General features: G+C 46.6%; 2 protein-coding genes across 2 annotated transcripts; one reads left to right on the forward strand and one right to left on the reverse strand.

Moving 5' to 3' along the window:
• Positions 1-19,539: 19,539 nt before the first annotated feature.
• On the reverse strand, positions 19,540-114,829 carry LOC119437090 (nose resistant to fluoxetine protein 6-like). Its single transcript, XM_037704167.2, has 13 exons — positions 114,773-114,829; positions 114,022-114,564; positions 68,909-69,120; positions 55,699-55,810; positions 51,803-51,887; positions 51,590-51,684; positions 49,360-49,539; positions 46,046-46,139; positions 36,303-36,389; positions 30,788-30,959; positions 25,095-25,177; positions 23,078-23,201; positions 19,540-19,657 (listed from the first exon to the last, which is right to left on the reverse strand). The coding sequence occupies exons 2-12, from the start codon at positions 114,326-114,328 to the stop codon at positions 23,120-23,122; spliced, it is 1,509 nt and encodes a 502-aa protein (XP_037560095.1). The 5' UTR covers positions 114,329-114,564; positions 114,773-114,829; the 3' UTR covers positions 19,540-19,657; positions 23,078-23,119.
• A 22,710-nt stretch (positions 114,830-137,539) lies between these two features.
• LOC119439830 (uncharacterized) lies at positions 137,540-142,490 on the forward strand. The gene is made up of 3 exons (XM_037704862.2): positions 137,540-138,255; positions 139,264-139,498; positions 142,465-142,490. The coding sequence occupies exons 1-3, from the start codon at positions 137,614-137,616 to the stop codon at positions 142,488-142,490; spliced, it is 903 nt and encodes a 300-aa protein (XP_037560790.1). The 5' UTR covers positions 137,540-137,613.
• Positions 142,491-144,179: the final 1,689 nt, after the last annotated feature.

Below are 144,179 nucleotides of genomic sequence, written 5' to 3' on the forward strand. Positions count from 1 at the left end.
TTGGCCGATCGATAGTTCCGATAGCTTCCTGCTGTGCGCTTGCCACTAGGAATACAAAATTATAGCGCTGTTTTTTGTTATTAAACAAACGAATGTACTCCCAACAACATATTTAGCGTTTGCCGTGCGGCTACGCCGCTGCGCTACGTACTGCAGCATATTGACTTAAGCTTCTTGATACAGATTCACAGTACAATAACAGCGCGAGACAGAGGAGCAGAATGTAGACGATGCCCATGTCTATTCTAATGCTATGATGTTACATACGGAAGTGACTGCAGCTCCTTAAAAATGTGTGGTGTCGGCTTTTACGCCTTTCCAAATATTCAGAGAGGACGTCTATACATAATTACAGCATGAGCGCCGCGACGGACGACTCAGGCTGGCACTAAGATTAAAGTTCACAACCCAAATTCTATTGCACGTTCAGTAATTACACACAGATCATTTGCGGCTTCTTTCAGAGACAGACGTGAGCTTTTGGGTTGGTGCTTGCTGCTACGTGTGGTGCAAGAATACGCCTAGGAACAGGCATTGCTTATGCGCAATTACGATCAATAAACAGGCATCGTTTCTTCAGAAGCTGACGCTAAGCACGGGTAGCGCGAGGGTCTCTCTGCGCTGACATGGCGACTTCGCTGCAGCCGAATTCCGAATACTGTATATGCGATGAGGATAACTACATGGGCTTGTCGATAGCGCCTCTTGCAATTTGTTGAAGCGCAGGCAGAACGAAACGGACATAGAAGGCACAGGAGACAACAAACAGCGCAGAACGACAAGCTGCGAACTGCTGTTTACATCCGCCATGTTTCTTCGCACTGAACTTCAGGAACCGATGTTGCGCACTCGAAAACAAATTTAAACTTCAATGTGTTTTTAAATTACAAAACGCGCGTGTTATTTGCTCCTATTAAATACAGTTCAATAATATCACATTTATCAGGTTTTTTCATTACATTTGAAAAATTATGCGGCATATGCCACAAAATCTGTCAGAAGGACACCTAGGCGTCGCTAGTTGCAGCATGTAAAACAACCTTGATGCGCAGGTAGCAGGGTCGGCTACCACCGACAGCTTTGCCCACGTATACTATCCCTTGTTTATTAAGGATATTACCGCAGGTACATCGTTTTTCATTTCACCGGTGACCGTTTCCCACCGTATAATCGTCGTTATGAAGCTACCCCTCGGCGCCAGATGCGCCTGCTTTAGCACGAACGGGCTGATATGGCCCATATGCTTTGGGAATGCCAACGCCATGAGGAAGAAGGATCAAAAGAAAGGGGGAAGACAACAGGAGGACCCTCTGAAGCTGGGCGCCTCCCTGAGAGATGGCAAGCCGCCCTCCTCAGCGAGGTACCCGAGCACCAGGAGTGGGCCGTCCCGCGGGCCAGGGCCATTGCTGAGGATCTCAGAAGATTTTGCTCCGGCGATGGACCCCTGGCAGCCTAGCCCCGGGCACCAACAGCCATAACCGTTGGACAAATAAAGTTTATTCCTATCCTATCCTATCCGAAATTTCGGGAACGTCGTCTCCAGTTCAATAGTAAAACAGACACCCGCCGCGGTTGCGTAGCGGCTTTGGCGTTGCGCTGTGAAATACGAGGTCACGGAACCAAAACCAGGCCGCGACGGCTTCATTTCGCTGGGGGCAAGATGCGAAAACGCCCCAGGTGGTCAAAACTAATCCCGAGTTCCACAATACGGCGTGCATCATAATCATATTGTGGTTTTGACAAGTAAAACCCACGAATTTAGTAAAAAAGTTGCAGTGGCTTAGCTCGGCTATGCCAGGATATACGTAACGTTAGCAAAGGTTCAGCTGATTATTCTTAGCTTATTCTTAAGATTATTCTTAAGATAAGATTATTCTTATGAGTCAAGCTTCTCCGTTCTTCTGCGCTGTTGAGCAGCATTTGCGCTCTCCTTCTCCATGGCTATACCACACTGGCAAACGCCAGTCAGAAGCGCAGCGGCTCCAGCGCAGTGTCAGACGGCGACTGCACAGCGAGCGAGCGCCGGCGCCAGTGCGTCTACCACGGCTACGACGTCACTCCTCTGGAATGCGCAGACCGCAGCGGTGAGTCGCGCGCGGCGGCGGCGGAGTGCGCGAGAGGTGCCGGCTCCGGTGGCTCCGGTGCGCAAGCCGTGTGACATCACTGATCCTTGCGCATGCGCAGCACGGCTCTTGATGTGCCGCGCGAAACGGGCTTGGCTAGGCCAGTGTGGCTAACGCTACAAAACAGACATGTCCAATCATATTCAGCGCTCGTCGCGAACAGCGTTGTACCATCGCACGTTCTCGAATTCAAGCGAGCAGCGGTTATTACTCTGGAATGTCTCTACTCTGATACCTGATATATAATTAGCGGACGCACTTGACCCGGAGATGAGAGTAGAGTGCTCCCCGCTATTGTTTTGGCCATGGAGTGTTGCTTGTCCTTGTGGGCACAAGTTCGCCCGACAAAGAGTTTGATTCCCAGCGCGCCGTTGTGCCAGTGCTTGGTTACTCACCCTCACTATACAACGTGACAATATGAAGCTTATTCCAACATTCGACCCTCATCTTTAATGAAGTATACATTACATAAAAAGAAGTATTTCCTTTATGTTTTCTATGGCTTCATTGTATGTTGACATTTTATTGTTGGGACATTTACAGCATGAGTGATAGGAACAGCGATTTAGTATGGTTCAGTTAATTAAAATAGTCTTTTTAGAATATACACGGTGTCCCAGCTAAAAGTAGCCAATGTTTTAAAAACGACGGAGTGTGTTAGGAGGCTCAAACCAGCTCAATGAGGTTGAGGATCGCGTGTCCTAGTCAGCGGTATTTTTTTTCGTTTAGGAAAGTCAATTTTTAGCATAAACTAATTGCCTAACTTTTTATATATTGGCTTCACCAAGAAAGTGCCAATACGAAAGTTGTAGATCGCATTTAAAAATGGCTGACTGAAATGTTTGCAACTAAGTACCATTGGTGGAGCGTCTTGTAATTGCCTTGAAAGAAAGCCCTCGAAAAACAAAAACAACCGCGTGATAGCACCTAAAGCCTCTATATATAAAAAGTAGCGCCATTCTCAGATCTTGCCGCCACCGCGCTCACCCCGGCGTTTCCTCCTCGCCGCCTCCTGTTCGCTCCAGCCTCCTCCACTCCCCCATTGGCCAATCCATGTCACGTGGAAGCACACATTACGCTTTTGTTAATTTTTTTTTTCTCCAGCGCGCTCCGACCGCCATTCTCGGGCCTGTGCGACGAAACTGCTGTACGCACAAATGGATCACACGTGTGAGGAACAAGAACTTTGTTGTGATGGCATGCTGGTGCGCCTTCAGTAGCCGCAACCGACAAGGCGAGGGAAAAAGGCTTTTTTTGTTTACCATCCGGCGAGCGCAAACGCTTGCTGCACACTTGGTATTTGCGCCGTCTCGCATCGTCGCGTTGCTACTTCCAAAACGGCGTTATTAAGGCCAGTTACTGACGGACGAAGCAAAATCACACCTCAAAAACTTATCCGCAGGGCGCGATCGAAGTTTTTCGCGGATTTCCTCTGGTAGTGCGTTAGCTGTCGTCTGCCGCGGCAAGCCCGACGTAGGCGGCCCCACTGTCTAGATCGCGCCTCGATCGCGCTGGGCCGCGATTTTGTAGCGATGCCTTATGACTTATTCTATTGTAGTCTTATCATCACCGCTCACGGCCGGCTGATCCCGTTGATAACCCGAGCGGACCGTCACTGTGACCACTGACAAAGCGCGATAAGCGCGAAAACGCATTATTACCGGAAAGGCCATCGCTACAAAATACCAGCCCTGGCAGCGCCGAGCGCGACAGTGAAACGGATGAGGAGGGAAGTGGTTGGCGCTACTTTTTATATATAGGGGTTTTTATAGCACCTAAAACCCCTATATATAAAAAGTAGCGACACTATCCTCCTCCGCCTTCCCTCCTCCTCGTTTCTCCTCTCTTTCACGCTCCTTTTTCGACCGTGCACTTGTTTATCTTTCACCGCTGATCAGATTCGACGATCGCCTTCTGTGTTCGTCGTTACCGTCGTGCTCCTCGCCAGTCGGTAGACACTTCTCGGGCGAAAATGGCGATGGAGCGTGATCGTAAACAAACGCAGCCAGCGCCCGGGGGCTCGACGGTCCACGTGATGCCATTAGGCCAATACCGACGCGGCGTCGGCCTCGGACAGGGTGTGCGAGGAGGCGGCGGCATTCTTCAAAGCGTGACGCTACTTTTTATATATATAGGGGTTTTAATAGCACCACTATTTCAGCGCCCCCAAACGACCGATCAGTAAAGGACATTGTTTGCATGCCTTTTTTCGAGACTCACCCGCGTGCCCGGTCGCGATCGGGCGCCCAGAGCGAGCGGCGGTGATGAAGGTGTGTCGCGCTCCGCATGGCATGGCCGATGGCTTTAAATAGTGATGGCCTTAAATAAACCTTCTTCCACCTCCTCGTGCTTCGACGTGACGTGCCATAAACATATCATTTGCTCCACTTATGGAATGAAGCCCGAACACGCAAGGCAAGAAAAAAAAAAAAAAGAAGCTTGAGCTGGAGTAAATGTTGACCGCGGAACTGTTTAATCGGGAAGGAAAATGATGTCACGTTCTTCTATTCGTTCGCTCATATCTTACTAGCGACAGTTGCTGGCGCGTACATTGCGGTCACCGGAAACGTCAAGCTCGTCCCGGAACCGCTGTACAGATACGTGGATTTCGTTTCTTGGTCGGTCGTTTGGGGGCGCTGAAATAGTGGTGCTATTAAAACCCCTATATATAAAAAGTAGCGCCATTCTTAGATCTTGCCGCCACCGCGCTCACCCCGGCGTTTCCTCCTAGCCGCCTCCTGTCGCCCCAGCCTCCTCCGCTCCCCCATTGGCCAATCCGTGTCACGTGGAAGCACGCGTTGCGCTTTTGTATATTTTTTTTTCTTTCCAGCGCGCTCCGACTGCCATTCTCGGGCCTGTGCGACGAAAGTGCTGTACGCACAAACGGATCAAACGTGTTAGGGACAAGAACTTCGTTGTTATGGCATGCTGCTGCGCCTTAAGTTGCCGCAACCGACAAGGCGAGGACAAAAGGCTTTTTTTGTTTACCATCCGGCGTGCGCAACTGCTTGCTGCACACATGATATTTGCGCCGTCTCGCATCGTCGCGTTGCTACTTCCAAAACGGCATTAATAAGGCCAGTTACTGACTGACGAAGCAAAATCGCGCCTCAAAAACTTATCCGCAGGGCGCGATCGAAGTTTTCCTCGGATTTCCTCTGGTAGCGCGTTCGCTGACGTCTGCCATGGCAGGCCCGACGCAGGCGGCGCCACTGTCGATATCGCGCCTCGATCGCGCTGGTCGCGCCGAGTGCGACAGTGGAACGGAGGAGGAGGCAAGTGGATGGCGCTACTTTTTATATATAGGGGTTTTAGGTGCTATTGTTTTTAGATTTGCTTCTTCGTGTGTGTATCGGGTGTATTTCGTTTTCTTAGGACAGTCAGAACGTCGTTCCCTGACACGTGTTTCAACACGTGCGTCCGCGTGGTACGTTAAGTCCTTAAGTCTCGAAATAGTAGGTTGGAAGTGTCAGGGATATTAGCCATTAGTGTTTTTAGCGTGTGTGTATTTGTATCGTGAATATTGCTTTTGCAGGACAATCAGAGTGTAGCCGCATTTCCGAACACGTGCGCACGTGTCCTGAATTAAGTTTGCTCGACATTTTGTGCTGATACTTTGTGATAAATTGCGAATAAGTAAATTCTGGCATTTTAAGGTTTTAAGTTCTGTGCGTATCGACCTTTTGGAGGTACGTGCTTCGGAAGGTTCGGTGATAGCGCTTGAGGATGCCAAGTGCAACAAATGGCAAAAAAAGGCGAGAAAGCGTGCAGCGGGCGGGGGGTCCCTCAAGGTAGACGAGGGGACCGATGAGAATAGCGTGGAAATTGAGCCAATCGACAGACACTGTGATTTCGATGCTAGGCTAATGAAAATGGAGGATTTCCAGATTGAGCTTGTGAATCGGATCGCAGAGCTGCGAAATGAACTCAATATGGATCGTGATGCACGGAACGCAGCGGAAGAAAAACTCCAAGCAGCCGAGGAAAAATTAAAGACGGCCGCCATTACGAACGAAAATGGTAGGGATGATGAAACACCGGCTCCCAGCGAGACAGGACCGGAAGTGCCTACAAAGCGCATAGAATGCATGGCACATGCATAGGAGGCAACTGGAGGGAGGGTCACCTACCTTGAAGCTGCCGCGAAGGGAAAGCAGGAACGCAGGGGTCAATGCCCTGTGTCGAATTCGAATCACCCGGACAAGGAGGACAAAGGAAAGCAGGGTGAGACCTCGTCAGGAGGGGAGAGTGAAAAGGTCATAATCACCGGTGACTCAAATCTGTCTAGGAGCTCAGAGGCAATTGTGAAGTGGGTGAAAGGCGACAAAAGAGTGGCGGTAGGACGTTTCTAGGGAGGACATTGGACATTGGCTGTGCTTTTTTGGGGGGCCCACGGGCGCTCAAGAGGCCAGGGTAAGTAGAAATGAAGAAGGTCCCTTAGGGGAACCTTTGACTAATAGAACCGGTAGCAACAGAAAAACGACAAAGGAAAGAGGTCGCTGTGCAATAGGTTACATAAACATGCAGGGTGGTAGAAGAAAGGAAAAGTGGTTAGAGATTGAGGAGCAGTTACATAGAGAGCAAATATGTGTGTACGCGGTTACAGAAACGCACCTTAGAGACTTAGAAGAGCCACCAATGATTCAGAATTACGTTTGGGAAGGGTGCAACCGAAACAAATTGGAAAGAAAGCACGGGGGGGAGTCGGAATGCTCATGCATCAGGGGGCCAAATGGGAAAGGGAAATTCAAAGTGTCCAGAGCATGTTTGGCTATCAGGCACAGTCAGTGGAAAGAAAACTTGGCTGGGAGTGACGTATTTATGGGCAGGGAAAATTGCAAAAAAAAGAATCAAGAGTTAGTGAAATGCTTAAGTGAGGATATTAGGAGTTTATGGAATGAGGGCGAAATTATCCTGTTGGGTGACATAAATGCCCACATACAGGATCTAGACGGTTATACTGACAACAACGGGAGGTTAATGCTATATCTCTGTGAGCAACGTGCCCTCGTTATCGTGAATACGGGGCCCAAATGTTATGGCCAGATTACATGGCAAGGCGGAAATAGAGAATCGGCCATCGATTATTGTCTGATGACAGAAGGAATTTATGATAGGCTGAACGAAAGGCTCATTGACGAGGAAGGGCAAAACAGCATAGGGAGTGACCATAAACGCATCATTTTGAAAAGGGATATGTAGTCGGGAAAGAGAGCAACGAACAAAGAATGACGAGTCCAAATTTGAACGATGAACAAATAGCAAATATAGCCACAAGAGTCGAGAAAGAACTTGATAAATGGCCAAGCAAGGAGTAGGAATATAGTGAGCTTGTAAGTGTAATGACGAGAGAAATGAGGAAAGAGAAGCAACACGCTTGTTGGATAGGAAAAAAGGAAGTCGAAAAGCTGGTGGAACAGGCAGATACGGGAGGCGATCGACGAACGAAAGAAAGCATCACGAGAACACAGCCAGGCAAAAAATGCACATTTGCCACAGGATGAAATATACAGAAAATGGAAAATATACCGCGGGAAAAAAAGCATTGTTCAAATATCAGTTCAAGCAAGGATTAAAGGTAAAAGTGAACATTGGTTGTCAGAAATACGTGAGAAAAAGAAGGCCGCACCTAGAATATTTTGGAACCACATTAAAGTATTAGGCAGGAAGTTGGCAACAGTACAACAACATATCCATGACGAAGGTGGAAACAAACTGGAAGGGGACGCGGCATTAAATTACGTTAGAAAAATAACAGCCGAATCATTTCAGGGCAATGGCGAGGTGGTTTCTGAGGGAAAAAAATGAGAATGAATGAGATTCAGACGGAAAAGGAGTTGGTGCTGAGCAATTTCAACTGGAAGAAAGCGGAAGAGAAAATTACTAAACGCACAGCCACAGGTTTAGACGAGGTTCCCGTTAGATTTATTCACGAGCTAGGACCAAAAAGTAAGGAAGCTCTGTTGAAATCAGTAGAAAAATGCTTACAACATAGGTGAATACTAGACAGTTGGCGACAAAGTAGAATTAATTAATTTATAAAGGTAAGGGGGGAAAAAGAATTCACTCGTGTTGACCGTTGACCATTACGTCGGTAATATACAGGTTAGCAATGCAGGCGATTAAATTGCAGCTGCAAGCATGGGCAGAGAATAATGGCATATTGGGAGAACTTCAGAATGGTTTCAGAATCGGTAGGCGTCTGGATGATAACTTATTTGTCTTTACTCAGTGTATTGGAATATCGAGAGAAGAAAAGAGACCGCTAAATGTGACTCTTCTAGACATTACCGGAGCGTATGACAACGTAGATCACCTAACTTTGTGGAATATTCTGGAAGGGGAAGTTTAGGCAACGACTGTATACAGCTATTGAGGGAGATTTACCGAGAAAATACCGTTTGCGTTGAATGGGAAGGGATGAGGAGCGAGGATAAAGTTGATATCACCAAGGGACTGAGACAGCTAGTATTGTGCTTTATCCCCGCTGCTGTTTATGATGTACGTGGTAAGGATGGAAAGGGCACTAGAAGGAATCGATATCGGGTTTAACCTCTCATACAAATAAGCCGGCACAATATATATAGTTGAGCAGCAGCTTCCAGCAGCATCTGCATGGCTTCATAGAAATTGTTTGAGTCTAAATATCAATAAAACAAAGTACGTAATTTTTAAGCCAATTAATAAATCTGACTGCTACCCGGTTAACATTAGTTTTGAAGGACGTTTGCTGGAACAGGTTACTGAACAATAGTTTTTAGGTGTCTGGTTTAGCCACAACCTCTCATGGAATACTCACGTTAATCAACTAAAATCAAGCCTGTCTAGCACCATTGGGTGCATTTACAAAGTACAACATCTAATACCCAAACGTTTAAAACGAGTACTATACTACTCACTGGTTTACTCTAGAATGAGCTAAGGAATCTTGACTAGGAGCACAACAGTTACTAACTACCACAAACTTAATGTATTACAAAAGCAAATATTGCGCATACTGGAAGATTTTAAAGGCATCAGTCAGTTATTGAGAACACAGCCGTTATTTAAGAAATCTAACATGTTAAAGGCCGAACAGGTGTGCTACCTTAAGCTATTGTAATGGATCCATAAATACAAGTTACATATTTCCACAGTGCCCAGCTCAATTTCATACAATACGTGAAACCCAAAACGAAAAATGCCGCAAGTTAGAACCAACTATGGAAGGCAAGCATTATCTTTTCAAATAACCAATGCTCTAAACAGAAAAGACATGCACGTAGACTTTACGAAAGGTGTACATACATTTAAGAAATACTGTAGGAAGTTTCTTGTGAACAGCGACATTATGTTTTCATTACTGTAAATTACCTCAAAAAGTGCGCTTTGTTCTCCCTTGCCATGCTCCTCTCAGCTTCTGCAATTTGATACACAGCTGTGAAATTGTGCTTTGTTCTTGTGTCTTGGTTTTTGTGATGAGTGCCATGGCTATGAATGATGGTGTTGAATGTGCTGAATTGCTGTGCTCTGTATTTATGTTGCAGACATTGTGGTGCGTATGTAAATAGCTTGTACTAATTATTTGCTGTGATAACTTCATATCCCAGCAGTGACTAGTCCCCTTTTAATATTGCCCACTGTCTGAACCTATGATGTCTGTCTGACTGAACTTTGTTATTGTATCTTGTCTGTGTATATTGTGCAAGGGGCCGGGGCCCTAGTCAGGTGCTCTGTCGCCTTTAGCCTCGGCCCCCTCTTAGACTGTGTCTGAGGAAACAATAAAGAAAGAAGGAAAAGAAAAAGGTTTATTTTATGCAGACGGCATTGTGTTACTTGCTAACAAGCAAAGTGATATGCAACGTCTGGCTGATATCTGTGGAGAAGAATGTGAGAATTTAGGATTAAAGTTTAGCGTTAAAAATCAGGTTTTATGGTATTCAATGAAAACAGTGAGCAGACAGTGTTGATACAGGGCCAGGAAATACCTCGGGTAAAATAATACTAATACCTTGGTATATGGACAAACGAAGGCGATAGGTATCTGGAGACAGAGGAAAAAACAATAACGCAAAGGGGAAGAGAAATGCGACCATAATGAAACACAGAGAGCCACGGGCTACGAGGTGCTCCGGGGTATGTGGAAAGGTGTAATGGTTGCAGGGCTTACATTTGGAAATGCGGTTGTTTGCTTGAAGTCAGGGGTACAATCAAGACTCGATGGAAACCAAAGGTCAGTGGGACGCCTCGCGTTGGGCGCCCACGGAAAGACTACGAATGAAGGTGTGCAGGGTGACATGGGCTGGACAAATTTTGAAGTAAGGGAGGCTCAGAGTAACATTTATTTTGAAGAACAACTGAGGAAAATGGAAGAGAGTAGATGGGGTGCAAGAGGTGTTAAGGTATTTGTAGAGGCAAAAGATTGACTCGCAGTGGAAGAAAAGAACTAGGAAGCTTACGAGCAAATATGCGACCGGTATGGCCAGCAACACGGCAACAAAGAACGTCAAACGCAAAGTGAGAGAGGCTGAGACAAGGTTATGGGTGGCGGCAATGGAAAATAAACCTGCTATGGACTAACTACCTCAAAGGAAAAAACGAATTCAGGAAAGAAACAATTTATGATAACTCAAAGGGAAGCTCCTTACTTTTCGAAGCGAGATCAAGATGCCTTAGAAGGCGTAGTTATAAAGCTAGGTACACCAAGGACGAAGACGCATGTGCTTGCTGTGGTAAGGCTAGAGAAACGGTGGAACATGTTTTATTAGAATGTGAAGAAATCTATCCAGCTGCAAGCCTTGGCTCCTGTGACCTCCTCGAAGCCCCTGAATCCAGGGATAGCAGGAGCAAGAAGTAGTTGAATGATTGGAAAATGTAGAGAGGTCGGTCGGAAAATGGAGCATCTGGCCTGCTACTCTACGTAAGGGAAGGGGAAGAGGGGAAGAAAGGGGGTCGCAATGGGGGATGATAATGGGAGGAACGAGGCGAAAGAACACATTGCGTAAATGTTATATCACAAGCGTGAGTCCAGGCCCGTGTCGCCTAAGAAACGAGAAAAAGCACGTATTGTCTCTATCGTCTGCCAACTCTGTGGCCCTGCGCCTAGCAAGAGGTCCTCCGACAGTGGCCTATTGTATAAATGCCTCAAGGTAGCTGCCAGTGTCAGTCTTTCGCGCGCACACTCAGGGCGCACCACGAGCACATGGTCTATAGTCTCTACAACACCTCACACTGAACAGTCCGGGGAGTCTGTGCGTCCAATGATGTGCAAGTATTTGCGCGTGAAAGCGACGCCTAATCGCCGTCTGTGTATCAGGCATTTATGAGGGCGTGGAATTCCACGCAGAACAGGAAATGGCATATCGGGATCCAGCCTTTTAAGGCGAACGTGACGAGCGTCTGGCTGGGCCCAGTATGTTCTCGTCGCACTCCTCATTAATTTTGACAGGAGGTATGTGATGTCCGGTCTAGAGAACGGCACTACAGTTCGCAGGCCATTGCTGATGGCGCACCTTGCTTCAGCATCGGCCATCTCATTACCACTGAGCCCACAGTGTCCCGGGATCCATTGGAACACTGTGCGGTGGTGTTTTTCTTGCGCGCATGAAAGTAGCTCGGTGATCTGCAATGCCAGAACTTGATATGCGGTGTGGCGCAGGAAGCAATTCAAAATTTGCAGCGCGGGTTTTGAGTCCGTGAAAATACACCACTCTTGAGGTCTTTCCCCGCAGATGTGGCGAATCGCTTCCCGAATAGCCACCAGCTCTGCAGCGGTTGATGTTGAATTATGATCTAGAATGAAACCTCGAGTCCTCTGCTGGGCTGGTATCACCACCGCTGCTGTCGATGCCTTTGGTGACGCGGATCCGTCTGTGTAAACATGAACATAATTCTGGTATTCTAACCAGATGTATGCCAGAGCAAGTTGTTGTAGTCCGCTAACGGGAACCAATGATTTCTTGAGTATGCCGGGGACATGCACGCATACAGAAGGTTGAATCATCACCCACGGTGGTTTGACGGGGTGATATGGAAGGGCATAGCCTGATGTTATGTGGTGTAGATGGCAGCGGAGTGAGCAGAGGCAAAGTAAACATCTCTGATATAGAGATTAGTAAGAGGGGGTTGGAGCTTTGATGGCAGAAAAGTAGGGAGACCAAAAACAACGGAGATTGTACAGAAGCAGAGTTCCCAATAATGGTTTAAAGAGGTTGATGCTTGGAATTCTTTGTATTTGTGTGTTTCTCAAAAATAAAGGTAGGACATTAGGCAAAAAATAACAAGAGCTTGGTGGCGCAACCCACCACCTCGTTTCAAAGGGGACGTTCATAGCATCCATCAATCCATCCATCCATCCACCCGTCCATCCATCCATTCATCCATCCATCCATCCATCCATATCACGCGGTTGTTTTTGTACTTCGCGGGCTTTCCTTAAAGGCAATTAGAAAACGCTCCATCAACGGTACTTAATTGCAAACACTTCAGTCAGTCATTTTTAAATGTGATCTACAACTTTTGTATTGGCACTTTCTTGGTGAAGCCAATATTGAAAAAGTTAGGCAATAAGTTTATGCTAATTAATTGACTTTGCAAAACGAAAAAAAATACCGCAGACTAGGAAATGCGATCCTAAACCCCACTGAGTTGATTTGAGCCTCCTAGCACACTCCATCGTTTTTAAAACATTGTCTACTTTTAGCTGGGACACCCTGTATATATCGTCGTACCATTCCTGGCGCCTGCTGCAGAGCGTGATGTATAGCCGAAAGAATAAACTCTTTATCTCTGACGCGCAGTTTTCGAGAATTTATTAAGTCCTCACTGAACATTTGGGTCCTACATAAGTTGCTGGAATGCACCTCGCGAGCAACCCGCTGCTGTGGATACACGTCCTGCCAATTTCGAAAAAAAAACAAGAAAAAGAATAGTAAAAGAAAACGGACATCTATCACGACGTCGATGACAAATATGGGCCACTTTTTATTCTATTTTAAATCTTATGTCCTAATTACACTTTGTTTTGTTGCCCATATTTTGTTTATTCACAGAAAAAGACTGCTTGAAAATCTACTTCGCGAACTATGTTCGTAACAAACTGGTTCGATTTGCCTATCCTTTGTGGCCTCGGCACTAAAGTTTGAGCCACAGGGATGTGTTTAATGCTGTATACAATTTCCTGCAAGCTACAAAGCGTTCACAATGTTAATGAGTTTTTCTTTACTCTCATTATTATTTTCCAAAATCTTTATAGCATGGCTCGTTAAGTGAAGCTAATTTACTTTCTTTTATATGTATTTTAATTATCCATTCATCTGGACCGATTGCTCAATTACGCACTAATCTTTCTTTTGAAGCTTTTTGCGACTTTTCTACTCTTTCGTTTCAGTTCGGTACTTACTAAATATTTTGTTTAGTTTTGTTTTATTGCACTTCGTCCAACCGCGCGATTCTTGGCCCATTGCCATTTGCGGGTACGTGCCGTGTGTGAGGTTGAACAACAACAACCCTGACACGTGTGCGCCGTTATGGCTTTCGCGTTCTGCTGCTGAACACAAGGTCATGAGTTCGATGATCGAATGCGGCGACCTCCTCCCTGTGCAGGCGGAGTGTAAAATCCTTCTGTACGTACATCTAAAAGTAAACGTTAAGGACCCCCGCTTGGGGGCGGGGGGGGGGGATTACATTAACAGCCTAGGTGACCCAAAATACTTCCTGTTTTCCTTTCGTGGACAGCCGGCTAAGTTTGTCGAGTAACGAAGAGAGTACAAGTTGCAATAGCCTGCAAGTATATAGGACCCCCAGCTGGCATCAGTTTTGCTGCGCGGTTAAAACCTCGTTTGCTAAATGAATTTTACTCAAGCACACGAAAAAGGATGGTACAAACATGCACTCGACGAATGCAGCGTGTTTCCTATTTTTGAACACATTAAGAACATGCAGTTCTAATCAACGAGAGGACTCGGCCAAGAAACGAGCGTTTCCTGGTGTCACGAACGCACTACTGTGACATCACGGATAAAAGGGGTGTCTCCGATTCCAGTGGAACTTTCTCGCAGCCATTGTGTACTCGATTCCCGTATAGGGGCTTTAGATTCACGTGCTGCTTCAAGCTACGACGGCTGCGCCGGTGATGGCAGCGTTGATCTGTGTTACTGTAATGGAAACGTTTTCGCAGCGCTTGTGTACCCGACTCACGTGTTACTTGAAGCTACAACAGCTGCGCCGGTGACGCCAGCGTTGATATGTGTCCGTGTAAGGAATATTATTCACCCCAATCTTATTTAAAAGTCTTTTCTTAATACATCCAATCTTTGGATCATACTTTCAACGATTGGTGCTATGAGCGCACAGGATCTCCCGTATATCTGTGCAAAAGTTTCAAGGAGAAATATATAGTGCCTTTTTGCTCACAATCACTATTCTAACATCAGTATAATTGACAGCAATCTGGAAGTTCGTTACAGCACTGCTAATATACACATACAGATTTCAAAACTGCGAAACACGCTGCTAGTAGTATACGTTTTAGTTTTACGAAGTTTCATACCGATACGCCTGGTAGCTCTCGAACGGCTGAAGTTTTAGTCCTCCGGGGACCATCAGAAATAACTTCAATTAGTACCGATTCGATAATTTGCCAAGGCGTCCACTAAGTACGACAACTTCGAAAATTCTCCAGCGCGTTTCTCCTAATTAAGACGCCCTTTAGTCTTATAAAGTACGTTCCTTGATAGGCTGAATAGTTCTGAAACGGCACGTTGTTTCATACTGCATAAAGCTCCGAAGTTGATTTAACAGTACTTTGGTAATTTATTGATTCTGAACATTTTATTGCGATAGCAATTATATAGACACTCCAAGCGCATTTTTGCCGTCGCAGTCACCGTCGTCGTCGCCGTGATGTTCCGTATAACGTCCAACGGCGATAAAATCGTCGCCGCACGCCGTGCGTTGTGTGTGCGAGTTAAAGCGTGCGAGGGTGAGCCGGCAACTGTAGCTTAATCTCGCGCACGCGAGAGAGGAAGGCGGCCTGAAGCGCACGGTCTTCGTTGACGCGCGAGGCACGGGGAGGAAGCGACGGAGACAGGAGGGGAGGGGGGGGGAGGGTGCTTTCTGCTTCCGCGGCTGCTGCTCACGGAGCTATCTTGAAAGCGATCTGCGATGTGGCCGAAGTGCGCGCCCGCGGGAGCCTCATCTTCAAGTTCATCTGCGATGGGCCAAAGTGCATTCGCCGAGTGCATTAGCTTCGTATGCGGATGCTCTTTCGACGTTTAGTTCGCATTTAAGCGAGAGCCAGCGCGAAGGTCAATTTGCTCGCTGCCGCGCGCTTTCTCACTCCAGCGTTTTGACGAGCTCCCGCGGTCATCGAGCGAGATGTGTTCATGTTTACCTGTGCGCGCATGACACCGTGCTTGTTTATTTAGTTAGTAAGCAAATATTTACAAGTTTATACGGCCGATAAAGCTACCACCCTTACTTTGTATAGCTGTCTACTAATTTGCTATCGCAATCAATGCTTCGCCTTTCGGGCGAAACTGTGACTTTTTTTTTTGAAAGGTCACCCGTTTAAACTACATTTCCAATCTTTTCACCACATAATCGTTGACATATATAGGTGTACATTTACTCTAGATATATAGGGGCATAATTTTCTTTGTGGTTCTTTCATTACCCCTTTTCTGAAGAATGTAATAGCCCACTGTGCTGTTTGCTGTGCAGTTTGATTATTAGGGCGGGTTAGGAAAGGCATTTAGTTGGCTTTCTGAGTGAATGAATAAAACATAGTGCAGTGTAAGAAACACACTAAATCCCCTAAAATATACACTGTGCTATCTCGATTGGTTATGTCCATAAATTTTGGTCGTCTTTTGGAGCGAACTTTCAAGCGCATATTCTTCACAGCATCTATAGGCGCAGTACTAACGTCACTTAAAAAAGAAGAAAAAAGCTGAGTGTTTTGGGCAATAGACGAGCTCTCGCAAATACCTCCTCTTCCAGTGGCACAAGCAAGAGTGATCCAGATGAGGAAAATGGACCACAGGATGCGGTCGAAAAAGGCGGTGCATAGTTTGCCGAACTCGGTAGTGGGGTCGTTGGTGCGGTACCATGCTGTCTTGATGAAGATGCAGCAGAGCGCGCTTGCGACGGCAAGAAGCCACGCTGCTATCTGGAACATCTGAAAAAGCAGGTCATTGGGTGAAAAAAAAAAGACACATTGCAGTTCTCCTTATTCAAAAGCATGAAAAATGCTGTCTATGTGCGCACTCGGAGTCGGGTTGTACTTCCTGTTTACAAACTTCGATTTGTTAGTCCATGTGCGTGCCTGGAGGCCTTTCTCTCTGTTTTTTGCGCAGACGCGACGTGGTAGCTAGACATATATGGTGCTCTGCAGTGGAGTGCAAGGACATGAGTTTGATTCCCGCATGCGTCGGTTGAAGCGCAAACGCGTGATTTGTATTACTTTTTTCTGCAGCACCCGCCGTGGTTGCTCAGTGGCTATGGTGTTGGGCTGCTGAGCACGAGATCGCGGGATCGAATCCCGGCCGCGGCGGCCGCATTTCGACGGGGGCGAAATGCGAAAACACCCGTGTACTTAGATTTAGGTGCACGTTAAAGAACCCCAGGTGCTCCAAATTTCCGGAGTCCCCCACTACGGCGTGCCTCATAATCAGAACTGGTTTTGGCACGTACAACCCCATAATTAAATTAATTTAATTAATTTTGTTCTGCAGCGGCATCCATATGAAGGCGCAATTCAATGTATCCTATGTACTAGTGCGTGGATGTTCGGGACATTTAGTTCAGTCCTCCACTCTACCACCACGCAGTGCGCCGCAATTTTCACCATCGCATTACTATAATTTCTAGTATAGTGATTGCGATACTAGAATTTTCACCATCTTAGGATATTAGGATCAGTGTTTTAGGTTTACCCCACTACGTCAGCAAATCGTCCTTGTCTGCAGAATATTTGTCCTTATGCATAAACTTCCAGGGTTCAAAGTTTGAGGACTTCTTTTTCTCACGCACACACCGGTACCGATACAGGGGGGATGTGTGGCTAGTACGTACGTGCTCTTAATGCGCCTTAGGGGTATTGATGGCATAATATCGTTTATTTTTATTTTACAATTACGTTGTAATTATATAAGTTACGAGATGAGCGCTTTTAATAATGTATATTGTATGCCGTTTATTCTTCATTTTTATATTTATATATGGTAAAGGATGAGTGTATTTATGTTCTATGCCGATGGAAGATGTACTGCTGCCGTGTGAGGGCCTTCAGGCACTTTTAAACTGTATGTCGCAGCTTTTCGCCTCGAGGACCCCCAACAAACTTGTGGAAAAAACAAAAAAAAAAAACATTCTGTATCCTGCACTGTAGGATTCGTTTCCCCGACTACATTCCAGTTTTATGCCTCTGTGACTAGATATTTGCGGAAGGTGCAGTTCCATCGCTACTTTCCAGCTGGTGGCCGCTGAATCCGTTGGTGGTCCATGTCTAGAATTTCTGCCCAAGTTTGTTAAGTAGACATCAAATCACCATAGATTGTCAGCGGTAATCGAGAGCCTTTAAGTAACAAATAACCCCAATATTACCACGAATGTTGCTTTACAGTGCAACATTTTAGTTTACAAAATGATAAAACTGCTGAAAGGGTTTTAATTCAAGCGAAGTGTAAAATAATAACATATGAAACAAACTCGTAACGTCGGACTTTTCCTGCATATAAAAATAATTAAAGTCTGTTAATTAGAAACATTTGTTGTGTAAATTACTGTTGTTTGACATAAGGGTTATTCCATTGGGAATTCAGATAGCTTGCATTAAGGCCACAATGTATCAATCTGAATAAAAAATTGTCCAACATCAAAGACATATTTACCTGTATATCACAGGGTACGATTTTAAGCACACTGCGTCTTCTCCTGTACATCAGTTACTTATTCAAGACCTTACTTGCTCCCTCATTTTTATTGCCCGCAAAGTACGCAAGGGTATTCTTTACTGGACCTTAGGTAGGTTCCATGATAAAAGATACAGACGTCTGGTCGAATGAGCTGTCCAAGTGGTTAAAAACGAATAGCCTTGAACACAAATGTGTACAAAACCAACTCGTCCAGGTTGCTACTATTATTGACACTGAACCGATTTTCACCTTCCGAAATACTCCTCTTAAGCAAGTAGATTCAATATGCTTTCTAGGTATTGCTTTTAATAAGCAAACGGCATGAACTTATTTTGCTAACATGTGCTCCAAGCTCTCTGTTCAATTACAATACTAAATAAATTGAGGCCTCCGTTACCACCATGGCATAACACATGAATCTACTTGTTAAAAAGCTATCATAGCTTCATTAATGTTTTTTTTTTGTCTGGGGCGTCACAGCACATTCAAATCTTCTTTCTTCTTTAGTGACGCAGCAAAAACGTTCTCTCAGAGCAATTCGTAATATCTCGCAGCAAAGCAGAATACGAGGTGGGGACGCTTCTCGACCGTAGGTTGGCGCTGTGAGACGTTTTTGGGGCAACATCGGCAGCGGGCGTGTTATTTTCTCATAAAAGTAGCGGCGTCCCGGTGCGTGGAGCCTTCACTTATAATCTGCTTACGGACACTCCGCACCTTCCCGCCGATTCCCGGGCAATGTTTACGTGTGGTGCCGGCAGTTTGGGCATCTGATAACAGTTGCTTGGTCAAATTTTGTGGTGTGGTGGGGCTGAACGCAGCGGTAACATACCCCCCCTTGAAGAAAAATGCCTCTAACGTGACCCAACTGAAGGCACTTGTGACACTGCAGGAGTGTCGTGATTGATTTACGCACTTAACGCAGTAAACGTAATCCCAAACGTTCGTATAACGTCTAACTAATAAAAATGTTTGTGAGACTAACACGCCACACATTTGAATCACAAAGTGCAAGGGAAGATGCTGCAGTGCGTGCTTACCTCAAATATTCAATTCTAAATTGTAGCAAGATTCACTCATTATTCACGATTCCCATGATAACTAAACGATTAATCGAAGCGCCAAAGTTTCCTCTAGTAACCTTCGTGTGAAACACTGTAAGGCATGCAACTTTGAGGATAGGTTAGGCGGCTATAGCCCCTCAACGCACTTGCACTTTTCTGAACTCCCGTGGCGCTGACAGGTAAGGTTTAGCTATATTTGTCCCATGGTGAATACACCAGTGGCGTTACATTTTGCTGCCTTTTCCTTGGACTCTCACTTCATTCACAACGGCTTTCGCTGGATTATGGATTCCCCCTCTGAATTCGCGCTCACAATGGTGCGCAGAGGTCATTTTATGCGTAACTAAATTCTAAGAGTCATTTGTACGTTATCACAATTAGTGTTTTTACGCCATTCATTGCCCATTCCAAAAAGAAGGTCTCGCTTTTTTGCACTCGACCTCCTATCAAACTCACCTTAGGTATCTTTCTCTCCCTGAACCAAGCAACCAAGAAAAATGTTATTGACCCCGAAAAATAGCAGACGGCATGGTAGAAGGGGTAGAAGTAGTAGCGGTAACCAGTCCTCAGAAATGTTCTGCAAGAAGAGAGATAGAAAGAAAGGAAATAGCAGAAATTAATTATTTTCAACATTGAATGACGCATTAAACTAAATGGGCTTTACATACAAGGTGTTTCAACGAAGGAATAAGAAATTTGTTGATTCTTTCATTAATTTTGATTAATTATCACCACTTTCTCTAGCTCCCGAGTACTCCACAGAGAGGAAAGAAAAGAATCACTCTATGGATATGCGGAATTTGTAGAAAAAACTCGCAGACAGGAGTGATAGAGGGCAGGGAGGTGGTTGCATTCACCGGTGGTTCTTAATGTGAACGACTCTGAGTAAATGACGACCAGCCATGAAGACATAAGGACATTTGGCTGATGATCACTACGGCGGTGACACGTACGATGTATCACCAAGTCATCCTTAAGGTTCAGGGCCCGTATTATAAAACATCTCCTACGTCAGGACCATCCTTGATCGGCAGTCACCGCAACGGTCGTCTAGTTCTCATGCCGATGGCTATCATGCGTGGTGGGTCCCTGAATTCTGGTCAATATAGGAACGCTATTACGTGGCAGAAGTTTTTTGCCCATGAGCCTTTGACAGAAAAATTCGCAGGGTCTCTTGTGTTATCCCTGCGACGACTTGAAGGCAAAAGCCCAAGTGCCGATGAATTAAAGGCTGACCGCCTTACTTCGCTTAGTCTAATTCGCCTAGTCACCCTCTTTACTCATCCTCTTAATTCGCTTATTCCTCCTTTTAATTCGCTTATTCATAGAAGTGACCCGCACACCATCAAAATTGTTGCGTGAGCGTTTTCGTATAGGTAAGACATGATGCCGGGTTGGTGTATTAAGTCACTACACCAAACCGGCATCATGTCCTTACTCTTCACGCCGTCGGCAATTTTTGTACTTTTCGTGTAGTCGCCGCGTTTTTGCTCAAGTACTTAGGGTCGACTGAACGGTGAGACTTATAAGGCTTTCGCCTTAATAAAATATTCTGCGAAATAGACGGGAGGGTAAATCGGGATTAAGCCAGACATCCGAATAGCGCTAAATGTGCATTGGTTATTTTTTCAATTACACATTATTCGTCCCGGCGCACACCAGGAACTTAGATAATATTTGATCATCTCTTTACAGAAATTCAGTACATAAGTTTGAATTAATTGCCTTAAGAAATAAGTGGCATAGCGGAAATGTAACCTGTCAGCGCTTAAGAGTTAAGGAGTGTCCACTGTTATTTTTACACCAACATCACTCTCGACATGTCTGTTCTCTGATTTACGGCGAAATGGGGCATTTTACTCATGTTCCCAGACGTGATCGTTTAAGCATTCGGTACAGTGTTTTCGCCTAACTATACATCAAGCGCAAGGCCAGGGAAGGAACGGCTCTAGGATCGTTCTGCATGACCCACACCTCGAATTAAGTTGTGTATGCAGAGACGGGTTGTATAGAAATCACAGTTGTTTATATCTAGTTGTAGTTAAAGGTTATTTTAAAGCGATTTGCATTCTTTGTGTACTTCACAAACTTTTCGGGGGCGGACTGTCTATTTATCTATCGAACCGTTTTCCCGCAAACCCTGGTGACGGGTAGTCCGTTGTTGAACGGGCAGCGCATCGGCCTGTTGTGCTGAGGCAACAGGATTCGAAACCAACCGCCGAACCAACTTGGATTACTGAGTATGTGGCCACCTGTACCTATATGCCGTTCTTCAACGAGCCTCTTTGACGCCGACTTGGATCACTGTGGATGCGGCACTGAATGTGTGGCACTGTGTATCTACCACTCTTCTTCAATAAACCATCTTCAAGACAGCTACTTGGAGGACTGGGTATATGCCACTCGGTCTGTGCTGCTCTTCAATGAACTTCTTTGACGCCTGATTGGGTAAAGGCATGTGCCATGTGGCATCCGTCACTCTATAGTGACCAAAAATGATCCTTTCCATTTTGCTAATGCTCGGAGACATTGAACCCGTGCCGTACCCGGTCGTTACGGTGACGCTGCTAGATGGCGCAACGTTAATTTGCAGTAGGAAGCGTGAGAGAGGAGCCCAGCTGAATGCGCGGGCCGGCGTTGGCAGTACTGCGTGTCGCTACATTGTTTCAATGCTAATCGCATTCTCGTCCGCATTCATCGTAAGAAGGGCTCTGCCGTACTTTTTCTTGCGGGGGATTGACGGCAAGACAGAATGCTTCAATCTTATTCCTTCACGAACAAAAGCACATCTTTATGCTATCCCACTCCACGTAATAAGGCATCAATTTCAATACAGTGTGAGAAAATGGTTAAACATCACGAATTAAAAAAAAGGATGTTAGTAGGGTATTTTAGCAAAATTTTCGAAACGGCATTTCAAGGCACTTCTAAATATATTAGGAATAATATATGCTGATTCGTTGGTTCTTTCACCTTATTTTATAAATATAAGCGCCCTATGCTCTATTGTATACAGAATGGAACACAATTATAGCAGAATTTCCAAATGCTTTTCTATCCGTATGCTTGCAGAGGTCTTCAGCATTATGTGGCACCGTGCAAAGTGTGTAAAAATAAAAGCTGTCCATATATATTTACTAAGTCTTCGTGAACAGCCTGTCATACTGTCCTGAATATAGCTGGCTGCACCGAACTCTTACTCCCACTGAGATAATCAAGAGTAATTAAAGCATGTCGCTGCAAGAGGCGAATGTTCCGACTGCTGTTATGACGATGACTAGTCATCGCCAGGACAGCAGTGGGCTCCATTCTGAGATCGAATCTTCGGCTCCAGTCTGAGACGTTGCTCGCTGGAACATGGTTGATCACTTCACTCCTCTGTCTTCCTGTGTATTACCTGAACTTGCTACCGCATCACGTAACTCAAACATAAACAAGTGATGCTTCTAATAACAAAGCGGCGTGCCCCTTTGTTACCTCCATCAGGAGACTAAAATTTGCGTTCCCGATGAATACCTGATAAGAATCACTTTAGTTGGCTTAGTCTGCGCTTGGCATGGGACACTTTCCCTGATGCAGGCTGTATATTCAACTGCGATTATAGTAGATGCAATCTCCAAGCGGGGTGTGGGCTTACGCCTTCGATCCCTTTTTGTAAATACTAATAAGTGCAAAACGTTCAAGTGTGACGAACAGCTGTGAGTGAGGGATCGGCAGCTGGTTAAATGAATTGAATTGAATTCTGGGGTTTTACGTGCCAAAACCACGATTTGATTATGAGACACACGGCAGCAGGTGTTTAAGGAATTCAAGAACGCTGCTGTACCACGCTTAAGGTGCACGTTAAAGATGCCCAGGTGGTCAAAATATAATCCGCGGCCTTCCACTATAAGGCGTATCTCACAACCTACTGTGCAGTGTCTGGACGTTTAAGCCCACAAATTAACTTAGACTTTAGGCTAAAGCGAAATGGAAATAGAAAATGAGTTATACTCACGATACCGACTCGGTCACCACGACGACGAAAGGTGTCATGTCGTTACCGGCCACTTGCCACGTTGCAATGGAACACCCTACCAACTGATAGCAGTCCAAATATAGCGACAGCAATCTTAGGACGACTGTAAGAAAAAAAAAGAAAGCAAACGTGAAGTGCTCAACTGCTGCCTCACCGATTACGTAAACAGGAAAGCCAAAAGTAACGCCTGAAAAATTATCGAACATGTTGCCTTTTGCAGCAAACGTACCTTATATATGTATACGGGTTAGTTGGCTATGAAATTAGAAATCGCGTGTCCGACAAGGGGCAGTAATAAACATTAAAGTTGCTCTTACAGTCGCTGCCTATTCACCCATGTTCAGTTAAACCCTTCCGGAGGCGATTTACGAGACGCTCACATTACCAATCAAAGTTATTTCGCCATCGCCTGCTCACAGACAGAGTGCATTACGTAGCACGAAATGCGAGGGCTTGCTATGCAACCTGTCGTTTCTATGGCTGCTGGCACTTTCCTGTTTCCCCAATAGCGAGTAAGAAATTCTGATGCAGAGAGGATGCACATTATTTTGTGTGACGCCTTGTGCATTGCGGTTATCTGAGGCACACCCGCCGGGGTGGCTCAGTCAGCTAAGGCGTTGCGCTGCTGAGCACGAGATCGCGGGATCGAATCCCGGCCGCGGCGGCCGCATTTCGATGGAGGCGAAATGCAAAAATGCCCGTGTGCTTGCGTTGTAGTGCACGTTAAAGAACTCCAGGTGGTCAAAATTAATCCGGAGCCCTCCACTACGGCGTGCCTCATAATCAGAACTGGTTTTGGCACGTAAAACCCCAGAATGCAGTATCTGAGGCACACAAATTGCGTATGACTGATCCTTCAATAAGTATCTCATTGCGTAAGTGCTTGCACCACAGCTGCGTCAGATTATGGGCATGTATAAATTTGATTCTACCGGGAGAAAGAGACCAATGATAAAGTGATTGGGGAAGCTTCCGGTTGGTATTGCGCACAATCTGAGCTGTAGAAATGGTAAACTCTCGAAATAGGTTCTTATGGTCCTTTCCAGCCCCAGTTAAAGGTCATCATCTTTGTGCGAAAAAGTGCAACGATTCAAAACCATAACTAGTTTAATACATCTTAGCTATCTAACATTTCATTAACAGGATTCGGGTCTTTATCAGCTTCTTTTTTCGTATATGTCGTATGGCGCTTATTTATTTTTATTTTTATTGCCACCTATTATTCTATAAGTAAGTTCTGATTTTGCATTTTTGGTTACCATTCCCCTCTGCAAGGCTGTAATAAGTAAATAAATAGATAAATAAATAAATAAATAAATAAATAAATTGCAACAAAATTTCACTTTGCCTAAATTGGTTATAGAGTGCATACTATTGAAGAAATCGTGGCAAAGCTGTAGGGCTATTAGGTGTCGATATTTCTTAGTAACAATCTGTAACTATAGCATCCATGGCCGACAAAGCGTGAATCTGATGGTTAGCGGACGTGACACCAATTCCCGCTTATCGTCTCCCAGATTTCCTGCAAGCCGCGGGCGTGCCTAATCTCGAAGGTCATGCCTAGAAGCCTCGCGGCTTACTAACGTTCCGAGTGGTGCGTCATTTCTGGCAAGCAGTAATGGCGGCGGTTTTTGCAATTTCGGCATCATAAACGTGTATTTTTGCGGGCTTTTCACTACACATTCACTCGTATTTCAAACGCAAGGTTTTGCACTTAGACCTGCTGTATATTTACACTATCTGAAAGTATAAGATTCTTACACGGTCTAAAATTTTGTTCAAGTTGGCCTGTAATCCCTCAAAACAAAATTTTTGTATGTATTTTCGTGCCACAACACACTGAAAAAAAAAGCTCGAACTTGCACGCTGGACGCACTTTTATTCACCACCAATGCTTCTAGGGTACAACTTGTACGCAAATGAGCATACAATAGCTCTATCGCGAAACAACGATGGCCGAACAAGAATTCATGCACTGCGCAACGAAATCACTTACTTCTTCAGCAGCAGAAGTATCGGCAGGCTCAGGAGGAAGAATTGGAAGTCTAAGGATAGGTACCACAGGTGGGGAAACATTCGCTGCGATAGAAAAACATGTCACTGGCAACATTTTCTTGCCGCTGTCGCGTGTCTAAGCTTCAACACATTCAGTAGGCAGTGTTTTTGGAGTATTGAGTGCAATACAAGGCTTGTAAAAGCCCTGTGAGTTCACAGTGTAACCATGTAGGCGTTACTGCATGCCATGCTATATATGCGACGAAACCATCGGGCACATGCTATGTACCCGTCTTCGGTAAGAGGTGCGGTACCTCTCTGCAGACTACATAAAACTGGCTGGATTTCAGCCAATTTTGTGAGTCTAAAATACTCGGACCGCGACCATATCCGTCTCTGGCGCAAATAGCTACTTGCGCACTAGTCAGGTTTTAAGTGCACCGGCCTATAGTCACTGTTTAATGTCCTCCCGTGTATTCTCCTGTGTAAGAAGGAGGTGCGCGGTATTATTCGCTGGGGTTATTGCACACATTGGCTGTTTATGGCACATACTGAACGTCTCCACGGCCATTCCGTCCTATAGAACGCTGCTAATGATGCCATGCGTCTAGCATGTCATAATAACTGCTTGCAGATAGTTCGTACGTTTCGAAAGGCTGAAGCCCACTTGTGTGCATGAAATTGATTTCGTGAGCGCGCAGCGCTGAAAATAAATGTTACTTAAGTCAGCGGTGCTGAAGAGGCTGCTACGAACTACCTCCGTTAAGGCGCGCGACTAACCCTTTTCTGTAAAGGCTAATTCACACTAGACCTATAGGACAGCGATTTTGGTCTGCCGACTGATGGCGACAGCAGCTTACAGGACGGAAAACGCTGTGACCAGCGATTTCAAGGAAGGAAACCGCAGTCGCCAACAGTCGGCAGACCAAAATCGGTGTCGTGTCGGCCTAGTGCGAATGAGCCTTACAGAAGCAGGTCGAGTGATGGACATGTATATATATATATATATATATATATATATATATATATATTTGTATAGTCGCAATTGCGCTAGGAGCATATTAACACGTGCACTTGTTTATCTTTCTCGACTGACCGCGTTTCTCCATCTAACAAATGTTATCGCTCAGCGCAGGACGCACTGCATGTATCTGAAGTTTATCGAATGTTATGGATGATTCTATCCGCTGTCTGTTGTAACCGAACCTTGTGTAATCTTATTGCATGTAAGCGCGACGCGAATTGTGTAGTACTTTCTGGAAGACAGGCGGGCATCAGCGATTACTCTGGAACCTTCGATCGCTCATGTATAAAAGCCGACGCGCTTGACCCACTCATCCGGGGCGCGATCGGAGATCTTTGTTTGTTTTGCGTTCTGTTCTGTTCCTGTAACGTTACAAAGTAGCCGTATGCAAAATTTGTGACAATGGGAGGGAGATAGCAGGCCATCGGCAAGCGGTGAACTCCCTGGACGACAAACAGCCGGAGAGTTCGTCGTTTTTGATGACGTCAAAATGACCACGCGCTCCTGTCAATCATTTTGATTACGAGCACGTTGTCTGCTAGGAGCAGGGCCACGATTTTGTAGCGATGCCTTATGACTTATTCTATACTAGTCTTATCATCCACCGCTCACGGCCGGCTGATCCCGTTGATAACGCGAGCGGACCGTCGCTCTAACCCCTGACAAAGCGCGATAAGCGTGAAAAGACATCATTACTGGAAAGGCATGGCTAAAAAATACCGGCCTAGCTTGTTTTTCTGGGTACAGATTCGCCAAATAAATAGTTAGTTTCGTCATTCACAGTTTTGCTACTGTGCTCTGGACCGCCACTACCACGTGACAATATTTTGCAAAATAATATCGTTTTTAAAATGACAGGCTTCAAGTCTAAATTATCTTCATGCGTCATAAACTCAGTGATAAATGTATTAGGTAATGTAACATAAATTTACAACTTGATTTGTTAAGCACATTGTTTATTTTTTTTTATTATTCCGAGAATTTAAGAGACGTTATATGTAGTAACAATAAAAGGGACACAAATGCAAAAAAAAACAATAACCCTGTAAGATATGAATGTACAGCAACAATGGGTTTGCGCATTTGCACATTGTTTTTGCTTTCCGCATACGTATACCTTCACCGAAGGTCAGAACATCAAGACTACCAAATTCGAGCCCCTTGCTATTCAATGAACGACGGCCTTAAATTTGGCAGCCTTATTGCCGTGACCTAGGATATATGAGAGTTTCTTGGCCAATTGATCCTAACCTTGCAGGTGTAATGCACTGCGTGACACCTGTGGTTAAAAGACGTTGAACATGCACCGATTTGGCCGTGAGTGGTGGTGGTTAACACTCCTATCGCTAATCTTGTACAGTCACCGACTTTTTGAAGGTGATCATGCGATCCACGGACCAAAAGTTCATGCAGCACGTCCCCCGACATATCTTCCGGTGAGGCAACACTGAGATTAAGCGACCTTCTCCTCCTCTGCGGCTGCTCTCTTACGCCGTCATAACTCTCGGAGCATATCATATCATCTTATGAGTTTGTTTCTTTCTATTGAATCTTGCACGTGCAACTCACGAGCGTTCTCTTGCGGTGAACTAATGTTTATTATATGCAAAAGAAAGAGAGACAGAAAGAGGGAGCATGAGAGGTTAATCATCTTGCACTTCTCTGGGGAGTGATGACGGAAATAGAACAGCAGGAGAGAACGAGAAAGTCGATTATTCTTGTCCGTGCATCTCCGGAAGGCTTCCGCCGGAGAGCGTCTAAAGAATTTCGATCGGCGCTCCCCCGATCATCTTCAGAAAGTCGGCCACTGTACGCATCCATCAATATCCAAGAAAGTGGACGGGAATATGGCCGCCGCAGTAGCTGAAATCGTGAAGTCTCGCATGCGTATAATGCAGAAGATGCGTGTTCGAGTCCCACCTGAGGCAAGTTGTCTTTTCATCCGCTTTCAGTTTCCTTTTCATTAATATTTTTACGTTTCAAAGAAATGTGAAAATAATTTCCTCTTTGCTTTTTCTGGCTTCATTATTTACTTTAAGGCAGATATTTCAATCTACGAATTGCAGCAATAGTGAGTATGCAAGACATATCGATTTGAAACGAATTCGTTCCTGGAACTACACCAGCTTAAAGATATTAAATTTCAAAGCGGACGACGAAATGCATTGGCCTTCTAGTTATTTTTATGCTTCAATGTATAAAACAGCGCTTTCATTAAAAAGTAGGTGGAACAACAGTGCATTTTTACCGCAAGTTTGACCGCGCATATCTTGAAACCATGGCGATCCTCATATTCGTTCCAACCTTACAAACTCACTAGCAACCATTCCTAGATAATTTGTTTAATTATGTTCATTATTCAATTGAGCATCTAGATTTCTCGTAGAAGTAATGGCCACTTTATCGAGTAACTCAAGGGTTAGAATTGTGATATCTGCCACAGGCAATTTTGCGTATATTTTGAGTCATGCCAGGAACAAAAATTTAATTGGCAGTCTGATTTTATTTTTGCATTTGACAATCAAGTGATATCTACAACTGAAAGCCATGTTTCTGGGACAACCTTCGGGATTGTGTAGTGGCTCTGGCGTTGTGCTGCTAATCCCAAGGGCACGAAATTGAATCGCGGCCGCGGCTGCCGCATTTAAATGGGGGTAGAATGCAAATACTCTCGAGTAACGTTTGTTGATCTTCCTTCAACTTGATCAAGTCTCTTCAAGGTGATAACAGGCAATGATGAAGCAGGAGGCAGGTTGGAGGTAACAAACTTGGACATATATCGCAGCGAAAATATTTGCACAGTCAAATGTAGAGTTCGCAGTAGAACACTGATGATAAACACAAAAGTAAACAGCGCCTTACTCTTATATTTTTTCTAAAGTTAGAGCCTAGCACAACTATCGCTGCATGCGACCAACTGAGTCTCACTGTTCGCCCACCATGTGGTTATGACCCAGACTAGCGTTGCATCGTATGGAGTCTTACTGATCTATCAGTTTAGTGATTAGAGCCAAGACTGAAAGGAATGGGCTCCATACAGCATTTAAATCATCATCATCATCATCATCAGCCTATATTTATGTCTACTACAGGACGAAGGCCTCTCCCTGCGATCTCCAATTACCCCTGTCTTACGCTAACTGATTTTAACTTGCGCCTGCAAATTTCTTAACTTCATCACCCCACCTACTTTTCTACTGTCCTCGACTGCGCTTCCCTTCTCTTGGTATCCATTCTGTAACTCTCATGGTGCACCGGTTATCCATCCTACGCATTACATGGCCGGCCCAGCTCCATTTTTTCGTCTTAATGTCAACTAGAATATCGGCTATCCCCGTTTGCTTTCTGATCCACATCCCACATCCCCATGATCCCTTTAAATGCATTCCAGTAAACAAATAAAAAGGGGAGGTAGCAATTGCTGGCCCGCCTCGAGATTATCCTAGCCACTGAGGTTACAACTGAATTTAATCCACCAACTACCGGCTTGTGCCCGATATCGTTAGCAGAGTTGTTAGACTTTAGGCAAGCGTTTGGCACCTTTTCCCATCATGGCTCTCTCGCTCACATTTCCACGCTCTTAGCGATTCCTCGCTGCATGCGTGGCTCTAATTTCTGTCGTCACGTTTCTGCGAAATTTGTCCGCAGGCCCGCTGTCATAGAATACCAGAAGTATCACGCGCACCGGAAATATACAAGCGCTCCGTCAAAGAAACGTTTTTGTCGAATTTTACGCAGTCACTACGCTGACCTTTATAAGCTTTCGACGACTGGCCTGTTCTCCCTTCGGGGTATTCTTCGCACCGTATCCACGCCGGTCATAGACCGTGTGAAAGGTCTTGCCTTTGTGGGTCCTTTGCTTAGGCATTTATACCTGACAAAAGGGCGTGCGAAGTCATCGCTCCCCACCTTTTGTGACGGTGCCATCGCTGCCAAATTCATGAGTTGGGATCAGTAGGTAATTACCCCTAAATTCGAGCACTTCAAGCACAGTCAGTTACCGTGCCGAGAGAGAGCCGAGAAAGTGCTTGTATACTTCAGTGCGCCACGCTGCCTATTCTGCACGTTTGAGAGATGAGTGGTTCTACACTTCCCGCATACTGTGAATTGGGTGCACGGTAGAGAACCCTAGGTGGCAAGTGGTCAAAATTAATCCGGTGTATTCCGACTACAGCATGCCTCATAATCATAGCGTAATTCTGGTACGTAAAACCCCAGAAGTTATATAATTTTTGTGCTTCCGGGACGGACATTTTTACCCTTTTTTCATATTAAAGCTTTTGAGCCCTCTAGTGGCGAAGAAAAAATATAAATTCTAATGTTTCAGGTGCCAAAACCACGGCACGATTACTCAGCGAATTAATCAGTGCGCCGCAGCGGGGGACTCAGGAAAAATTTTGACCACCTGGTTGTTTTAAGTTCCACCCAATGTATGGTACGCGTGCATTTTTCATTTCTCCCCCATCGAAATGCGGCTGACACGGCCAGAGTTGAGACCCGCTACCTCAGGCTTAGCAGCGCAACGCCATAGCATCCATGTCAGCGCGGCGGGTGCAGGAAAACAAATCTTTCACTTAAAGACGCATTTTAAGGCATGACTGCGAAAAAAAGGCGACGTTCGAGTTCTGCAAAGGTATCAACTTAACATGCGCCACAAAGAAGATCCTTACGATGTCAGGGTTGATGTCGAAGCAGTAGTTTTGCACTTGTAGCAGCAGAAACAGCCACTGGCTCCGGAAGTCTTCGTGAACACTTTGAAAGTAAGTTTGGGCGTTCGGTCCGGACGTAATGAGTGGTAGTAGGTATAGGCACATGAGGAAAAAGAATACCGGAGCCATGGTTCTGGAAGAGTGTGCTTTGTTATTGACAGTGCGTCTAGCAATGGTAAAAACTAAGAAAGAACAAAAAACATTATGCAGACCCAATGCACTGTTGGCATCTAGGTGACGCTAAGATTTGTGTGTAAGCAGCGTTTCAAACTGTTCATGCGATTCTTTTCTGTTGCGTTGCTGATAAGGGGCATATACCCAGTTGCAGATACCCAATAGCCCCTGAATGGCGTAGGCCAAATATAAAAATTGTTTAAGTCAATCCAAGAAACCGTTGCATATCATGCACTATTCCATTAAGAGTTCTAGCTGTGCACTAAAATTAAGGGATGTCAATGATCCGAGATTATAAGTTTTTTTTGTCGTGATTTGTTGTTTATGAGGCAGAACAGAACTGCACTAACTGGCACTACTTTGCTGGTCAAAATTCCGTCCTATATACGCGTATAACATGGCAAGAAACTACAGATTCTTGGGGATGAATGATTCTCTTTAAAAACACCACGGCGACACACGCGAGGGAGGCAGGCTTTCATGAGCCTCTCACTAAGATTGCGCATTTCAAGCGCAGATCATATGGGGACGGTTTTCATAGATTGATCACAACGCACACCTTTTGCGGAGGAGGCAAGACAGATGACGTCACACGCATGGAGGCGCCTAAGAAATAGCCTGCTGCAGCGCAACCAACTCCCCTGACACGAATGCGTGCAGTGCCGCCTGTGCAAATGCTGCGCGCATCAAGAGGAGAAGAAGCAAAGAACACTGAAGGAGAAATCAGGGAGGTCAACCAGACGCACCTCTGGTTTGCTGCCCTACGCAAGTGAAAGGAGTTTAGGGGATGAGAAGAAAGAAGGGATAGAAAACGCTAGGTGTCGCTTCGTCGGGAGGGGCACATCTCAACTGCAGCTGCTCACTGAGATCTGTCTACTTCGGGATCTGTATTAGCGCACGCGTCGCTTTCTGAGCTTGTGAGCTATGCGGCCACGCCCCAAGTACTTTTGTCACCGTTAGCGGTCTTGAACGCAGGGGATCTAACGTGTGGGGAGTAGAAGGCGTGGCTCATCATAGCGTGGACAGACACAGAGGAGATGTTCCATAGACTTGTCCCAGCCGCAACTGTCGCAAGAAGGTGCGTCACTCATCCGAACGAGAAATGAATCGGTCATCTTAGAAGAGAAGGGAGAAAAAAAATAGGAGGCGGGATGGTGACGTAAACGTCACGTGGGCACTCTGTCGGACATGTGAGGAAGACAGCACATGAATGTCGCTTGGGGGAGCTGCTCCTGAATCTCTATTGCGGCGAGGGTGTACATGTGCATCTCGCATATTCGCGCCAAGGCTTCCCTAGCTCAGAACTGTGTCGGCTACTCCAAAACTCTTTGTAAATAATCTTGCTGTTGAACGCTCCCTGGACAGCGCAATTTACAACTTCAGGTGCATAACCAAAATTTCCGATGGGTCCGTTTAACGAGCCGCTGAAGTGCCATAGTATGAAAGCGTTTCCGAGATTTTGAACTTGTTTGTCCGAGTAATGCAGTGCAGGATTCTCCGACGGAAAGTGATTAACTTAATAGCGAAGCTGTTCATTAACAGGCGTTACTTCAGTTTTTTGAAGTGCTGGACCGATACAGGAAGTCCAAGAGTTGCGCAACATTGAGTACTGCAATGCGCACGAGAGAAAATAATGGTATCGGGATGAAAGCGTATCGGTGAATGTATAGATTTTTGAAGCTTTCACGGTTATTAACCGTCTCAAAATGAACTTGCAGTGTTTCCGAGAAGCGCAGCGCATTTCTTGTTTTTGGGCCCAAGGCGTTGTTGTTTCACTCAGTTCTTGTGTCGAGTAAATATTCCGCGCGCGTCTGTATGGACTTCGTAAAAAAAAAAAAAAGACAACCGCAGCGCAACACCAACCTAGTACTCCGCGTCGCGACGAAGTCCGTGTACCGACTTCTTTCTGGAGCTACATAACCATGAGTTATTAATTAACGAAACGTACTCTTCGTCGTGACCAGTTTCACTGCTCCTTAGTAAAAATCTGACCCTGGATGTTATAAGCGTGTTGGGAATCGGTAATATTCTGGAGGGACAATATTAATGACGGTAACATGACGATGTCACCATTATGCAGGGAAGGCAACTATGTATAAGCAGGTATTTAGGACGTAAAAAATGTACAAACATTTGTCTAGTGCTTGACTACACCAAACTTATGTATGTGCAATATAACCGACGAAGCACAGAACTACGCTCGAGTATGTGTTAATTTTCACAAGGTTGTGACTGGTTGGTAGTTTCTCATTTTGTTTATCTTTCAGTGCTTATCAACAGGCGTTATAATTAATTTTTTCATTATGGTTAGAATTTCGGCGGTTGTGAGGATCCCATTCACAATAAAAGTTGACAGTCACTTTAGCATACGCCAATGAAGATGAAGGCGAAAGCCTGGGCGCTCACGAGACACTCATTAAATTACTTGACATTCAGATTCGAAGTGCGTTGTTACTTCCTATTACTTGTTTTCTGCCACCAAAGTTCGTGGGTTCGAATCCCACCAAAGGTCGTGGTTTCCAGTGCCCTAATTAACATTATCCTAATTCAGGTAGAGTTAATTAAGGCACTCGAATTCACTACCTTTGTTGGTGGCACCATGGTGGCACCCACCAACACACATGGTGGCTCTATGAGTCATTCGAATGCATTGTTACTTCCTATCGCTTTCTCCCACCATGTCGAGGGTTCGACTCACACCAAAAAGACCATGGGTTCTACATCCTTAATTAACTCTATCTTGATTAACTGTGCCCTAATTAGCATTGCCTTAAGTAACACCAAAGGTCGCGCGGTTGAGTGCCTTAATGAACTCTTTCTTAATTAACTGTGCCTTAATTAACTTTGCTTAATCAATAGTGGCACCATAAATTTTGGAGCCATTAAATTTCCCGGACGGTCAAATTTTCGACCCATGAGCCATCTAAGGCTTTCGCCTTATTACGTATGGCGTTAGCTAATTTGCGCATATTACGAAAAATGTCTCGATGTCTAATATTATCATGACCAGCTGGTTTACTCGTATTACGTGCAATGTGGTGCACGCGGACTACATGGAGGTGTCGTAGTAACCACCTCGTAGCGCGCACTAACTTTCTATAACCCGCGGTAACTCTAATGGTCCACCGGTTATCCATCCTATTATATCTACAATGTGCTCTATTTTTCATTATAGCGGTATTCCGCTGCATCTTCACCCTGAGACAATCTTTTGTGGATATTTGAGCTGCTCATGAACAGTGTCCTCTCCTCCCATCACTGGCTGCCAATGTCGGCCGTGAGGGCGGACAGCCGCAATAAAGAAATAGAGCATGTAACGAGGTAAGCTCAGGCACACCTTTAACGTTGTTATATCGATGTTTTACTCTATATATGACGGAATTGCTTTGTGAAAACAGGTTTTTTAAACGATGGACAAATTTAAGTCAGGATGCTTTTCTCAGTACTCATTCCTTTAAGCACGGTAGGCATACATGGGTGAGCGGCTACCGCAACCCGCAAGCTAATTAAATATGACTGATTGTTTAATAAAAACTTTCTTCAATGTATTGACGCCCTGCTGTGATGGCAGTGTTGCAGAAAGAAAATGTGATAACTGAGAACATATATACAGGGTGTCCCGACAATAATGCACCAAGATTGAAAAATATGCAAATGCCACATAGCTGGACTGATCCAGGGTAATGTTGTTCGCCGTCGCTTGGAGATACTCAGATTATTTTGCGCATGCCGCCGAATTACATTATTAGTCCTAATTAATTCATCAACTCTTGAAATATTATATTTAGATGAAAAGTGTCAATGAGAAAATTGTAGAACAACATGAAAAACTCCCGATACAGCTTTCTGTTGCTCAATATGTGCTACATAAAAGTGTTTTTGAGAGCGTAAAGAAGCCCGAGAATACACGCAAAGTGCCTCGAGAGGTCAGTCGCGCGGCAATTTTGGGTGTATTCGCGGGCTTCTTTCATGCGAATATATATATATATATATATATATATATATATATAGAAAAAACTTGGCTGCATTCCTGGTTGGCTTTATATGGTCTTGATTATATATATACTCTTAGAGTAATATAAGTTGCAACCAAAGCAACCAAAACTTGGTATAGGCTTGCAACCAAAACGCTTAGCAGCGGCCGATGTCAGAATTCGCGCTATAATTAATGAAACGGATTATACCAATTCAATGTATTTATTATTTAACGGCTTATGAAGCCGGTCAGTGGTAAAGGGTTGTTCACTTAGTTGGAATTCCACCTTTTTCCACCACCTTTTTTAAAACATCCTACGAAATGTATATGTTGTTTCAGCTAGTATGTTTGCGCAATGGCGTAAAAATGCACGAAACACATTAACCGAACAGGAATCCATTTCATGGCGCATTTTGAGTCCTTATATCTGAAAGCTGGTGCTACGAACACGGTTTCTAGCAAAACGTTATGCTTTGAGTATTGGCCACTTTAGCTTTGCGATTATAACATGCTCCCTGAAGTGACTAATTATAAAGATTCAGTTAAAATGAAAATGTTTAATTAGAAATCGCATTGATTATCGCGCAAATTTTGATGCCACAGCTGCCATAAATTGTCAGAAAAGGGAACTGTCGATGTTTGCTAATAAAGTAATAGTTTTTAACGAGTACAATAAGCCTGCACTGCTAACTGGCTAGTGCCCAGTTAGCAGGAATTAACTTTGAATTGAAGAATATTCAAATATACGTGCCACAGAAAAAAAAAGAACTGAAGGACGCTTAAGCTTCACCTTTATTAGTGGAACGCGATAGCATTCAAATATCCCTGACTGCTTATCAGGCTTCCCGGCACCTGCCGCTTTCTTTTTTCTCCACCTTCGCCTCCGCGCGCCGCTGCCGAGGAGGAGAGCGCCGTCTGGATGGTGTTTTTGCAAGGAAATGACTGGGGCGCGCCGCTGTATCAATGGTAGAAATGCTGGAAAAGGGGTTCGTATTTGAGTTCCACGTAACAGAATTATGTTTTCTCGTATATTCAAATTACAATCCGACGCTGTCATGCGTTTAGGTTGTGGTTAAGTCGTACTTTACGATTTTTCTGACGCATTTTACTTGGAGAAATTCAATTAGTTCACTAACGCCTCTGCGCCACGCGGAGGGCCTGGGAGGTCGGGGTGGTTCGGGATGAATTTCTCGGCCGCGTACTCCAATGCCGACACCGACGCCCGATTTTCTGCGTTATCACATTAAAATGAACAGGGCTACCGTGCTACCGTACAGCTCTGTACTTCTGTTTATCCGCGCACACTTCCTTCTATGCCAAACTTACCTGATCAATCTTCGAATTACAGCAAACAGGAATATGACGATTCCAGTCCGTTTCTGCTTGCATACTATTGCAGCTAGAAGAAATCCACTGCAGGAAGGGACGGGGTTGGGTGGGTGAGGGGCATAAGGAGAATAAAAACCAGCACAGTTCTCAGTTAGATCAAGTCAGGCAAATTTTTAGTGGCACGAGCACCGAGTGACACTCTTGTTTATTGCGCAGGAACTTCTGGTTAGGGACAGACTTCCGGTTTGTCACAGAGGTGGGACGAAATTAAAAATAAATTATCAAAAAAATAAAAAACAGGTAGATATCGATAGCTCTACTCATGATTGATGATTGATATGACATCAGATCACAGATTTAGTACAGGAAAGAGCTAATTGAGAGTCAAGAATAATGAGAAACAATTAGGGAAAGTTTAATTGTCGTACACCAAAGCACACAATCGTACACTTTAGACACCCACCGCATCAGTAAAGGTTCCCGTGAAACTCCAAGACGAGAAGTGATGTTATCAGTGACGTCACACTTAAACCAGGGGTACCCGCTTATTACTAATTAAAATAAAAATAGGGGCAGCTTCACAATAGTGGTGCGAAGACTGGGCAACCAGGGAAGCTGGCGACTCCACCTAGCTTTAGGTTGGTTCCGCCAAGTTTTTGCGAGGTTATGCTTCGAGACTTGGCCATGTTTTTCGCAAGAACATCCCGGAATCATCAACAGCCCAAGGAGCAACGAACACTCGGTCATTAAAGTATCTGGACGCTTCTGGACACTCAAACGCTTTTGCTTGGTTTCGCGGGCTCGTAATGAGGAAGCGCGGCGGCTTTCGCGCCGCACTTCCTCTTCTTCGGGAGTGACGCTCTTATTCGGCCGCCCCATCTTCTCGGCGATGTGCTCGGTGCGGAGACGGTGGGACTTTTGTGACGCCACGGTGGCGACACGGCGCTACATATCCCGTGGGCCGGCGCAGTGACGTCATGGCTTAGCTCCGCGTCTGGGCAGCCACGGTAACCAATGCGAACGACGCGGTGGCGTCATGGCTCGGCAAAGCTAAGGCGAAGCGATGCGGCGCGCGCGATGACGTCACGGATGACGCAGCTGTGGCGAGGCTGGGCGCGGTCGGCGCAACTGGGGCGAAGTGTTGCTAGGCGACGCATGGTGACGTCATCGTCAGGCGGAGGTTTTGCCAGCCCCAGGAAAGTAAAGATAGTTTCGGTTTCAATGAACATGCGCGCTCCTAGTGGTTGCCGGACATCCTAAGTTATTTTTCTGATTTTTCTTCTGGTGAATTTTAAATCGGGCGAAGCGCGGGAAGTGGTCGCCCGATTGTGCGTCCGTCGAGCTTGCCTCCGCTCACCCTTGCCACTCGCTCTGCGATAGCACAAGTCAGATCGCGCTTGGTCGTCTACTTTGGTTTTCGTCCCAAGTGTGAAGATGGGAAAGATAAGACAGAGAAGCTTGATCAGGCGTGCAATGAACGGAAGACGCAGGAAACCAGGTCAACCTAAAGTCACTATATAGAAAATGTACTGCCATCTACTCTTTCCTCCGCCGTCTCCTCTCCAAAAGCGCTTGGTTTTTTCTTTACTTTTTGCTTGCGAAAGCAAGTCGACGGTGGCGCCCCTAGAAAGTCCACGTTGAAGCTTTCACGCCGGGCGCGTGCCGACGCCGCCGCCGGCGACTGCGGCTGCGCAGAGTGACTTTCAACATGGCTATGAGGCGGGAAAAAAAAACAAAATATGAAGAAGTGAAAACGCGCGCTATCATCGTCCAATCGGTGATAAAGGAGAGAGAGAAGTGGCATTGATCAAAGGATGGCGGTACTTTTCTTATACGGGGACTTAAGGTCAACCAAGCATTAGACGAAGATGGCTAAATCTGGACATCACATGTGTTGCGCGGCTCTGTGGTGTTCGAACACCGGGAATTCCAGTTCTGCGAAGTTTTTCAGGTTTCCTAATGACCACGGGTAAACACAAGTATTTCACTCTATTTTCCGAGCAGGTATTCATTTTGCATGAGTAAACCAGTTCTGTGCAAGCCTGAGTGGACTGACATAAAAGCAGTGTCGCTCGACTCATTCGTCATGACGGCAGCCCATCTGTTGCCAGTGAAATACTTGTAATGAAGGGTTGGAGTGCGTGTTATTGGACTATACATTTTGTTCACTCTTCGTCGACATGCACAGCCAAGGTTAAAAAAAGAAAAGAAAGAAAGACGCAGCAGTGGTGGTTTGTAATTTTCGCATTGGTTTGGATCTTCTGGAATCTATTTGCACTCATTATGTACAAATTTCCGTTGTGAATGAAAATTGCTTCTGTAGATTGTCACTTTCGCACTGCGTGGAGGTCAGCCTTTTTCCAGTACCGAATGTGTGAATAAAAACAAAAGCGTTCAACTTTTACTTGTGTTGAGTTTTGGCTGGCCGAGACATCGGCTAGATTTAGTTGATCCACTTCACAACACATGAACAAAATTAACGATTGATGGTACCAGGAAGTTATTTTCTCTATGCTGCCCCCACTATATCTGTGAACTAGTTGAAGTGTAGCCCTAAACGTAACCGCAAATTAGGACCTTTAAAGCGACTACTTTCACGAAATGACGAAATGTAATATATTACCCGTAAATATGGGTAATTAACAACGCTTCGCTATATATATATTCTTCATTATAATTGCTTGGCACTGGCGCGTAAGAGCAATGTCCCAGTGGTTTTGAAAATGAATAGCAGCTTGCGAGGTAGACCTGGTAGGAAGAAAGCGCTTCCTAATACACGACACACTGCAGCCGGTTCTGCTAGGCGATTTGGCCAATGTCGCCGCACGGCCAACGTACCTACAAGAGAGCACGAACACCGTCCGCTTGCATGCGAAGTGGGAAAGGAGGGCTTCAGCGGCAACCATCCTCCACCCGGCTGCGCGCCCTCTCCCTCTACCTTCTGACTTCATCAGTGACGTTATTGAGGCATTGTTTTACTAGTGAATTATTTCCAGTAGGATATCTGGCAGCCGCCAGTGGTGGAAGCGGCGCTGCCGCTGCGTATCGGCATGGGACCGAGCGTCCTATGGGAGGTATAGGGAGTTTCCGGTCCCTGCTTGAGCCGTGGTACGTGAACGACGTCACTGGACGGAAGGCTAAGTAGCAATATCGCATTGTATTTACTGCAACCGAGACAGAGATATCATTGATGAACACGGGAGGTACTTTCATGGTCACGTGTCTAGTTTGCCATCAGAAGAAGAGGGAAAGCGAAACCACGTAATAACAAATGCACACACCATCAGGCCCTAACAATTTCACAATACCACACACGTTTTCTTTTTCTTTTTTATTTTTTTGACCATATCCTCTCCCCCAAGCCAACGAAGTGTGGTCTCCCTCGGTGGAGGGGATCTCCGGCTTGCTTATTTTGTCGCAGTTCCGCAGTTTCGCCCGAAAGGCGAAGCATGGATTTGGATAGCAAATTATTAGGCAGCTATAGTGTCACACACACCGTGAACGAGGCGCCAACGCCGGGCCAAATTCCAAAGTCGGCTTATCGGATTCCGAAAATAACAAAAGCAAGGACAATTAATAAGGGGCCCTCTGGTGCGCCAGCAAACACCGGTTGTGGTTCAAAGACCGAGTCATAGCCCAGAGTTGTCAAAACACAACAAAATATATTCTTCAAACAAGGCAGTTACATACACACGTGCACACTTAGGCTAGACACATCACAATACAATTCAGATGGGTATTAACAAAACACTGGAAATAATTACCAACCACTAAGAATTCAACACGTAAAGTACAGAATGTATAGGAACAAAACGTGTCCAATCGTATTCACCCGTGCTGGTCTTGAGCTGGAAGATCTCGGCGTAGGTTGAGGCAAATCTCGAAGGAGGAACTTCTGCCGGAAATGCAGACGCTCGATGAACTCGTCGGCTAGCTTGCCGGGGAATCCCATTCTTCCGCAGACGCTCGGTCTTCAGGTCACATCTCTTCGCCGGCGCGGTCTGATCCCCCTTCCGATTCATTGATCCCCCTTCCGATTTCATTGCCTTCGCCGGCGCTTCCGGAACCTTCGGTCGGAGTTGTGATCCCGTAGCATGAACAAAGCCTGGGAGTCTTCTAGGCGTTTCCCGCGTTTTCGACGGTGGCTGTCGGAGCGTCGTCGCGCAAGCCGGGTTGCCGTCCTCTCTCTCTCTGCTCGCCGGGTGAGAGGGTGTTTCGATGCGCTCTTTAGATTATGCGCGCTTTTGTGGCATATAGACAATCAGATTAGTAGTTTTGATCAGCTGTATAAACTGCTGTAAACAATTCTCTTACTGACTAAATTAACAAGCACGGTGTCACGAATAGACAGGCAAACATGAACACATTTCACTCGATTGCCGCGGACACGCGCTGTCAAAACGCCGACATGAAGAGCGGCTGCAGCGGTAGCGAATTCTCCTTCATGCTGCCTCTCGCTTCAACGCGAACTAGGCACGCGATAACAAAGCGCATACGGAGCCATCAGGTATCTCTTGGCGGCTCGCCTTCGATTCCACCGCAGGTTGCCTCCAAGATGGGACGCGCGCGCAGTCGCGGCCTCAGTAGAAGCGGAGATGCGCCCAGTGGTGCCCCCTTTCCACCCCTCCCGCTTCTATCGCGCGCACATCTATCGCACTCGAACTTTATTGACCCTTTTCGCGGCGATCTTGTGGGCGCTGCCATGTTTGATCACGTGGTGACGCCTCCATTGCTTGCCTCAACTGCCTCCGTAGCCTCCTTGTTTACTATGGAAGTGTATGACGCCGGCGCGGCTTAGAAAGCCTCTGTTTTCCGAGATATCGTAGACGGTGACTAGGTGGACGACACGAAGTTTTGATCACAGCTTCAGAGAACATGCAAAAAGCGCTTTCGGAGCTGATTAAGATACGTCCAAACCGCGCAAGCAGCATATTGCTGCTTGGTCTAAAAGCGGGGCTAAATATGTATTCCAAGCTATCCAAGCTTTCCGATTATGAATTCAGTCAGGATTAGTGCGTTTTGCTCTTTGTTCTTTATTCGGCAAACTATTTTGAAGCAGTGGCTTGTCAGTTTCTGACTCAGTGAAGATCCTCGGTACGGCCACTATCTGATTATTTTTGCCTAATCGCTCGCGGGTGTGCTCAGTTCCAATACATTTGTCCTTGCTGCGCACAAATCTTAAAACGTAGCTGTTTTGTACATTGTAATACCTTGTAGCCAAATATATATTACAGCTAGTAACTCGCTTACTCTTGCGGACCGTCACGAAACATTCAGCTTCGACCATTCGTGCGCCATAGGTGTTGTCCGTCATTTATTGTGCGTATACAGTGCGCATATATTAAAGTGTGCGCCCACTCACTCATTCTTGATACGTCGGCGATAGAGTGGGCGTAAGTTTTCCTGCCATTTGGGACAGATGTGCATAGATAACGTGCGCGAAACTTAACTATGACAGGAAGCGGCGCTACTCCCTTTGTCATTGTTTAGCTAGTGGTACTCACTCTTGCCGACGTTCTGGGGATGAAGCCCTTTCTTTGAAGGTTAGCGATACAAGGCTGGCAGATGAGCAAATTTCCTGTATCCGCGAGGAAAGCCGTACATCACGAAGTGCCGGTAACACGTTCGGACAGTTGCAGCAGCGGTTCGCGAACTTGGCCACACAGATTCATTCTATTCCTTAACATGCCAGTCACTATTTTTGCAGCCAACTATTGCACACGTCTTCAATCCACATGATTCAATGTAGCATGATTGGAGCACAGTGCGTTAGCGAAAACTCAGTTGCATTTCCGACAGCTGATCGCACAGAAGCAAGGTAGAAGCGGTAATGGTTTCGTATTCGTGCGTGGTCGCTGAGGAGAGGTATGGCGCGCCGCCGTGAGCGCCATCTCGTTTTTCTAAAACAAACTGCTCCGCGAAAAGGGTCAATACGGAACCTCGCGACGACGCCGTTGCCGATGGCGACGACGACGGAGAAAATTAGATTGGAGGGTCCATGTAATTGCTATGGCAATACAATAGTCACACCCGGGCCAGCGCGGGCCTCCTTGTTTAACTTTTCTAGCGGTGTTTCCCGCGTTACCTTTCTCTCTCTCCTTCTCGCACTCGAGAAAGCGATCGACAACGGCTTCGAATCCGGCTGTTCTTGCGTCCTCCGCAAGGACTTTTGTAGTGTCGTGCACAGGGCACTCAGTGGCTACCCTTTCTTGTGCAGTGGATTACTTCTTTGTGGTGCATGCATTCAGCGTTTTTCTGTCGTTACATCAGAATGAAATGCTGGGCTGGTTTCTGCGGGCCAAAAGTGGAAATACAAGTGGCAAATATTGTGGAGAATACTGCATAAATATGCCGTGTGACCGATCTTCGGTGGGGCAGAGTCGGAGGATAAAATAAGAGACGAGGGATACACGAAATAAATGGCTTCGGAGGTTTCAAGAAAGCCACATTTCGATCCACTCTGTTCACTACAATGGCTGCAAATGGCGCTCTTTTGTCTCAAGGCAATAGTGATTAATTCCATTTACTTTAGGAGAAACACAAATGTCTATTCCCGAATACTACATATACGAAGAGAACATGCTAGCCACCACGGCGTCGAAAAAAAAAAGTCACCGACGATTACGATGCTTCCTAATGCGAAATTTCAGCTTCAGGTGGTTTAAATTCCACCGGTTGCGTCGCTCGTTGCTCAGAAAGAAAGCTTGAACACGGGAACGCGTGTCTCACGCGGAACGCGTTCTCATGCGCATTCTCTAGCGGCGGTTCGCGGGCGAAGTAGCGCATGCGCAGTGGGTCCAATGTACACGCAAGCACTTTATTTCCGTATATGGTATCGGTGGATGCGCTCGTAGTCTCGTGCGGCGCTCTGCTTTTCTCCTCACCCTTTCGCTATACTCTCCTCCTCTGCTTTCCGCTTCATGCTTTCACTATAACCTCCTCATCCACATTCCTCCTCGCGCTCTCTTCGCTATCGCCGTCTATCATGCCCCGCTGCGCTCCCCGTTCGCTATTTCATCCTTCGCTGTGCTCGTTCACTCGGTTACGCGGGACGCTGACGGCAACGCTTGCGGCAGGAACGGGCGCCTAAGAGCTACGCTCTAAAACGTATGAGCGCTTAGAATTGGCGAGCTGTTATCCATCTGTGTTGAAATTATTTTCAGATATGCATGCCGTTTACATACTCTGTGGATGTGAATTTATGCGGGTGATTTTGTTTTTCCCTTCTCTTGCAGCAGGCGGAAAAGCCACATCGAAGTCAAAAGGCCACGATGAAGAGAGAGAGAGAGATAGAGAAGAGAGGAAAGGCAGGGAGGTTAACGAGACGCACGTCCGGTTTGCTACCCTGTACTGGGGGAAGGGAGTATAGGGATGAAAAGAGAGAGAAAGGAGATAAAGAGAGCACGGTTTCGCGCACATTTGAAGCTTCGCACCAAGTCTACAGATGGTCACCAAGACCTGTCGACTTGAGGTATCGTAACAACGCTTTCGTTGCTTCCATCTATCCATGCATGTACGCTACGGTATCAACAGGACACTCCTGGCGAATTAAATAAATGCAGACGCAAAATACCTCGTGGTATTCGTTTACCGTGTAATATGTATATACCACACTATGTCCATATAATTCCGAAAAACAGGTGGCATCATGAATTAGAAATACCCTTCTAGAGAAATGACATAAGCTTGCTAATACGGGGCAACAGCTCAGATATAACAAATTATATATATATATATATATATATATATATATATATATATATATATATATAGGGTGTCCCAAGTGTAATGCACCAAGATATAAAAATACGCATATGCTACGTATCTGCACCGAACCAAAGTAAGGTTGTTTGCCGCTGCTTGGAGATCGATACTCCGATTATTTTTGGCATTCCGCCTAATGACATAATTCGTCTTAATTATTTATTCAACCTGTCAAATATTATAATTAGTTTAAAATGTTACTGAGAAAATTGTAGAGCCACACGAAAAACTCCCTATACAGCTTTCTGTTGCTCAATACGTGCCACTGAAAAGTGTTTTTCCGAGCATAGAAAGAAGCCCGTGAATACACGCAAAGTGCCTCGAGCGGCTAGTCGCGCGGCAATTTTGCGTATATTCGTGGGCTTCTTTCACGCTTGCAAAACACTTACACCCTCTCTCTCTCTCTCTCTCTCTCTCTATATATATATATATATATATATATATATATATATATATATATATATGTTCAAAACATGGGCGCTGTGACGTACTTGTGGTTCTCACAATCGCTTCTAGCGCTTACAGTACACAAAAGCATGGCCTTCGAGATGTGTTTTCCTTACTCCAAGGTAGTCGTCGTTATACTGTATATACAGGGTGTAAGTGCTTTCCGAGCGTGAAAGAAGGCCGCGAATATAGGCAAAATTGCCGCTCGATGTTGCGAAGTGCGAGGGTCCGAGCGACCACGAAGGTTCCATGGATGATGCCATGCCAGGTATCAGGAGAAGGAGAGGTCCCGACAGATCAGAAAAGGGTTTTATATACAAATGTACATCGTATATTACACGAAAGGCTCCAATATATTGGGACCAACTACATGCTAAAGTACTCGTATTTGCATGTCCGAGCGTTTAAATCTCCGAGCCCTACACAACATTCAAGCCCCGCTTTTTATCAGTTCATTTTACCCTTTCTCTCCTCGAGGGATTTCACTGTGGTTCTCCTAGGCCAATCACAGTCGTCGACCGTTCGCAATATCCCACCAATCATATGGCGCCGTTTCGCCGGCCTCCGCCTCCAATGTTGCTCAATCGCCCCGCATATACCAGGCAATGGGTGGCACCTTGGGAACCAAACGTCGAAGCTGTTCCCACAGAACTACTTGACATTGGCACTTCGGGAGAATCAGTGACCTCTCCATGACGGTCAGCTTGTCAATCAGAAGACTGGTCTTCGCGGAAGCTACTGCTGAGTCCCGTCGTAGAACGGGCGGATGCCGTTGCTTCACAGAAATATACCAAAGCGACGTTGCGGTTCTAGCGACGCACGAGGCTTATTTCTCATTACAGTCTGGGGTCTAACTGCTCCTCCATTAGTCCTGGGTGACGGTGACACTCCCCGGCCTCGAGAAACGATGAAGCGTGAACAGCACTCCACAGCTGCACGCCTGTCAGTGAGGCATCTATTGTCCAGAAGGACCGCCAGGCAGAACAGCGACTAGCCGCTCGAGGCACTTTGCGTGTATTCACGAGCTTCTTTCTACGTTCGGGAAAACATTTTGTGTTGCACGTATTGAACAACAGAAAGCTGTATCAGGAGTTTTTTATGTTGCTCTACAATTTTCTCAGTGACACCTTATCCTAGTTATAATATTTGTATTTGATATATATATATATATATATATATATATATATATATATATATATAATTTCATGAAGACGCGTGGTATATACTGGTGTCTGCCATATTTATGTATACGGCAGACACCCAAATACAGGTCATATGAGGCTTATTGTGATAATCGCCATATGAATACTTGGGCAGATATGATCATATATGGTTATGTATGTGAATGACCATATGGTTATGGTGTGAATGACCATATGAATGACCAAATGACCATATGGGTCATTTATGCCCTATTCTTTATATAGTCGTATCTCGATTTTTCCACGTAAAACCTTATATGAAATTTCTCTAAGGTGCTATTTTGACAGACAACAAGAAATCAAGACCAGAAGCGCTCCACTACCCACCTGAGAAAGAAGAAACTGTCGACGCTTATAAATCCGGCTGTTGCAATCATGCTGTGCCATTCATCAGCATATTTAACCAAGTTCGCCATGCGTGCTAGAGAGAAATAGAGAAATGCTGAAGTTTATGGAGGATATCATAATCACAAGGATGTGCATTGTGTAATTCTAGTAGGACGGTATTGGAAGTGTTTTAGAGCAGCCATTGTTCCCAAACCATATATATATTAAAGCGCTTGCGTTCTTTAGCTACTTCACCTACTTCGGATGAACTTCGTCCGATCTCGCACAAAAAAAATTGGCAGAACTCATCTCATGATGACTGTCGACGATAATGCGTTTAAATGCGACAAAACGAAGCCCGCGCGCGGCATCTGAAATGCAAGGCACGCCGGTGCGTGCGAACGCTGAGAAACGCGTCATGCGGCAGCCAGACTCCCCTCTCGCGCTCCTTTCTGTGCACGCTGCGCCATCTAGTGACGCTGCCGAGTAGTCCGCGTGTAGACTCCGAGACGAGAAGCGCGGCGCGTCGGTGCGTGGTAAGGCCGGGAATTGTTCCCTCGCTTGCCCGACACCCAGTGGCGCTCAGTAACCCAAGTTGGCTATAGGTTCATTGAAGAGTGGCACATACTCAATGCATTCACGGAGCAGCTCGCTAAAGCATTGCCCCAAAAGGCGTTCATTGAAAAGCGGCACCTACCGCGTGCATTTGTGGCGCAGCGTGCTAAAGCGTCGGGTTGCTGTCCTTGAGGAACCTTTGTGGCGTTGGTTAGGTTCCACCCAGGATCGATCGGAGAAATTCAAAGGCTTCTTTTTTGTCATTGTAGAGCGTCACATTCCCAGTCACCCAAGTTGGCATCGAAGAAGCTCATTGATGACCAGCAAAGACCGAGTGGCACATAGCCAGTGCTCTAAGTCGGCATCAGTGGTTCAAGGGGTTCAAGTTTGTACGACGGTTGATTTCGAACCCTGTTCCCTAAGCACAGAAGCCCGATGCGCTACCCATTCGACCATGGACTACCCAAGTAGGCGGGAAAACGGTTGGAGACAGAAACAGAGAGTTACCGGCCGGATTGTTTGTGAAGTACCCTAAGAATGCAAACACATTAAAAACGTGTTGTGGATATATATTGACAACTACGGCCACTGTATGTTCCCGAATAGACATCTTGCTGCTGACCGCAAGCTGGTCCTTAGGCAACTTTGGTAACTGGGAAGGTTCCACTGGGTAGGTGCTTATTTTTTGGTTATTGTCCCAGAATATATGTGCCACCGTGACAAGGGTATGAACTAACAATTTTAAATGTGCATTTAATTTGTCATAGAGCTTGCACCATCGAGCGCTGTTGCTTGATGGGAAGTTGCAGCCAGGATACTAGGGATAATTTGGATTGCTACAGGGTTTCAACTGGGGTTATGTGATTACAACAAACTATAATGTATCGTGGTACCATTTGACATTGTAGTTGGCAGCGAGATTGCCATTTCGTATGTCTGCTGATGTGCCCATAAAGTTTCGTAATTCACGGACAGCATACAGATATGAAGTAGGTTACACAAGGAAGCTATCACTGCATGACTGTGACAATCATCTTCGATGGTTTCTTGCGCATGTTTTTTTTTAAATTCTGTGCACAATTTTAACGCGCATGAAAGATGTGCATTGAACATACCTGTTACACCAACGAACGCGCACACACTAAGACAGAAGGTAGGCATGGAAACAACATTCATGTGGGGCGTAAAGTCATCAAGTTTAGCCTAGATTATTAGATCATAAATTTCACAACTATAGTTGTGAAATTAACAGTCTAATGCCTCAGTTGAACTTGCTGGCTTTATCATAAAAACACTAGCAGCATATACCGATAAAGTCTGAGCAGTGTGTGACGCGCCTAGCGATTGACTGTCTTTAGAATACGCATAGCCTGGCTTGCTCGAAAAATAAATAGGTTAAATGCAACTCCCCAGATTACTCTGCTCAAAATTTTGACAAGGTTTCCTGTCAGGTAATCGGCAATCTGACTATTTTAGCACAGGAAGCTGTCATTGGCGATTGTGCATGTTTACTTTTACCGTCTAGAAGCCCACCGTGTTTAACGCTATAGAAACGCAAGTACTGTTGCTAGGTGGCTGGGGCATAAGTTCATGCATTGGAAATACTGGCAATCCGAAAGCCAAATGTTATTCATTTTCGACCATGAGCAACATAAAATACAAGATAATTAGTTCGCTTGTTCTGCGCACAAGAATTGCCGCCTACGTTCTAACAACAATTGCTGTGCTGCAACTCGATGATACGGGAGTGTTCTCTATCCTCATTAGGTTTTCTTTCTTTTTTTGTTTTTGCTAACTGTAATCTTGTGATAGCCGGCTTTTTCTGTTTCAGCTTCCCATGTTTCAGGCATAATTAAAAAGAATATAAGACTTGTCTCACATTTCATCCCTTCGGAGCTTTCGCGATGCATGTTGAAGGGCATTTGCTGTGTTCTTGTCTAACCAAAGTGCATGTGCTTCGTGGGTAAACATGGGGGAGTTTCGAGCAGTCTCGAAAGTGAAGCTAAATATGTTACATCTAGTTGCTCCAGCAAATTAAGTTGGCAGCATTTTATCTCTTCTTAGAGCACACACTACCAAATTTCCATGGTTGCCTGCATACTTTGAGAGAAAAGAAACATTTTATTGCATCTTGTTTATTGGTTCTCAAGCGATACCAGGGAATCTTCTTTGATGTGCATACTCTGATTTCGGTAATCTATTGTGTCAGTGAATGAACGTTCCAGTCAAGATTGAGCAGTGGCACGCAACTCGAAGGATTGGAGCACGACGTAGCGCGCTATGTCGAAAGGGCTCAATTTCAGCTTCGCGCAAATTGTTGGAAGGATGGACGTAAAAAAAAAGGCGGGGGGGGGGGGGGGCTGCTTTTATAAATCACAGTATAGATTGTTTGCGTGATTTTGCCATTGTCCTGGTCTTACTTTTCTGGTTGTGGAGCTCGTTGGTTCCTGCGCCAAATGGCTATATTTTCCAACATATATTTCGAACAAACGAGCCGCTAATGTGCTGTATACAAGTGGTTGTGCTAAATGAAACATTCAGCGGTGAATAACGGCAATGATGCTTGGTGCCATCAGATTTCTCTAGTCATTCCTTTGTACACCACACCAACATCATGAATGCATGTGCTTGTGTAAACCCATCTATGGGTATGTGCTCGACGACACGATGAAAGAATAGGAATACCGTTTTACTGTGCTTGTGTTAATCTGGGCATCTGGCGGAATTTCCAATCGGGAAGAATGCCCAAACTTACTCACACCACACATGCGAAGTCGCACCATAGCTGTGTCCTGCTATAACCCAGACGATACTGAAGAAGCGGATGCCGTGTAGAAAGCGCATCCTGTAGGCCTCGGAGTTCTTGTCTTTAGCGACATGAAGCATCATGTTCGTATTCGACGCTACAGAAAATGACTTCAAAGCAGACAGAAGTGAGTCTGAAAACGGGAGCGAGGAAACAAATATTGAACCACACTCGACAGCACGTTGATAGCAAAGACATCAACAAAAGTAAATTAAATAGGTGGGATGCAGGTTGTAATTTCTTATTTAGTCAAATAATTAGTATTGCCATGATACGTGCACTTTACTTATGTACAAATGGTACGTTTTTTAAACGTTGTACTACATCTTAACTATGCATTCATGTCACATGACTTGAGCCAAAGGTACATTCCAATGACCTTTTTTGCCCTTTTTCTTAAATCTATGCAATGAAAGACTTGGGAATTATGTTGTCCTCGAAATTGGTATAACTGATCAGAAGGACTTCGAAGATTGCGATGTAGGTTTATGAAAAGTAGCGTTTGTGAGTTTTCAATTAAGTTAGCGTTATGAGTTTTCCGGCTGGTGCTGTTGAACTCATCCGATTGAGTGCGAATATAAATCTATGCTAGCGCTGGTCCTCATGCTTAGGAGCACTGCTTTGCAATACAGAGGAGTTGCGAGCGTGTCCTCAGGTACAGTTTAATTTTACGCCTTTCAATTTCCTCTCCTTCAGTATCATGTGTTCCACAAAGCGATTAAGTGCTGTGTTTCTTTTAACATACAGTTATTAGGGAGATTTTAGTTGTTTCCGAGTTTTTTTATGCAGCTACAAGCTTAAAAACAAAACAAAACAGTCTGTACAGGAAATTTTTAAGCTCGGTATGTCCAGTTGATTGAGAACGCGAAGTGCGTGGGTGAGCATCGCATTACCCCAATGGAGCGCTGAGAATAATAAAAAAAAAGCATGAGGGTAATGCAATTCAATTTTAATCGAAAAAGGCTGCTGCGATTTTTTGTATATCACAAATTCCTGAACTTGCGGCACATTTTAGTAAACGTTCAGGAATGCCTAAAACTAACCTAAAAGTGTTCCCGCAAGGCCTTTGTACCTTTTTGAACCACGATATTGCCATTGACACCGAAATGTTTGCAAGAGCACCTTCGACACAGAGGAAATCGTTATTACTCGGCACTGGCATAGAAATTAGCTGGAACGTTCGTCGTAAACATTTGTTGGTGAGGCACCCCCGAAGCAATACGTTTAAAGGCACTCAGAAGGACCCTACACAAGATGGTTATATGTTTATCGCAGGGTAACAACGAAGTATTTTATTTCCCTCTGTATACTGAACGATGTTTTCACTCGCCGAACTTGCTCACTACGGCGGCGCGTTCACTTGGGATGCAGCCTAAACAAAGCGCACTAACGCATGAATACGCCCATTGCCGCTTCTTAAGAAGCGCAGTACGCTCGTGACGAACATGCCAGAAAACCTAAACGTCGTGGTACTCCAAGCGTACTCCGGGTCTGACGCTGTGAGCGGGTCTGACGCTGTGACGTGTCGCTGGTGATGAAGTCGTCACATATATGCAAATTAAGTTTCGTTGCACGACGAATCGAGCGGGTGACATGTACAGGAGCGCAGAAAGAATACGGACAACACCGTCTTCTGCTCTGTCCGCGTTAAATGCCGAGTTTGCCGTGCCACAAACTAGGCGCTAGCTCAAAAGCAAATCGTTCTCTGCCTTGCAAACGTCAACGAGCTCACATCGCTCAGATCGTGCGTTATCATCCGCTCGAAAGAATCCATGAGCGAAATTGATTTCGCTGCAATGCTTTATTGTCACGGGCCTTCGTCACCTAACGACACTTTAGAATGTCTTCGAACTGTTTCTCGACAGTCCCATCAAGAGAATCACAACTAATTCACTGTGAATTCATTTCTTTTGAGCCTTTGTGAAGGAATCAGTCGCAGTTAATGTCATGTGTTGTGTAGAAATAGTGAACAATAGATGCATTTCATTCCTAACACGGGAGTGTGGAAGGAAAAAGCAGATATTTCATTGTAGCATTGTCGAAACATGGTACTGGCGGGCGGATGCTGCTAACGTCCTTCTTTTCCGGCTGGCCTTCAGTAACTGTCTGAGATTATGGTTCTGTATGAAGGCGGAGATCAGTGGCCACTACAATTTTTTTATAAATTCAGTGCGCGAACTTACTCTCGTTCTTTCCTTTAATATCCTGTCCTGCAGGGATGCATATATCCAGAAGTGTTCCAACCACAAGCAACAGCACCAAAATGCCAAGAAACGATCTGCAAAATAAAAAGAAAGGGGTAGTAAAGACAGGGTGAAGCTAAACAGTTCATATGATTTCTTTTAGGTAGAGTAGTTATTTCGCAAAGTTTGACACTACCACCTGCACATACTTACAAAATAGCAATCTGCCCTTTTGTCAAGGTGGGAGGCAAAGACGTTACGCAATTCGATATCGTGACATCCATTGAAGGAGGAAGCACTGAAAGAAGAGCAGATCAATGAAAATTTGCGAAATTCACTTCGGAGGAAACTTCTTATTAATTTGAGCACGTCTCTTATAAGAGCATTCTTGCGTTTCCCATGCGTTTGAATGGAGAAGTGGGAGTTTAATCCGAGCTAAAACTTTCTCTAAATGACGGCGAGCTAAAGTGAAAAAAAAAAACACCCAAGCACTCTGTACAGATGGTTAACCAGCGAAGATGAAACGTGCGGCCCCGGTGTTTAGCAGTGGGTTAATCCCGAGGCTGTATTGAAGCGTTTCTCAATTATTGGTTGCATGCTTGTGTTTCTAGTGGAATGCAAGCGCAATTGGCGGGCGGATGCTGCTAACCACGACGTCGAGCTAACTCGAGATATCGAACGCATGCGACAACGGCGAGCCGACGAGACGGCGTTGCGGGCAGAACAGCGTCAACGTGGCAATGGCGGGAACGCGTTCGGACGTCACTAACGGCGCTGCCAATGGCGCGCGCGCTTGGGTGCGACGTAGAGAACGACGTAACTGACGGCGCAGCCAATGGAGATGTTTAGCGAAACATAGGACGAGCGGTTTTTTGTTTCGCCAAGCCATATACAGCTTTCGCTGTAAAGAGGGAATGCTTAGGGGGGAGAGAGAGGCCGCAGGGGAAGGACTAGATTGAAAACCGGCAAAATGAGAACTGAGTTGGCACTCTATAAGCGATTGACCTCAATCGCCTTGAACCATAAATATAACATTTACGCGATATTTATAAGTATGCTAGCTTCTGAGTTCCGTCTCTATTCCGCAGTTGTTATTTATGAATACTAACATGATGAATTCGTGGCACTGAAAAACGGCTTGGAAGGTAACAAGTCGTTATGAGCCACGAAATCTTACAAGTATACGCGAGATTAATCGTCGCAATTGTTTAAAAATTATATGTTGGCAAGAGGCAACAGTATGACATAATATATGTGAGGAAGGTGACAGAATGCGATGCGTCTTTTGGTGTGTCGACGTTTCCTTTTGTGGAGCACAGTATTCGGTATTTTACACCCTGGTCAATTTATTTTTTAAAATTATTCCCGAATCTAAATTGGATGTGTTCAGTGTCGTTTGATTCGCATCCTGTACGATCGATTTCTGGGACGCTGTGTGTTTTGTGCCTATGGGCGTGTACTGCGCCTGTCTAATATTAGACCCTAAGAAATAAGGCGAAAATATCATGAGAACTTACTTTTGCATTTGGTAATTCCCAACGACTTCTCCTGTCCGCAGTTACTGTCGGCTGTGACGTTCTGCGTGCCTCGCCCAAACTTGCGTATTCGCAGCATTTTCTATGTGAATTCAGCTTGCACATCACGCTGTAACACATCTTGTAACACAATAAAATAGCTTGCGCTATGATCTTGATATTTTCAGATCTTGTATATGCTGTTTATCTGACTCCTGTATTTATTTAATTCAATTTCTGTTGCATTTTGTACCACGGTCCTTAGAGGTCTTCTGTTTTGTTTTCTGTTTTCTGTTCTTTGTGTAACACAAGTGCACCAATACTAATGCGTATTGGGAACCTTAAGAAATAAATGGAATGAAATGAAATAAATTGAAATAAATCAGTGTCTTTGCGGACCTTTGTGAACGCAGCTACGAAAAGATGCCAATGATATTCTGATATCCACACTGTCTGCGTACACTGTGAATCATACTTTCCTAGAGTGGTTGCGAGGCCGGCTGCGGACTGCGACAGCGTTGCCGAGCGGTGCATAATGGGTTCGAGATTTGTTGGCTACGAGTGCATGGAGCGCGCATGCAACATTGCCAGGCGACCTTGGTGTCACTGAGCCGCTGGCCTGTACTTTTTATCGCGAACACTGGTGACCAAATCGGCCACTTGGCAATTCAGACAAGCTTTGGTCACGCTGTGCGTCAATGCGTTGTATAGTTTTAGGAGAACTGGGAGTCATTAGCGAAAATCTTTTGATTGGAAGCTTGTGGTTTTTCATATAACCATAGCAGCTGTTGACTTCGCCTAGCTAATACGATGCTATACTAATCTGACTGCTTGCTGCGTGCTGTGGACTGCCCCGTTTTCGCATGAACGGAACCTCAAGTTAGAAGCAGCTCATTTGGACAAACGCTACTGTGGCGAAACTGTAGTTTCCCTCGCGATTAAAAGTGCTTGAAGAATTAAAACAAGCGGAAGTAGAGTTGCTTAGTTGATGGTTGTTGGTGAGATCTTTCACGATAAAGCATTTTGACAACTATTTGTAGTCAGTGTCCATGGGCTGTATAATGAAATACTATTCCGTCCTAATTTTGTTCCAATCTCTTGCCGTCAGATTTACGTAACCGCCGATGCAAGCATCAGGTGGTGACCAGCAGGATTGTTTCAACAGACCCATCCAACGTTCTCCTCGTTTATAGGAAGTCATTTTTGTCTGCTTTGAAAGGAAATAGCATTGCCTTCGTTAGCTGGTTTTTCTCATTTAACTGACTGACAAGAGGTGAGTCGCACAAAGAAGCGGAGCGAGTTTCGGGGCGTCCGAGCTAGTGTAGTGAAACTAGATAACTGGGTAAGGAGTGTGGTGCAGGCATCTGCGATTGGTCCGCTTCTCCTTGCTTAGCTTGAGGTACGCGGGTGGTCGAAAATCGCGGTGGCTTGCAACGGTAGGATAAAAATGCCACTACAACAGATCCCCAAGGAAGAAAAGTTGGCCGAACGATGTCATATAAGTGGTCGAAAGGGCTCAGAAACGTTCTGCTGCCACACCAAAATTTTGGTTATACGAATAGAAATTAATTTTTCCAGGTAGCTCCCAGTAGCCAGTGCCAGATTAATCGGCAGGCAGCCATCTTTTATTCATTTCTGAACGGGGCAGTCTCAGGCTATTAAAAAATCAGTTTTGTTCGGCTATTAGTGCATCTGTAGTGCATACGCACCACTTCGACGGATTGAGTATTGATGGTTTTGTGACGTCTCGTGACAGACTGGCGAAGTGGCGGCAGCCAACAAATTTTTGACCAACAGCGGAGGGCTAATGCCGAAAAAGCGTAGAATCTAAATATTTAATTTTCTTTTGTTCGGCCTAATAACGAATAGTCAGTGTGTACACGTCATATCAGAGACGGAGTTTTCGCGGTTTTCGTGACGTCGCATGACAGACAGTCGAAGTGGCGGTGGCCCGAAAAATTATGACAAATCGTGGAGGGCTAGTGGCAAAATGGAATAGAAACAGACTGCAAGAACTTTACATGATAGCTCATGTTCCTGTGTGTTGTCTTGCGTCCAGATCATGATACAAAAAAGAACTGCTATGTGAATTTCACGTGATTTCCCACTATCGTCATTCTCCTGCCCATCAACAACACCAACAACATCAATAAAGTCAAGGTGAAGAAGTGACGAACACGAGGCTGCAAAATCCGCATTCGAAGACTGCACTTGATAGTCTCGAAGTGGGGCCATTTTCTGTATATGGATGCCCTTCTTTGCTGTCTTTCTTTTTCTTATTGCTAAGAAAATGATCGAGCTGTTACTCGATAGCATGGTTGCGTCATAAATTGCAGCCTATGGCTACGTGACTATTGTGTGTGCTCACGGTACACATTAGTGGTAAGGAAGCCAGAGGCGCACTGAGTGAATGCCACAAAAATGGCGCCCTAATGATCATGAACTTATGAAGCAAGTGGCGGTGATTTCTTGGATGCTGTTGCGGAACCCTTACCGGCAAAACACATTGATTCACTGAAATTTACCAGCATTGCGTCGCTTACCTATATCTGCTGTATATGCGCAATTGGCGTGCTCGCAGGTGCAGAGACGTACCTGCTCTGATCAGCTCCTGAAGCTCCTTCTGGTTGCAGTTGTTGAGCGTGCATACGCCCAGGTAGAGCAGCGGGATCCTCAGTTCGTAAACGCTGTTTCGGAATTTTCCGAGCTGCGCAAGAAGTAATCACCGCCATGAATATAATCGGAGGAAAACTTAAGTGTCTTGCTGAAGTTCTCCGCAGAGTGCACTGGATTTGATGGTCTTTGGTGACCTTTCATATCGAGTGCTGCGTGGATGTAAATGTGCATCTCCGGTATTTTTTTTTCATTACTGAATTTTTTTTCCGGGGAATTGAATGGGGCTTTTATATATTTGTCTGCGATAATAAATAAAACAGTGCAGTGCACTTCGTATTCTGCCCAATGCTGAGCAGAATACAAAGACCTGGCACAGGTAGTAGAAATAATAGATAGATTAATGCACCCATCTTACATGGCGCGGTGGCACAGTGGCTGTAGCGTTCTGCTGCTAATCACAAGGTCGCGGGTTCAATTACCGCTCTCGGCGGGTGTATTTATATGGAGGTGAAAGGCCGAAAAGCAAAATCGTGAATCTACCAGAGTTAGGTGCAAACTACTAACCGCAGGGTGTGAATGTTAATCCGTAGCTCTTTAGAACAATTTGTCACAGTGCCTATGTGTTACCTTGGAACGGCATACCTCATAAGTAATTTAACAAGACAGGAAGGGAATGATCAATTGAATACATAGCTAGAAAAACTTGAGGCTTAAGAAAGCAGCATTCGCAACGGCATATAAAGACAGGCATGTTACCGTCTTGCCTTCTGTCGTGCTATTGTCAAAGTTCTGTTTTATTTATGTTGTAAAGACGCTTATAAACAAAATTGGCAAGCACTGAGTATTACGAAACATATGTGTACTTTCTTACCAAATGTGCAACGCTGCAAGAAGAATGACCACCGGATGCAAATATTCAAGCCTGAAGTGCACAAACGATTATTTGAATATTAAAATTATGATGGAGATGAACGCATAATGTAAAAATTCTAAATATTAGGGTTCAGCTTGCCGATGCGGCCAGTCTGGCATTCACTGTGTAGTTATAGTAGACAAGGCCGCGACAGCAAACAGAGGAACACTATTCTGTGCCTTATACTAAAACTCAAAATTTTAGCAGTGACACAAGTAGTTCATCGTCCAATGCGCTCAACAAATTTCGTGAATTTAGTCACAAATAGAGAGAAAGAAAAAAGATTCCAACTGGAGCAGAATAAGCGACTTGTTTGCGTCATCACCTGCAAGAAAGACAGGAAAGAAAAAAACACGCGGCTATTGCGCTGATGGGCGTTCCTTGGCTTGGACAGGTTCTTATCTGCGCTTCTACTAGATGTAATTATGCTCTCGCAACTGTTACTACGGGAAAAAAGGCGAATCGACAGAGGTTTACATAGAAGCAAGACAAAGTAAAGGTCTTCCGGGGTGCATTAGCGTGCCATGTGTTGTTCAATGTCTTTCAAGTTTTGTTTTTCGGGAGGGAAGAGAGGCTGCCGGTAAAAGTTTGTGTTTTTTCTTTCTTTGATGTCAGCAGCTGTTGAGTCACCTTACCATCGCCTATGTCACCTTACCCTGCTTTAGTACCAACTGACTCTCGCTTCGAGCCCTTGACTTAACCTTTCATTTTTTATTTTAATTTTATATGGCACAATCTGAGGGATCGGCCCACATTTCTTGTTTAGTAAAGTGACACTTCTAATTCTGGTTTTAGGCTTGCGCAGTTTGAACCCACACATCTGTGTTTGATTTAGGTCTTTTTCACTAATTACACATTATTACTGCGCCCTACAGACCTCTACGCTAACTTTTGCGTCTTTTTTATTGCAAGCTACATGTTGACACCTTTTTCGTTGCCCTACGTGCCCTAGTAGGCATCAGATTATCTAATTTACTAGACGAAAGTGATTATATAGATACCCAAATCCCACAAACTTCAAATCAGTTTGAGCTTTCGAGACACGCTATCTGAACGAATGAAAGTCAAGTTCTTAGCGTAAATATATAGCCACTGCTGAATTCTGCTTCGCGCACACGAGGTCACTAAAGCGCTACTGCACTTCTCGAACGTAAGATGACTGCACAAACTCTTCTTAGTATGTCAGTGGACGTTTTTTCAATGATTGCTAGCGCACTGACCTTCTTTATTTAGATGCAAGAACATGGGAAGGTATAGGATACGTGAGAGCCAGCTATGCCAAAATGCAAATTTTTTTCTCAAGTAACAACAAGAAACGACAAGAAAGAATAAAATATTAGAAGCACAATACATAAACGAGCATAAGCGCACTAAAATTTTCTCATATACATAGAGAGAGAAAGAAACATGCTTTAATGAGATGCTGGAGATGTCTTATCTACAGGCACTAACACTGAGCGCTCAGTCCAGTAAATATAGGATAATAATAATAATCAATCAATCAATCAATCAATCATTTATTTGTCGTGCCCAGGAACAACCGTGAGGTCTGGGTGCTGGCGCACGTATACGTAGTAAAAGAAATAATAATAATAATAATAATAATAATAATAATAATAATAATAATAATAATAATAATAATAATAATAATAATAATAATAATAACAATAATAATACTTGCCATCATAGATATTAGCTGGGAGGACGGAGGGCAAAAAGCTGCTCACATGCAGCTTGACCAGCCCACAGCCCGATTAAACAAGAGTGATTTTTTTTCCCGGCCAAGCTTGGCGCATTTCACTTTTCCTCAAACTCGCGCACATTTCATGCAGTGCAAAAAAAAAAAGAAACAATTTCCGCAAGCTGTCATTCAAATCAAATAAAAAAAATCTTTATTTGTAGCAAGAAATATACACGCATTGGGGTTAGTATATACATTGTTCAAGCTTTGAAAACTTTTGAACAGTAGTGCACGTTAAAGAACCCCAGGTGGTCAAAATTAATCCAGAGCCCTCCACTACGGCGTGCCTCATAATCAGAACTGGTTTTGGCACGTAAAACCCCAGAAATAAAAAGAAGAAGAACTTTTGAACAGAAAATGCGGCACTCAGTAACATGTACTACTCCATACGTGATGCGCGGCCCTGCGAGAAAGACTATTTCCTCTCATGAACTTCACGTCGTCGGCAATGGCATTAGTCATTTGTGAAAAACAGTGTTTTCGTGCCTGCGTCACGATGATGGCCACTAGAGGAACTGGAAGATATACACCGGCAATATACAGGTTAGCAATGCAGGCGATTAAATTGAAGCTGCAAGCACGGGCAGAGAATAATGACATATTGGGAGAACTTCAGAATGGTTTCAGAATCGGTAGGCGGCTGGATGATAACTTATTTGTCCTTACTCAGTGTATTGAAATATCCAGAAAAAAAAGGAGACCGCTATATGTGACTTTTCAAAACATTACCGGAGCGTATGACGACGTAGATCGCAACATTTTGTGGAATATTCTGGAACGGGAAGGTATAGGCAACAACTGTATACAGCTAATGAGAGAGATTTACCGAGAAATTGCTGTTTGCGTTGAATGGGAAGGGATGACGAGCGAGGATAAAGTTGATGTCAACCAGGGACTTAGACAGGGTTGCCCTTTATCCCCGCTGCTGTTTGTGATGTGCGTGGTAAGGATGAAAAGACCGCTAGAAGGAATTAATATCGGGCTTAACCTCTCATACAAAGAACCCGGCACAATAGTTGAGCCGCAGCTGCCAGGTTTATTTTATGCGGACGACATTGTGTTGCTTGCTAACAAGCAAAGTGATATGCAAAGTCTGGCTGATATCTCTGGAGAAGAATGTGAGAAGTTAGGATTAAAATTTAGCTTTAAAAATCAGGTTTTATGGTATTCAATGAAAACAGTGAACAGACAGTGTTGATTCAGGGCCAGGAAATACCTGGGATAAAAGAATACAAATACCTTGGTATATGGATAAACGAAGGCGATAGGTATCTGGAGACACAGGAGAAAACAACAACAGCAAAAGGGAAGAGAAATGCGGCCATAATGAAACACAGGGCGCTATAAGGATACAGTAAGTACGAGGTGCTCCGGGGTATGTGGAAAGGTGTAATGGTTCAAGGGCTTACATTTGGAAATGTGGTTGTTTGCTTGAAGTCAGGGGTACAATCAGGACTCGATGGCAACCAAAGGTCAGTGGGACGCCTCGCGTTGGGCACCCACGGGAAGACTACTAATGGAGCTGTGCAGGGTGATATGGGCTGGACAAATTTTGAAGTAAAGGAGGCTCAGAGTAAAATTGATTTTGAAGAACAACTGAGGAAAGTAGAAGAAAGTAGATGGGGTGCAAGGAGGGTGTTCAGGTATTTGTACAGGCAGAACATTGACTCACAGTGGAGGAAAAGAACTAGGAAGCTTACCAGCAAATATGCGACCGGTGTGGCCAGCAACACGGCAACAAAGAACGTCAAACGCCAAGTGAGGGAGGCTGAGACAAGGTTATGGTTGGCGGCAATGGAAAAAAACCTGCTATGACTAACTACCTCTAAGGAAAAAAGGAAATCAGGAAAGAAACAATTGATGAAAACTCAAAGGGCAGCTCCTTACTTTTCGAAGCGAGATCAGGATGCCTTATAACGCGCAGTTAGTACAGCGAAGTACACCAAGAACGAAGCCGCATGTGCATGCTGTGGTAAAGCTCGAGAGACAGTGGAACATGTTTTATTGGAATGGGATGAAATCTACCCAGCTGCAAGTCTAGGCTCTCCTGACCTCCTTGAAGTCCTTGGGTTCAGGGATAGCATGCGCAAACTAAACATGTCAGCTGTAGAGATTAGTTAGAGGCGGTTGGAGGCTTGGTGGAAGAAAATTAGGGAGACTACAAACAACGGACACGTACAGGAACAGTGTTGCCTGTAATGGTTCAAAAATGTTGATACCTGGAATTCTTTGTATTTGTGTGTTTCTCAAAAATAAAGGTAGGACATTAGGCAAAATAGTAACAAGAGCTTGGTGGCGCAACCCACCACCCCGTTTCAAAGGGGACGCTCATAGCATCCATCCATCCATCCAGTCTTTAGAAGGCGAAATCTGTGTGATAACACGTAGTGAAGTGCCTTGCTATTTGAGGCTCGAGCTGGTTGTGTAAGGACAAAAACGTAGCGCAGTAAATATCTGCAACAGAATGAAGGCCATGCGTCTTATTCTGTACAATAAAAGTTTTCTACTACTACTAAGATGAGGCATGTGTATGCTGTGTAAAATCCGGAGACAGAGCACTTAGCATCACGTAATGGAATGTGAAGGGATTCACCCAGTGAGACCCGTAGCAGGGTCCTTCAATACTTTTCTCCTGGTCATGAAACTCCCGCGTAACGCTATGGGAGAGCTTCATATAGCGCCCGCAGTTGCGGCGCCGCGGCGCTGGCGTCGCTAGAAGGGCGACGGGGAAGGCGGCCGCTGCCGCCGGAAAGCGGAGTGTCGGCGTGACGTGCTGTTGTGCGTGTTAGTTTTTTAGGGGCGAGGCTCCTTATAGCGACACCCGTTCCGTCCCCGTCGTAGTAGTAGTAGTAGTGTGTAACCAGTCTGAGAAAAATGAGAAAAAAATTCCGAAGTTGTGTCCGTAGCGCGGAATCGAACCAGGGACCCCTCGCTTCCGAGCGCGCGGCGTTAGCCCACTACGCCACGAAGCGGACATGAACAAACGCACCACGATGGCTATAAATACCCAACATTAACGAAAGGCCGCGTTTCTAGCGCGTTTCTAACGCGTTTGTGCTAGCGCGTTACGGCCCGTGTAAGAAGCTGGTGTAAGACGCTGTGGCCTCTCCACCTTACCTTCAACGCGTTTCGAACGCGCTGCCCAAAGCGGTGGCAAGTCAAGTTCAAGTCGAGGAGCGTTTATGAATACGGGGGGTATACTCTCTCAGCAGTCATGTGATGGCGTCGGCAAACGCGGTGCACGTTCCGGCATGTGTAAATGGCTGCGTAAGACGCTGTGGCCGCTCCCCCTTACTAGAGAGTACTGCACGTTTCTAACGCGTTTGTGCTAGCGTCCCCTTAAGCGGGAGATCCGATGATTCCCTCCGGAGCTTCGCCCACTCATCATCATTCACCTCGTGGATCTGCTGTCATTTTTGTTTCGCCTGAACGTGTCTCTCCATGTAGTGACATCGACACTTCGTAATTCACCATAGCAGTGATTCCTAACATTTGTTGTGAGCCAGGCTGCCGCTCCGGATACGAGGGCGTCGACGAAAAAGTCTCCCTATTCTGTTTACCAGCCAACCCGGAACTACGCGACAGGTGGAAGCGAGCAATCCCGCGACAAGAGAGTGCTGGGTTCTCGTTTGAATCGAAGTACTTTCGCGTCTGCGAAAAACATTTTGATGCCCGAGACATTGTTCCTGCGGACGTGTGTACAGTGAATGGAAACGTTGTGTCACTGCCACGCGATCGACCCAAACTGGCAGAAGACGCCATTGCGAGGATTTTACAAGGCGTATCTGTGTACTTGTCTAAGCCCAAAGAACGTTCGCATGCACCGAAACGGCGCCAACCTGCAAAAAGGCTGCGAGCGGCATCTTCAAACTGCGCTGAAGCCGAAGTTGCGGCCGTCGCAACTGCAGACGTCACCGATGCACCCGAAGAAGAAATTCACGGTAAGTCTGGTGCACACCTTTGGAGTATGCTACTTGCTCACTACGCAGGCAAACTGGCATCACTCTCATTGCGATATTCGTTCTTGGTCACTCTTTGCAGATGAAGTACGAACTGTAAATCGCCTTGGCGGTGCTGATGCAGAGTGCCTAACTGAGCACGCCGTTTGCTTTGCCTCAGAGCTGCAAAGGGTAAAGGACCAACTTCGCAGTGTGAAGCAACAACTTCATTAGTGTCAGCGGAAGCTCGCAAAAGCGGAGGCGCAGGCGATTGAAAATTGTGGCATGCAGGAAACCATTCAGAAGCTATCGGGCCGCGAGATGCTCATTATAGATCAGTGCATCATGAAGGCAAACATGAAGTCCGTGAATTCAGTGCGGTAAGCCCCCATTCCTGATGTTTTTTTTAGTTTTTTTTTTTGCATAAATCGCGACAGTGTCTGTGTTTTAGAGGTTTACTTGAAGCGCGGCATTTGCAATGAACGTGCTTACTTTTTGCTTAATGATCCAAACGAAAAAGTGATAGCACTGACTAAAATGAAGATGGGCCACTCCCACTATTAAAAATGCAAGATCTCTTTCAGCATAAAGAACCTATTGCTAACCAGGTAAACCTTTGAATAACCCAGACCAAAACAACTTGCAGAGTAGCTGTGCACTGTATAGAAATGTGATAATGATTGTCTAACCATTTGATGCTAATGGGCATACACGTCTCGTTTTAAATGCAGTGAAGATCTATTATGCTTTCTGGTGCTTAAAATTTCACACTCTTGTCATTCACTGAGTGATATAGCAAGATATTTGTGTTTCAGATTGATACCCTGGCAGTTCTTTTGGACGATATACTACTGGAGCCGGCTGAGTGCATGTAAGATATCAATTGTCCGGAGTCAATGAAGGACTGCATTTTGGACTACCTTGGTGGCTAGATTGCAAGGAAGTTTGATAAAACAAGCTGCAAGGACAGCCTTCAAACGCTGAGGAGCACCTCTCGAAAGCCAAGTGCACTGACCGAAATAAAGACTAGGGGATTTTTGGAAGTGCCATCAGACCAGCTGCTTTGCCTTCTGCAAATTGTGGACGAGCACCTAGAAGTCTGCACCGTGGACAATATAGCCTGTGCCAATGTCTACATGAACATTGTTGAAGACATCCTGCTGAACGACCGTACTTCCTCGGCCAGTGTTTGCTGCGCAACACGTTTTGTGAGCGCTACGGCTGAAGGTGTGCACTTTTTTTTTTTTATGCCGTTTGCATTTTTTTACACGCGAAAGGAACAGACTATTTCGTGCTGGTGCTCGTTCATCCTGTCCAGCCACAGGAGAGATGAAAGCAGTGAGAAATTATTTTTCTTGGTGTTTTGTCTCATTCCCTCTATCCACCAACTTTTCTGCCAATCTATCAAATGCAATCTTAATTGCAACCATATGTGTACTAGTGCTTGCCGGCACTTTTGCATTCTTGACGCTTGCTAGTAATTACTCCCTAATAATCGTATACCATGCCTTTCATTCCGCCCTTTTACTAAGTAGACACTGTCCTGCAAGGGGTAGCGTGGTTAGCACAAGTCAAAATGCTATCCACAAAGACCTGCGCAAACTTGTTTTCTGTTAGGCAGAAAAAATACAAAAAATTAGGCTCTTGTTGGATTAAGAAAACTGAGTATAAAGACAAACAAGAGAAACATGCAAAAAAGTAATACAGTTATTCAGTTTGATTGGTAAATGTAGTCTTGAATGACTTAGTGACGATGGAAGCTCCGAGCTGGTTTTAATTTGCGCTGGTATTTTTATAAAATGACTCGGGTGGGGTTTTCGGGCGACTAAGTGAAACGCCAACCTTGAACTGATAGTCACTGCGACATTAAATGTGAATGGACGAAAAAAAAATACACTCACGCAGATTTGAACTGACCATGTTTAAATTTGTATGCGTAAATGCAAGAACTTTCGCTTAGAAACCGCACATGTTGCCGATATCTAGCATGCTGCAGTTCACAGATGCTGCTACAATTAGTGCCAAGATGACTTTATTCAGACGTACCTGTTCTGCGCGCGAAATTCCCATTGGCAGCTTCGCGATGCCCCAGAATAAACAGGCACTTAATAGGAAAATAAGCGCTGCGGACCGCCAGCGCGCAGTAGGGCGCACCATAACTTCTTGCGCAAGCAACGTTAATCTGTGGGTCAGCTAGGCTTAGTCATGGCGCACTGTATAATTTAAGCACGATTTTAATCACCTACACAGGAATCAAGAAACATAGGTATAGGTACGAGCATAAGTGAAATTGCAACACTTGACGGGCAGCCTTGGGTGAACGATTGCTAACAATCAATGACTTGAAGTAATAAACAACTTGCATGCTATCGTATTTGGTCAAGAGTAAGCACTGCTATGTTCAGTTAGCGGACACAGTGAAATAAAAATGTGGGCGAAGTGTTTTTCATGGCGAACACTCACGCGAACACGCGACTGCCCTTCCAAGCGCGGCAGATCGGTGCCCTTCTACTCACGGCGGCGCCTACGGTGGCAGCTTTTGTCCCTATATGAAACTTCGGCGGGAGTTTCATGACCAGAAGAAAAGAAAGTATTGAAGGGCCCTGCCCGTAGGTAACATAAATCTTCCGGAAGCGCTTGCATTTAATGTTGACAGAAGCATCAACCTGGTAAGCAGTCGAGATAAGCAAGAGACTTTTAGAGTTCTGTGAAAAAAAGCAGGGAAGAGATTGATACGACTGGATCCGTTACAGATATAGGTAGCGCTACAAGGTCGAAAAGTTTTGAGGAAGAGAAAAAGGATTAAAGAGACGCATACAAAAATGCTAGAATGAAAACTATACATAGCATGCCTGAGTAACTCAATCAGGCTATAGGTAACTCTTTGTCCCCGCCTCGTTTCAAGAGGGATACCAATAAATCATCATCGCCATCATCATCCCAATCGTGAGTCTGGGTGACCTAAAGCATCTGGTCAGGCTGTCTGCGAAGAACCTTTGCAAATTTGGCCTTAGCTTCAACGTCAAGAAGCCCATTGTGCTTGTGCTCTCGGGCCAGACACCTATGTGGCTGTGTCGCTGCCTGACAGCTGATAGATACCTTGGAAAACAGAGTACAAGTACATCTGTGTGTTGTTGAGCACCTCTAGCTACGTGTAAGACTTTCACGTGGAGAACATTCGTCAAGCATAGTGCCGAGCGACTAATGTGCCACGTAGAAGAAGTCTCTGGGGCTGCAGTAACTTCCTGTTGGTTCGGGACACATGCAATTGTGTGCATGTCCCAGGCCTCTCATTCACCAATGCTGTACTCAGTTTCCACTCAAATACCAGACAGCGGCTGAAATGAGGGCAACAAGAGATTGGGCGACTGGCATTAGGCTTCCACTGGCCGCGTGGTCAAAGATGTCACTTAGGAAGACGTAGGCTAATTCACGTAGAAGGCTCGAGAAGCCAGAAGGAAGCTTGCTTACGAGGGCCAGCTGCGTGGAATGGACGACAGGAAGTGGGCCCGGCGCTTGTTCAGATACCCCAGCATGATGGGAAGGACTCAGTGGACATCGCGGGTGCACACCCTTTGCAGGATGTTTGGGGTTTTCTCAAAACCCGTAAACGCACGCAAGGAACCTGAGTGGGCTCATAGCGTTCAAGCCTATAGATGTGCGAAGAGAAGAACACGCAGTGGCGGAGGGCGATGAGCAACTCGTCCACGTAGCTGGTTTAATTTTTATCGCACTCAGAAGAATGTTATAGACAGGGAACGGCTGTACGACAACAGCGGCGGCAGTGTTCTGCTGTTCGAAGCAAAGGCGGGGGCGCGGCAGACGCTTGCGTACTACCACCGCTTCGATGACACCGCTAGCGTCACAAGTGTTCTATGTCGGTTGTGCGGGAAGGAATAACAGGCGGTTGGCCAGCTTGTGCTCTACTTTGCATATTTGTGTCAACGCCAACGAGAGGGCACCATTCCGCGGCGGTCATTGTGGTTTGCTGATCCATGTGACTCAGCGCGACAGCATGCAGGCGGTGCAACATGCGGTGCAGTTAGTTATACGGTGGTATGGCATCACCAAAGTCAGGCTAGGGCAGTGGTGGCGCGCGACGCAGTGGTAGTGCGCACTAACAGTGGAGTGATACTACAGCGTGTCTGTGTGCTTATGTGGGTATTTTTTAACACGAAAGTGTTTTATGCCGGGGTCCACCATCAACTTCCTGTAACGGTTGTGACGTCGGTGGGAACGCGTAAAATATGCCCTCTGTATGGATGGATGGATGGATGGATAGATGCTAGGAGCGTCCCCTTTGGAACGGGGTGGTGGGTTGCGCCATCAAGCTCGTTGTTATATTGCATAATGTCCTACATGTCATCAAAAAAAAAACACACACACACACACAAACAATTTTCATCATCAAACTTTCTGAACCCCTATTGGGAATTTTGTTTTTGTACGTCTCCATTGTTTGTCGTCTCCCCACTTTCCTTCCGCCAATCTTCCAATCAGCTCTTACTAATCTCTATTGTGGACATGTTACTTTCCCCCTGCTCTTGCTGAACCCAAGGGCTTCAAGGAGGCCAAGAGTGCCTAAATCGACCACTGGGCAGATATTTTAACATTCTAATAGAACATGCTTCATCTTTTCTCTAGCTTTACCGCAACAAGCACATGCTTCTTTATTGTACCACGCTTTATGATGGCGCAAGGATCGCGACTGAGAGGGATGGCACCGCCATCTAGGAGTGGTGAAGCGAAATACTGCATCATGACACTAACGAGCTCCGACACTGAGCGCTTCGGTACACTCAACGCAGCGGAGGCTCCAGCGCGGTGTAGCCTGGTGTAGGCGCTCTGTTGAGGTGACGACGCCGTTTCCGCCTATGGTTTTTCTTTGACGTACCATTAACCCATGATGCCTCGTCGCCTACGGAGTGCAGCTTCAACATGCATCAGTATTGCTTATACGCCGCCTACTCATTCGCTTGCGATGGCGCCAACTAAGAAAAGCGCTGCGCTAAGCGACGCAGGAAAGCAACGACGCCGACGGGTGAGTCTCGCTTTGGTGTGGTGAAAGACACGCCAGCGTGAATCAGAACGCCTTCGCGCGATCGCGGTGCACGCTGGGAGCCCTGCCACTTCCATTCCTGTAGCTGAGCGCGTCGCAACTCAGCTGGCTGCCGAAGACACTACGCAGCCGGACCAAAACGCTCGTACCTTCGCCGAAGCGACTGGGCAGCAGGACGCCGCTCGCCAAGTAAGCCTGCAACACGGTCGGCGACCCACAAATCGTGCGCCTGTCACTGCAGCGGACCGTCAGTTCACGAAGCAAACATGCAACAGCTCCTGTGAAGACACGTTTCACTTCCTTGTTTTACCGATTCCTATGATAGAGGGATGGACGATATCTTTTTTTTAGCTTTCTGGCCAGGGCACTAGAGATTTACCCGCCCCATGCAAAGGGCTCAGCCAGATTTCATCATCGCCATCATCAGCAGCAGCAGCCTATCTTTACGTACTCTGGAGGACGAAGGCCACTCCTAGTAATCTCCAGTTACCGCTGTCTTGCACTAGTTGATTCCAACTTGCACATGCAAATTTCCCAATTTCATCACCCCACCTAAGTTTCTGCCATGCTCGACTGCGCTTCCGTTCCCTTGGAACCCAATGAGTAGCTCTTACTGTCCACCAGCCATCTTATCTGCGCATTAGATGGTCTGCACAGCTACTTTTTTTTAATGCCAACTAAAATTTAGGCTAGATACGTTTGCTTTCTGATACACACCTCTCTCTTGTCACTTAACGTTATTATGAGGATTATCATGATCACAAAGTTTTAAGCATGAAATGCGTTTAGCTCCCTTGTCGGCGACCTTCAAGTGACCTTGAGCGAAAAGCCAGAGCCGTTATCCGGGCACTCAATCGAGAACATCCGGGTATCGTTGCGAGAACAAACCGAGATCATCCGGGCAACCAGTCAAAAGTTAAGAAAATGCGGTCTCTGGCCCCCAACCCTTTGTACCGGACCGCATTACATAAGCTAGTAACTGCCCAAACAGGTTACAAAAAAATATTGCTTCTGACTTCCGAAGGTTTGTTCACAATGTCACTCAAGCTGTAACTTCTAATACGATGGAGTTTTATTTGTCATTTCCAATAGCGACGTTCAAAAGGCAGATACAGAGCACCATAAACTTGACTGTCATCTTTTGGCACTGAGACAGTGTTTCCTTCGCTCTTTTCAATGCCAGCGGTCCGCGAGTTCCTCGGCGCGGGTTTTGCGCCGCCTCCTTCGAGAGTTGGCGGCGCCACGCTGCGTGCCCAGGCCGGCAGCGTCCGGCGCGCCGCGGGTGGTTGTGAGGTGTGGTATTGTGAGGTGTGCCCTTACGAACATGCACTACACCCAGTTTAAGACTGTGGCTAGTATCATTCCCAACCAATCTGCTTTACAGGTAGCCATTTAATGCTTACATCCACTCTCGATTACGGGAGAGCCAGCATTTTTTTTTACCCATGCGTCGACAAAATTTTACCAGAACGCTGACTCTGAAGGCTTACATCATTCTCGATTATCAGACAGATCTATTGATAAAATCTCTGCCTCACCCGTGGATGCGTAAACCGCATGGCCGAGGAGATGAGGTCGTCCAGGTCCGTTTTGTTGCCAGGGTGAACTATCAGGTTGCAGTACTGACCGCGCGCCATCTCATTGCCGTAGTCGTCGAAGAGCACGGTCTCTACGCATTCGTCGAAGGCGCCCAGATCAACTCGTGACATCTGGAAGGCTCCGGTCGGGTACTTGCCGGACGCGTCAATCACTGCGAGTAATACAGTTTTCCCGATGCTCACATGTAAATGAAGGATCTGTGCTTACAGACTGTTGGGAATAGGCAGAAGAAAGGCCGTCGCACACCAACAGCTACAACAACAACAACAACAACAACAACAACAACATTAGCAATAACACAGATTTCAATAGCTTCTGTCGTGCACAGTGGCAGAGTCTGGTGCATTTTTAAACCTCAAGATTCATTCCCGAGAATGATTTCTGTCGGAACTGGATGGTATATTCCGACGCCACACGGCCCTTAGAACCCATAAAAATTTTTTTCTATCTTATAGATCACCTCGTGTTCTACGAAGTTATGAAAGTATTGACCGTTGCTTCTCTTGCTCGTCATGAGGTCAGTTTTCAATAGCTACCGAGTCACATGAGTATCGCAGGAATTGAGATGGCAGATAGATTAGCTACTGCAGCGCACGAGCTTAGTACCTTGACTCCCTTTACCTTTTCCGCATCAGACGCGAAGGACATTCCTCGCAACCTGAGGTACAAACTTTGCAAGGACATATAGGTTAATGAACAAGCAAAGCCCTCGCTCCAGTACAGAGTTGATCCACACCTGCGGTTCTCATCCAACCAAAAAAGTTACGGCCCGTTCGACACGCTCCTTCGTCGTCTACACATTTAGATGTCTACGTTAGGACATGCCGCACCTATTGCGTCGCATCAAAAGAAGACTAGTTTTGGGGATAACCCCGACTCTTCAGTGGAACACATTAAAGATTGCCTTCAGTATTACACCAGCATCACGTTCGCTTCGGTGACCATTTGAAAATCCTTGACATGCTGCCTTTCGCAGTGAGCAAAGTGATATTTGACCGTGGCCTTGCCCTGGTAAGCCAGAGGCGTGCAGTCAGCGCAGCACGTAGCGATATTCAATCGAATAGCTTTATTTGGTTCTATCGCCCGTTTTTAGGGGTGGTCGGCGGCCGGACTTTCTCGGGTGACGGGCGCGTTCTCTCGGGAAACCGAGTTGGTACCGAGTTCCACGGCGCATTCGTCGCCGAGCACAATCTCTTTAAGAGGCGCGTGCTGTCGCTGCGAGCGAGAGAGAGGGTTTGTGCGTCTGAAGGTTTAGATGCTGTGGTCGGTGGTGGCGCTGTGTCATGCTTCTCCGCCACCTTGGATGTCGGTTGCGGGGCATGTTCTCGTAATCGATGTCCACGGCACATCTCCCGCCATGATGCGCCGTGCTGTCTTACCTGCTGGGCCACAGCTTCGCTTAGACCACAGTGCGTGGGATCTACATGACCTTAAAGCGAATGGTCGGAAGAGTATCTGGCCTCCGCGGAGTAAACGAGTGGTCAAGGAAGCCCAGCTATAGGTACGCAGCCGCTGTCGTGCAATTGTCGTCACCCTGTCGTCATTCCATTAGCGTCATGCTGTCTTAGCAATGCTGTCGTTGCCGCGCGGTCATCATCTCCATCGTCATCCTTCCATCCCTGACCAACAACCATAGTTGTGTCATCTTCATCGTCGTCACGCTGTGATGCCGTCTGCCAAATGATATGGACGAGAATTTGTGTCGCAGTTACCAAACACCTTCATCGGCATCAGCAGTGTACTTGAGGGCCTGAATTCCCAAAAACGTTCTTACGTTAAAACTATTCGTTAGAACCGACGCCAGCCAATGGCAATGTTGGATATATTATTAGCTACGGCGGTGGGCCAATGAAAAAGAGCAAGCTTACGCACAAAAAGCTTTCTGAATTCGACCCCAGATGTATTGCTAGTGTGTGCGCATTTCATTCCTGCGGTCCGCATGAGCTATTCGCTTACTCTGACGATCAGCTTCGGTTGTTTCTGCAACGGATTTTTTTAGACACTAATCCGACGAATTTACTAAGTAATATACGCAACTGATTTGCCTGTTTTGCACTGTTCTTTTATTTCAACGTATTGAGGTCGATCCCTCGCGCCCAGGTTGGTGTGCAAGTGCATATATATATATATATATATATATATATATATATATATATATATATATATATATAGGTGGTTTTTTTTCGAGATTTGGGGTGAAAATCGGGGGTGTGGCCATTACATGGAGAAAAAGACACCACATTTTTTTGTCAATATTTTCGGTGGTGCTTGCCTTTATTGAACTACAGTACTCGCTTATTCTAGCTAGCTCTGGCTATTCCTATAGCGCGTCACCTGCCAGCTGGAATAAATTGTGATGCCCCACAGACTCAAATGATCAAAATTTGGTGCAAGTCTTCAGCACCAAATTATCATCGGATACCTCTTCTACACTTCGTGGAAGTATTTAGAACACATTACCTTAAGGCACAACGTTTTACTTCAGAAACTAAATTTGCTGTCCCCTAATCAGGATGGATTTCGTAGCGGTTTGTCGAATATTCTCCAGCTAACCAAGGTGTTTGATTACCTGGCACTTAACATCAATAATGGCGGCCAAATGAAAATAACTTTACCTGATTTATCAAGGGTCTTTGATTGCGTTTGTCACAGTAAATTAATCGCGAAGCTAAATAGTGTAATCGGAGAGGGGTTAGTTTTGTCATGGATGAAAGATTTTTTAACAGACCGCTCACAGTTGGTGCTTTTCGAAAGTGTTAAACCAGAAACAGTTCTTGTAACTTATGGAGTTCCTCAAGGTTCCGTCCTGGGATCACTATTATCTTTAATCTTCATAAATAATGTTACGGAAAACATTGACTGTAGTATCGAGCCCTTCACAGACAACTGCATTATTTATAAGGAAATTCACAGCTTCACAGATCACCTTACGTTCCACGCATCCCTAGATAAGTTAATAGACTGGTAAGCTAAATGGCAAATGTCTATTAATGTGAAAAAAAAAATCCGTAACCATTGCAGTAACACGTAAACAGAGCCCGTCTCAATTGACTTACACTATTAATGCTTCACCACTAGCAACTGTTGAACAACATAAATATTTAGGCATTACGTTTAGAGATGGCCAAAATGGCTCACTTCATTGAGCGGCTCGGAACGGCTCATCTCACTAAAATGAACCGGTTCATTTAAACGACTCACCGGTTCACTTAATGTGTAACCTGTGTTATGCATATTCTATAGTTATATTTGGCTTTGAAAAAAAAACGATATATGCATAATTGAATAACCGTGTTATTGGTATTTTCGCTATGTTTAGAGAATAGTTTTACGCATTTTAAAAGCATGAATTTTAGTTGTAATGAAACTTTATTTTCTGATATTGGGTTAAATGGTTATGGTACTCCAGCAGGCAGAATGCGACGTACTTTTTTCAGAACAAAAAATATGTACCTTCATCGTCATTATAGGAGCTTTTTGTGGTACTTTAAATTCAACATTTGTCAAAATAAGAACACAAAATTATTGTACATTATCATTAAAATTTATTCATTTATTCACATACGCACGCTCACTATAATATGAGTCAGCTGTAACGCCATGCAAAATGAATGTCGAAATAATTTATTGAAGTTCAATACAAAAATCATACGAAAGATTCACAAAACTGCCGCGGGTACCTTTCGTTTGTTTTGTTGTTGGTTTGTTTTTTCTTTTTTTTTCTCTTGAGCGCACGCGCGATACTGGCGATCATGCCATCATGCGCCAGGACAAAAAGAAAAAAAAATGAAGTTCTATTACAACACAACACATCATTGGCCTCGTTTTATTTATGTGCTAATGATACACGCTCAGAAAATGCACCGAAGTGGATGCCATGGGCGACATTTTCATGACTACACTAATCAGCACAAATGAAGACCAGCTAGGACCTAAACTGTACTTTCACCTGTTGTCTTTAAAGACACGGAAGACCATCTTCCAAGTGTTATTGGACCAGCGCACGATGTGCGATTGGTGAGAGTCGTGAGACATCGTTGGAACAGCAGCAGGCAACGAACGGTACCATCCTTTGCCAATTAAGGCTTCTTTACTTCTACCTTCGGTGGCATCGGGTGCCACACCATAGGACGCACAAAAAACCAAAGGGACTGCTGCGCACACCACACACTGCGAGCGAGTACCAGTCGCGCGAGTCTGCCCACGCCGGCCACCTTTCGTCGGTCAGAAATCGAAACTTTGAAACCCAGCAGAAGACCCGGCTCTGACGGTACGGTACAGACGGAACGGGTCGGCACGGCTCACTGAACGAGAGAGAACCGGCTTCCTCTCCGAAAGAACCGCCGCTCACTTACTGAACCACGGCTCACTCGATCTTTAAAAAGAGAGGCTCAAAAGATCCGGCTCGCTCGGAGTCGCTCCTGAGCGACCCATCTCTAGTTACGTTGACGTCTGGCCTAATATGGGACACACACGTTGCCAACATTACTGCAGCCACACTAAGTAAGCTGTTCTATGTAAAACTATGTTTAAGGATGGCGTCCGCGTACTCAAAGCTACTGGCATACACTACGTTCATAAGATCAGTGTTAGAATATACTAACATGGTTTGCTTGCCTCATTCACTAACTAGTATAACAAAATAGGAGTCAGTACAGCGCAAAGCCATAAAATTTGTGTAAAACAAGTTTATACGCACGGACTCTCCCCACCAACCTGCTGTCTTCTTCTGGCATTATGACATCATCCACTAAGGCAAAGCAGGCACGTATCAAGTTTTGTAGCGTTAGCTACACTGGCCTAGCCAAGCCCGTTTCGCGCGGCACATCAAGAGCCGTGCTGCGCATGCGCAAGGATCAGTGATGTCACACGGCTTGCGCACCGGAGCCACCGGAGCCGGCACCTCTCGCGCACTCCGCCGCCGCCGCGCGCGACTCACCGCCGTTGGTCTGCGCATTCCAGAGGAGTGACGTCGTAGCCGTGGTAGACGCACTGGCGCCGGCGCGCGCTCGCTGTGCAGTCGCCGTCTGACACTGCGCTGGAGTCGCTGCGCTTCTGACTGGCGTTTGCCAGTGTGGTATAGCCATGGAGAAGGAGAGCGCAAATGCTGCTCAATAGCGCAGAAGAACGGAGAAGCTCGACTCATCGGATCCCGAAGTAGTTGCCTGGAAATTAGCGGTTGAGCGTAGGAGACAACCAGGAAAGCTAAGAATAATCAGCTGAACCTTTGCTAACGCTACGTATATCCTGGCATAGCCGAGCTAAGCCACTGCAACTTTTTTTTCTACCAGTTGTTGCATGACAGCTATAAGATGGATGTGCGTAACTATGCCGCATTTTCACAGTCGCGCCAGACTTGTCATAAGCCATAAATGCGCATTAACAAATACCCTTTCAACAACGACTCGATTGGGCAATCGTTTTATTGCGATAGCAATTATATGGACACTTCAACCGGATTTCTGCCGTCGCCGTCTCCGTGAGGTTCCGTATAGACAAAATCTTCGCCGCGCGCCGTATGCCCGAGCGGAAGCGTGCGGGGACGCGCGCTATCACGGAGAGCGAACGCACTCAATCTCCCACGCGCAAGTAAGGAAGCGGGAAGTCAGCGCCGGAGGGAGCAGGGGGCACTTCTACTCTGCCAACAACCGCGCTCGTCGCTCGCCCGCACCGTCTCTTATCTCCACACGGCTCTGACTTTTGTAATGCGCTGTGCATTCGCCGCTCAGTTTCTGTTGAAGCGATAGACCGTACGTACCTTCGCCCGCTGCGGCGTGTGCGCTTGCTGCCAGCGTTTTCACACTCGTTGTCTGCAGTGATTCAGTGTGATCTATTCATGTTTGTTTGTGCGCGCCCACACCACGCTTGTTCATTCAGTTAGTAATAGTCGGGCCACATTTTCCAACGCACGCTACACATGCAATGCTGCCCGGATCGGCAGTGCAGCGCTACAGGTGTGTCCCTTCGCACGCGCTGCCCACGGGAAGCGCTTCTCATCAACACCACCGCTTCACACGCGCCTTCTCGTGGTCATCGAGTCTCTCTTCATGTCGGTCTGCTTACGCCGCAGCACACCTGCTTACTTAATCAGCTCATGTTTACTACAATTCATATTGCTACCAAAGCCGCTCACCTTACTTCGTCTGACATTGCTGTGTTGCTATCGCATTCATTGCTTCGCCCTTAGGGCGAAACTGTGACATTTTTCCCCCCCACTTACCATACACGAAGTGAATCCCTAAATTCCAGGTGTCATGGATGTCGAAGCATTGTACCGCAAAGTAGTAAACTACACCTAGCCTGTAGTACCATTTCAGCGTACCATTGCAGCGCACACGCTCTCATTTGAAGGCTGGTTATGTTTTCTTACATTCCTGCATTTCCTTACCCTAATGTTTGCTGGTGGTGAGAGTTGAAACGTGTACCAGTTTTTTTTTTTTGTCAAACCGATTGCTTATGCTACTACGCATCACTTAGTTCTTCTACTACCACTTGTTTACTTCATTATTCCACTCCCATTTTACAGAGAAGCTGTGAGCCACTCGTTGGCCAGCTTTTTTTCGTGTCCTTGTCCGTGGGGACAAATGTGGGCTGATCCCGGAGGTAGTGCAATACCGGCCCGACCCGCGGTGGAAGTGAAGCAAGCTTCAAGCACTCAGCAAAGTGAAGCAAAAAGTGCATAACTTCTTAGGAATCACGCACACAACCTACAGAACAACATTCGGTTCAACGGAGAACAATCAGAAAACAAGCATCTGAACCACATAATTGATGATAAGGTGCTCCTGATAACAATGCGAAGCACGTAGCACTTCCCGCATAGGTTTCTCAGTAAAGATTACTGTTGCGCAAACTGCCGCGGCGACGGCAGCTTGCGACGTGAGGAGTGACGGCACTAGCCTATCGTATATAAAAGAACCAGCCTAGCAACTGATTTCATGGTTGTTGCAGCATCGCTATGGACAGGCAACACATAGGACTCCCGAAGAGTAGCGTGAATACGAGGCGCGGCTAATGGAAAAAGAAACGGCAATACGACCAGCGGCGGCGTGCTGTCAAAATTACCGATACTCCCAGTACTACCACTAGTCTGAATTTCCATTACTACGACTACTCTAAAGCAATAAAGCATTGCATTCCCCCCTCAAAAGTTGTAGTGGTGCTTTTCAACAGCTTCGATGGACATCCACTTTCGCAGGGCCGGGATGGCGAGTCAGTTTTTTTGTAACAGATTGAATCCTGTGCCAGGTTGTGCTACGCATTTTTTTTTCAGTAGTATGTTCCAGTGTTTTCACATTTCGCATGATTGATACGGCGTTGATTCTTTTTGCAAGGCATGCTGCTTGGCCTGCTCGGCAAGCTGGTTGTATTCCTTCCTCGGTGGTTGTGCTTCATTTCGTGTGCAAAGCGTGCATTTTTTTTCGAAATGTTAATTTTTTGCGTGTGATGTTTGCTTTAAGTGCTAAAATAGAAATTTACTTTTTTTTGAACCCGATTAGTTTTTTTTTGTTGTGTTGTTTTTTGTTACATGCACAATGCGCTTGAATGTACACTGTTAAACTGCATTACGATGCCGATGTTCTTTGCGCGAAAAACTGCTTAGAGCACATTCATAGCTTTATTCCAACCGTGGCGGACGTGCTTCGCTTTTCTTGGGTGTGTACATGTGTGTACACTGCGCATGTTTATTACGCGTGTGTGTGTACATTACGCATGTGTGTATGTATAAAAGGACTTGTGCGCTCCACTTTCTTTCCGTCTTGGAAGACTGACCCATATACTATAGTCAAGTGCCGCCGGTGCTAGTGCACGTATAGTGTAACTTTTTGTGTGCATGTGTATTCTGATTGTGTGTCTAGTGCGTGCTAATATTTTTTTCTTAATTTGCTTTTTCGTTTTTCTTGCCTGTGTAGTGTATTTGGAGTTTCGAGATAGCCGGCACTAAAGAGGCCTACTTTCCCCCCTTTTTTTTACATTAAAAATATTTTCCTGCTCAAGCGCACACTTATGCGGAATTCGTTTGCTTCCATAGACAGGTAAGTAAATCTCTACGCATTCACCCAGCACACTCAGCGAGATTGTAGTCTAGCAACTGAGAAAAAGCTCTTATTGGAGATAGGTGGTTCTGAATCACTAATTGTGCCTTTCTTTTTATATTGTTGGCTGTTGTCATACTTTGTTGTTGTCTTTTTTTTAACCGAAATGTTTTTTTTTTACTAAGTGGCTTCTGTCAGATAGCTCTTCACCAGAAGCCACCAGACTATAAGCCTTCACACACGTCACCCGTATAGGGCACAGTGGAGATCTCATCTGTTGAATTTTAAATAGGAATTCGCACACGTACTGTCGCGCAACATCTTCGGAAGACTGCAAAAGATGCAATTGGCTCTGATCCACAGTTTCAGATGGGCTAGAGCGTTGGAGCAGTTTTTTACTTCTTTAAAATAAGCGCATTCAAGTGGCTCACGCTAATTGACTGCGGGAATGCTTTGATCTAGCCTGAGCATTTGACTCCATAGAAGTGGATAATATATGAAGCACTAAACTAAGTGGGCGCCTTTTTCATGAATTACAGAAACTCACGCTGGGTTGCGATTGTGCTGGAGTGAGGTGCACCCTTTCTCTCGTAAGTAATTGATGCACGTCACGAATAACAGATTGCGACGCCTCACCGATCGGTGGTACACTTGGAACTGGGGCCTGACAGCAACTGAGCCACAGTCATCGCCATCCAAACGAACCAGTTTTCTCTTGTTTCCACAAACACCACATCCTTCTCTCTCTTTTCATTCATCTGTGTTACACTTTTTCTAAATATTATTTTCGTTATAATTAAAATACCGGGCTTTATCAATTATCAGCCTATCTTTTTTTGCTGGCGAGTGGTATCGGGCTTTTATTAGCTACCTTGTTCTGCTCAATGAAGGCATTTTTTTTCCTCTTTTGGTTTTTGCACTTTTGGATGTGTGTTTCGCGTATTGCATTTCGGGGAAACATGCCACGGGCTCAGCCAGCATCTGTCGCTTAATCGGTCGCCCGCGGCGTGATCGTGGTTTGCCGACTGTATGGGTGATAAAGCTTGCACACATCTCCAATTTTCTCGCAGCCAGCACCTTTCAAATGTCGTATTCGGCGCCAAGCATGTCCTGCCGTACACTAAAGGTATCATCGACGGTGTCGATGCTCTCCGTATTCATTCCATGATACTTTTTTGCAACCAAACACAGACAGATGTTAGAAACGCGACACTACCCACATTATACTAACAGGGACAAAGGTTCTCAATCAGTAAGCACAACAGAGTCTATCACTCGAATGAACGTACCTTTTGCGAGTTTAATATTACTTTCAAGGTAACCATCAAAAAAGTGTACTGGCCGCTGAGAGGAGTGGCCCATTCCCTAACGAGTGTCCGAAAAAAATATGGCGGTGGCTTCTTGTGCAGAACATCAGGAGTGTGTTGGGTAGGATCGAGTAGGCCTGAGTCTACTAAAGAGTCCGAGACTGGTGCCTCAGTTCATATGAGAGAAATATATGTTATTTCCTCCTGCCTTTTGCCGTCGCCTATGAGTTCTGCAGGCTGCAGGGAGACGACGGCGGATGGCGACGACGACAAGGACGATCATAAGGCAGTGACGAGAAAACCCGCTGCAGGAGGGCGTGGGTTGCGCGCAGAGAATGGTGGTGGAGACGAGGAAGATTTCGGGATACTACAACAAAACTAGCTTGACGGCGAGTTCAGCATAGAATATGTTCACCGTATGAAAAATAGAACAAGTAAAAGCAATAAAAGGAAGAAAGTGCTTTGTGGAAAGCAGCGCAATGCCATAGCAACTGAGCAACTGCAGCGGGTACAGGCTTACAATTTCAGGGCATCATAATTACAAATAAAGGCGACCCTGAACACTGTGTAACCTCGATAACAGAAAAGGGTATGGTCGTAACGACATTTCGAAAGTTTTCTTATGTAGAGAGCCAGAAAGCGTAGCAAAGCTTTAGTGTCGAAATTACAGAAAGAGCTTGCGCTTGCCTTCAGAGGGATGCGGCTGGAAACTTGCCATGACAGTGACGTCTCAAAGCAGATAGTATCTGTGTTGAGAAATCCAGAATTTCTGTTAGGTAGGTGTAACGTTAATATCGGGATAAGGAGGACAGTTTGCAAGCACTCACTTCCTGGTTCTCTGTTTTTCTCCTGAATAGATGCTAAAACCAACGCCTAACGGAGCGCAACGCATGTTAGCCTTCAGAATGAGAGAAAAAATGGTTCTGTGAACGACCGAAGATGAAATTACACTTATTCAAGGACAAGAAAAGAGAATGACTAACGTAATGGAAAGCGCAGTCGAACTTAAACGCGAGTTCCGAAAACTGAGCAAAAAACATCCACAAGCTTAAATACATTCTTTCTGTCAGCATTTTGCAGTAATGTTACGCATAACATGAAGTAGGATGCAATAAAGTAGCTGCGTCACTATAGCGAATATACGTGATTTCATTCTCTTCAAAGGTGTTTTATTTAACGTAAAGGAGTGTTATACTTCGCTTTATTGACGCATATTGAAGTACCACTTAACGAATCGCTCGATCTTTTTTACTACAAATGACTTATGTACTATCGTGAGCAATATGAGCTCGAACACGGGAACGCGTGGAAAATAGCCTCAAAACCTAGATAGCGTCATACGTGGATGGCGCTGCCGAAACCGGAGGGGAAAGGAGGGGCGCTCTTCCGCTAACTGTTGGCACTCCCGCTTCGCTAGCATACAAAAAAATGATAAAAGTGGCGTATCCGAACGTTAAGCCAACACCGCCTAGATTTAATAGAAGCATGACCTGTGCATTATGGCAGTCTACGTCACAGCCGATATCTCAGCAGCTGCATAGCTTGCTGGGTCATTTGATGTAGCTGTGCGCGTTGATGTGAATTCATATCACCGCTAGCGGCCAGTGACATGCTACAAGCTACCGTTTTGCAGCAATGATATCGAGGCGGGAGTGTGAACAGCCAGCGGAAAAGCGGCGCCCTTTCCAATTTGTTTCCAAAAGCGGCCGCTGCTAATCGGCCGATGTAGGGTTCGAGGCTATTTTCCACGCGCTCGCGTGTTCTAGCTCATATTGCTCACGACAGTACGTACTACACTGGGGCTCTGATGCTTAAAGCTTCTTGTGATTTATTGTCGCTTTTTATCTTCGCAGTCCTGCATTCACTCCTGTTTTCTAATGTTGTATTCTGTTCTTAAGCTTTCGTCCCACATCTCTACTATGATGTACTGCATGTACAGTGCTCAGCGATTAAATGCTATAATTTCACCGCAGGGTCACCGGCGCTTCTTGCGCCATCAGTGGGCGCTGGGTGATCACTAAGGAATCAAATGCAGTCACAATGTGTCACAAAGGCTCTCGATTTTATTGTATATTACAATGCATCATATCGGTGTCCTCAGAGCGCTCCGGTGGCGCAAAAAACGCCGGCCGCCATGCGGGCCAATATCACATTCGAATCGGTGAGCACTTATCTTGAGGGTAATATAAATGAATTATTGAATAAATAAGTAAGTACGTAAGTAAGTAATTAGGCAAATAAATAAATAACATCTCCATGTCTCCACAGTTCAAGAAATTCCGTAAAAAAATGAGCGTTTCCCTAGTGCTCTAAGCTGGTCGCATAGTTATCGTCTTTTATGTGCATATAGCGCCGAGGTTAACAATACATGCGAGATGTCGTCGTCTGGTTTACCAAAAGCTCATGTGGGGAATTGCGCACGCCTGATATCAGAAACCTTTATCTAATGCAATGAGTATGAGTTGGTTAAACAGTTTCCACTTGTCGCAGTGACTTTTGCGGCTGTGTGCAATGAACAAGATACTACATAACGTCCTAGCTGCACTAAGCCATCTATGCGAATGATTCGCAATTCGGTCACGCACGTTGCCGAAATTGGAAGACACGTACGATCCACGTTCTATAGCCCGTTTTTTTTTCTAGTTGGTGTTTTGTTTCAGCCTGATAGTACAAGGCAAACGGAACTGTTTTCTAGTTTTGGGCTCGCTGCGTTAGTGTGGTGCCATTATGTTACATAGATTTTTAACGGCGTTTTGTATTTTCATTAGGTTTATATTTCTTGTTTTTGGTACCTATTGTTTTGCGATAGCTGGCCCTATCTGTAGTCAAACTTCTCTTATTCCACGTTTAACGAGGTTGGAAAAGCAATTGCTTTCTTTCTTAAGCGTGTGTCTAGAAAAGTTGGCATCATGGATGATGTCAGCTACTCCTTTTCGCTGATGTGAACAATACATACAAGACATAGGCCGACTTACATAAACATATTGAAAATAATAATGAAATAAAATTATAATTTGAATGTGCTCGGAGATATTGCAAAACGTTCAAATTACCACAATGTACACGACATGAAACAATTTGCCCCGCCAGCAATGACAGTTTGGAACAAGAAAAAAGAAAACGTTGATACAAAACATTACTACTATACCTGATGTCTAAACTAAGCTCAGCGACCGCAGAATCTGAGTCTCGTAAGATCAAGGCCGAACTGCGAGGGTGCGTTTAGGCACCGACAAATATTTATAGAAACGTTGTGATGAGTTACTGCGTTTCTATGCCTCAATACGTTTTTAAATCGTTTCGAAGTGTGAGCTGTCACCAGCGAAGGAGAGCGTATGCTGCTGTATGCAGCCTCAAACTATGCCAATCCAAGCCGCTGACATGGCGAGCCGCCTGTGTGCCGCCATAGCGGTGGGTTCACGTAAGTGCCTAGGACTGATTCCTCGATATTAAGAACCAATCTCAAGGCTCTTGAAGTTTGAATGCGCTGAATCCCCTTAATGCGCACAACTTTCCCCCACCCCACTCCTTATTTATCTCGTGTCTATCACCTTTAATTCCCTTTACCCCTTTATCCCAGCACAGGGTAGCCAGCCAATATTTCCACTGTACCACCTCACTGTCTTTTTCCTTTCCTTCTCCTACTAAAAAAGTCGCAGTTTCTCCCGAAAGGCGAAGCATGAATTACGATAGCAAATTAGTCAAGAGCTATACGGAGAAGGGATAGTAGTTTTATCGGCTGCATAAACTTGGACACATTCGCTTACGAAGTGAATTAACGAGCAATGGTGTGCAGCGCACACAAGCAAACATGAATAGATCACAGTCAATGACCGCAGACAACCACTGCCAAAACGCTGGCGTGAGCAAGCGTGGCGCAGCAACGAGCGAAGGTTCATGCGGTCTATCGCTTCAACGGAAACTGAGCGGCGAAAGCACAGCGCATACAAGGGTAAGATCAGTGTGGAGATCGCTTTCAAGATACGGTGCGTGCGACAGCCTGCAGCCGCGCCAAGTACAAGTACGCAGCTACGGGCAGAGTTGAAGCCGCGCCCCCTCCCTCCCACGCTGCCTTCCCGGTTTCCTCCTTTCGCGTGGGAGATTGAGTCACCAGTTCCCCTTGCGCCCGGTCGCAAGATACGCATTTGGTGCCGCCGCTAAATGTCGCCTCCCCTCCCTCCCGGCCTTCCCCCCCGGCCCTTTGCACGACGGAAGACATCGCGTTTACTGTCCGCTGTGCGTTCGCTCTCCGTGAAAGCGCGCGTCCGTCGCGCGCTTTCACTCGCGCATAAAGCATACGGCATGCGGCGACGATTTTATCACCCTTGGACTTTAAACGGAACCTCACGGCGACGATGATGGCGACGGCGACGCCGACGGCAGAAATCCGCTTGGAGTGTCCATATATTTGCTATCGCAATAATAAATGTCCCATACGCGACGCCACGCATGCGAGTCTTCATTGAAATTATTCAGCAAGTACGCCTCGTAATCTGCATACTTTTATGCATGAATTTTGAAGTTCAGGAAAAGGGAACAACTATCGCTTGCAAATTTTAGGCTTACCGTTTTTTATTATTAAGCTGCTTTTTAATATATTTGTCTGATAATATATTTATCTGTTTAAAGCTAAATTATATTTAAAAAACGGTAGGCGACCCTAATCTTTGACTTAGGTGTCTCTTACTCTTAGTGGCACTCGCATCTCGGCGTTGGTGTTCTTTAGGTTAACTTTGTGTGTGTAAGTTTTGAAAGAACGACACAGAGAACCATGGTCTGTAGGTCTTCTTCTTCTTATGGGTAGGCTGTGCTTGGCCTGGCGGCAGTAGCGTACCCAGGATCTCTGCCAGGGGGGGTTGACAGTTTGCCAATACCATCTAAATAGCACTAATTTCAATTTATTCACGGGAAATTGTCAAAAACGCGCTTTTTGTGAGTATGCAGACGATTGCGCGTCTTATATCTTAGTTGCAGTACTCAAATGCGCAAGGAAATAAAAGGGGTTAAACAAAAGAGGGGGGTTAAGTCGGCCTCAGGGGGGGGGGGTTACAACCCCCGAAACCTCCCCCCCCCCCCCCCCCCGTCGGTGCGCCACTGCTGGCGGCTTCCTCGTCGACCACCTCCATGACGAACGCAACGCACGAACCAAACTCGGAGAAGAAAGCGAGCGAACGTCTTTCCTCTGGCACGATATGCGGGCGAGGAGTGAGGGAGGGCGAGGAGGAAGTGCTAGACGGCCCGTAGCCCCCTAGCGAGCGGCGCACGAAGCGCACCTTACGCGCCCTCTCAGGTGCGGACGTCAGAGCACGTAACGAGTGCGCGCGCACAGCTGTTGCGAGCAAGTAATGAGCGACCGAGAGAGCGACCAGGTGCGCGCCTGGAGAGAAGCGAGGGAGCAGCGAGTGACGTCACATTCTCTCTGCTAGGCAGGTGTGCAGTCTATGCAAGACAGCTGTTGTCCATTAATCAGCCGGTTTAATATCATGCCACCTTCTTGTATGTGACATCATTAGTGATGTCATTACTTCCGCTTTCTATTTCTGGGATTCAGGAATTTCGCCAAAGTCGTGCTCACGTGGCGGGTCTCTAACGTCTACGATTTTGTGCTTTAAGGCCCAACCGCATGCACGCGATATTCAAGCGACAGCGACAAGCGACGCGACAGGCACACCCTGTCGCGCTGTCGTGTCGCGGCGTGGAGCAACCACATGAACGCGACATCGCGAAAAAGAGTAGCGACGGATTTACATTGTTGTGCGAATAAATGTTATCTTGCGCGCGTAAAGAAATCTCAATTTTATTAAAGGTCAATGTTTTATCTAGACCTAGCTAAAATATGCTATCATCCCCAGTGAAAATCCGTCCCATGCATCCCCAGTGGAACTCCGTCCCATGCCGCCAGCGTAAGGTGCCGTGGCGCCATCTTTTGAGTAAAACTTAAAACACATTCTCGGCTCTCGGTGGCGTCTCAGGCCTAACAGCGTCTAAACAAAACAACCGATCTCAATAATAAGGACAAGAGAGCGCCGATACTTAGTCTTCAGCTAGCGATGAGGTGAAGCGATGACTGATTGTACTATTTATTTTTTGCTGTCACAGCAGAGAGCAAGTTGCAAGAGCGAATTCAGATTGAAGCGGGCAGACTGATGGCTGCCATGTTGTTGTGCAATCGCTGTCTCCAGCGGATGTCGTCGCGCTGACTTCCGGGCGACAAGCGATATTTTCTGGCTGGCCAGAAACCGGCGACACGACCAGCGACAGCAACGGATAGCCCTCCGCGACGGCAAAACCTGTCGCTCGTCGCCGTTGCTTGTCGCTGTCGCTCGAAAATCGCGTGCATGCGGTTGGGCCTTTAGTGTGCGGTACTCAGTGATTTCTAATTATAATTATTCCAGATGCATCAGTACCTCAACTTGTAACTAAACTTATGCTCTGATATCATATCTATAATGAAACCCATGAATTTTGTACTGTACTACTTTTTTCTATTTTTCTGATTTATTTTGAATTTCATCCCCGGTAGTCTCAGGAGGTGAACCGGAAGTTAATTCATTCTAATTGTTCCAGACACTTAAGTAACTCAACTTGTAACTAAACTTATGCTGTGATATATCTATAATAAAACCCATGATTTTGTACTTCACTATTGTTTTTCAATTTTTTTCTGATTTATTTTGAATTTCGTCTCCGGTCGTCTAAGGAGGTGAACCGGAAGTGCTGCGCAAGAAACAAGAGTGTCACTCGATGCTCATTCCACTAATAAACACCGTTATAATGCCCAAACTCAGCTGCCGATATGTGATAAAGAGAAGCAAAAGAGTACAACACCATTGAATCCTCAGTGAAGGGGGCAAATCGGCCGCAAGTTCCTACGGATCTGGTCTGAAGTAGTAATGCTGGGCGGTACCACGCCCATCGGGGCCATTAAGTTATTTATGTTTCATCCTGATACAACAATTTCATTCTATTGTTCTAAGCCCCAAAACTACATTTACAAAATTTGATCCTTAGGCACGCCGCAGTGGGAGACTCCGGATTCATTCAGACCACCAGGGGATCTTTAACCTGCGCCCAACGCACGGGACACGGGCGTTTTTGCATTTCGCCCCCATCGGAAGGCGGCCGCCGCGGCCAGAATTAGAACCCGCGACCACGTGCTTAGCAGCGCAGCACCATAGCCGCTAAGGCACCGCGGCGGGTTGATACCGGAAGTATGTTGGAGCTCTATAGTCATAACTCACTGCTTCAGTGATAACAAAGTAAAAAGAAAAATAACGATCGAAAGGCCGCCACAAGGCTCCCGTTGGGGAGCCGAAACGTTAATGTATTTTTAAATATATTTTAAACCTTTTTTGGTCGGTGTCTCGATCTCCTCTTTTTAAGTATGCATCATCCCGACCAGACGGGCTTCCGTCATACTCTCGACTTCAGAGTTTCCTTTGTAGGAAGCATTAAAAATCATTTTCAGGCTAAATCCCCACCTTCAAAAAAAAAAAAAAAAACTAAACCGTTTCAACTCTTTCTATAAGATATCCCCAAAGTTCTGCTGGTAGATCTTTGACAACTAACGACACCACAATTTCTCGAAATTACTTGACGAAACAAGGTTGAAACATTTCAGGTAAAAATATATTTCGAATGTCATCAAAAAACAACAAAATTCCGCAGCACCAATCTCACGACGGCTGTCGACGTTAATGCGATTATCATTCAAGCAATGTGGCGACATACTGTATTGCTGAAGACACCTTTATTTACAATCCGTAGTGGTCATTCTGAGATTTCTATTGCTTAGGCGTCATTACCAAGTGCACTGAGAGGGGCATGTTCTTCAAGATCGGCAGCTGATGTAATAAGGCCCTCTTAGGTAGGATATCCTAAATGCTAGGGAGGCTTTGTAACCAGTTTTATATATAGTCGTGATTGACGTCATGAAGGAGACAACGAGCAGGTGTTCTATTTTGCATTGAGTGACCTTGCGCCATCTTCGGACGTCACAAAGAAAGCTTCACTAAACATTTGTAGTGTCGGTGTTTTCTCTTTGTTACCCGTTTCTATCGCGCTGATAACACGAATGACGAATTACTAAACGCGGCCTCCAAACCACAGCCACTTTTTTTCCTGCTGGCCGTAACAGACCACAGCATCTACACGTTCGCACACCCCAATGAAACCTTCATTAAATAACGAGGTCTCCCCATCGGAGCAAGTTTTGTCCCGCTGGCCGTGTAGAATTGGGGTTCCGCATATTTAAAATATACGGCGTGATTGCATACGTTTCTTTTTCAGGCGTATAAAACTTTCATTTTTATTGTCAGCTAGAACAGCGCACGTTCTCGCTTTTATCAGTAAATTGTTGTCATGTGACGCGACTCACGTGCCAAGCTTCTCAAAGCATTTGCTTGCATAATTAATTCAAGCTGGTAAGGGTGTTAAGTGGGATTTCTAAGCGTGTGTCCATGGTGTAAGGGTTAGAGCATCGGGCTGCCATGCTCAGGGAACCGGGTTCAATACCAAGCGTTGGACATGTAATTTCATTAACGGGGCGCATTGTAGTAACAATGCGCATCACGCAAGGAGATACATATTGAGTGCAATTGTGTATTATTTGCAACTTACGTACTTCTTTACAACTTCTCCTGAAAAAATACAAGCTCACATAATGTTATGATATGCCATGTGGATGCGGCGATGCCCTGTAGGCTAATGCGACGTTTCGAAAGTGGTAAAAAAAACATTCTGAGGAGAGTTGCGACATAGCGGTGCATGTTTAACGCTTCAATACCTCTGACTGCCACGTGATCAATAAATCATCGCCAGCACGCGCCCCCACACGACCACCCGCTGAGTATATCAGGCGAGAAAACCGTTGTCTTTTTAAAGGTCCTGTCAATGTCCATAGCGGTGCATGTTTAACGCTTCAATACCTCTGACTGCCACGTGATCAATCAATCATCGCCAGCACGCGGCCCACACGACCACCCGCTGAGTATATCAGGCGAGAAATCCGTTGTCTTTTTAAAGGTCCTGTCAATGTCCATGCTTTTCCCCTCTCCGCGCAGCATTGTGGAGGACACCCCACTACGCCTACTTGGCAACACAGCAACGACAAACACGAAAGAAGGCGCAAAGAAGCTATGCCCACATGCGACACCTGGGCGATAGCATTACCATGGTTATCAGGATTGCATCGACTGCAGTATCCGCTCGTCTGACAAGTCAGATTAAAACCCTTGCGACGGCACTTATTGTGTACTGTTGTAAGGATCCACCCACCAAGTCACTCTTCACATGACAATCATCATCGCTGGGTGCGGCGAAGTTTACTACTACCCTGTTCTTGGGGACTGGTCCAGTTCTGATTACACCATCTTCCTGCATCAGCGCAGTTGACTACCACACTATTTCCTGGGAGCGGCCCATATTACTCGTCAGGAAACCGAGTAGCGGACTGACATAAAACCCAAGGGCACAGAGGGTAGGGTAGGCAGAAACAGCGTCGCTTTAATAGGCTACGTGATCTCCATATGCAAGCGCGCAAACTTCAGTTTCTCAATTTATCTTAGGTCATCAGTGCGCCAAGGGTGCGCGCTGGTTCCACTGCTGCTTTGCATATACTTGGAACCGCTATGCATGTGTATCTTAGATAGATTTTTATGTCTTCATTATGCCATCAACTGAGTTATCGAGCCACCAACACACTTGGCCCTTCGTGCAGGGTCTCGCGCGCCACTCAGACTCAGAGTGGTGGCGTCTGTTAATGATTTGCGAAGTCCACATCGCATAATGCTGTAACGGTCAAAGACAACGTTGTGCGAATCACAATAAAGCTGTCCTTGAGAAGATAGCGTTGTCTGCCGCGACGTGCTGCCCCAGTCGCCGCAAATTGGCTCAAATTCGGAGGGATCGCCGATGTCTGCATACTTGTATTTTTCTATGCTTTTTCGTTTCACACATCTCTCTATTGACGTCACGCTTATACTCGCCGTTTAATCTTCGCAGGTACGTGCGAAGCCTAAACGGCGAGTATAAACGTGACGTGACGCAGTCAAGTTAGTCCACCCTGCTTGCGCACCCTTCTCACACGCGGCTTCCTCGATCTCACCTTTTCTTTCCTGTCCACGGAGTTCAGCCTTCAATATGGTGTTTTTTATAACCTAAGCATCGTTTTGAACGATTTAATTGTTTGGGTGTCTATTTTGTCGATAAATTCATAGACTGAGTTCCTTTAGTTCCTGTTTTTTACTCCACTAAGCAGTTGTCAACTAGGTTCAACCTAGTCTTATTTAATATTATTTGTATAATTTCCGCTTTTTCGCTTACATTCCTTTTTAAGCCTTTACCTGCTCAACCGCATTTAGCTGCCAGATTTTTGGGGATAGCTGTTTTGGGCTCACTCCCCCAGCATGTTGATATCCACTGGTAACATCGCAGGGATCCCAGAGGACCGTGGGAGAATTTTATGAACAAAAAAGTTATGCTTATTCCGCTCATGATGGGAATCGATGTTAGCGAAGCTTTCTGTGCTGTTTGCGTTGATTGACGATATTTGGCGGTGGTGTTGACGGCATGCGAGAGTCGTGAGGCCATGATAAATCTTACCTTGCGTAAACCACTTGTGTTTTTGTCTACGTAGTACACAGAACACTGCGATACGTGGTTGCTCGACGCGTAGTTGGGCGGCATTGTTCGTAGCCTGCGAGAACGTTAGCACGGTGCACGACATCGTGGCTGAAATGTTGGTTTGCTGGACGGCCGCTTGCGTGTTTTCACGTGCACACAGTGGTGTTTCAATGCGGCTTTGCGTCTGCACATCCTGCACCAGTTGTCCGTATGCACAAGCTCCCATGGTGTTTATTTTTCAGAAAAGCAGAAACGCGTCTCACTGTACCTTGAATTGTTTTCCCAGTAAGTCCGAAACTTAAGCTATGTCTAGAACTAGTGATGAGACCCCAAACGAGCTATGGTTTCTGATCGCGCCTTTACCCTCTCTCTTTATCCTTCGATGTATACAAGCTGCCTGAGCGAAAAGTGCCAGACAGCCCCAGTGGGAAAGTCGAAGGAAGAGGCAAAGGAAACTTCACTTTAATAACACAAGAATGCGCAGCAGTGAAGCAATAGCTGGCGCAGTATTATAGAGTTTTAGAATAGGGACCCCGCAATTTGTGGCCCCAAAGGTTCTTGCGCGCGCCGGCGTTGGGGTATCTAGGAGCGATGAGTTTAGAATAGGGTTTTGAGCTTGCAGATTGCGTTTTGCGCTGGCAGCACCACTGCGAATTCAAAGCACAGGTAATATTAATCACAAAATAAAGTGTGTTAAAGCAAATACCTTTGGCTTGCGTGATTGGACGTTTACTTAGAGATTTCACGTTCATCTAATAGCAGCAAAGAAATTTGTTGCGTTTAGTTTTGAGTGTTTAACGTATTTGCCATCACCAACCAAGTTAACCCAAGACGTCAACTGCATGCTCACGCGCTCATATAGCTCATAGCCTCAGTCGTGGGTTCTGCCATGTTTACGACGTAAATTGCACAGCTACACGTTATCCTCCATGCCGAAGATGCGCCAATCGCGCATAGGTGTTCTTTGTGTGCACAGACTTTACGTAGACCTCAGTTGAAGTGATCTGGAAGACATTTTTCTTTAATATCGATAGTGAACACCCCGATAGGATAAGTCGTTGAAAGGCCCATTCAACATTAAAGAAGTGCACGAAGAGACTTCTCGGCATATCTTCTGATTTGACAAGAGAATATGAATGAGAAGCCACAATGGTGGACCTTGGAGAGAAAGCAATACTTGTACTTAGCATTAAAACGTGTTGAATCAGAAAACATGACCTGCTTGGCCACAGCCGCGCTAGAACGCTGGCACAATCCGCCTTTTTCATTTTCCTGTGCTGCCCTCTGCCGCACGCCACCCGAAACGTTTTGGTAGGGTGCCGGGGCTTTCGCCGGTTGATTTGTGAACCTGCACCCTTGTTGAGTGTGCATCGGTTGTTCATTTCGTGGATCGTGAATAATTATTAATGGCTCCTGCGGGGCAGCATGTCGTTCCTGGAAGCCATGTAGCACTCACCAACTATATATATATATATATATATATATATATATATATATATATACAGGGTGAGCAGGCGTGATAGCGCTGTTTTGTTTATAGTGTGGCCTATAAAGGTACGCTGAGTACCCTTTGCCGGCGTGGCTGCTTTGGAGTTTGTTGTTGCTGACTCCTGCACTTGCCCCTCACTTTTCTTTCAATTATTTTTGCACATTCTTTAGACATTTTGCATAAATACGAAGTTTTCGACCGCGCATCCTTCCGCGTCGGATTTAGCAAAGCGTTGCGCTTGTTTATATCGACATCTACAGCCACAGATCGTTGTTAGCGTCAAACATTGGGAAAAGGTGCATCGCTGATATGAAAAAAAAAAGTCGGAACGTCGAATAAAACACACATCCCTGCTCATATGAGCCGCGTTATTCCACCGTGAGACGAGTCAGTATGAGCGCCTGAGCTACTCAACGGCGACTGTGATCCAGTTACAAATATCGTGCTGTTAATTTATTAGTGATTCTCGCTTTTCTTTAACTTCATCATACTTAGTTTGCGCGTGTCATAAAGCATTATTAGAGAAAAATGTGCTCACATAAGCACTCATTTAAAGGCCGTGTTGTTCTCCCGCAAAAACGCGGATGCCATCGCTGACACCGTTGGTATATAACTGAGCAAGGCGGCTGTTTATGCTGCTGTACCGAATGTACCGTAGGTCTCTTGTTTCGCGTTTGACGCAGAGATAAAGAGTACGTCTCAGGAATTAAGAAATGCGTGAGCATACCAACACGTACAAACCGACCCATCTACGTTGCGAATACGAGCGGCAGCCTACGGGAATGGTGACCTACAGATGTTGGCACAGCCGTTGGGCACAGCGCTGTGTCGCTGCTTGCAGATTATTGTGTAGGCGCCGTGCGAAGCCAAGAGTAGTTTATTTCAAATCGCTAAGGCCAGAACTGAACTATAAAAGCAGTTTCCTTCGTCCTAACTTGCTTACTTTTCAGTACAGGTCCGCCGGTAGCGGGTGCACGAACTCGACGGAGCCAGGCCGCTGAAATCAACATTGGCTCAAACTTCATGTGCACGGCTTGAGAGGGTCGAAGCCTTGCGCATTTCAACCTTTCAACTTCGTAGGCATGTTTTGACTCACTTTGAGCGCGATTATTTATATATACCAACGAAGGCGTTGCGGCTATCGCGTTATCGGTTCGACGGCCTATCGCGCGGGTTTCGGTCGAACGATGGTATAGGCACGCTGATTTTCTCGGTGCCGTCGACAAGAAAGCCCGTCGCAGTACCAAAGCCAGTCTTGCGCTACGCACACTTTCAGTACTGCACTGACGTCGAGCTACCAGTGGAGTTTCCACGCGGTACATGGCACGAGTTGTCAGTAGCGTGCGTCCGAGCGTTTTTTTTTTTCGGGGGACGTTTCCCCCAGATGGGGCCGCACGGCCGCGCGCGCGACCCTTCCAAAACGTTTCGCGACTAATCCGCCAGGGCAGGGCGCATGCGCCGTCGGGCCGTGAAAAAGGCGGATTATAGTTATCGCGGTCCAGCGCGGCCTTTGCATTGACCTTGTAGAAACGCGGTGCAGTCCCACATTAAGATGAAAAATGCGCAGCGAATTTTGGGGACTAATGCGTCCCGTAAACACAGTCGCGCCACTACGGTAACACGTTTGCTAGCGTTATTAGAGAGGTTTAGCTTGTCCGGTAATCGGGTAAACGCGCGCGGTCCGGGCGTTGGGGCGTGTTAGCGGAACCGTAAACATGAGCGGCCTGTATGGTGCTGCCACCTGGTGGCGCAGGACTCAAACTGACAAAAACAGCTAATATTGCAGTAACCATGTGCATTCTACTTCGCTGCTGGTGTTAATTTTCGGCAGCAAGACGATTACGCCACGGCCGAAAATTTACACCAGCAGCGAAGTAGAATACACTTGGTTACTGCAATATTAGCTGTTTTTGTCAGTTTGAGCTCTGCGCCACCAGGTGGCAGCCCCATACAGGCCGCTCACGTTTACGGTTCCGCTAACACGCCCCAACGCCCAGACCGCCCGCGTTTACCCAATTACCGGACAACCTAAACCTCTCTATTTCCAGCACGGCCATGCCGTAAATTCTTTCTTCGTCGTTAGCTAGAAGAAGCGCGCGCTAAATTTTAGAGGGAAGCTTTATTTGCCTCTTCCTTCGACTTTTCCACTTCTGCTGCTTCTGCTATCGCTGTCTTGCAAGCCGCGTCGGGAGGTGTTTCAGAGCGCACATATACATGGCAGGAGCATGGTAGGGACGAAAGGCGGCGCGAGAAACACGTTTGGACGTGTACATCGCGTCGTATGTGCACAATGCCCTCTTGAACTCCTTGGGCGTCGCCATGGTACCGTCTTGACAGCTCTAATTATCCGTTACCCTCGCAAACGCATTGCAGTAACTGCAGGCTTGCCTTTCTACTAATGTGCAACAGCCCAGAGAGGAGGTATATAGAATAGTAGAGAGGAGGTAGGGAGAGGAGGCAGAGGATGGGTAGAATCGAGGCAGTCATGGAACGAGTGAATGACAACCTTCCCACTCTTCGATCGCAGTTCTGATATATGTGTGGAGGGCGGGAGAGGGAGAAGTCGACGAGAAAAGGTAAGGAGACGCTGCTACTAGACATGACAGCGGTTGCGGACGAAGAGGTAAATTTAGGTTCAAGGTATGGCACGGTACGTTTATGCTCTTGCTGAAAGATTAACACCATGCAAATATGTCAAGCGGACAAGTGACGAACGGCATGCAGACGCCAAGCAGCATTACACCGTAGCGTCTAGGCAACACTACCGATGCGGCCGCACGTCAGATCAACATTTCTGTGCCCGTCGTGACAGCTTTACGGCTATGGCATTGCTTGAGGTCGCGGGGTACAACCCCGACGACGGCAGCCGCATTTAGAGAGGGCCAAAGTACAAAAACACTCGCGTACTTAGATTTAGGTGCACGTTGAAGAACCCCAGGGGGTCAAAATTATTTCAGAGTCCACCAATACACCGTGCATCATAAACCGATTGTGGGTTTGGCACGTCAGCCAAAGTTTAACACTTTTGCCACAATGCGATGTGCAGTGTTAGGCAACGACAATGCCAACTTTCTTGGAGGCTATGGACAGTGGCGCACAACAACGCCGTAAGCAAACACGTTTCGTTGTGTGTTCTGTGTACTCCGCAGACAAACAGCAGTGGTGCACGCAACGTAACGTTTAACATCAACTCACCACTTTTGTATTAGACTAAACGATGAAGAAATTAAACATTGGCCGTCAACATCACCTCTAGTTATCGTCAATTATCAACTGCCCAGAGAGCTTCTCTTATATTGACGTGCCTAACGTTCCAGACGCCTGTACGGCGCCATAGAGCCAAGGAAAACTACGACTTTAAAACGCATAAGCTAAGCAGCAAAGCGATATCATCGTCTTGGGAAAATCGCGTTTATGATGTTGATGTTGTCTTTTGCGCCGGCATTTTGAAAACAGTCATTGAACTTTGGCTGTGACACTCTTCGGCCGCGTTCGGCCGCTTGACTTCACCAATGAATTCGTCCGTCTGTTTTCGCCTAGCATAATCATATCTGTTTTAGTCCTTCGAGCTCTCAAATCAACAACCGAAATCGGAAATAGCGGTGCTTTAACGATCAATATTTGTCACACACATGCGATGAGAAAAAGCGATATACTAGATCACCACTCATTGGTTATCAGAAATCGAGTCGCAGTTGATATAAGGCGGGAGCCGTCACTTCGATGGGTGTCGCCATGTGCGTGAACGCAAAGCTATTGGGGCAAGTTTGGGCGGTGCGCTATATCTGCGAAGTAGCGTGCCTGACGCTAACCCCAACCGCCTTTAGCGTCTGACGCATGCGCAATGGCAATGACGCTATTTCGTTGGGGCCCCAAAACGCCTGAGGCCTCTATTCTAAAGACGTGGTATCGGTGCTAGAACTCAGAAAATTAAACAAGTGTTGCACGCTTGTAAAACGTGAAGGCGAAAGCGTGATTGCACAGTTGGCACACTTGCTGCCACGATTAAGGTGCGTTTATGAAGAATTGTTGCAACTGTGTGCCAAGTGTGCAATCAGGCTTTCGCCTTCGTGTTTTAAAAACGTGTAAGCACTTGCTTAATCTTTTTTTTTCGGTACCATCTCCGTCGAAGGTTCGTCCATCCGAGCGCACGAAATCAGTCATCGAAATCGCCGCAGCACCTACTGGTATTAGGCCAGTGCCGTCAGCGCGTTCGCAGAGGGAGGGGCCGTATGGGAACGCTTGCATGATGAGTGGCATCGGAGCCAGGGCCGGTAATTTGTAGCGATGCCTTTCCGATGCTAATGCCTTTTCCCTCTTTTCGCGCTTGGTCAGTGGTCAGAGCGACGGCCCGCTCACGTTATCAACGGGATCAACCGGCCGTGAGTGGTGGATGATAAGACTAGTATAGAATAAAGCATAACGCATCGCTACAAAATACCGGCCCAGGGGTGCTATAACGTAAAATGATTCCAAACTGTTTTGATTACAAACACCTGACGTCAAATTTACGTAACCACCAACGCAAACATCGGGCGGTGACCAGCAGCGTTGTCTGAACAACCCAAACACTGTCCTCGTTTATAGGAGGTCACCTTTGTTCGCTTTCAAAACCAATAACATTGTCTACACTAAGCGGTTTTCCTTATCTAATTGGCTGACAAGAGTCGAGCAGCACGCTCTAGTGGAGAGGGTTTCGATGGGGCCGAGCCAGCACAGTGAAAATAGATAACCGCATGAAGAGGGTGGTGCCGGCTTCTCCGATTGGTCCGCTTCGCCTTACTTAGCTTGCGGTGGCTGGTCGAAAATCGCGGCGGCGTGCAACAGAAGGATAAGAATGCCGCTAAAACGGATCCTCAGCAAGCAAGAGTTGGCAGAGCGATGCCGTATGCATGCCGAAAGGGCTCAATAACGTTTTACTGCCACGCAAAAAGGTTTATCATGCGCAAATAAATACATGCTCACCAGCAGGTGCGAGTAGCGAGGGCCTGATCGATCGGCGGGCAGCCATCTTCTATACCTTTCGGAACGGGGCAGTCTGCGGCTATTCAGAAAATTTTTCAGTTTTGTGCAGCATATTAATGCATTTTTTTCGCGTAGACGTCACTTTGACGTGGTGAGTTTTCGTGGTTTTGTGAGGTCGCGTGATAGACAGGCGAAGTGGGCGTAGCCAGAATGCATAGGACCAATAGCAGAGGGGTAATGGTGAAAAGGCGTCGAATCAGGAATGATTATTTTTCTTTGGTGCGGTTTAATCATGCATAATCAGCGTGTACACGTTATATCGGATGGGTAGCTATCGCGGTTTTCGTGACGTCGCGTGACCGACAGGCGAAGTTGGGAGTGGCCCGAAAATGTTTTGACCAATCGTGGAGGCTGATTGCAGAAATTGGAATCAAAACAGTTTGTAATCATTTTACGTTATAGCGCCCCTGCTGTGAAAGAAGACGACGAGGAACGCGCGAGTAGTGGCACGAGCGCGAGGGGCAGTATGGGAACTGCTGGCATTATGAGCGGCATGGGAACCAGCTGTGGAAGACGATGACGAACGCGTGAGCAGTGGCACGATGCGTCTCTGTGACCACGTGACGTGTGCAATCAGGCACGCACTAGGCTCACCTTTAGTAAGCCCTGGAGCAGCCGTGGCTTCAGCAATAAATAAAAAAAAGCACCGTGGCTTCAGGGAAGCGTGCTCGTCTCGCATCCTGGAGGTCCGGGCTCAATTCCCACCCAGACCGAAATGAACCAAATTTTCTTTTCAAAGCCACTAATTTACTTTGTTTGCAGGAACCTCCCTGAGAAATGTGACGTCAATCCGAGCATTTTGCAGCGAAGCTGTACATGGATAGGCTCTGGAGGATCGCGTTATGTGTTGTTATGACGTAGGGAAGTTATATGCTGTGTCTTTGCAACCATTTACCTTAATCACCGGATCAAAAAAAAAGCATATATAATGAAACATAACCGACAGCTTCGATGGTCTTCCATTTTCACATAGTGGAAGGGCTCTGAAATTTTGTGACGTGTTTTTACTCTTTGTGGCGTCAGAGATTTTTCGGCGCGGGGCAGTTTCACCAAGGTCACCGCCAAGGGCACCGCCAACATAGACACCTAAGGCTTTCGCCTTAATAATGCTGCGCCTGTAGAGCGTGGTCGCGCCGGCACCTGCTTATCCATATACGTGGTGGTTCGACTCGGACTCGGAGAGAAGCCCAGCAGACCTGAAGAGCCACTTTATCACGCCAGGAATGGGACGCAAAATGAGTGATGAAAGGATGTAATATGGATACGATACCATTACAACTATTAGAATTAGTTATTAGTTAGTTAGAAATATTAGAACTGTTAGAACGACTAGAATAAGGAAATTAGAACACTGTAACAGAAGGTCCACTGACGGACTTAGTCCCCGAGGCGTCTACGCTATCGTCCACGCAGTTTTCTGGGAAGTCGTTGGCCATCAGTAAAGCTCCATTCACACTGGGAGATATCCAGTCACGTAGAGTGCAAAAGGGCATTAAGCAATTCCATGGTATTCGATATTTACACCACGCTGTAGGTTCCCTCAACACTGGCCTCCGAGCTTCCGCGTATACGTGAAGCTTACGAACACCGCGTGTCTCTGTCGGAAGAAAAATTGTCGCACAAAAATCCATGATTTTCACAACCTCCTGTATTTTCTCTTGTCGAGGTGTACACATTTTGAGGAGTTGTTTTTCACTCATGCATATGACGGGCCGGAGAACTAGAAATTTCACCATATGGCAACGATAGCCCGAACAACTACTTAGAATGAAGTTGCCCGCTTGGGGAGACAAAAGTGAGGACAGCCTACTGAGCAAAGCACCAGGAGGCGTTAAAATTTAAAAAATTCGTTAGTATTCTTTTTGCAAAAATTCATTCGATTGTATGATTGCGGTTGCTAAGTCATATCCTGGGGTACATTACAGTGGAGCATCTTAGTGCAGTCATTTGACTCGGGGCTGCTCAGCCAGTCTTTCTTCTTTCCTTACTTTCAATCGGCGGCAATTTTCGATTCTTCTGTTTATTCAACTTCTTACTGTGCTCACTGTACGAATACATGAGTACTGACTCCGTACGTAAGCCTATGCTTTATATATCGTGAAATGAGCACTGCTTCACTGGTGTCATTACTTCCATGTGCGAATCCATGCCTTTCCTCGGATAGTGCCTAATAGGTTGAAGACTGCAGAAACGACGTTAAGTAAGTACCCTGTTTGAGGGCTACTCAGTTTTATGTACAGTGCGATTTACTGGTGGCCGTGTGGAATGCATACAGCTGAGGTGAGCCGGGCAGACTTGACCAGAAATTGCTCCGCCTGAGCGTCTGTTTCCATGTCATGGCTAGGTCTCGCAGTAATGCTAGTAGAATGCGCGAAAACTTGCGCACTGTTCCCCGTCCCTTTCGGGAAAACTAACTGTCCAGCATCTCGTGAGCAAGCCCTTCATTCCTAATAGAAAGAACTTGAAACGCAGCAGCATAGGCACAAAAGGGGGAGTTCTTTTTTTTTTTTTGCTGCACTCTACTGCGCGTGCGCAAGAAACTGTGTAACTACTTGTATCGTCTGTATGTGCAAAAAAGTCACAGGCCTGCGCGGCACATACAGTACAGTCACAGCGTAAGCTGGTGGAGTGGCTGCTCAAGAGTAGTTGTAATTTGGGCACCACGCACAACAGGGTGTGCGCGGCAGTTTGTTTGCCTCGTTTTGTCGAGAACGATCTGAACTGTCCGCCAGGCGTCGACGGCGAGCTGCGGCTTGTAATGCTCTCTGCACAGCAGTCTGCTGAGCCCAATCAAGCCTTACAACTGCAACTTACATTTCAGGCACGCTGCGTTTGCAGGCATCTTAACTGGATGGCGCCACCATACTGGCGAAGGCTGGGGATCGTGTTTTTTTTTTATTGCGCGCCTCGTCTGATTGGCAACTCGTCGTCTGTGCCTGCGGACGCTGCGTTTGCACGCATCTTACCTAGATGGCGCCACCATACTGGCGGAGGCTCGAGTCGTCTCCCCCTGTGTGCTTGGGAGCGTTTTAAGGCATGTTTCCGCTGCCCATTAGCAAGCGCTTGCGTGGCTCAGTGGAAGGTCAAGGGATGTGCGCGATAGAAGCGCTGAGCTTTTGAGTGCAATAGTGATTGAGAAAGAGCTTGAGGACATCGGTTATGTCATGACACGAGATGGCCAAGCCCGGTATACACATTTTCAAGGTGACTCCCATGCGAGGCAAGATAGAATATACATACCGGCGAAGTTTGTACCACTATGCTCCTCTTATGAAACACAACGCCTTAGTTTTAGTGACCATTGTTTGGTCACGGTTACCATTGGAGAAAAACGAAAGGTTGTGAAGTTTAACTGGTCCCTATGGAAGTTTAATGAGAAACTGCTGCAAGATGAAGTATTTGTCACAAGAGCCTAAGAATGTCTTTCAAATGCCCTGCATACTGTAACAGCTTCATACCAGTGAGGGAACAGTTTAAACGTGATATAAAAATTGCTGCAATTGATAGAGCGTGTGTATTACGTCACAAGGAAAGGCAACAAGAGAAACAGTTACGCAGTGAGCTGGAGTATACGTTAGGCGTAGAAAATGAAGTGCCTGGAGCGTTTAAAAAAGAAATAAAAGAGGCGAAAGCAAAGCTCGAGTTGATCGATGAAGATAAGTACCGCGGCGCAATGATAAGGACGCGTACTGAAAGATTGTGGCTGGGCGAAACGCCCATTAAGCGTGTGCTTAGTGATGAAAAGAAGCATGCAGCAAATAAAGCGATAAATGAAATTCGATATCGTAACAAAATTACCCAAGAAAGCAAAGAGATAACACTTGCATTCGTTGAATTTTACACAGAGCTTCTTGGCCAAAAAATTGATGACCCCAAGCGCTTCCGAGTTGACTTTCTGCCTCTTATGCCAAGATTAGAAGACACGGTTAGAGAGTCACTAGAATCTGAAATTACCGTGGGAGATATTGAAGCGGCAATAGATGAATTAAGTACCGGCAAATCACCCGGGCCGGATGAATTGGGTGCAGCCATATACAAGTGTTTTAAGACAGAAATGGCAATCGCTTTACATCGAGTGATCACTGAATGTTATGAAAAAAAGCAAGCACCCCTCCCTTTTAGAACAGCGCATGTAGTACTGATCCCCAAAACTGATGACCCTGCAAAGTTACTTTCAGTCGAGTCTTACCAACCCATTAGTTTGACCAATACAGACTACAAAATATACATGAAAGTGTTAACTAGACGGCTCCAAAGTGTTATTCAGTCTCTTGTAGGCCGGCATCAAACATGTGGTAATAAAGGTAGAACAATTTTTACAAACATACACATAGCTAGAAGTATTCTGGAATGTTGTGACGCAATGCATGACCGCGTCGCCAGTTAGACTTACATAAAGCGTTCGATAAAGTTGTACATGAAGTTTTGTTTTTACTGCTGGAGCATGTAAATGTTGGATCTGTGATTACTGAAGGTGTGAAAATGGTGTATCATACAGCCAAATTAGTGATTAACAAAGATTTAAGTGATTCAATTCCTGTGCGGTAAAGCGTGAAAGAAGGATGTCCTTTGTCGCCTCTACTTTTTGCAATTTACCTGGAACCCTTTTGTTTAGGTTTACTTGCAACACCGCGTATTCGAGGCTATACATTTTTGAGCTAGCACTGAAATTAGGGTTCTAGCGTATGAGGACGACATAGCTCTGTTTTGTACTGATAAGAAAAGCGTGGAAGAAGTTGTCAAAATAGCTATAGCTTTCTGCACAGCAACAGGTAGCGCTATCAGTTGGCCGAAATGCCTTGGATTTCAGCATGGCATCTGGCAGAGCACACCCGATGAATTGGACAGCTTTCCCAGGAAAGTACTTCGGAGTTCCACTAAATTATTACCGATATGCGGAAGAATATTGGTCTGAGGAAAACAAACGCGTTAAAGGTACTACCGATAAATGGGGAGGCCATAACTTTTCAGTATTTTCAAGAGCTTCCGTTTGCAATATTTTTTTTATTGCCAAAGTATTTTACGTGTTGCAAGTGATGACCATAGCCAGAAGTTCGGTTCAAAAAATCCACCGAGTATTTGCGACATTTATATGGGGATCGCAGTGGGAGCAAACCAGCCGGTGCAATTTGTTTCGTAAGGTGAAAAATCGGGGTCTAGGGCTCTCGCATCTGTTCTTCAAGCCGTTGGTGAGCAGATTCTTATTTGTTCGGGATCAAACTGTTGTATTTTTGAGAACTGTGATCCAAGCGCGATTACAGCATCATCTATCTGATTTTATTGTATCATCGTTTTCTTTGAAAGCAGGACCGCTTAGTTCTTATTTGCGTGAAGTGGTTATGTCTATACGCTTGCTCAAGGCAAGATTTTCATATGAATACTTGTCTGATGTTACGAAAAAGCGTTTGAATTCTGATATTATTGATGCATTCTTACCAACACCTATCTATCGAGCTGTCTACAAGCTAGGTCCTGAACGCGATGTGTTAAAGCGTGTTAAAAAAATGCCGATCAGGCCTTCAGTTAAAACATTCTTTTTTCAAATACATACCGACACTCTCCCTGTCAAGCCATGGTTACAAAGTAAAGGTCTTTTTGTACCTTGGTCAGCAAACTGTTTATTCTGCAGGAAACCGGAAACAATAGAACAAATTTTTCTAGACTGCCACAATGCCGCATTCCTGTGGGATGTCTTGCAAATAACTCTTAAAAAACAACTGCCATTAAGCCCTTTTGGAATCCAGTTTCTTCCATGTGCGGGTACAAGGGAAGTGCCGAGTGATATGCTAATGTTGCTTTGCATGCATAGCATATGGAAGACGAGGATGGATATTAGGCATGCTCATATACAAACTCACTCAGCAAGACACTATTTTGTGTGAGTGTGATCTACACCCGAGACTTGTTCAGAGCTCGATGTGAACCCCCAGAATGGCTACCTATATTGCATCAATTGGCTTCTATGAAGCATTTTTAAGCCACATACACCGGCCGAGTTGTAGCTGGTGCATTTAGAATATGTACATGTGTATCTGATAATTTTTGTTTGTGTTTGTGAAATGGCAATAAATACAAAAAAAAGTTAAATGAAAAGCTTGCGTGGCTCAGTGGTAGAGTATCCGGCTCCCACGCAGCGGACGCGGGTTCGATCCCGGCGGGAATCGGGTACTTTTTTCGCGTTTCCAGCGATAGCGGTTACGCTCGCCGGATGCCGTCGATGGAGGCGGACACCATCGCGAACCGAAACGGCTATTGGAATGAGCCCATAACAGCTCACGCTGTAAAACGGCAACTGATAGCGTGTCAGCGGCCGCAAGCGTGATATGAGTTCACTTCAGCGCGCATAGGCACATATTACACTGACCCATCAGGCTATGCAGCTACTTAGGTATCGGCTGTGACGTAGTCTGCCGTGATCTGTGGTGGGGTCAGCTAAACTTTGATACGCATCTTCTATTACTTTTTTCGTGCAAAATGCCTACAAAGTAGATGACGGCAGCCGGCGTGTGGTCATATCGGTTTCAGTGCCTAATGATGTCGCGAGTGCCTTTGCATAAGCGGGAAGATGTCATTGAACTGTCGAAAAAAATGTCACAGTTTCGCCCCAAGGGCGAAGCAATGAATGCGATAGCAACACAGCAATGTCATACGAAGTAAAGTGAGCGGCTTTGGTAGCAATATGAATTGTAGTAAACATGAGCTGATTAAGTAAGCAGGTGTGCTGCGCCGTAAGTAGACCGACATGAAGAGAGACTCGATGACCACGAGAAGGCGCGTGTGAAACGGTGGTGTTGATGAGAAGCGCTTCCCGTGGGCAGCGCGTGGGATGGGAACACACCTGTAGCGCTGCACTGCCGATCCGGGCAGCATTGCATGTGTAGCGTGCGTTGGAAAATGTGGCCCGACTATTACTAACTGAATGAACAAGCGTGGTGTGAGCGCGCACAAACAAACATGAATAGATCACACTGAATGACTGCAGACAACGACTGTCAAAACACTGGCAGCAAGCCCATACGCCGCAGCGGGCGAAGGTACGTGCGGTCTATCGCTTCAACGGAAACTGAGCGGCGAATGCACGGCGCATAAAGGTCAGAGCCGTGTGGAGATAAGAGACGGTGCGGGTGAGCGACGAGCGCGGTTGTTGGCAGAGTAGAAGTGCGCCCCCCCCCCCCCCCCGCTCCCTCCGGCGCTGCCTTCCCGCTTCCTTGCTTGCGCGTGGGAGATTGAGTGCGTTCGCTCTCCGTGATAGCGCGCGTCCCCGCACGCTTCCGCTCGGGCATATGGCGCGCGGCGAAGATTTTATCTATAGGGAACCTCACTGGCGACGGCGACGGCAGAAATCCGGTTGAAGTGTCCATATAATTGCTATCGCAATAAAAGGTTTCTTGCAGCGCAGCATTGCTACCGTGAGAGGCTGTCGGTTGAACACTGTCAACTGGATATAGTCCAAGCATACCAAGATGAAGGACGCATTCAAGATGCGCCGCGCAAAAGACAAGCCCGCGTCGCGTCGATAGACGACGATTTACAAATTGTTGCTGTAATCAGTGAGAAGTCATTTCAAAGTGCCAAAGATGTGCGCCGTACTCTCAACCTGGCACATGTAAGTGACAGCACGGTACGGCGAAGGCTAAGGGAAGCAGCCCTCCGAAGCCGCATCGCCAATGAGGCGGGAGTGGCAACAGTCAGCGGAAGAGCGCCCCCCCCCCCCCCTTTCCTCCCCGGCTGCAGCAGCACCAACCGCGTATCGCGCTATCTGGGTTTTCGAGCTGTTTGACACGCGTTCGCGTGTTCCAGCTCATATTTCTCACGATAGTACGTTGTATGCCACACGGTACCTGAAATTTCATATAGGGATTGAGCCTATAACACGCTTTCTTATGCTCTATTTAACTTGTGCGAAAACAAAAAGAAACCAAAATAAATATCATCATCATCATCATCATCAGCCTATATTTATGTCCACTGCTGGACAAAGGTCTCTGCCTGCGATCTGCAATTACTCCTGTCTTGGGTTAGCTGATTCCAACTTGCGCCTGCAAATTTCCTAACTTCATCACCCGAAGTTTTCTGCCGTCCTTGACTGCGCTTCCCATCTCTTGGTATCAATTCTACGACTGTAATGGTTCACCGACTATCCATCCTACGCATTACATGACCTGCCCAGCTCCATTTTTGTCTCTTAACATCAATTAGAATATCTGCTATCCCCGTTTGTTCTCTGATCCACACCGCTCTCTTCCTGTCATTTAACGTTACTCCTAAGATTTTTCTTCCCATCGCTCTTTGTTCGGCGGTCCTTGTTCTCGAACTTCTTTGTTAACCTCAAAGTTCCTGCGCCATATACGAGGTTTGTTAGAAAAGTATCCAACCTTATTTTTTTTGCGAACACCTGACGGATATGCAAAAAGCTCGCTTACATCAGCCGACCTTGAACCTTCGTGCGCATGCGCGAATTTTTCCCCGTGTGCCGATATCGTCAGTCGCTGGAACACAGCGTTTGAGTGAGGTAGTGCGCAGTGCTCTCGTCTGTTTCTTTATTGCAAGGAAAATGGCGGAGCCACTGGAACAGCGCTACTGCAGCAAATTTTGCCAAAAACTGGGCGACAGCCAAGTGGAAACCATTCGGAAGATTCAGACGGATTTTGGTGACGATGCTATGAGCAGCACACATATTAAGGAGTGGTACAACCGGTTTAAAGACGGCCGCACATCGGTGGAGAGCGAGTCACACTCCAATCGGCCATCAACATGACGAAATGACCAGGTCATTGCCGAAGTGAATGCTGTGGTGATGCGGGACCGTCGTGTGACTATCCGAGAAATTGCGGAAGAGGTGGGCATCAGCACTTTTTTTGCACATTCCATTAGGACTGAAGATTTGGCCATGAAGAGAGTTGCGGCGTAATTCGTGCCGAAGCTGCTCACGGTGGAATGAAAGCAACTTTATGCTGAAGTCTCACAGGACATGCTGGATTCCACAAACAGTTACCCCGACTTCATGAACACCATAATCACTGGTGACGAGTCTTGGGTGTACGGGTACGACCCGGAAACCAAATCCCAGTGGTCACAGTGGAAGCATTCCACGTCACCAAGACCACAGAAGGCCCGCCAAGTGCGCAGCAACGTTAAAGTGATGCTGACTGGTTTCTTTGACTCCTGTGGTGTGATACCCCACGAGTACGCACCACAGGGTCAAACAATCACCAAAGAGTACTACAGCGATGTCCTCCGTCACCTACGTGATGTTGTGCGGTGCAAGAGACCGGAGTTGTGGTCAACAGGAAATTGCCACATCCATCAAGACTGCTCCTGCACATACCTCGCACTTGAGGCACACTTTTTTGGCGAAAAACCGGACTCCTGTAGCTCAACCGGCTCCTTACTCTCGTGATATAGCCCCCTGCGACTTCTGACTGTTTCCCAAAATCAAGAAGTCATTGAAAGGAGCACGATTTCAGACAAGAGTGGACATTATGGCTGCAACGACAGCGAAGCCAAACTCCATTCCGAAAGAGGCCTTCTCGGAATGCTTCCAACAATGACAGCAACGCTGGGAGAAGTGTGTGGAGTCCCAAAGAGACTACTTTGAGGGTGATTAGGTTTCCAACACTCCAGTTATGCCAGTTTTTTTTTGTTCGGCCAAAGGTCGGATACTTTTCTAACAGACCTCGTATTAGCACCGGTATAATGCAATGTTTGTACACTTTTCTTTCCAGCGACAGTGGTAAGTTCCCACTCAGGATTTGTCAATGCCTGCCGTATGCACTCCAACCCAATTTTAGCCTTCTGTAAATTTCCTTCTCATGATCAGGGTCTCCTGTGAGTAACTGACGTAGATAAACGTACTCCTTTAGAGACTCTAGAGGCTGACTGGCGATGCTGAATTCTTGTTCCCTCGCCAGGCTATTGAGCATTATCTTTGTCTTCTGCATATCAATCTTAAACCCGCTCTTACACTTTCTCGGTTAAGATCCTCAGTCATTTGTTGTAATTTGTCCTCATTGTTGCTGAATAGGACAATGTCACCTGCAAACCTGTAGGCCGACCGCCACGAACAGCGGTAAAACAAATTGAAAAGCGCAGCGTGGGCCATCTGGGCAGTGGGCTTTCGTCTCGACGTGCACATTGCGCACCGACGCCACTTGAGTAATGGGAGTCGAAGGCTGACACAGAGCGTTATCTTGCGGGCAAGTGGAAGAAACACGCATGTTTGACTCCCAACTACCGCAGAACTCGGGGAGCAGAGAAGACCACCGGCGCCACATTAGCGGTCGCGCTTGACAGCGACGAGGGGCCTCGAACCCCCTTTTTGCAGTGCGCTTTCTCGGAACCGCCGCAGGCGTGCTCTTCGCGCGCGGTAAACGCGTGGGTGTGAACAGATTCACAACTTGAGGTTGCACCGATTAGTTAAACAGGCGGCCTCCCCTAAAGGGCGACAAACAACCCCGTCTCGTGTCCGACTTCCCCACCGGTGTTCTGGCGCCGTAACCTTGGAATAGGGGCGGTTCGGGTCTCGACACGGACAGTTTGAATCGCGCGACGCCGACCGGATGCGCGGCCACCATTACTTTTTATGGGCGCGCTACCGCGCGCACCGGCGTGTGGTTTCTGAGCCGCATGAGAGCCTATCGGTTTTGTCTCGGACCGTAGGCGCCGAGAAGATGTTTACTTCGTCTTGAGGTCGAGACACGGGGTCGGCGTTTGGCTGGAAAACAGTTATCCCGCACGACTCACTGGTAACTTTACTCGAAAACAAGTAGTTGTTTATGACGCCACATGGCCCTTGACTCCTGGGAATCTAGTCGCTTCGCGCACGTGTTCGAGGACTGGCGCCATGATTCCTGTGCTTCCTCGCGTCCAGGTTTTGTACATGTGTTTTGCTTGTTGTTACTTAGTTGCACCAGCTGCACTGGCATGCAGTTTCTTGGAACTTTAGACAAATGTGGGCAGCGTGACCCTCTCCCTTTTGTTGCTGTATATTGTATACTTTGGGTGAGGATTCTACACTGTGAACTGTGCTAAAAAGTGTTCTAAAATGGTTGGTTGACGGACCGGCCAATCACGCATGGAAATTCTAACAAACGCAAGGATTGGTGAACTGACAGCGACACAACACACCAACACACACGTCCAGTCACACAACACACCAACAGCGATTTGTCAACAAACATTTTGGGGCGGAGCGTTGGGCCTAGAAAATGAGGCTGCAGTGCTCCGATCAAGCAGAGTGGTTGTGGACCTGATTTCGGGTGCTAAGCACCATCGGCTCGGCCGAGATAGGGTTGCCCTATGTAGTCCAAACCTGTATAACTCTCTGTAGCCAATGTATCATTGCAAACAAGCTTTGTAGAATCGTTATAAATACAAGTTTTCGTTGTTGATACATCAGCGTCTGCGTCCTTCGAGCCGATCTCACCCATTGAGCCACCTGTGCAGACCGTCTCTGACGGTGCGTCCCGGACGCCGAGGTGGGGGTGAGAACCACGTATCATCGTAGGAAGAGGAGAGACCCTCTTTTACTGGCGCAGTCGACAGGATGGCTTCGTTGGACTGAGCGAGATGAGCTGGATGTATCAAAGAGGGCTCCGCCTCAAGTGAAGACTGCAGTTGAAGATCGGTAGCGTCTCCGGTGATCAACAACGGTCAAGGTGTTGAGAAGGAACCCGAGCGGAAGGGCGACGAGAACCTTCGATCGTGGAGCCAGACTGCAAGCAGTGACTCGGCAACGGTACCAGGCAAATGAAGCTAGAGTCTACAGAGGGGTGAGTTGACCTTGTCTCATTTTCTCTCGCTCCTGTTTTCGTATTCGAGCCAAAAGAAATGTCTTTAGGCAGGGCAGGGAAGTTTCACAGTTACGTGTGGCCAGAATGGATGAGGTACAGCGGTGTGGGGACACGCGAACTTTCACAGCGAGAAATGGAGTACAATCTGAAGATGGCTCAGGACTACCGCCAGCAGCTGGAACTTAAGCTGGAGAATCTGAAATTAAAGCGAGCGAGGGTGTGGCAGGAGGGCCAATTGATTGAGGAAGAACGCGCGGCGTCGGTCGGCGCGTACGAGACAGAGCCTGAGGGCGCAGTTGTGGTGGAGTCAGAGGTTGAGGCACTAGGTTCGCTCAGCTCAGCGCAACCAGTTGAAGGATTTGTGGAGTCGGAATCTGGGTTTTGGCTTGATGAAAGCTCTCAGAGTGAGAGTGCTTCTGGTAAAGATGTGCAGGATGCACAAGGCCAGCAAATAGTTCCAAGCGCGGATCCGGTCCGTGATGGTTGTCGAGGCGCTGAGCTGATGACAACCATATCAACAACAGGATCACCGGTCATCATCGTGACCGACCTTGAACATAAGTCGCGCGACCAGCATAACGAAGTCAGTTTCCCACCTGGGGCTGGTGGTGTAGCGCTGTCTTTCCAACCTGCCGCCCGGGATCACGCAATGCAGTGGGAGGGGGCAGACGAAGGTCACTTTTTGTGTTCAGCCGGGGAATGGCAGTACGATGAGGGGATGCACGTGATCATTCAGCAGAGTGAGAGTGTGGCGATCGCGACAAATGCTGACGCGTGTAGCGCCGTCATCAGGTCATGTTCGAGCCCGTCGGCACGCCGTGGTAAAGAAGGCACCACCAGCACCAGCCGTGCGTTTCAGTGGCATGGGCCACAACCGCGATCTCATGGCGGAATGCTTTCAAAAGTTGGTGGAGGGTCTTTTCCCCGGGTTGCTACGGCAACACTGGCGTTCAGGGAGAGTTGTAGATCACAATCCTATTTTGGCGGTCTAAGTATCTACTGTGCGCTTATAGCTAGGTTGAGCACTGCAATGCATTGCGCACCGGGAGCTCGTCCGCAGAGGGGAATAAGTGTGCTACTGTGTGTGGCTAGCGGCCCCACATCATTTGCTTGGTCCTTGCATGCATTTGACCCCGGGGGCAATTAACTGGTGCAGAGCTGGCTGCGTCCCGCAATATTGTAAGCAAGCCAGCAAAGGGACTGCATTGAGTCTCGCCAGATTTCACCAAGTCAATTTGATTATATTCTAGCCAGAACTAGAGTGCCAGCTTGGGCATGTTACGGCTCGACCGCGATCAGGGGCGAGTGGTGAGGCTGGGACAACTTCATTGTGTGGAAAGTGCAGAACAATGAACACGGGAACATTAATTGTATTTACAGTGCGCGGTCTCATTTTTTTTCTTGTTGTGTATGGCTTTAGCGTTGTTCACTTCCCTGTGTATTCATGTGGTGCATGATATGATGTGCGCATTAAGAATTAGTTCATTGGCATCTGGAATGTTTGCCGCGGTTCTGTGCTTTGTTGTGGTAGCACAAGCCCTTACTATGGTTCATTTGCAATGTGTTTTGAATAACACGACATTATTTTGTTTCCCATGAGTGTCACGGAGGTCTTGTTGCATTGAAGTTCGTGATGCGTGGTCTAATGCTTCGATCGGCAGTCGTTTGTGCGTGTGCATGCGGTGTCTTAGGGTGTAGAGGTGCGACACAGAGAAGGGATAGCACACGCTAACACCAGATGCACTTTCGTGCCTCACGGGCCATGGCTGGGGGGAGAATGCAGAAGACAGGGTACTCGCAGTGACGGACAGTGGAGGCGAGGGAACGAATGCAGTGGCATGAGATATGACAGGAATCACCACCCGTGAAGTGGCTATTGTGTGAATTTGATCGAACTGACAAGACTAAAGGCGAAATAACTTTCCGTGTCTACGTGACTGTAGGGCAGAGTCTCGGATTATTCTGCTTGTTATTTCGGTTCTATGTGTACCATGCGCTATGTGTACTTTTGTTTGGATGCGCGCTTATTAAGTGTGGCATAACCTGTCTCGCGAAGTTATTGTTGATATTCTTTAGGGTAGGACTGCCGATGTGTCAATGTTCGTTTGCTTGTGTGTGTGTGTGTGTCGACAACACTGTGAACAAGTGGTTGTCTCATCTTGGGTGGGGGGTGTAGGCCGACCGCCACGAACAGCGGTAAAACAAATTGAAAAGCGCAGCGTGGGCCATCTGGGCAGTGGGCTTTCGTCTCGACGTGCACATTGCGCACCGACGCCACTTGAGTAATGGGAGTCGAAGGCTGACACAGAGCGTTATCTTGCGGGCAAGTGGAAGAAACACGCATGTTTGACTCCCAACTACCGCAGAACTCGGGGAGCAGAGAAGACCACCGGCGCCACATTAGCGGTCGCGCTTGACAGCGACGAGGGGCCTCGAACCCCCTTTTTGCAGTGCGCTTTCTCGGAACCGCCGCAGGCGTGCTCTTCGCGCGCGGTAAACGCGTGGGTGTGAACAGATTCACAACTTGAGGTTGCACCGATTAGTTAAACAGGCGGCCTCCCCTAAAGGGCGACAAACAACCCCGTCTCGTGTCCGACTTCCCCACCGGTGTTCTGGCGCCGTAACCTTGGAATAGGGGCGGTTCGGGTCTCGACACGGACAGTTTGAATCGCGCGACGCCGACCGGATGCGCGGCCACCATTACTTTTTATGGGCGCGCTACCGCGCGCACCGGCGTGTGGTTTCTGAGCCGCATGAGAGCCTATCGGTTTTGTCTCGGACCGTAGGCGCCGAGAAGATGTTTACTTCGTCTTGAGGTCGAGACACGGGGTCGGCGTTTGGCTGGAAAACAGTTATCCCGCACGACTCACTGGTAACTTTACTCGAAAACAAGTAGTTGTTTATGACGCCACATGGCCCTTGACTCCTGGGAATCTAGTCGCTTCGCGCACGTGTTCGAGGACTGGCGCCATGATTCCTGTGCTTCCTCGCGTCCAGGTTTTGTACATGTGTTTTGCTTGTTGTTACTTAGTTGCACCAGCTGCACTGGCATGCAGTTTCTTGGAACTTTAGACAAATGTGGGCAGCGTGACCCTCTCCCTTTTGTTGCTGTATATTGTATACTTTGGGTGAGGATTCTACACTGTGAACTGTGCTAAAAAAGTGTTCTAAAATGGTTGGTTGACGGACCGGCCAATCACGCATGGAAATTCTAATAAACGCAAGGATTGGTGAACTGATTGTCCAGTCACACAACACACCAACAGCGATTTGTCAACAAACATTTTGGGGCGGAGCGTTGGGCCTAGAAAATGAGGCTGCAGTGCTCCGATCAAGCAGCGTGGTTGTGGACCTGATTTCGGGTGCTAAGCACCATCGGCTCGGCCGAGATAGGGTTGCCCTATGTAGTCCAAACCTGTATAACTCTCTGTAGCCAATGTATCATTGCAAACAAGCTTTGTAGAATCGTTATAAATACAAGTTTTCGTTGTTGATACATCAGCGTCTGCGTCCTTCGAGCCGATCTCACCCATTGAGCCACCTGTGCAGACCGTCTCTGACGGTGCGTCCCGGACGCCGAGGTGGGGGTGAGAACCACGTATCATCGTAGGAAGAGGAGAGACCCTCTTTTACTAAACCGAAGGTTGCTGAAATATTCGCCGTTGATACCGACTCTTAAACCTTCCCAATCTAAGAGACTGAATACTTCTTCTAAGCATGCAGTGAATAGCATTGGAGAGATTGTGTCTCCTTGCCTGACCCCTTTCTTGATAGGTAACCTTCTACTGTTCTTGTGGAGAACCAAGGTAGCTGTGAAATCTTTGAAGATATTTGCCAAGATATTCACGTATGCCTCCTGTACTCCTTGATGACTGCTGGTATCTCTACTGAATCAAATGTCTTTTCATAATCTATTAAAGCCATATAGATAGGTTGATTGTACTCCGCAGATTTCTCGGTTACCTGATTGATGACATTGATACGATCTATCGTAGAATATCCATTCCTGAAACCAGCCTGTTCTCTTGGTTGACTGAAGTTAAGTGTTGCCCTGATTTTATTGGAAATTATCTTGGTGAATACTTTATACAATACTGAAAGCAAGCTAATGAGTCTATAATTCTTCAATTTTTTAACGTCTTCCTTCATATGGATGAGTATAATGTTGGCGTTCTTCCAGCTCTCTGGTACACTTGAAGTCGTGAGGCATTAAGTATAAAGGGCCTCAAATTTTTCAAGCATGACATCTCCTCCATCTTTGAATCAATCGACTGTTATTCCATCTTCTCCAGCAGCTTTTTGCCTTGTCATGTCTTGCAAGGCCCTTCTAACTTCATCGCTAGTTATACAAGGAGCCTCTGTATCCTGTTCATCACTACTTCGAATGAAAGTAAACATAAATATACGTTATAGTAACTCACAGTAATACGAACCCGCGGCGCCAGTTCAATAGCTAAATGGCGTTGCACTGCTAAGCACGATGTCGCAAGTTTGATCCCGGCCGCAGCGGATGCTTTATAATAGGGGCGGAATGCAAAAAAAAAATCCCCGGGGATTACGATACTCGATAATGCAAAATTTGAGCGCAGCTCTATACGTGTTTTAATTTCACGACACATATTGGCGCATGTGTCGCGCGGCACGTTCCAAACGGAGCGAAGTGTGGAGCGACCACCTCGCTAATCGGGAGGTCGCGAGAGGCAGCGCGTGGCTGACGCATGGACGCGTTTCACAGCAGCCGCCGCAGACCGACCTCCGCTCATGCAGCCTTTAGGTGCACAGACGACGTGTAGGGTGCCTCGATGCGCGCGCTCCCACGAACGCAGCGGAGGCGAGCGAGGGCATCGAGGTACCCTAACGACGCACGCAACTCTGGCGCCATCTCGTAATCATCGTCGCCGTACTCCGTCTTGCGCGGCACTACGCTTTTCTGCTCACGCTTTCGCCGTACCCTCCTCCACTCTCCTCCTCGCGCTATCTTCGCTCTCGCCGTCTTTCATCGCGACGCTGCGCTCCACGTTCGCTCTCATCTTTCGCTGTGCTCTAAAACGCTCATTTACCGTGCCTTGGGCACATTCAAGAATTGCAGGTGGTCAAAATAAATCTGGAGATCTCTACTATGACGCTCATAAGCAACAGTGCAGTTTCAGGACGCTAAACCCTGCAATTTCAATAGTTACATGCAATAAAGGTCGAATTCATAAAGCCATTCGCAATCTAGAAACCTTTGTGCAATCGGTCGCAGCGTCAGCTATTGTGTAATCGGCTTTCCATACCTGTCTATTGCGAACAAGGAACAGTTCATATGTGCGAACGACAGTACAACCCTTCTACTGCTGCCGGATTAACGAAGGTTCTTGCTCGAAAGAAACATTAGTGATGGGGCGGCACCTTGAATATTACGTAGATGGCTATCAATATTGGCCGATATCCGTTCCTACAACCCGTTCTTAGGTCAACCCAGTCCTTGATGATTAGCTTTTGGTAGCAAAGCAAAAGTTTCGCTCATTTAAAGTCAAATTTACCCTGATACATTAAAGCAAGATAGTACACCGCAACGACCGCAACGAAAAAGACGGGACAAGTGTGTTCCTGTCTTCTTCATTAACGGTAGAGCGAAGCTGGCGCGGGTGTGTAACATTTTTGGCTCGTGAGTGGTGCTTTGGCATTGAGCGCAACCATGGTTTCATTCTTCATGCCAACTATCCTGGCGCCCTTTGGTATGAGGCTCTCCTATAACACAGTTGCATATAAAATATCAAGTGAATGTTTGCCAGAAGCGTGACATGTACTGGAAGCGTGAGATGCGGAGTGCAGCGGCATCACTCGCCATCTGCAGCATGGGTAATGCAACCGCTGCGTCACTACGTGCACTTGTGTCCACATTCGCGATGAATCACAGTCGGTTTTGTCACTTTCGGTGCGTATTCATAGGCTAACTACCGTATTCTGAAATGCACCTCAATTGAAGCCCATGCTTGGCTTGATCTAAATGACATCTGTCGTGAACGCGCCGAAGGCGACGCAATGAGTGTCCTCGGCCCGTTCACGTCAGGCGTCATTGAAATCAAATGAAGCATGGGATTCAAGACAAGATGCATTTCTGAATAGGGGGGTAAGCCATCGAAAGGATGCCAGTCACTTCAGTGAAGCATCGGGCTGGGCAATTAGTCCCGCATAAGCTAAAGCATCTGCGAATGATCGACCGATAATACGCGCAATCAGTACGCGCACAGCCACAGGCGCCCGCAATTAACGTTGCCGGTAGCGGTAGTGGTCGTTCATATGTTTCATTGGGTATTCAGATTAAAACCAAATTATGGGGTTTTGCGTACCAAAACCACGATCTTATTATGAGGCACTCCGTAGTGGGGCACTCCGGAAACTTGTACCACCTGGGGTTCTTTAACGTGCGTCTAAATCTAATTACTCGGGTGTTTTCGCATTTCGCCCCCATCGAAATGCGGCCGCCGTGGCCGGGATTCGATCCCGCGACAGATATTCCGATTCATCGTATACATATTCTGCTTTGTGAATCCTGGGCCGCGATATTGCAGTAGTGCCTTCCACTCGATTCTATGACACTCTTATCGTCCACCCTTCACGACCTGCTGACATCATTGATGACATGGGTGGAACGTCGCTCTGATCACTGACAATCGAAGCCCAAAAGCGCTAAAAGGAGTAGAATCGGAAGAGGCATCGCTACAAAATCGCGGCCTGTGCAAGCAAGTTTGTATGTGTTAGGTTAAGTGTTAGGTTTGCCGCATGCAGACTCACGTCGCAGCGCCCACGGTTCCAGATTGCGGACTCCTCGCATCATCTTGAGAAGACCTAGGCTGCATTCAGTCGACACGTCCGCTTGCAGGAGCTTGCGCATGAGCGTAGGCGGCACCCGGTCCATGGCGTTGCCGATCCACTCCTTTAGCATCTGCACGTAGCTCGCCTCGGACCGCCCCGTCTCCGGGGAACTCGCATTGGCTTCGTCGCCTCCGAGGCAAGGCGTCGTCGCACATGCGCACAGAAATACCGCCACTACAAAGAGCGATGTGGCTGGTGACGAATGCACACTCGTCAGCGAAACCATCACAGTGGCTTCTCTACAAGCCGACGACAGGAATCTCCGAAAAAGTCGATATTAACGAAGAACCAAAGCCAGTGTATTTTGACATGGGCCACGTGGTGGCGTCGTTACGTACTTCCAGTGTCCTACTATGTTTTGCTGTAAATTCTGTTCCAGATTGGCTGCTGACTTCGTGACAGGCCTAAGGGAACAAAGAGTCCCGTAGCATCTCCGGCGAACGGTGGCAGCGGTTGCGCGGGCTCACGCACGCGGAGTCCGTGAATCTGTCATCCGCGCACTTATGAATCCGGTCATTGTGACGTCCGCGTGCGCTAAGCCGTCGCGTGGAACGATGCCTCCTCCCCCTGCGCTCCGCCGGGAACATGGGAGCATGCGCAGGCGGGCTGATTGCGTTCTCACTCACTACAATTCCTGGTGTACATTCTGACGAGACGCGTGGCTGCTGACGCGCGCCTGGCTGCTTGCGCACGCCTGGCTTTCTAGCTTTTCCGTCGCTTCCTGATGCAACCTGTTCGCTCTACGCTGCATTCTTCTTTACTACCTTCCTGATGACCACCCCTGTCTGCCTCTTTTTTTTTTTTTTTACCTCTCTCTTTCGTGTAGGTGGGATACCCCAAGATTATACTATACGCCGCTTCTAAGTATAGGCTCACATAAACGAGCACGCACAGGTTTCAGAGCGACAACTCGAAGTATACGAGAAGAAAGTCGAGGCTCACCGTTGCTATACTATATTACCCTCTCTCGCCAGGATATTCGTGCTTTTAGTGAGGCCGGTTATGGAAATTCTCCGAGGGAAGTTTACTCCGTGGTGCAATAGCTAAGTCGAACGAGTCCACAGGATCGGCGTGGTCATAGAACGTGTCACTTTAACGCGGGCTATTAAAAGAAGCTGTAACAAATCCGAACAACGTCTTTCTCTATGTTAATCGCCGGTGCGCATACGAAAATTTGTGGCGAAATCCTCCTTTGAGAAGAGCAGCTCTGAAGTCGACAGACCCAACCTGCGACTAATTTATGATGGCAAGCACGATTATCAGCACGAGTGCTGATAATCGTAATAGGTGAAACTTATGCAAGGGTTATTTCTCTCTTCGCTTATTTCTCTCTTCGACATTTTGTTGAAACCACTGAACAACGAGTTTCAATCTCTGTCGATAAGCGCTAAAGCGAATTATTTCTCTTCTACGATTTTTTTTCTCCTCTGTCTTTCTCGTATTTAAAATAATTTTCTTATTTCGTCTATACTAGTAAACATTAAGTAACCCTATTGGCATAATGATGTTGCAGCATTCTTCGTACTTACCTTATACAGACCAAAACACTCCTGCGTTTTTCATGGAATCATCGTCAATTAGCTAATTTTATAGATATAGATTTTGTCACCCTGTCCTTGTGATAAAATTGGTGCATTGTCTTTGAGAACACCGAACTAAATTGCCTACACCACTCTCCGTTGCTTTATATTTCGAACGTTGAGTAGAAAGCAAGTGAAATGGAACATTCCCCCTCCAGCTGCCGACTCGGGCGCCTCGTAACCAGATTGACGTAAAGAAAAAACTGATGCTTCCAGATTACAATATGCCTTATTTATTTATTTTTTCGCTTCGGTCAGTGCTGATGAACGCATAAGTCGCAATGGGAGTAAATTAAGAGTTTTCAATATAGGGGTCGGTCCACAATTTCAAAATAATGCAAGAATTTACAGAAAGACATCAGCAGAGTTTTGGATGGTGGGTTATCCGATTGGTACGCTAACTCTAAAGCTCCCTGGGTGCCCTGCTGAGCGGCGAGCAAGTAGCTCTTCATAAGTGTCATTTAGGAGCATCAATGACTTGGAAAAGGCAAATTGTCTGCTTATTTAACAGATGCGATGAATTGAAACTGGCGGTGACCACTGCAGCGCCATATATGTTATTCTATCTCACATCGTCTCCTTCCCCTTACATTAACCACAAATGTCCCCACGTCGCGCAATGCTTAACTAAGTATAACATACAGCCGAACTATATGTATACGCTAAATAAAGTGGGTTATTCGGCTTCTGGAACACGGCCCGGAAATAAAGAGGCTGATCGGCTGGCTTCAACTCGTGCTTGCCCTGAAATTTTGTGCAAGCTTGATGACGCACGTCTGCTGATTCGTCGCCACCTACTCAAGCAGCATCCAGACCAGCGCGTCGCAAATGAAACATTCCCGCAGTCCATCGCGGTCGAGGCTTACCTCGTCGCGCTAGAGCGCAACTCCTGAAGCTAAGGGTTGGCTGTGTTAATGTGCACGAACGTTTACACAGACAAGTGGCCAGTCCATCGTGTACGTCTTGCGGTTGCTGCGAATCACTTCAGCACCTGATAATGGAGTGTCCCGCTTTCAGTGCGCAGCGCATGTCACTAGTGAGGGACTATCATCTCCTTGGCCTGCGGTGTACCACATTAGATGAATTTTTGTACCCCAGTAGTTGTGCGTCTCGACGCGATCACGATAATCGCGCTCTGCTTACTTTTATAGAAGCAACGAACGTAGGGGCACACTTGTAACCCAGAAACAATTTCTTCTATTTTACATTCTTTAGTAGTGTGGCCTGCAGTGACGGGCCCTACGGTGTGTTCTGCTTTGTTCTTTGAGATTTGTCATCTCGCTCTTTCTTTCCTCCCCTCCTTCCTATCTTCCGTTTCTATGTTTCTGTCTACTTCTTCCAGAAGAGTATGCAGGCGTTGTGCCCCTTCCGGTGGCAGTTGCCAGCATTGCTTCTCGCTTTCCCTTTCCTGTGTAAATGTTTTCAAATCAAATAATAATAATAATAATAATAATAATAATAATAATAATAATAATAATAATAATAATAATACAGCCAGTAAAATGCTACATGTCACATTTTATATTTCTGGTGCAGGAATTTTTCTGAGGCCCTGCATGTATATCGCTCATTTTCCATCTACAGTGAAAAAAACTAATGTTTTTCTGACGCTGGAAGGCTATAGGACAAAGTAATCTGTTCCTTTTAAAATATTTGTGTTTTCTCTCTTTAGTAATTACCCACTTGCTATTCTTGCCAATTACCACATAAATGCGCTGATTCAATTGTTAAATAGCGAATTTATCTGTTGCTGCAACAATTAGAAGGCATCTAAATTTAATTTCTTGAAGTTCGGCCCTCATCACGATCTAGTCCTGAGAAGATCCATGCCCTAATCTGCGTTCACGGGACTTTTCAATGCGTTTGTATCGAGACTGCATATGCTGGGGACCACTGACATTCCTGCGAGTCCAACTTAAAACAATGACTCTCTCGGAGGCCGGTCTCTGAAATGGAAGGACGATCCCAGGGTACATCAGACATGGAAATCTGAGTATACCGTAATTTGCAAATGGAAGTGCGATGATATAAATCAGGTGAGAAATACCTCACGTCGCCTTACCAGTGCAATACGTTTGTTCTACCTTCTTGGAAGTCGCCGCTGTGCAAGCGTGCCTAGGAAACCGAAAACTCAGTGTGGTGTCGGTGTATATAAGTCCACACAGGAAGGTCTCCATGCAGGCGTTTATAAAGGACCTTTGCATTCGTTGCCCCTCTCCTAGCATAATCTGTGGCGATTTTAACGCACATCATTCGCTTTGGGGAGATAAGATTGTAGATTTCCGAGGCAAGGAACTTGTCCCAGCCGCAGATGCTGCTGACTTCTGAATCGCGAACGATGGCAAACCGACTTTTTTCACACCACCAGATTCATGGTGCCATAGACCTCGTGTTCTATTCTACAGACCTTTTCGTATCGTCGACAACAGCCCCAGACAGGATGGGCAGCGACCATTTTCCGATCTTCACCAACATCACCGGATTTCACACTACTGGTTGACAATTCTGTGCTGTGACAAGCTGGGACACATACAGAGAAGCGCTGGATGAATCCCCTGGTGAGCTGTTCGCAGATATGCTGTGGAGCAAGACAGTGGCTACCTCAATGTTGAAACTGCCAGATCATTTCCCTACTCCTGATTTGAAACTAAAGAACCTCTGCGCAGCGCCTAGGAGAGCAGAGCGGAAACTAATGAGAAAAACGGGAAATCCCTCTGCGAAAAGTGAATACAACAGGATTAAGGCTGTCATCCGTCATCACACAAAAAGCTTAAAACGAGTTCAGTGGGCTGCTTTCTGTTAGAGCTTATCGGCGTTTACTCCCATGACAAGGTTATGGGGAGCAATGAATAGCCTATCCGGAAAGATTCGCCCTCACAGGCCATTCGAAGCACTTGCATTAAATCAAGGAAAAGATTTATAAACCCTTGCAGAAGATTTTGCAGATGTATACACATCTGGCAGATCAGCAGGAGTGGCTAACCCACTGTTGTCTCAAGCATTCCATACCATGAATACGCCATTCACCTTTCGTGAGTTGGATTTGGCGCTTAGCAAATTAAGATGACGCTGTGCTGTGGGTCCCGATTCGATCAGCAATCAGATGGTGACGAATCTGCAATACGAACGAATACGAGCCCTTCTGGGCATATTTAATCACGTCTGGAGCACAGGAGAGATCCCAGAAGCGTGGAAGACAGCATGGGTGGTGCCAGTGCTCAAGTCCGGAAAAGATCCTGCGAACCTCGCCTCATATTGGCCCGTATCGCTAACATCATGCGTATCAAAGTTGATGGAAATACTAATATGTACGAGGTTAACGTGGTATCTTGAGCAAGGAAATAGACTACCATCGTGTATGACCGGATTTCGTTCAAGGTTGAGTGCCCGGGAGAGTATTTTGGATTTACTAAGTCACATCGAGTACCATCGCGTGGACGGCCTTTTCACACTCACCATCTTTATGGACATTGCCAAGGCATACGACTGTGTGCATCATACACGCATCATTGGACTCCGAGCCATGGGCTTCTCGGGAAATGCTCTTCGATTCGTCCATGAACTTCTCAGAGATCGATGTGTCCAGGTTAAGCTCGGAAGTATCAAGAGCGAAAAACGGCGCATTTCCTTCGGCGTCCCACAAGGAAGTGTGCTATCTCCCTCGCTTTTTAACGTTGCCATGGCCAGCCTTCCAGATGCACTGAAAGTAGGCAGGACGGCAGTTAAAATGTCCATCTACGCAGATGACATCTGCATTCGGATCTCGGGGTACCAAAACAAACGTTTGGCCCGGATAGCCCAGGGCGCAATCTCCATGATCGAACGCCACTCATCGACGCTTGGTCTATCTTTATGAGCGGAAAAATCTGCCTTCATGGTTTTCCCGGGAGTGAGACGCAAGACAATACGCCTGACGCTGAATATCAGAGGGCATCCAATTCTTCATGCAGCTAATGTTCGATTCCTGGGCGTCACCATCGACAGCAAGCTACTATGGCGACGCACGGTCGAAAGTGTTGTGGCTGTATCAGTGCAAAGAGTCAACGCACTTCGTCGCTTCGCAGGTGTACGTTGGGGAAACAATCCTACGTCCATGCTTAAACTGAACGCTGCACTGACAACAAGCCGTATTCTCTGTCAGCTCCCACTGATATCACCATCATCGAGTCAATTCGAGCGCTTGGAGGCAATGGGAGTTCCACAGGTGGCTTCAAACAAGAAAGTCACTAATGAAGCAGAGTCTCTCCCACTTCGCCTCTTGGCATCTCAGGCCTTGCTGACGCAGCTATTAAGGCTGGGCGAGTCCCGCGCAGGCACGGCGCTTCTCCGGCGGCTAAGAGCAAGAACTCGCTCACATTTCCATAAGGCGCTGAACACCTTCCGATTGGAAGGTGTTCAGCGCCGAAACGGAGTCGCCTTGACCCACCATGGTCTTTTTTGGACATTACCTGCAGCCTCGGTGTACCCTACCTACCGGCGAAACGCGCCATTTCAACTGCCGAAGTAAAGTTTCTTGTGCTGGACCACTTGAGCACAGCATTTCAAAGCCACCTACAAGTGTACACGGACGGTTCGGTGTGCGTACAAACAAACAGCTGTGCAGTGGCATTCTGTATACCCTCCCTTGATGTGTCATGGTCCGGCCGCCTGGATCGCGTAGTTTCCTCAACAACAGTAGAAAGCGCCGCAATCACTTTGGCTTTGTGGAAACTACGGTCATTTTGTGCACGAGATGTCGTGGTGCTGACGGGCTCCAAGTCAGTGTTACGAGATTACATCGTGGCCTACCTCTACAGAAATTTACAAGGCAATCTCTGGCAATGATTAACGACCTAACGAGCAAAGGATTTACCTTAAGCTTTCAGTGGATACCATCATACGTAGGAATTGATGGAAACAAGAAAGCGGACGCCCTTGCACCCCTATAGCGTTGACATGTGTCCCAAAAGTGAAAGCTCCAAAAACTTTTCAGAACCCTAAGGATGCAATCCGCTTTTTCTTTAGGGCGATCCACAAGAATCCACACGCAGCCTGTGTGACTCATGGATTTATTCGCGAAGAAGCGACGCTGTTGTACCGCATCAGGACCGACTCCGCGTATACCGCAGCTTGGTTATTCAAGACTGGGCTTTGCGCTTCCCCACTCTGTGCCTTCTGTGGTGACATTGGCGACATCGAACATTTCATTTGGCTATACCCGCAGTTTGACACAGAAAGAAAAGCGATGGTCGACAACCTGCAAAAAATGGTCTTACGCACAGGACCTTTGAAGACGTCGTTTTCCCCGGAGGGCCCAAGGCAATCAGGAAGAGAGCGCAATGACTGCTGATAGCCTTCCTGCGAGACACGGGGTTTATCGACACCTGGTGACGCACCCCTGATCTCAACTTAAAGGAGGATCTGGCGGAACAATTGCTGGCTGTGAATGCCAGGCTGACCCCGCCTGCTTCAATATCATCCCCACCACCTAGAGGAAGGTCGACGGTTCTGCAGATGATCATCCTGCAGAAAACGATAACCACAAGCCTTCAGTATAGTATATCAAGAAATTTTGTAGTTTTGTAGTCAATAAAAAGTCTAGTTTAGCAAGAAATGGTATATGCATTCCTGCGTGACATCATGACAAATCTTTTCTTTGTCTACAGAAACTGATTAGCCCAGTCCTTCATGCTCTCTATGTAATAAATACGTCATATTTGGGGACAAAACTGTAATGTCACATTGAATTACATGACGCGTACCTATATTCTTCCTTCACATGCAGTACATTGTTTTTTAGTTGTGCATGCGACCAGTGAGAAAAAACTCTCTATAGCCTTCCTATAGCCTCCCTATAGCCTTTATATAGAGGCTCTCAATAAGCTCTAGCCTCCATAGTGTTGCCTTTTCTGTACTAAACAGAGTATATACCGGGGGGTTCACGTAACTTGAACCAAAGAATAAAAAAAGAGAAATAAAAGTAGTAAAGCGCATTTGGGTGAAACCAAAGACATTTTGTTCGCCGCGATATGACGCTTCTCAAAGTGTTGTTTTTATATTTTACGTAAATAAGCAATTAACTAAGATGAATTAGACAAAAAATCTATATTTACTTTAGGGCCCACTGCGTTTCATTACGTTGTAGAGGGAGTCCAATTGTAGACCGATCCAGGTTGTGAGTGGCAATGTACCTGCTGCTTGGCGCTTTTTTCCGGCCATTAAAGAAAGCCCGTGAAAAAAACAACAACAAAGAAATAAAAATTACAGCAGAACTCATCTCACGATGACGGACGGTGGTTATGCGATGAAATTATTTCTGAAGTCACGTTTATTTGAAATCTGTAGTGGTCAGTCTGAGGCTTATGTTGCTTAGGCTCTATGCGACATACTTCGGCATCGTCCCACTTTGCTATGGCACTTGCTTGCCAGGGTCGTCCTTGAGCATGGCGGCATGACGACGACTGCATGACGCCGACGCAGTGACGACGCAACGACGAAGGAATGGTATCGATGGAACGACGAAGGCGGTATGACGACCACGGCCTCACGACACTGAGATGATTCTTACATGATGACAATGGTATAACGACGCCAGCGTGACGACCGCGGCGGCATCACGCCGACGGTATGACAACGAATACATGACTACGATTGTTTGACGACAATGGCGTTACGACGACGGCGTGAAGAGAGTCCGACGGCGAAGCTGTAGTGACAACGAAAGTTTGACAACTGTATGACGACAATGGCGCCCATGAACCCATACCTTGTGGCCTAAGTTAGTAGACAACTTGGGTCACTGGGTTGGCGTAAGAGGCTGATAGATAGATAGATAGATAGATAGATAGATAGGCTGGAAATGCCTGAAGTAGGCAAATGTAGCGAATCACATGAAAAAAAAATGTCACAGTTTCGCCCTAAGGGCGAAGCAATGAATCCGATAGCAACACAGCAATGTCATACGAAGTAAGGTGAGCGGCTTTGGTAGCAATATGAATTGTAGTAAACATGAGCTGATTAAGTAAGCAGGTGTGCTGCGGCGTAAGTAGACCGACATGAAGAGAGACTCGATGACCACGAGAAGGCGCGTGTGAAATGGTGGTGTTGATGAGAAGCGCTTCCCGTGGGCAGCGCGCGTGCGAAGGGACACACCTGTAGCGCTGCACTGCCGATCCGGGCAGCATTACATGTGTAGCGTGCGTTGGAAAATGTGGCCCGACTATCACTAACTGAATGAACAAGCGTGGTGTTAGCGCGCACAAACAAACATGAACAGATCACACTGAATGACTGCAGACAACGACTGTCAAAACGCTGGCAGCAAGCCCATACGCTGCAGCGGGCGAAGGTACGTGCGGTCTATCGCTTCAACAGAAACTGAGCGGCGAATGCACAGTGCATAAAGGTCAGAGCCGTGTGGAGATAAGAGACGGTGCGGCGAGCGACGAGCGTGGTTGTTGGCAGAGTAGAAATGCGCCCCCCCCCCCCGCTCCCTACGGCGCTGGCGTCCCGCTTCCTTGCTTGCGCGTGGGCGAGATAAGAGACGGTGCGGTCGAGCGACGAGCGCGATTGTTGGCAGAGTAGAAATGCGCCCCCCCCCACTCCCTCCGGCGCTGGCTTCCCGCTTCGTTGCTTGCGCGTGGGAGATTGAGTGCGTTCGCTCTCCGTGATAGCGCGCGTCCCCGCACGCTTCCGCTCGGGCATACGACGCGCGGCGAAGATTTTATCTATAGGGAACCTCACGGCGACGGCGACGACGACGGTGACGGCGACGGCGATGCCGACGGCAGAAATCCGGTTGAAGTGTCCATATAATTGCTATCGTAATAAGAAAAATTGTGCAGATCCCACGGACTGTGGGAATCGACTTTATGCGAAGCATTTTGCAGGCAGCTGACTATGCGGCATTGTTTGGGGTTCCGCAAAGCGTTGCCTGGTTGACCAACGGGTTTGCGTAAATCCAGTATTTGTCAAGACATATTTTTGGGCTAATTGGTTCATATGCGTAGTAAAACAGCACCAGAGAACGCAAGGGACCAGACGGACAAGAACGACATGTACACAGGTCACACGAACAACTGAAGGTTTAGTCACCGGATGCGCAGAAGTACTGGCTGAACATGAATAAACAGACGATAGGAGAATATAAGAGACATGAACGAGCATCACATGGTCAAACCTACTACGCGTGAAAAACGGTTCCTGTAAGGAATGTGACGTCTTTCTTATAGAGCATGACGGACGGCACGCTGACACAAGATTCACCCAGCTTTTTTATCTCTTGGGTTTCGACAATCACTCTTGTTAGGCTATCTGTTGAAAACTCCAGTTGTTAGTGCACCCTGTGCACGTGTCGTTCTTCGTTTCGTCCCTTGTGTTCTCTGGCGCTGTTTTATTACCAGTAATTGTGTGTGTGACGCGAGTACAGTGAACTAGAATTACGGGAGCGCTTTTGCGTGATGACGACGACGGCAACGACGATTGCCTGATTTCAACAAACGATCGAATGGATGTAAACTAATGGTATGGAGGTGCGAGATGGGAAAGGATCGCAGAAACTAAATGCTCACTGACGGCTGCGCAAGGTATCATTTACAGGACACAAACGAATGACCCCCCCCCCCCCCACTCGTCATTTGGACGAATGAGGTGGTGCAGCTGCTCGCCTTGGCCGAGCCGTTATGACGCTGCCATGGTGGAGTTCGATGCAGTTGTAGTACTCGGACACTAGCTCTCTGCACCAGGAAAGAGCAGGTCTGGATGTTTGATTCAGCGGCATGGTAACGACCAGAAGGGCCGTGAAAGTCCGATACGAGCTTTGGGAGGAAAGAGGGGGCGGCTCGCTGCTGTCCAGTGCTCGGAAATCAACGCTCGTGGGAAACTTGCTTTTCAATCACTGTTCGAACGGGTGCAACCACCAACCGGTATTCTGTTGCCGAGATAGCGAGATATTATACCGAGATAGATGCTGAGATATTACACGTGCCACCTGGCTCGAGCGCAGATGGCACGCGAGAATAAGCGGTGAGAGTCGGATTACGAAGCTGGAATGACAATGAAACGATCTTCATGGCATCACGAACACGAGCATATAGTCATCGGCCCAAGTTAGTAGACAACTTGGTCCCCTAGGTTGGCATAAGTAGTTATCATGGTAATGTGATGCCGTGCATACATTCATTCATGTCATGAATTTATCATGCATGTCATGCATGTCATGACATTGATGGGAATCATGTCATGGCTTGACATAGAGACCATGGCATTAAGGCCAAACATTTTATGACAAACATGGCATGGCCAATCATTAATGTCACACAGGCATTTCATGACACGCATATCCACAATATATCCATTTAAACAAATGCATGCAATGCATTTCAATCCATCATGGTCATCTCATTTAAGACATTAATGTCATAACATGATTGTCATTCATGCCAGTTTCATTTTCTAACAAGTTATATATCAGGATACCCATGACATGAAGGAAATGACATGAAATGCATGTCATGATGTGATTGTCATCGATGCCCTAAATAACTTGACGAGATGGCGTCGTGGTCATTTCTTAAAGTTGGTATGTATCAGGATATGTGTGGCGCGACATGCTTGCATGACATGACAAAAATGACATGCATTTCTTGTCATTTATGTCATGACACTCATGTCATTCATGTAATGAGATTTATTATATGTCATTTATGTCAGGTCATGCATTTATTATTATTATTATTATTATTATTATTATTATTATTATTATTATTATTATTATTATTTGAAAACAGATATACACTTGGCTGTGAAGGCTCAGGAGTGAGGATCAATGGTGAATATCTCAGCAATAATCGGTTTGCAGATGACATTGTCCTATTCAGCATCAATGGGGACAAATTACAACAAATGATCGAGGACCTTAACCGAGAAAGTGTAACAGTGCGGTTGAAGATTAATATGCAGAAGACATCACATGACATGACATGACAACAACTTTATTTGAGTCCTGAGGAACTGAGATCTAGGCGAGCCGAAGGCTCCCCCAGATTAAGTCGTTGGCTCCGCCCACAATGGGACCGGGAGATCAAGTCCCGTCGCGATGTCGTGGGCCCTCTGGACAGCCTGGAGTTGAATTTGAAGATTGCTGCTCTTGAGGGATTCCTCCCATTGCTCTTTCGTGATGGGTGGAGAGGCGTTAAGGGCTGGGCACAACCAGAGCATGTGATCAAAAGAGCATGAGCCATGACCACATTTGGAGCACGACTGTGAGTGGTCAAGGTCTATCCTGTTAAGGGACCGCAGAGTGGGATACGAACGGGTTTGCAGAAGTCTGAGTGTGCTAGCCTGAGGTTTGTTCAATTTGGGGTGGGGGGGGGGGTGGAAATGTCCTCCTGCCGAGACGATAATGGAAAACAATTTCGTCGAAAGTACATAAGGGATCTTTGTGGATGTTGACCTCGTTCCGAGCCTGGCTACCCCCGACAGCACGCTGCGTGAAATTGCGCGCTATCCGGTGGGCCTGCTCGCTAGGATTACATCCGAGCGGGTTAACTGAGGCATCTATATGGGCTGGGAACCATGAGATGTGGTATCCTCCTGCGCTGCTCTCCCGAGTTCTCTGAAGTGCTTTGTTCACAATATTGTTCGCCTGAAGACAAAGATAATTTTTAATAAAGATAATTTTTTCACTAGCGACGTGCGCTGCACAGTGAAAGCGGGACATTCTAATATCAGGTGCTGAAGTGCGTAGCAGCAACCGCAACACGTACATGATTGACTGTCCACACATCTTTGTCGGTATAAATTTTCGTACAGGTTCACATAGCCAACCCTAAGCTTGAGTAGTTGTACTCTAGCACGATGAGGCAATCAACCGCGAACACGGGGTGGAAACTATCCATTTGCGACGTGCTGGTCTGGCTGCTGCTTGAGTAGGTGGCGACGAATCAGCAGACGAGCGTCATCAAGCTTGCACATAATTTCAGAGCAGACACAGCCGTCATGAGCGCAAGTTGAAGCCAGCCGATCATTCTCTTCATTTCCGGTGATCCCTATGTGATACCCGATGCGATGCAATTTCGTTGGCAGATGTAGCAATGAGCTGCATTGCACCACTCGCCTTTCAACAGGCAAGAAGACTGGGAGGAAGCCGTCAAGAGTGACGACCTTTAAGTCCAGCTTCGGGCTGTCCAAAGGGCCTGCGACAGGGTTGAAGATCACGGTCTTCCGCCCCCGGATGTGCGGACCACGACTACGACAAAGTAGTCCCAAATAAAGTTTCTTGCAAGTAAGTAAGTTTCAGTAAGTATCTTGTAAGAGTAAGTAATGCTGCGGCCAACTGGACAACCAATCTGACTCTGTTGTAATCTGCTAAGGGTAGAGCGGGAGTCCGTAAGGATGGCCATTTTCGATGCGGTTAACTCCACTTGCATGTATTTTAGTACAGCATTAATCGCTGCTAGCTCCCCAGTTGTTGACGAGGAGTTGTGTACAGATGCATCTGTGAATACTTGAAGATAATCTGGAAATCTTACGAACATGTGCGACTGAGCCAGTTGGAATACAGTCAAACCCGGCTTTATCGAACCCACTTATAACGAATTATTGTGTATATCGACCAGCTGTAAAATCCCCTTGAACATCCCATGCAAATGTATAGGGCTGGTGCACGCGTATATAGAACTCCTGTTCACCAGCACATTCGATATATCGAACGCGGCGCTAGGACGAAGACCTCAAAGAGCACTTCTTTGTGCACTTTCATGTCTTCTGGCACCTGGAGGTCGAGAAGAGAATGTGCAGTCAGAGGAGCCGTGTGGGTCGTCTGTGCAGTCAGTTGAGCCCAGTAGAGTTGTTCGGCTAGCCCGCGTGCTACCTCGAACGTCAACCAACTAGCCCAACTTGGTGCACTACTGCACCAGAATCTAATATGAATACAGGACAAGAGAACAGCAGGCAGCGTGTCTCAACCAGAACAGCTCAGACAATCTCGAGCTCGCGCCTCCCGGACGACTGGCGATGTGGCTGCAGCGCTGGATATTCCTCTTCACTATAGTATCTTAACCTTATGGGGATGATCAATTCGGTTCTTCTTCTTCTTTCTGGTGTTTTACGTACCAAAACCAGTTCTGATTATGAGGCACGCCGTAGTGGAGGACTCCGGATTAATTTTGACCACCTGGGGTTCTTTAACGTGCACTACAACGCAAGCACACGGGCGTTTTTGCATTTCGCCTCCATCGAAATGCGGCCGCCGCGGCCGGGATTCGATCCCGCAACCTCGTGCTCAGCAGCGCAACGCCTTAGCTGACTGAGCTACCGCGGCGGGTGATCAATTCGGTGTGAGCGAACACTCGCGTATGCGCGTATGCGCCGCGTCCCTGCACTGGAGAGACAGAAGCTGGTTCCACGCATCGAGTGTTACTGTGGACACTCACAAAGCCTGGCACTTCGATATTCGTCTTTCCTTAATGTAGAGAGAGAGACAGAGACGTTTTAATGGCAGAAAGGTGGAGAGGTCGGCCTGAGTGAAGTGCCTCTAGCCTGCTACTCCACGCTGGGGAAGGGGGTTGGGGGAATAACAGAGATAGGATGTGAAGAGGAAGAATGATGCTGGTATGGTGAACACGATGATGAGTTCCCATCGTGGTGAACACGATGACTTCCCAGAACAGCACAGTCACCTTCGCGGGCAGAGGTAGATGCTACTACAGTGTAGCCAGAAGACTGTCTATAGCTTGCATAATTTTGGCAGCTGTTAGCGCCACTGGCGTATTTAAACCAGTCAGTAGCAGCTGCAGGGCGTCGATTATTTGTCGCAGCATCGCTTTGATGACAGAGTCCAACGGTGATTTTTCAGTGCATTGTCCTTGCTCGCGCTGACAGTCTAAGGCCCGTCTACGCTGCGGCAAGCATGGCCATATATTCGAATCTGGGCTTGTGAGGCTCGCTTGAAGCAATGGCTCGGAGAGATCGATCGAGGCCGATTGAACTACCTTCTGCTGGACCTGTGGAATTGGAGCCAAGGAGCTCTCGTTTGCACCTACAGCTTGCCCACGTCGACGACGTGATCGTCTCCTCCGGCTTTTCACTAACGCTGCTGCGTCTTTGTGGGACATACTTGTCTTGCTCATTTGATTCAGTATTTTTATCTCCTTTTTCTGTTTAGGGCAATCCTTGGAATTGGCCTCGTGGGGTCCACCACAATTCAAGCACTTCATTTCTTTTACTGTGCATGAAGATATGTCATGACTGCCGCCACAGCGGAGGCATGCCATCTGGCCTGTGCAGACAGCGCTGACATGGCCTAGCTTCAGGCACTTGTGACACTGCATTGGTCGAGGCACATAAGGACGCACCGGGTGCCTCATATAGTCCACCTTGACATGATCAGGTAGCGTGTGTCCCTCGAAAAGAAGCTTGACGCTCGTCGAGCGACCGAAGCGATGAAAGTCGAGGACCTTCACTGTTGAAGACAGAAGCCTTTGGAACTCTTCGTCGCTGATGTCAATCACGACATCAGAAATAACGCCTGCCCTAGTGTGACCACTGTGCACAATGAACGACCGGACTTCTATGTGTCCTAGTATGCGCACGGTTTTCAATTTTTCTAGGGCGGCTTGCGTCGCTACTTCCACTGTGACTACGTTTTTCTGGTGTTGAAGCGCACTTCGTTAATTCCTTTCGGAGCCACATTACCAAGGTAGGTGTTGACTACCTGTCTGTGCACAGAATTTAAATTCTCAGACACGTCGAGAGGTACAAAAGCAATCCTGTAAGTCGGTGTAGGCGGCACATTGGGGCGCTGCTCACTCACATCTTTGGTTGTCCTGCGGTATTTCCTCTTCAGTCGCTTGCCCTCCACGACGGTGTAGTCATTGTCGGAGTCCATAGGGTCACGGTTGGAGAAACAGGAACCGGTCATCTCCATGTCGACGTGGCGAGCCTTACACTATATCACTGGGGGATAGAGTGCGAAGAGGCATGCTCGACGCAAGCGATGACGTGCCGGCTGTCATCGCTTCAGATGTCTTCTCGTCCAAGAAGCACAATGAAGCCTGCACTATGACAAAACTATCGCAGCAAGGCAAGAAGCTACGCTTGCTCAGTTCACTTCATCTTCCTCCCTCCAACCTTCCTTAATGTAGTTTCCTGAAGCGCTATAACATCTGGTGGAATCTTCATAGCAATGAGTCGGAGAACTAGATCAGCCTGCCGCGCTCGCAGCGACTTGACATCCCATTGCAACACTAAGTGGCAAGGCTCCTGACAACTGCTAAGATTATTTCCGGTAAAAGGTCAAGTAAAGGCTTTTGAGGACTCGAACGAGGGCCTCCAAAAGTTGCCCTGCTGCTGTCGCTACTGGTGCCTGACGACCGCCGATGAGAGATCTGATGATGCTCACAAGCATCTTCAGAAGATTGACAAGTTGCACATCATCGCTGGCTGAGACTAGTTCAGGTACTGTGTTAGGAATGTTCTGCACTGTAGTCGCAGTCTATGTAGATACTGGTTCTGATGATTTTGTTGGCAGCGCTGGCCACGATGACTCTGAGAGGTAGAAGGTCCGCCCCCCTCCTTTTCGATGCGTTCGGTCTTTGTCATTCTTTGAAGGCTATATTTTTTGCTTAGTGGAGACATTCCTGTAGCTGGACCAGCACTACGGTGACTCGAGCTTTCATCTCCTGCCGCCTTGTTTTCAGCTTTGTCTTTTAAGGCCTTTAGTTCATCCTTCAATAAGGGAGATCCTTTATCCTTGCCAAATGTTCGTCATTACAGTTAGGGCACCCATATATCTGACTTTCACAGGAATCTACATAGGGATTCCCTACCACATTTGGCACAGACCAGATCTCTGGCGTGAAAGCCCTGAACAGGGCCAATCTTAAGGCATTTATCACATTGTAAGGGCCTTGGTATGAAAGGCCGAACGGGATAGCGCACATGTCCAGCCTTTATATGACTAGGCAGCTTTCTACAGGCAAACAGTATCTTCATACGCTTTGATGAGCCCAGCCTTCGAATGCTAATTATTTTGCATGGTGGCGTGCAAATGATCATGCTCTCAAAAACGGCGTCTTTAAGTTCCATGTCGACGTCACATACGAGACCAAATGGCCGCGTGTGGACACCACAGGTTTCAGACAAACCAAGCAGAGTTTGCACCACACTTCTGTTTTGTAAATGGAAATGACATATTTCCCAGGGTTCACGCGAACCACTTGCATTAGTTCAGTGGAAAGTTTGAAGAACAAATTATTTAGTTTCCGTCGGGAGATAGCATTAAGGCTTACTATCGCGTCGATGGGCATGAAAGCTACTGTCGTAGTCACGATGCAGCTGTATATGATAGTCGCTTCGCTTGAGCACGATGCCGGAGACGTCCGCCTTGAACGGCGGTGCTTGGTAGGTATGAAGGCATCCGAATCTTCCGATATTGACTCACAAAGCTCAGAATCAGCAGCGTCTAATTCTATTGAAGAACTGAGACGCTTCCGAGCCGCGGCATGTCTGGCCGCCAAACGAGTCCAAGACCGAGATATCTCTTCCATGGAAACATCTGCGAGGAGGATCTCCCAGCAAAGTTGGAGTCTTCAGGATTCCGCACAAACTTCGTTGCATGTTACGGATGCAGGAAAAGCACATGAATAGAGAAACACTTGAGCGCCAGAAGAAACCACCAACCGAGCACCAAAAGCATGCATGTCATGTCATTCAAATTCAGATATATATCGAGTTAAAGAAACAACCATGATAGCATCATGTAATTTCTACTATTAATGTCATGGCATAAATGCCATGACAAACATGTGATGTCATTGATGTCGTGACATGACATGCGCTTCTATGTTTTGCAATCATGTCATGATGCGCATGACATTTATGTCTTGTCATCCATGTCAGGTCATACATGCATTTCATTCATATCCTATTTGAGTTTAAGAAACAACCACAATGGCATCATACAATTCATACCATTTGTCATGACGTAAGTGCCATGACAAATGTCATGCCATTGATCTCATGACATGCCATTCATCTTATGTATGCATACATGTATTTCATGCCGAACCATGCCTATTCTGATATATATCCCGTTCAAGAAACGACTACGACGGCATGACGACGTCGGATACTACATAGATAGATAGATAGATAGATAGATAGATAGATAGATAGATAGATAGATAGATAGATAGATAGATAGATAGACATTCTTTCTATAGATAGATTGAAAACGCATGAAATTCGCAAAGTTCGCATTAGAACGCTACGTACGCTACCTATCGCCATACGCTATCCTACTGCAGCGCACTCAGCAGCGTCTGAAACGCGCGTAGCGACACCTAGTGTCCCAAGTTGGCCGTAAACGGCCAGAAACTGACAAATTTCAAGTGGGATGAAGAGCCAAAGAAGGCTATCGCTTTAAAATATACCGCGCTACCAATTAACCCATTGAGCATGTGGGTTTCCGCATAAAAATGACTCCGTATGATCAGATAAATCATATTGGATTAATGAATAAGTTTTAAACGGCATATGCGTTTCTTTTGCTAGGAATGGAGGAACATGAAACAAATATAGACCCGCATTTATATACTACGTGTGGCATGTTTGAGTATTTTACATTGAACCCGCCGTGGTTGCTCAGTGGCTATGGTGTTGGGCTGCTGAGCACGAGGTCGCGGGATCGAATCCCGGCCACGGCGGCCGCATTTCGATGGGGGCGAAATGCGAAAACACCCGTGTACTAAGATTTAGGTGCACGTTAAAGAACCCCAGGTGGTCCAAATTTCCGGAGTCCCCCACTACGGCGTGCCTCATAATCAGAACTGGTTTTGGCACGTAAAACCCCATAATTTAATTTTTAAAAAAGTATTTTACATTGAAGCTGATGCATGCCACAAAGCGCAACGATTATGCAAACCGGGAAACAAGGAGACAGCACCCGATTCACAACATATGCATTTTTCTTTTGCGAATGAGTACCTATACTTAGGTACTTATTTCTTAGGAAGCCATTAACACTGAGCTTGCGTTATACTATGGCTGCTCAGTGGCGCAATTATGCCGTTCAGTTAAGGGCCTGCGTGATGACACGTGAGTTCAGTGCAAAATCATCGTAAGCTCTGTCTTGAACAAGTACGTTATCGGGTGATAGAAACCTACACATAACTTCTGTGACGACTTCGAAGATGATTGACTGAAGGACAATAGCAATAGCACTAAACGAACAAAAAAAGGAATGAAAAGAGGAGTTAGGTAAAAACAGCGTGTTATCAGTACGGTAAATATTTTGTCCGAAACACCGTAGTGTTAACAAAGTCTTTTGCACGTGCATGAAAACAATTTTCTTTCTCATTTACGCCAAATACACGAAAGCTACTATTCTTGGCTTACTTGTCAAAAACATTCAATGACCATGAATGTCAGGAAACAAGCGAGAACGACCGCGCACTGATGCCAGGCGCTCGTGGATAACTTTGTGCCAGCTGACAAAATTGACACATGTGGCCTTCGGTGCTGTTAGTGATGCGCTTATTTTTTCTGAGGCAAGACTGCTTCCACAGAAGCCAAAGTAATCCCATCCCCAAGGTTTTATAACTTGCCATGTAAGACCCTTAATGGAAGACTCAACTACGAGGTGAATGCCGTGATTTTGACTTAAGCCTCTGTTTTGTTCTCTGACACAGGTACTCATGCACGCACGCGCACACGCACGGAAAGCACCGCACATCACCATAGATGCAGCATGCACGCGGCAGATTGCACCGCGGAGTTGGCTCTTGACAGCTTGCAGGATGCGGCCACGCCAGATGTACCAAGGTGCGTACCTAGCAGCGAAGCTTCCATAGAAGCCCATACGTTCAAAACATGGCGGTTCATCGGCGGTTCGTGGGGCTTAGCGCCATCTGTGTGAGGAGGGAACACTTCCGGCGGTAGAAAAAATAATGTGACGTCATATCCGTTGAAAACAGAAGTGACGTCTTTTTGTTCTCAAAGGCACGAAATTTGTTTTCGGAGGCCTGCTATCACAGCTGTATACTCAAATGACCCGCCGTACGACTTGTTGGGCGTTCCGAGCTTTCAGCGCGGAAAGCGATGCAGGAAAAGGTCAGCCGTACGGGCGTCGAAATCGCATCCCTGCACAGAACATACTTTCTTTGGAAGCCGACGAACGCTTTGGGCGTAGAGTTCTCGTCCTTTCGTCGGACGCCAAGCCCGTCGGCCAGCGCTGTCGCACGGAAACAACTAAATTAAACAACTATCTGGCGGTCACAACTTACTGCTTTTGACTAAATAGGTTAAGAAACAATGAAACTACCCGCGTCACCAAATTTAGGCAAACGTCGGCAAGCAAAAGAACACAACATGTGAGGGAGGCGTATAGTAACAGGTGAACTTTACGAGCGCGCCTTTCTGCACACAAGAGCTGCATTGCATTGCAAGTGATAGCGCCCGCCGCTATCGTTGGGCGCTCTTACGGTGGGCGCTGAAAAAAGGTATCTATTGATAATGATCATGTAAAACAGAATTGTCTCTTCTCGCCATGTGTATATAAAAGTGATCAGGAACCTTATTTTCGTTGAATGAATCTAACTGTGTCTCTCTTTATTTATAAAACGCTTTTTTTTCTTTCCCAACGTTTGTTCGCTCCAAACATAGTCGCGCTTCAATCGCTGCTCCCATAACCACCCTTGCTGATGTCGGTGACAATTCGTTCTGAACCGCTTTTCGCCCGAAGCTTCGCGACCTATGTGAATCGACCTTGGATGCACTGCGAAAACGGAAGGCCCTATGCGCTGGTATATGAGCAAGAAAAGTCGTGATATTCACTACCACTTTCGTGCATAGCCTTCACATATACATGATGGCACAAGCACGATAGCTCAATTGATGGCTTCATGGCCACATGGAAATGCGGGGCCGTAGCCGGGAATCGAGCGCGCGACCTCGTGGCAAAAGCCACAGCCACTGTGCTGCCGTGGCACGTGCACCGTCAGCAGCATAATTTATTCTGAAACATTACCAGCCATCTGTAATGTTGGCCGTTGGTAACGTTGCCACCGGCTCGCAAAACACAGACGTTGGACATGAAAGAACAGCCTATTCTTAAGGGCCACTGAAGCCATCAATGCCGCGTGGCGGGACGTCCAGTTGATTTCTAATTGCGCAGAACACAATAAATGCCAGTACAAAGAAAGAGCATGCCTGGCTGACGGGCAAACGAACATGCAGCTACCCGTTTCCTCAATGAGATGAACGAGAACAGATGATAGGAATTGAAGGACGGTTAGCCAAGAAATTCATCCATTTCACTAACCTGTTCTTAAGAGAGAGAAAATGTGTATAACAGAAAATTAGGAAGACTTTCGCAACTTTCAGCAGCGTGTACGTCCATGGACTACGAAGAGCGGCAATGCCACATGCTGCAGTGACCACGCATTGGTGGTTGCGTTGTTAGCCTCCAAACGTTCTATGAAATTCTGCAATGTGAAGGAAGTCTCATCCCACGGGAAAAGAATAATAAACTCTACAGCGTGCACCATGAAGCCTACAAGGAAGACCGATACGATTTCTCAGAGAGAAAGCTTAGCATCTGATGAAAAATGATTTCATGCCTCGAATACCATAACTTTATTGCAAGTGGAGCTTGATTTATATTGCGTACGTGTATATGATGGATGGTTAGGCCAAGAATATTATGGCGTTAGAAAGTTGAGTTAAGTGCGGTCTAGAAAGCTGACGCTCCCCGGCATTTGTTGTACGGCAATCGCAGCTACAGAGTGCATTTTCTCTTTCATCCATTTTTGAGCTCGTTGATGGTTTAAACTGTCTCATGTTCTGCGTTCACAGCTTTGTGGGCCGACGAGCTGTTGTCTTACTTGAGGGCGACTGGCCCATGTGAACGCCTTTGAATTGCTCAGGCCCTCCGCGTGCGTGCGCGAGCTCACCGTGTCCTTCCTCCCCCCCCCCCTTCCTCTCTCTATCTCATCTTTCTATTCCCTCTTTCCCGTCCCCCAGAGTAGGGTAGCCAACCAGACGAATTTCTGGTTAACATCCCTGCCTTCTCTTTCTCTCCTCCTCCTGCTCATGTTCTGCGATACGAATCCATGAGCGATTTCCCGTGAGCCATCGAAGAATCACTTCACGTAGAAGGAAAGGCCCCATATTGGATACCAGTTGAGGCGTGCCTTGTTTTCTTCTCATTTTGATCTTTAATTTTACCATCTCCATGAGAACAAGAAGACGATCGTTTCCTGTTGCTGAAGGGAACATTCGGGACCGCTGTGGTACCGATTGCAGCACTTACAGCTATCCGCTGTAAGAAATAAAAGTAAACATGCGGGAGAAAAAAAAACTTGAAGGACGCTTAAGCTTGGCCTTTAAGAGTGGGACAAGATAGCGTTCAAAGATTCTGACTGCTTCTCACGCTTCCCGGCAAGTGCAGCTTATGTAACTGTAATGTTTACTTGCAAACGCTGGCGGCGAACGCTATGCACGAAGACGAGCTTTCTGGTTTTTTTTTTTACAGCAAAGGTGTCTGTGGCAAAGATCCGGGATTTTATGGCGTCTGCGCGGAAAATCTCTCCCCTAAAATGTGAGAGTGAAAGAGCCAACGACAAAAGCAAACGCATATCGCCGTTCACGTCGGAGCTCGGTTTAACTAAAGTCCCTATATAAGAAAAGTACCGCCATCCTTTGATAAACGCCGCTTCACTCTCTCCTGTATCTCTGATTGGACGATGATAGCACGCGCTTTTCACTTCTTTATATTTTCTTTTTTTCCGCCTCAGAGCCATGTTGAAAGTCCTCTGCGCAGCCGCAGTCGCCGGCGGCGGCGGCGGCGCGCGCCTGGCCTGAAAGCTTCAACGTGGACTTTGCAGGTGCGCCACCGTCGACTTGGATTTCGCAAGCAAAAAGTAAAGAAAAAAGCAAGCGCTTTAGGAGAGAAGGCGGCGGAGGAAAGAGTAGATGGCGGTACTTTTCTTATATAAGGATTTTAGGTTTAACAGCCAGCTATGTGCGAAACGATAAGGCTGTGAATGTATGACGTAGTGCGTGACGTAGCGTGCGCCTGATAAGGCAACCATGGGCTGGCGCCGCTCGGCGCAACCGCTCAAACGCACGCGTTCTTCGTCGTCGTCTCCCACAGTGGCTCCATTGGCGCTCAACATTTCAGCGTAGCATTTCACTTATCTTTCACCGAGGCGATACTCACGTATCACCTCGGTTATTAAATCTGTCCGTCACGTAACACGGTATGACTCTCTTAAGCAATGGCTCATAACCCCGTAAACACGGCTTCCCCATTACGACGACATAAGAGAAGTGAAATGCTACGCCGGGATGATGAGCGCCAATGGAACCAGCTGTGGGAGACGACGACGACGAATGCATGAGCAGTGAAAAGAGCGGGTTCTCGTGGTTGCGCCGATGGGCGCCAACCCTTTCCCCTTGCTCCGTGATGTGTGTGCGTACTTATTCTCACGATGACCTACGATCACGACAATAAATAGGTTCGTACACCTTTGTTCAAAATTGTGTGTCACCTTTGTGTCGTGCGCTAAACAGCTTCGCTGGTCATCCACCTTTACAGAGTGGAATGGCTTATTTATTTTAACAGCAGAGCTGGTTAAGGCCGAGGTTGAACCGTGCCGAGCCAACACCACCTAGATAGTAGAAGGCCTGTTTCACTCTGATCCATGACGTCACGATACCTGGTGTTGTAATCGCATTAAACGTTCCTGTGCTGCTTATCTGTTCCTTTTCCGTTCAGTGCGCAGACTATGCGCGCGCATACTTTGTTAGCACTGTTGCCTTTAAAAGCACGACGACCAAGCTGTGTCGGTCATGTTTTGTACTGCGGTCAGATGGAATAAACGGCTGTTCGACATCTGCGTCTTCCTTCATAACATTGGCGACGAGGATGGGATAAGGCGACACAGGAGCTATGGCCACCACCTTAGGAAAGCTGCCGGAATTCTGCCCGGACACCGCCAACATCGACGTCTACCTAGAAAGGTTCGAGCTGTTTGCCAAAGCAAACGAAATAGACGCCGGGAAGAAGCTCGAAGTCTTCTTGACCGTCCTAGGAGAGAAGGCCTATGTGACACGGCGTAGCTTATTGCTGCCGAAAACGCCTACCGAGGTTAAGTACGAAGATGCCACGAAAGTGCTGAAACAGCACTATGCTCCAAAACGGTCTGTGGTCACCGAGCGATACTTCTACCGACGTAACCAGGAGTCAAGTGAAACTATCGCACAGTTTCTCGTGGAATTGAAGAGGCTCGCCGCGACATGCTCTTTCGGAACTTTCCTACAAGAAGCTCTACGGGAGCGCCTAATTGCTGGATTATGGAGCGACACCATCCGATGCCGTCTTCTCGCGTTGCCCGACGACGAGGTCACATGGGACCGGGTCTGCAAGGTATTCACCGCCATGGAAGCTGCACAGGATACCCAAGACATGCTCGTCGACAACGCTGGTGCCAGCAATGCGGACGTGCACTGGCAAGTGCCCCCGGTTAAGCCCCACAAGCAGCAACCGACAAGGCACCGGCCATCTAGCTACGAGCTTACCCCAACAAGCAAGGTACCTGAAAAAAACTATACGCGAAAAATGGCTGTTGTATGTCATAGGTGCGCTGGGCAACACGCTCCTACAAGGTGTCCATTTTTAAAAAGTTCTTGTTTTAAGTGTTTTAAACTTGGTCATGTCGCAAGTATGTGCAAAACGCGATTCGTGCACGCTGTAGAAGAGTCGGCAATAGAGCAAGATTTGTTAACTATTTGCCAAACGAACAAAGCAGGTAGTCCGCCTCCCATAGTAGTAAAAGTAATCATTAATGGTCACGAAGTGCCAATGGAATTGGATACGGGGGCTGCCGTAGCAATTATGTCTGAAAGACTTTGCAGAGAACTTTCCTAACCTATCTTACAACAGTGAGGACGTAACGCTCGGTGTGTACAACGGCACCGCAATCAGCGTAAAGGGTGTTGCGCAAGTAAACGTGAGGTGTGGGAAGCAAAGCCACCTCTTACCACTTGTCATTGCCAAGTACGAAAAAGGTGCGTGCATGCCGGTGCTTCTCGGTCGTGACTGGCTCGCAAAGATAAAAGTGAACTTGGCTGATGCCTTGCAGCAATTGCACGAGGTTGCGCTTAATGTGCAAGCAGTAGCGCCGATGGCAACTCAAGAAGCTGTAGAGTTATTAAAGCAGCAGCACGCTGATGTTTTTCGAGCTGGCTACGGTGCTATCAAGGGATATAAGGGTAGCACTCGCACGAAAGAGAACGCAAATCCAGTTTTCTGTAAGGTGAGGCCTCTACCATATGCCTTGCGAGAACAAGTAGAAAAAGAATTGGTGGAACTAGAAAAGGCTGGTGTCATTTACCGGGTGAGGTACAGCTCTTGGGCAACGCCGCTAGTTATCGTGCCAAAGAAAAATAGGCAAGAAATAAGGATATGTGGTGGCTAGTCACTGTAAACCAATCCATCGAGGTGGATCACTATCCCTTGCCACTTCCAGAGGACATTTTTGCGTCCTTGGTTGGAGGAACCATGTTCACCGTTTTCGACTTGACTAATGCCTACTTACAGTTGGAGTTTGATGAGCACACCGAAGAACTTCTAACGGTTAACATGCACATGGCCCTCTTTAGGTACCGGCGGTTGCCGTGCGGCGTTGCGAGTGCACCAGCCATGTTTCAGGCAGTGATGGCCCAGGTTTTACAAGGCATACCTGGCACCGCCTGTTACTTGGACGACGTGCTGATTGCTGGCAAAAACCTTGCCGAGTGCTACAGCCGAACGGAGGAAGTGCTAAAGGCACTGAGTAAGCATGGCATCCGTGTAAATGCGGCGAAATGCGTTTTCTTTCAAGAAAGAGTACAATACTTGGGGCACGAGATAGAACAACACGGTCTCCATCCCACAGCGGACGAAGTGAAAGCAATACTCGAAGCACCAAAACCCAGTAATGTGACCCAGCTGAGGGCATTTTTGGGCCTAGTAAATTTCTATGCAAAATTTTTGCCCAATTTGGCCGGGCAACTAGAACCGCTTCACTAGCTTCTACGCAAGGGAAGCATATGGGAATGGTCACGTCAGTGTGATGAGTGCTTCACGCAGTGTAAGCAGTTGCTAAGTCATGAAACTCTATTAGGGCTGTATGACGTGAAAAAAAGAAATCCAGCTCACATGCAATGCTCCTGCTTACGGGCTGGGCGCGGTGTTATCGCACGTAGTGAATGGTGTTGAGCGTCCAGTTGCCTTCGCTTCCAGATCAATGACACAAGCGGAAAGAAACTATGCGCACATTGAAAAGGAAGCACTCGCCATCATTTTTGGCATCAAGAACTTCCACAAGTATCTTTGCGGCCGCAGCTTCAGTATTATCACTGATCACCAACCCCTCACGATAATATTTGAAGGAAGGCATCACAGCAGTGCTGTGGCAGCTGCGCGAGTCCACCGCTGGGTCATTTTTCTGTCGAACTACCGCTTCCGCATTGTGCACAAATCGGGGACAAAGATTAGCAACGCCGACGTCTTGTCGCGCCTACCATTGTCTGAAACCACTGACGATACAGATGATTTTTTTTTACTTTTCCCCCATCAGTGAATTGCCTTTAACGGCAAAGGACATCGCACGTGAAACGTCTAAAGACGCTGTCTTGAGGGCTGTCCGTGAAATGACATGGCATGGTTGGCCGCGGTCTGTGGATGAGCAGTATCGACCATTCTTTGTAAGACGGTTTGAGCTTTCTGTGGATGATGCATGCTTAATTTGGCAGAACCGAGTGGTTATACCCCACACTCTTCAGGAGGAAGTGATGTCACTTTTGCATGAACAGCCCATTGGCATCAGTAAAATGAAGGCCCTGGCAAGATCAATGGTTTGGTGGCCCGGGATCGATAGCTGCCTCGAACAAACGGTAAAGCAATGTCACATCTGTTAGACTGTGACACCAGTGGAGCAGCCAGCGCCACTGACTCCGTGGAGGTGGTGTACGAACAGTTGGGAGCGAGTGCATCTCGACTTTGCAGAAAATAAAGACAAAATATTCCTGGTAGCAGTTGATTCCCACTCCAAGTGGGTAGATGTGAAAATAATGACTTCTACTACCGCGGAAAGGACTGTTGAAACAGTAAGGTCATTATATGCAAGCTATGGTCTGCCTCTGGAGATAGTTACTGACAATGGGCCACAATTTCGGGCAAAAGAGTTCGCTGATTTCTTGCATGCAAATGGCGTCAAGCATGCATTAACTCCGCCGTATACCATCCCCAATCTAACGGCGCCGCGGAACGTGCAGTGCAGACTGTTAAACAGTCATTGCTGAAACAGCTGTTGGAGGATGAACGGAACAAAAGTGCCAGGTCCTTGAAACACAGAGTTGATAACTTTCTTTTCGCGTACAGAACTACGCCGCATACGTTCACTGGTAGAACACCAGCAGAATTGTTTTTGAAGAGAAAGTTACGCACAAGGTTGTCTCTGCTTAAACCAAACATGGAAGCTACGATAATGGCCAAGTCCGAGAGGAAGTGCGCAGCGCAAATAAGCGTAGGGGTAAACCTAGAGCATTTTCTGTTGGCGATCGTGTACTAGTGCGCACTGTTCGTGGGGAACTTGTGAAGTGGCGGCCAGGAACGATTGTGAGTGTGAAATCAGCTGTCACGTACTTGGTGTACGTGGACAAACAAACGCGCTTTGTGCATGCGGATCACCTACGTTGTTCTTCTTTGAAGCACGAGGAGCGTTCGGAAGATTGTGGTGATGCAATCCATTTGCCGTATGCCAGTGATATTCTGGGAAGAGAAAATTGCCCATTGCAACCAGCAGTGTCACCGCAGCAGCCGCAAGCCCCTCCTGTACTTAGACGCAGCACTCGGGTGACCCGTCCACCTGATCTACTGATGCACGACCGACTGTGATTTTGTTTGGGGGGGGGGGGGGGGATTGTTGTAATCGCATGAAACGTGCCTGTGCTCCTTATCTGTTCCTTTTCCGTTCAGTGCGCAGACTATGCGCGCATCCTTTGTTAGCGCTGTTGTCCACGGCGACCAAGCAGTGTCGGTTATGTTTTGTACTGCCGTCGGATGGTATAAACGGCTTTTCGACATCTGCGTCTTCCATCATAACACCTGGCCCGAAATTTCCATTGCCAATCCTGGTGTGAGGAAAGCAATGCCGTCAAAATCACTGTTGCTTACTCGGGAGCATCCCCATTAGATTCTATGGCAGTCAGGCCAGGTAGCATGACGTCATGGATCGGAGTGAACAGGCCTTGTGCTATCGTTGATCAGTAGTGAAAGCAGAGCATAAAATGAGAGGAGTTGCAGAAAGATACAGAGAGCGAGAGAAATAAATATAACAAAATGAACTTACTTAGCGAGGAGGGATTCGGACCCGGATACCCACGGTACGAAGGTGAGTGACATGACCACTGCGCTATACACCCACGCTTGCAGAACATGCATTTATGGGAACCATATGGTTGCATTGTACCGACGATTGCAACAGAACTTGCTATGGGCGAGAGAAAGAGACAATGAGAGCGAGAGAGGGAGAGCGAAAGAAAAAGGAAGAGAGCGATAGAAAAAGAGAGAGAAAGATAAAAAAATATAAACTTACTGGGCGAGGTGGGATTTCAACCCGGGTACTCACGGCGCCAAAGGCGAGTGCCACACCCACTGCGCTATATACGCTCGCTTGTAGAGTTCCGCTGTTTCATCAAATTTCACAAGCGTGGAATTGGCCTAATTTTTGTGTGTGTTCTTTCCCCCTCATGGCAGGCGCCGCTGCTGCCACGAACGCGTAAAGTCACTGGAACCTAGCGCAACCGCCGGAGCGCGCGCAGGCAACACTGCGCTGTTGTTGCCAGATTTGGTCCAACGCGTCTCTCGGGCGGCAGCAGCTCAGCTGTGTAGCTTCGCTTTGAGCGGTTTATATTATCGCGAATCGACAGATTTCATCGTCCTTAACATAGCAGATGAGGTTGTGCCTCTTCTATGCGTGCGAAGCAGTGCAGATAAGTACGATCGGAAGATTTTTACAGGCGCCAAATTGCATGCAGCGAGACGAGCGACAGGCCGCCTTTCGTTTGTTCTCCTTCCCGATAAATTTTGTGCTCGTTGGGAAGCTATGCAAGGAATATACTAAATTGCTTCATTGCATAATTAAGCAATATTACTCGTGTTTTACGCATTTTATACGTGGCAGGCCTAGGGGAATTTTGGGTTGGTTTACATTGACTGTTTCTACCCTCGTAGCTATAGCTTGTAGCTATTTGACGCGCTGCAAAGAGCGCGAGCAGCTCTTCCTCGGGTTTTCTACGCTTAGTACAGTGAAGACCGGCACGCTGGTTGTCGCAGTGGTACCCTGTGAAATCCACAAACAAAACTGTTTTTCGCTTACCTAGATACGATGTAAATTGCATGTACTTGGAAAGTGAAGCATTAAACTGTGCGCCCCCCGTTCTAAATGCAAAACGAACCCGATGCTGGTGTGTCACAGGCTCTCTTTTGCTGACTAGGTAGGAAGCGTTGCCACGCATCGTTTGTAAGCGTGGATGTAACAGCTTTCGAACGTGGCTACTGATTTACCCACGCTCGAAACGATTGATACAGATCGACTTCGACGAAGATAAATTTTCCCTGACTGCAGTATAAGGAAAGTGATGCAAAAACAGTTGTCCGGGCCACTATCCCGTTGTTTTAAGCAGTCATAAACAACACCACACGAAAAAATGTATATTTTAATATTTGACATTGGCATGTCGATAGATCTTTATTGCAGTGGTTTTCCCACTACATGTCATTTTTTACACAGCCGCCCGCATTCCGACGCTCTTTGAGTGGCATTTTGCTCGGTTCTGCATATTTCTGAGCATCTCCTCGCCTTGTTTGCGCAGGGCAAACCGCTCAGTCTACAAAGCAAACGCGTGAAGAAGCGTCTCGATCACATTACGGCATTTACGCAGTTCGATTATACCGCAAATCTTCTCAGCTTTGCGATACCATCAAGTTAACCTAGTGGGAGTGAAACTGTCGCGCTTTATTCGGTGCAGCCAGATAGCACGGTGATTGCTGTCGCTCTTTCCACTTAATTGGTATCGTGAAAAGCGCTTTTCCCGGGCTCCCGGTGGTTGCTGCACACGAAAGCGCAGCACCCGGGCATTTCCTTTCGTTGTATTTTCAGTCTACGAAAGTTACATATGCCCTAAATTACACAAAATGAAAACTCCGACCTCGTCGATGGCACATACGCGCGGCGTGTGAGAGCGATGCCTTTGCTTGTCCGCTCCGGCGCGGCGTGGACCATCTATGGCGGAAAGTGATCACCTGACTGCAACTGACCAATCGGCGGCGCGGTGGCGAAGAGAAAAGGGTTGCGGTACTTTACAGGTTCCAGTGACTTTAGAATGCGCAGAGGCGAGCGCCATCTGGTTGGTGTTGCAAGGAACCGAGTGGGGTGCTTGTTTCTGTTTGAGGTTTGTGTATCAGTTTCC

The sequence above is a fragment of the Dermacentor silvarum genome, chromosome 1, assembly GCF_013339745.2.
Source record: "Dermacentor silvarum isolate Dsil-2018 chromosome 1, BIME_Dsil_1.4, whole genome shotgun sequence".
Classification (NCBI taxonomy): domain Eukaryota; kingdom Metazoa; phylum Arthropoda; class Arachnida; order Ixodida; family Ixodidae; genus Dermacentor; species Dermacentor silvarum.

What these genes read in the sequence shown, in the direction of transcription:
- LOC119439830 (XM_037704862.2), top strand. Translation starts at nt 137,614, where the DNA reads ATGGCCACCACCTTAGGAAAGCTGCCGGAATTCTGCCCGGACACCGCC. An exon ending in AGCTTACCCCAACAAGCAAG is followed by an intron (nt 138,256 to 139,263) that starts GTACCTGAAAAA and finishes GCCTACTTACAG; the next exon opens with TTGGAGTTTGATGAGCACAC. An exon ending in GGAAGTGCTAAAGGCACTGA is followed by an intron (nt 139,499 to 142,464) that starts GTAAGCATGGCA and finishes CCCTCATGGCAG; the next exon opens with GCGCCGCTGCTGCCACGAAC.
- LOC119437090 (XM_037704167.2), bottom strand. Translation starts at nt 114,328, where the DNA reads ATGGTTTCGCTGACGAGTGTGCATTCGTCACCAGCCACATCGCTCTTT. An exon ending in TATTAAAGGAAAGAACGAGA is followed by an intron (nt 49,540 to 51,589) that starts GTAAGTTCGCGC and finishes TCCCGTTTTCAG; the next exon opens with ACTCACTTCTGTCTGCTTTG. An exon ending in GACAGTTTCTTCTTTCTCAG is followed by an intron (nt 36,390 to 46,045) that starts GTGGGTAGTGGA and finishes CCCTTCCTGCAG; the next exon opens with TGGATTTCTTCTAGCTGCAA.